This window comes from Geotrypetes seraphini, chromosome 16 (genome assembly GCF_902459505.1).
Source record: "Geotrypetes seraphini chromosome 16, aGeoSer1.1, whole genome shotgun sequence".
Taxonomy (NCBI): Eukaryota; Metazoa; Chordata; class Amphibia; order Gymnophiona; family Dermophiidae; genus Geotrypetes; species Geotrypetes seraphini.
This window is the reverse complement of record NC_047099.1, coordinates 17,250,403-17,385,235: the sequence shown is the minus strand read 5'-3', so window position 1 is coordinate 17,385,235 and position 134,833 is coordinate 17,250,403. Positions and strand designations below refer to the sequence as shown.

General features: G+C 44.8%; 1 protein-coding gene across 1 annotated transcript; it reads right to left on the bottom strand.

The window, feature by feature from the left end:
- Positions 1–15,953: 15,953 nt before the first annotated feature.
- ALOX12 (arachidonate 12-lipoxygenase, 12S type) lies at positions 15,954–115,663 on the bottom strand. Its single transcript, XM_033925159.1, has 14 exons — positions 115,467–115,663; positions 84,382–84,580; positions 81,552–81,633; positions 79,470–79,592; positions 75,254–75,360; positions 44,383–44,555; positions 43,632–43,775; positions 39,815–40,018; positions 37,480–37,566; positions 35,678–35,847; positions 35,379–35,500; positions 25,149–25,249; positions 24,890–25,060; positions 15,954–16,407 (listed from the first exon to the last, which is right to left on the bottom strand). Exons 1-14 carry the CDS (start codon positions 115,611–115,613, stop codon positions 16,228–16,230), a joined length of 2,010 nt encoding a protein of 669 aa, XP_033781050.1. The 5' UTR covers positions 115,614–115,663; the 3' UTR covers positions 15,954–16,227.
- Between the last annotated feature and the right edge of the window lie 19,170 nt (positions 115,664–134,833).

Genomic DNA, 134,833 nt, shown 5'->3' with positions numbered 1-134,833 from the left:
TTGAAGAACTTGTCGAACCCTCTTACAGTCACGTCTGTGCCTTCAAAAATGGAAGCGAAGTATAGGACGGTGCCCCCTAAAGGGTTCGAAAAGGCGCAGCTCTCCCACCAGTCTCTTCTGGTGGAGTCTGCCCTTAAGAAATCACAGCCCTCACGGGTTTCTGCGGCGGTTCCACCCGGCAGGGAGGGGCGGACCCTGGACAAGTTTGGCCGTCGCCTCTATTCAAATTCCCTGATGGCCACCAGGGTTCTAAATTATGCCTTCACCTTTTCCTCCTATTTGCGTGGCATGGTGAAGGACCTTCCTCAATATCGAGACTCTTTACCGGACTCCCAAAGGGCAGGATTCGATAAGTTTATGTCCAACCTGTCTCAATTGCGGTTGTACCTATTTCATGCGGTGTACGACGCATTTGAGCTGGTTTCGAGGGTGTCGGCCTTCGCAGTGGCCATGCGCCGCCTGGCCTGGCTTCGCACCCTCGACATGGACCCAAACCTGCAGGAACGTCTTGCAGACTTGCCTTGTGTGGGGTCCGAGTTATTTGACGAGTCCTTAGATGCGGCGACCAAGCGGTTGTCTGAGCAGGAGCGCTCATTAGCATCCCTGGTCCGCCCCAAACCTAGGCCCCCGCCGCAGAAACCTTTCCGTCCTCCGCCGCGCCGATATCCTCAGAAGTCGACCCCGGCTTTTTCGAGGCCACCTCCGAGGCGTCCGTCTCAGAGAGGCAGAGGGGGACAAACCCAAGCCCCGGCGCAGGGTCCTTCTAAGCCTGCGCCTTCCTTTTGACGGGCTGAGCGGACGGGGCGGGTTCCCCTCCGCGAAATCACAGGAATCCCTTCCTATCGGGGGGCGTCTTCGGTTCTTCCGGGAGGCATGGACCGAGATAACCTCAGACGCTTGGGTGCTCCGGATCGTCTCCGAGGGCTACTCGCTCAACTTTGTGTCCTCGCCACCGGACCATCCCCCAAGTCTAGCCTCTTGCAACCGATCGCAGCTACCGACCCTTCTGGCCGAGGCCAGGTCCCTATTGGTGCTTCGGGCGGTCGAACCGGTCCCCAAGGACCAGCGGGGTACGGGGTTTTACTCCCGTTACTTTTTGGTCCCAAAAAAGACCGGGGACCTGCGCCCCATACTGGACCTCAGAAAGCTCAACAAATTCCTGGTCCAGGATAAGTTTCGAATGCTGTCTCTCCCGGTTTTATATCCTCTCTTGGAGGAAGGGGACTGGATGTGCTCCCTCGACTTGAAGGAAGCATATACCCATGTTCCGGTGCACCCCGCCTTCCGAAGATTTTTACGATTCCAGGTGGGGGACCTACACCTCCAGTACAGGGTCCTACCCTTCGGCCTGGCCGCGTCCCCACGAGTCTTCACGAAGTGCATGGTGGTGGTTGCGGCAGCCCTGAGGTCTCGTGGGCTTCATGTGTTCCCTTACCTGGACGATTGGCTCATCAAAGCCCCGACCAGGGAGGGGGTTATCTCAGCGACCCGACAGTCTATTGCCTTCCTGCAAAGCCTCGGGTTCGAGATAAACTTTCCAAAATCTCAGTTGAGCCCTGCTCAGTCTCTTCAATTTATAGGTGCGGTGCTGGACACGGTGCGCCTGCGCTCCTACCTCCCGCCCCAGCGGTTGGAAGCCTTGGTGCGGATGGGCCGTCAGGTCTCTCAACTGTCGGTGGTGTCGGCCCAGCGCATGATGATGCTGCTCGGTCATATGGCATCGACGGTTCACGTCACGCCGTTTGCAAAGCTGCATCTGAGGATTCCTCAGTGGACCCTCGCTTCCCAGTGGCGTCAGGAGTGCGATCCGGTGTCTCGCCTCATTTCGGTGACTCCGCTTTTGCGGAAATCGCTGCGTTGGTGGACAGACTCTTCAAATCTGTCCATGGGTCTACTGTTTCTCACCCCTCCTTTTCGCAAGGTTCTGACCACAGACTCCTCGGAGTACGCGTGGGGAGCCCACCTCGACGGTCTTCGCACGCAGGGCCTGTGGTCTGCAGAGGACCGTCGGTGTCACATCAACGTGCTAGAGCTTCGGGCCATCTTTCTAGCACTTCGAGCTTTCGTTCACATATTGCAGAATCAGGTTGTCCTCGTCCGCACGGACAATCAAGTGGCAATGTACTATGTGAACAAGCAGGGTGGAACGGGGTCTTGGCCCCTCTGCTCGGAGGCTCTTCGCCTTTGGGAGTGGGCGGTCTCCCGGAACATCTTCCTTCGGGCGGTCTACATCCAAGGAGAACTGAATTGTCTGGCAGACAAACTCAGTCGACTTCTGCAACCGCACGAGTGGACTCTACACTCCGCAGTTCTGCGTGAGGTTTTCGCTCGCTGGGGAACGCCACAGGTGGATCTGTTTGCCTCTCCGGAGACCCACAAACTGCCCCTGTATTGTTCTCGGATGTACTCGCGGGACCGTCTGGAGGCCGATGCCTTTCTTCTCGATTGGGAGGGGAGGTTCCTGTATGCGTTCCCTCCCCTTCCTCTGATCATGCGAACGTTAGTACATCTCAAATCGTCCACGGCCACGATGATTCTCATTGCACCTCGGTGGCCGCGTCAGCACTGGTTCTCCCTGCTGCTTCAGCTCAGTGCCAGGGAGCCTCTTCTTCTGCCTGTGTTTCCTTCTCTGCTATCTCAGAGTCAAGGATCCATGTTACATCCCAATCTGCAGTCATTGCACCTGACAGCTTGGTTTCTTGCTCCCTAACTCCTCCGGATCTGTCTCAATCGGTGAGGGAGGTATTGGAAGCCTCACGCAAGATTTCGACGAGGCTTTGTTATTCGCAGAAATGGACCAGGTTTTCCACCTGGTGTTCGTCTTTTCACCTGGATCCGGTATCGGTTCCGGTATCCTCGGTTTTGGACTATTTATTCCATCTGTCGCACTCTGGCCTGAAAACCACTTCGGTGCGTGTTCATCTTAGTGCTATTTCTGCTTTCCACCAACATCTGGATGGACGCCCTCTGTCGCTCCATCCTTTGGTAACACGCTTCATGAAAGGGTTACTCAGGGTTTGTCCCCCTCTTAAGCCTCCTTCTGTCGTGTGGAATTTGAATGTGGTTTTAGCTCAACTGATGAAACCCCCTTTTGAGCCACTCAACGAGTCTCTCTTGAAATTTCTGACTTGGAAGGTGGTGTTTCTGATTGCCCTCACCTCCGCTAGGCGGATTGGGGAGTTGCAAGCCTTGGTTGCGGACCCTCCTTTCACTGTCTTCCATCATGACAAGGTGGTTCTCCGCACCCATCCTAAGTTTGTACCTAAAGTTGTTTCTGATTTCCACCTCAATCAGTCCATTGTCCTTCCTGTGTTCTTTCCTAAGCCCCACTCCCATCCTGGCGAGGCGGCGCTTCACACGCTTGACTGTAAGAGGGCGTTGGCATATTACCTTCAACGCACCAGGTCTCATCGGAAGGTTCCTCAATTGTTTTTGTCCTTCGATCCCAATCGATTAGGGCATCCAGTTTCCAAGCGCACTCTGTCTAACTGGTTGGCTGCTTGCATTTCCTTTTGCTATGCTCAGGCTGGACTTCCGCCCCCGGGTCGAGTCACAGGCCATAAGGTCCGAGCGATGGCAGCTTCGATAGCTTTCCTCCGATCCACTCCTATGGAGGACATATGTAAAGCTGCCACTTGGTCTTCGGTTCATACGTTCACCTCTCATTACTGTCTGGATACTTTATCCAGGAGTGACGGCCGGTTTGGCCAGTCAGTTTTGCAAAATCTGTTTTCCTAAATTGCCATCCTCCCACCTGCCCTTTTTTTTTGGTTGGCTTGGAGGTCACCCACATGTGAGAATATCATGCCTGCTTGTCCTGGGATAAAGCACAGTTACTTACCGTAACAGGTGTTATCCAGGGACAGCAGGCATATATTCTCACAACCCGCCCGCCTCCCCGGGGATGGCTTCTTTGCTAGCTATGGAACTGAGGACCACGAGGTGGGATGCGCCCTCTAGTGGGTGCAGTGTGCAAACTTGAAACTTCTAGCAAGTTTGCTTGAAAAGCTGTCCGCGCTGGGGCTCCGTAGATGACGTCACCCACATGTGAGAATATATGCCTGCTGTCCCTGGATAACACCTGTTACGGTAAGTAACTGTGCTATACGGTCGCATGAGAGCCATGGTAGAAAAACGACTCGAGAAGATGGTGGACAAACTTGAAACGGTAGACCAGGCATGGTCCCTACTGAAAAATACTATCACAGAAGCACAAGATCTCTACATTCCGAGGATTTCCAAAGATCGGAGAACAAAGAGCAAAAGAGAACCGGCATGGCTTACCATACAGGTGAAGGAAGCCATAAAAGAAAAGAAGGACTCTTTCAAAAAATGGAAATGCATAAAGACAACCGAAGCTTGGAACAAACATAAAGATGATCAGAAGAAATGTCACAAGGCGGTGAGGGATGCCAAACAGGAATATGAGAAAAAAATAGCCCAGGAGGCCAAAAACTTCAAGCCCTTCTTTAGATACGTGAAAGGGAAAAAACCTGCAAAAGAGGCAGTGGGACCCCTGGACGACCAGGGAAGAAAAGGGTACATCAAGGAAGATATACAAATCGCAGACAAACTAAATTCCTTCTTTGCGTCCGTCTTTACGAAGGAGGACACCTCAACAATACCTGAAGCGGAGAAAGTGTTTGCAGGAGAAATAGAAGACAGTCTCACCACAGTTGAAGTGGACTTAGACCAGATATACTATCAGATCGACAAACTTAAAAGTGACAAATCCCCTGGACCGGATGGAATTCACCCGAGAGTCTTAAAGGAATTGAAGGTTGAAATCGGAGAGTTATTGCAAAAACTTGCAAACCTGTCAATCAGAACTGGACAGATACCGGACGACTGGAGGATAGCGAACGTCACGCCAATTTTCAAAAAAGGATCGAGAGGGGAACCGGGCAACTATAGGCCTGTGAGTCTTACGTCGGTCCCCGGCAAGATGGTTGAAGCACTGATCAAGGATAGCATAGTCCGGCACTTGGACGCACACAACTTGATGAAACCCAGTCAACATGGATTCAGGAAAGGGAAATCATGTTTGACGAATTTACTCCAATTTTTTGAGACCGTGAACGAGCAAATTGATAGTGGGAAGCCGGTGGACATAATATACTTGGACTTCCAGAAAGCGTTCGACAAAGTTCCACACGAAAGACTTCTCAGGAAACTACAAAGCCATGGCATAGAGGGAGATATACAAAGATGGATAGGCAAATGGCTGGAAAACCGAAAGCAGAGAGTGGGCATAAATGGGAAGTTCTCCGACTGGGAGAAAGTGACTAGTGGTGTACCCCAGGGTTCGGTACTTGGGCCGATCCTTTTTAATATTTATATCAATGACCTGGAAGAAGGAACATCCAGTGAGATCATCAAGTTTGCAGACGATACAAAACTATGCCGGGAAATCAGATCGCAGGAGGATAGAGAGGAACTCCAGAGCGACTTGTGTCGGTTAGGAACATGGGCGGAGAAATGGCAGATGAAGTTCAATGTGGAGAAATGCAAGGTAATGCATTTAGGCAATAAGAATAAGGAATACGAGTATACAATGTCAGGTGCAACTCTGGGGAAGAGTGAACAAGAAAAGGACCTGGGTGTACTGATAGATAGGACCCTGAAGCTGTCGGCACAATGCGCGGCAGCGGCAAAGAAGGCAAATAGAATGTTGGGCATGATAAAGAAAGGAATCTCGAGTAGATCGGAGAAAGTTATAATGCCGCTTTATAGGGCAATGGTCAGACCACACTTGGAATACTGCGTCCAACATTGGTCTCCCTACCTAAAGAAGGATATAAAACTGCTGGAGAGGGTGCAGAGACGAGCAACAAAACTGGTGAAGGGTATGGAGAAACTGGAATAAGAGGATAGACTTATAACACTAGGATTGTTCTCCCTTGAGAAAAGGAGACTGCGTGGGGATATGATCGAGACCTTCAAAATACTGAAAGGAATCGACAAAATAGAGCAGAGAAGATTATTTACATTGTCCAATTTGACACGGACTAGAGGACATGTAATGAAGCTAAGGGGGGACAGGTTCAGGACTAATGTCAGGAAGTTCTGCTTCACTCAGAGAGTGGTTGACGCCTGGAATGCCCTCCCAGAGGAGATTATTGCGGAATCGACCGTCCTGGGCTTCAAGAGCAAACTAGATGCATATCTCCCTAAGAGAGGCATATAAAGATATGGTGGACTATAAATTACGCCAGGTGTACACCTGGCAGGGCCTCCGCGTGTGCGGATCGCTGGACTTGATGGACCGAAGGTCTGATCCGGAGATGGCAGTTCTTATGTTCTTATGTTCTTATGACCCTAGATGCCGGAAATGTAGGCCTGTAAAACCCAGGGTCCCTGCTAGCTGCAATTCTGCAGGCGCCACTTTTCTAAGCATCCGCCACTTCAGGCGCCATTTACAGAATCAACATCTTAGTGCTTTCTAAATAGGAGATGGTAGGTACACCATGCTATTGGGAACATTAGCACACAACCTGCAAAAAAAAAAAAAGAAAACAACCCACCCTATGTTATTGCTGCGATAAAGTTTGGTGTTAATGTGTGGAAAGGTCCTTTGTAGAACATGCAAAGTCTAAATTTCAATATACCTTAACTAGCTGATGCCCCGGCGTTGCACGGGTATTTAATTATAGCAATAACACTGTAAATGGATTCAAATAAAGATACTTTATAGTGATGAATGAAATTATTTTTTTACAGCTTAATAAAAAGTACAATATTCAAATTATAATGTGAAATATTTGACAAAATGAATACAATACAACTAAAGCAAAACGTGATTATAAACAACATTTTTAGTTTCACCTCCTAGAGCAAGAACATATAAATTATTGGGTGAACCCAGCCTTGAGCAAGCAACATAGAGTTGTGGGCCACGAGACCCCCAGAACATATCACCCCAGGTAGTGAGGGATCTGCATACCAAGTTTCGTTCAAATCGGTCAAGCCGTTTTTGCGTGATCGCGGCACATACACACACACATACACACATACATACCTCCGATTTTATATATATAGATAAAAGATCTCTTAAGTTTGGACTTGAAGCGAAGGAGGGTTAATTGACTTGCCAGGGATCCCAAGGAGTAGGGTTACCAGACATCTGGATTAGAGAATGACACAGGGACAAATTTGTCCCTGTAGGAACTCAATTTCCCCATCCCGCCACCATGAGTTTTGTCACTGTTCCTGCCCCATTCCTGTAAGCTCTGCCTTAACCACACAAGACTCGAACGCTTATGATTTTAAAATATTTGAGGCTTGTGCAGATGAGGACGGAGCTTAGGCATTGGTGGAATGAGGCTTTATGACATCACAATCTGAGCTCTAGAATGTTGCTACTTATGCTTTTAAAGTGGATAATACAGTAGTAAAATCTGGTAACCCTACCAAGTAGAAGCAGTAGAATTTGAGTCCTCACTCATCATTAGGCTACTTATTTATTTATTTTAAAATATTTCTAATTCACCCTATATCCAGGCAGAGTACAAAGTCACATATATTAAACATACATCAAACTGAAATACTTATATAAAATACAATAATAACAATTATTTTACTTTCTAAAGATCAGTACAGTATATGCTTTGTTAAACTATACAGCGGTACCACCATGCTGCCATCCTAAAAGTCTAGAAAATATTTGAGAGCAGCCTTGTTCAGCAAAACTTTTTCTGTTTAGAAATTTTGCTAAACAAGGCTGCTTTCAAATATTTTCCAAAGATAAACTGTCAATCATTTTGAATTCCTGGTAATTCATTCCATTCATAAACACTTGCTTATTGTTAAAAGGCAACTGAAGTAATTTAGAATTCTCTGAATGCAGAGAGCGAGAAGGAACATAACATTTTATTGATGCAGGAAAATATAATAGAATATTGATGCAGGAAAATATAATATAATAGTTAGCTGCATCGTTCATGCAGCTAACTAAGTGGTGCCTTTTCCAAGTTTGCAGGAGCGATGTTTCAGCCATCTTGCTATGGTTTTGTTCAGGACGATGCTATGATGCTGTATAGTACTTTTGCATGCTGGTTTCAGTGTAGGGGTTTTCAATACGGATTGGTTGATGTCTGTCCAATCACATTTAACCTCTTGAAAGCGGGAAAAGTCGAAGCAAGATGGCATGAAGCACCACCCGGACAGCTGTCAGAACCATTAGGCTATCCCCTCACTCTAAGGGTGTGTATATTTACTGAGTCAGTTAAGTTTTCCCAGCAAAAAAATGTTACATTATTTTTGTTTAAAAGATCAAGCAAAAGGAAATTGGAAGACTGGGCGTCCAAGTGGCAGATTAAATTTAATGTGGACAAATGCAAAGTGATGCACATTGGGAAGAATAACCTGAAGCACAGTTACCGGATGCTAGGGTCCACCTTGGGAGTTAGCGCCCAAGAAAAGGATCTGGGTTTCATCGTAGACAATACGATTAAATTTTCCGCCCAATATGTGGCGGCGGCCAAAAAAACAAACAAGATGCTAGGAGTTATTAAAAAAGAGATGGTTAACAAGACTAAGAATGTTATAATGCCCTTGTATCACTCCATGGTGGAACCTCATTTGGAGTATTGCATTCAATTCTGGTCTCCTTATCTCAAGAGAGATATAGTGGCACTAGAAAAGGTTAAAAGAAGAGCGACCAAGATGGTAAAGGGGATGGAACTATTCTCGTATGAGGAAAGACTAAAATGGTTAGAGCTCTTCAATTGGAGAAGACTTGGCTGAGGGGAGATATGATTGAAGTCGACAAAATCTTGAGTGGAGTAGAACGGGTACAAGTGGATCAATTTTTCTCTCTGTCAAAAATTACAAAGACTAGGGGACACTTGATGAAGTTACATGGAAATACTTTTAAAACCAATAGGAGGACATTTTTTCACTCAGAGAATAGTTAAGCTCTGGAACGCGTTGCTAGAGGATGTGGTAAGAGTGGATAGCATAGCTGGTTTTAGCAAAGATTTGGACAAGTTCCTGGAGGTCAAGTCCATAGGCTGTTATTGAGAAAGACACGGGGGAAGCCACTGCGTGCCTTGTATTGGTAGCATGGAATATTGCTACACCTCGGGTTTTGGCCAGGTACTAGTGACCTAGATTGGCCACCATGAGAACAGGCTACTGGGCTTGATGGACCATTGGTCTGACCCAGTAAGGCTATTCTTATGTTCTAATTGAATGAGGAGGAATTACCCTTGAAAGACACTTCAGAGAAGCAGCTTGCAGATGGCACGTCACAATCAGAGCCCTATTTTATTTGAATCAGGGGGCAGTGGAACACCTTTTTGTTTGGATGTGCCTAGAAAAATAGTCTATGGCTTCACCCCCACATCTCTAGTACCTGATAAGTACATAAGTACATAAGTAGTCGCCTCCGCCGGGGCAGACCAGAGGTCCATCCAGCCCAGCGGTCCGCTCACGCGGCGGCCCATCAGGCATATTGCCTGGTCAGCGGTCCCTGACTAATTTTACTGCCTACCTCTACACTTATCTCTAAACCTTCCACTGCTCTTATCTGTACCCCTCAATCCCTTTGTCTTCCAGGAACCTATCCAGGTCATCCTTGAAACCCTGTACTGTGCTATTTCTTATCACGGCCTCCGGAAGGGTGTTCCATGTGTCCACCACCCTCTGTGTGAAAAAGTACTTCCTTGCGTTTGTTTTAAACCTGTCCCCCTTCAATTTCATCGAGTGACCCCTTGTTCTTGTGGTTTCTTTCAAATTGAAAAATCTGTCTTTGTCAACCTTTTCGATGCCCCTCAGGATCTTGAAGGTCTCTATCATATCTCCTCTGAGTCTCCGCTTTTCCAGGGAGAACAGCCCCAGCTTCTTCAGTCTGTCAGTGTATGTAAGGTTTTCCATACCCTTAATCAGTTTAGTTGCTCTTCTCTGGACTCCCTCAAGCATTGCCATGTCCTTTTTGAGGTACGGAGACCAGTACTGTACACAGTATTCCAGATACGGGCGCACCATAGCCCGGTACAGTGGCAGGATGACTTCCTTCGTTCTGGTCGAGATACCCTTCTTAATGATACCTAACATTTGGTTTGCTTTCCTCGAGGCTGTGGCGCATTGTGCCGACGCCTTCAATGTCGTGTCTACCATCACTCCCAAGTCTCTTTCCAGATTACTGACCCCTAGCATTGATCCCCCCATTTTGTAAGTGAACATCGGGTTCCTTCTCCCTATATGCATGACCTTGCATTTCCCTACATTGAAGCTCATTTGCCACTTTTTCGCCCATTCTTCCAATGTCGTAAGATCCCTTTGGAGATTCTCGCAGTCAACCGTGGTTTCAACCTTGCTGAATAGTTTGGTGTCATCTGCGAATTTGATGACCTCGTATTTTGTTCCCGTCTCCAGGTCGTCAATGAATATGTTAAACAGGAGCGGTCCCAGCACCGATCCTTGAGGAACCCCGCTCGTGACCCCTTGCCAGTCCGAGTAATGGCCCTTTACACCAACCCTCTGCTTCCTGTCTGCCAGCCAGTTTTTGATCCATCGGTGGACCTCCCCGTGCACCCCATGATGTTGTATTAGACAAGATAGTGGTGGGGGCCATGGTCCCAGTGACCCACCCCTTTCACTGGCTGTGATTTGAATTTCATAGAGATGGCTGTTCAGTGGAAATGAATCGTACTTCTTTCCAGCGATTTGGGTCGCATGCTAATGCTGCAATGTTCACTTTAATGGAAACCATTCCTTGGGGTTTGAATTTTCTCTGCTAAATCTGAGATGCACTTTTCAACTCAGATCTCGTAGCCTCAGCGGCAGCAGCAGGGCAGGGGTCCCCAACGGCACCAGCGCCAGCACCAGACGGCGTTTCGCAGCAGAGAAATCCCTACAGTCGCCATCAACCTCTTCTGAAGCAGTCTCCTTGCTTGCTTACTGACTTGCTCCACTCCATCACTGACGCTGAAACCGTGGATTGAAGACTATGTTTTGATTTTATTTTTATTTCCAGTTTATGAATTATTTTAATCTCATTTATTGTTTTGTTTTATTTTTATCATTTGAATTTCCCCAGAATTCTATTGTTCAACTGTTCCTCCCTTCTGCATCTTTTCCTGTCTCTCCTCTCTTCAACCTGTCAGAATGTTTATTTTCTTATCTTTTCCTCTATCTCTATTTTTCTCTTCTTTATTACTCTCAAGGTGCTTTAGTTAGATTGTGAGCCTTTGGGACAGTAAGGGAATTTCTAAGTACCTATTTAACTTATAATTTTAATGCACCCTAATGTATATTTTCTGTGAACCGCTTAGAACCTAACGGATTAGCGGTATATAAGAAATAAATTACATTACATTACATTAATGAGAAGGATGAGGGTCCTCTAGCAAGGTTACAGTATTGGGGCCCAGATGCACTAAAGCTAGCAATCGTTGCAAAATCTGTTTTAACAGCTTTAATGACGATCACATTTGCCGACCTGATAAAGAAAACAGCTCACCACCTGGTTTTCTGCATGATCACTCATTCTCTGATCTGAACATGCAAATAATATATATTATAATTAATATTAAAATGCCATGTAAACTAGTAGAGCAATTGATGCTCTAACATGGCTTCCTGATGCACTAAAAAAAAGTGATCGCTTTTAGCAATCCAAAAGTGATTGGTCAAGACCAATTTCTTACCTGTCAAACCTTTTTTTCTTTAATGGACACAGATGCTGTGCATGTTATATATGCACAATATCTTCCCCATTAGAAAAAAAAAAAAAAGCACCCTCCCGCCGAACGCAGCACCACCCCCTGCACTAGCGAAAAATGGCCGGAGGGCCAGTGAAAATGGCAGGAGGAATGATCACTTCTTCCTGTCATGCAGACACCCCCCCCCCACACACACACACAAACGAACATTGGCAGGAGAGATGCTCACTCTCTCCTGTCAATGCGACTCCCCCCCCAAAGCAGCAATACAGGAGGAGGGATGCCCATTCCTTCCTGCCAATGTGACCCAAACAGCAGCGATATTGCAAGAGGGATGCCCACTCCCTCCTGCCACCGAAGGTCCACTCCCATGCCATGTGCCCCCCTGCCCTCCCCTGAAAAAAAAGGCAGGAGGGATACCCACTCCTGCCACCAGAGGTCCCCTGCCACCCACCGCAACCCCCCCCCCATACCTTCTTAGAAACGTTGGAGCAGGACAGAAGCTCAGTCCATCCTGCTCATAGGGTCGCCACTGCCAAATGACAGGCCTTTCCCTCCCCGGTGTATCATGTCAATCAGGGCCTTAGACTCCTCCCCCTTGTATCATGGTATGCAGAGGGAGAAGCCTAAGACCCTGATTGGCTCAGGTGCCTATGGCCCTTCACAAGGGGTGGAGCTTTAGGCATCTGAAGCAAACAAAAAACTGGATCGGTGCAGACCCACATGGCCTTACTAATTCTCTTAGTGCATCTAGCCCCTGGTCCTTTTGAAAGTTGAAAGGCAAAACTTGTTGCTACCCTAAGGGCAGGATTAACCCTATTGTGGTTTGTGTCTCTTAAATACATCTTAAATCTCCCACAAATTCGGACCTGCAAGGTCTCCTGCTTTCATGGATCATCTCTCATACTCCCGCTGGGCAGCCTCCCCCACCATCAGCAGCAGGAGATGCATTAATTAGACATCATCTCCTTTTGGGTCTCATAATACGAGCTGCAAAATCTCAGTTTATATTGCAACACTGGTCTCGTGGCAGCAGGAGATGATATTTTATTAAGGCATCTCCTGCTGCCAGTGGGGGAAGCAGCTTGTTGGTAAGGGGCACCAAGCGTTCCCTCCCCTTCCAATCTCCCTGACCCTTCCCACAAAATCCTGGTGATCTAGTGGGCTGCGGGGGGTGTTCATATCACCCCCCATACCCCTTCATAATGACGGCCTTTCTTCCTCCCAGTGCATCCTGGATTGGTCCTGATTGGCTCAAGTGCCTAAGGCCCCTCCCCTTAGGCCTCCCAATGCATGCCGATGATGCACTAGGAGCCTGAAGCCCCTATTGGCTCAGGCGCCTGAGCCAATCGGGACCTTAGGCCCCTTCTAGTGCATCCAGGATGCACTAGGAGGGGGAAGGAGCACCATTTTGAAGAGGCGGCCCTTCATGGCAGGTGGGAGTGGGCATCCCTACTGCCTGATTTTTGATGAAAGGGAGGGAGGGGGGTGTTGGGGGTGAAGGGTTCTCAAGCTTGGAGGGTCTGATCCAATCTCTCCCCAGTCCACTAGACCACCAGGATTTTGGGTGAGGGGGAGGGATGATTGGAAGGCAGGGGCAGGATAGGGGGTAGGATGTCAGGAGGTCCTGATTTTGGCAGTGGGGGAAGGGGTGCACGCATGGTGGGGTCTTGCATAGTTCTGACTACAGAGGAAAACTGGCAGAGGAGGAAGCAGCAGGTAAGAAGTGCTGCTCATCAGCTCCCCCTGTTGTCTAGAGCAGTGTTCTTCAACCACCGGTCCATGGACCAGTGCCGGTCCACAGAAATTTCCTGCCGGTCCACAGGGCCAGCACATGCATCAGGCCCAAAACAGTGTTCTTCAACTGCCGATCCACAGTGCGATTGATGCGGCATTATCTTCGAGCCAGTTCCCTCTTCCTAACTGATTCAGTGCACAAAGCCATGGGCAGTGGCTCCTAAGGGCATCCTGCGCCTGAACCGGAAGCCTTCTCTCTGACATTGCAATATCAGAGGGAAGGCTTCCAGATGAGGCACGGGACGTGCAAGGTGCAATTAGTACTATTATGGGGGCGGGGTCTGGGGTAGAGATGGGTGGGGTCTGGCCCATGACTTAGCCCAGTGTTCTTCAACCACTGGTCCACAGAATAATTATTTTATTTCTGCCGGTCCATAGGTGTAAAAAGGTTGAAAAACACTGGTCTAGAGGACAATGCAGGCAGCAGCGACAATGGCTCATTCCAATCTTTTTTCTGTCAACTGACTTATTAGGACAAAATCTGCCTTGAGAACCGCTGAATTTAGTGAATCTGACAGGGCTCCATCTAAACATTTGGATCCTAGGCATGTGCCTACTTTGCCTATGCCTTCATCCTGCCCTGTCTACCATCATTTTTATCCAACTTTTCAAGGTGTGTCCAATTTCTACAGAAAACCTCAAGCTCAGCAGAGCCTTCGCCTGTCCTCCGTCAAATCTTCTTGAAAGGAATTTACTTACACAATAAATCTTGGAAGTGAAAGAGGAACCAGTTTAGTGAGATGTACATGAAAAGGAAGCTTCGTGGCTATCGGCCCCCCCCCCCCCCCATTAAATGATACCAGTCACACAACTGAGAACTATCTCTGCAGACAGCCAAGGAAGAGAGTCTGAGTAGGAGATATTTTTATCCAATATATCATGAACACATGAGCATTTCAATAAATACTCAAGCAGTTTAGGTAAGTCCTATAGGAGAGGAAAGAGAGTAGGAAAAATCAGAGGCCCTGATTTTCTAAACTTTAATGATTGATGCTAAACCAGTTCTGACCGGTTTAGTGTCAAAGTATTTTAGCTTCTGATGCACTTAATCTGTGCGACTTTCTGTGCTTCACAGCATCCTCCAAGAATACCATGTAAATATAGTGCACCAAGGTCATTAATTTTTATTTTTTTTTTAATCTTTATTCATTTTCAAACTTACAATAAGTGTGTCAATGTGTTAAAACAATTAACAATAAGTATATCACTTAATAATCATCAATAGTACAAATGATATATTCTTATCTCTCACCCTTCCCACCCCTTCCTGTTATATAATCAATATCTTGTACAATATGTAATCATATAATTATCCCCCTCCCCCCCTCATAATTGAACCTGTAAATTTAAGATCATTAATATTAAAATGAGCACTGGGCAATACCCAGACATTGCCTGGTGATGCACGAAACGAAGCACTGAGCTTTAACGCTCCAAAATTACCGGCAGGTCTGGAGGTGCCAGTAGTGTCTTAGGCGCATGTGTTAAAGGCGCGTGTCAGAAGTGTACACTGACAGGTCTGGGCTGCCGATTGCATGAGAGATGATGATACATTTATCGTACTTGATGGAGGGGTGCCATACACGTGTGTGTTAAAAGCACGTCTTATGCACACGTTTTAAAGGTGTGTATCATGTGCGTTCATTAAAAGCAAATGCCAGCAGGTCTGGGGCTGCCAATTGCATGAGAGGTGAAAGTTCAAAAACAATATGGGGGCAGCTTGTATTTCCCGCAGAAGCAGTGTGTAGAAAAAAGCATTTTCATGGTTTGCTGGTAGTTCTCTACCCTCCCTCCCCAACCCCACACCTATGTCATTGATGGACACTTATGAGGTGCTCCCATAATACCCTACAATAAGGAAAGCCTTACGCAAGCCTATGATGTAGCATTTCCTGGCGTATGCACACATTTGTGCCTCTTTCCGCAGACTATTCTGCGCATGTATCAGTCGCTTTCTCCAGTGATTGATCGGATGGAATTTCCGTGGACCCCCCACAGAGCTCATTTGCATACGAAGTTTTTGCAGCATCGCTCGTCTTTTTGAAATTGGAAAATTTACTGGCATTACAATGGTTTTAACATTAAGAGTAGAACATCTTCTACCAATCTCGCTACACTCATGTCACCCTTCTCCTTAAATCTTTTTCACTGGCATCCACCATCGCATACAGTTCAAGCTCCTATTGCTGACCTACAAGTGTGTTCATTCTGCTGCCCTTCAATATCTCTCCTCTCTTCTCTCTCTCCTTATACACCTCCAGCAAACTCCTTTCCTCAGATAAGCTGTACCCTTCTCCTCCAGCCAATTCCAGACTTCATTTCTTTCATCTAGCTGCCCACTATGCCTGAAATAAATTACCTGAGGTTGTCCGCCAAGCCCCTCCCCTGTTTAAAAGCAGACTGAAAACCCACCTTTTTGATATAGCCTTCAGTCCATAACCCCACTGCCCACCAAACCAGCCAGCAGATTAACCGTTCCCCTTAATTGTATCCATGACATCCTGTTTCTCTATTTTGTCTGTTTAGATTGTAAGCTCTTTCGAGCAGGGACTGTCTTTGTGACTCTGTACAGACCTGCGTACGTCTGGTAGCGCTATTGAAATAATTAATAGTATAGTATGCAAAGCGGTTGAGATTTCTCACGTACTTCTTTGGCCTCTTCTATAAAAGGGAAGTAGCTGCTAACCAACTTCCCTAAATCTCTGAGAGGAAGGTCCACAAGGCAGACCTCAGCTGCAAAACCCATGCTGCTGGGACAGAGGGCTTAAATAGTGATGCTGTTCTCAATATTTCCAGGTTTCAGGTATTCATATTTCAGCTCCAGAGCTGAATTTCTCTCCTCAATTTCAAGCTCAGTGGCTTCCAGTTCCATCTGGAATTTCCGAATCAGTCGCTTAGCTTTTTCTTCAGTAAAATATTCATCCACGTTCTGACCCAGCGGTACCTTGCACAAGGGGAGTAAAGAGCAGTGTTAGGTAAAATCATTTTGATAACAAGAATTCAAATCAAAATCACCAGGTACAAAATTAATTTTAAAATAACAATGAGTAAGCCAGTTGATTTCAAACCAAAATCAACCAACAAATGATTTCAAATAAAAATTAACAGAGCAAAGTACTATTATTACACGTACTGTAATTGTCATGGGACGGGGGTACACAGACTAATCTGCCAATATTGACAAGCGTAGACATGTGAATTACAAGTTCATATATGGCAAGAATTAAAATATAAGTAATGTTTACAAACTTAGACCCTCTTTTATCAAGTCGTGTTCCTGTTTGGTTTTAAATGTTTTTAATAGCTATTATTGTTTTTAATGATGTGCTGTTATCTTAAATATGTTTTTTTAGTCAAAACATGTTTTTATGACATTGTACACCGCCTAGAAGGCTGATTGGGCGGTATATGAAATCTTAAATAAACTTGAAACTTATCACTGGCCACTGCGTTGAAAGCTCCAATGCTCATAGGAATTCTATGAGCATCGAAACTTTTACCGCAGCAGCTGGCGATAAAAAAATCCTAATGCAACTTGATAAAAAGGGGGCTTAGGCTCAAGTTTAGACCGCACCAGTGTTACTTACCCTCACAGTAATAAAAACAATAGAAACATGATGGCAGATAAAAGCCAAATGGCTCATCCTGTCTGCCCATCCGCAATAACCGTTATCTCTTCCTCTCTGTAAGAGATCCCATGCGCCTATCCCATGCTTTCTTGAACTCAGACACTGTGTGGAATAACTGGTAAGTTTCATGGCTCTACATCATTCTCTTCATGATTGGGCTGAGAACTTTTCAGTGGCCCCTAGTATTGTGATGTCATAATACCCCATTCCACCAATGCCTAAGAGCCAACCTCATTGGCTTAGTTTCCCTATACTTAGAAACATGGAAACATGATAGCAGATAAAGGCCATATGGCCCATCCACAGTAACCATTAGCTCTTCCTCTCTCTCTAAGAGATCCCATGTGCCTATCCCACGATTTCTTGAATTCAGACAGTTTCTGTTTCCACCAACTGTACTGGGAGACTGTTCCACACATCTACCACCCTTTCTGTAAAAAAGTATTTCCTTAGATTACTCCTGAGCCTATCACCTCTTAACTTTATCCTATGCCCTCTCATTCCGGAGCTTCCTTTCAAATGAAAGAGACTAGACTCATGCGCATTTATGCCACCTAGGTATTTAAATGTCTCTATCATATCTCCCCATCCCCCCTTTCCTCCAAAGTATACATATTGAGATCTTTAAGTCTGTCCTCATATGCCTTATACCGAAGACCACGCACCATTTTAGTAGCCTTCCTCTGGACCGACTCCATCCTTTTTAGATCTTTTTGAAGGTGCGGTCTCCAGAACTGCACACAATATTCTAAATGAGGTCTCATCAGAGGCTTATACAGGTGCATCAATATCTCCTTTTTCCATTAATCCTAAGATTAAGGCTCCCTTTTACAAAGCTGCGTTTCCAAGTGTCGCATGGCAAATGCTCCAGCGCTCATTCAGTGGAGCATTTACCATGCCAGCCCACACTACCAAATTTTGTAAAAGAGGAGGTATGTCAACATCCATCAGCAAATGATTTCTGATATAAGAACTAAAAAGATATAAAATCACATGAATATGTGATTAAAAAATTGGTTAAAAAAATTTTTTTTTTTTTAAATTTAAAAAATCATATAAAATTATTTTAAAACATCACTTCAATTTACTCGATTTGAAATCATACCAACACTGGTAAATAGGACTCATTTATTAAGGGTCCCGATATCACAATCTATTTACCTACAGACAGAGACAAGAGTTCTTTCTTCTTCATGTCTTCCCTTCCTACTCTGCTTATGTATTCTACAACCTAGATTTCTACCACCTCCAAAAAAATACTTTGTAATCAATACTGATTACAAAGAAAATGCGGTACCTGTTTCACAGTCCTCACTCTTGTCTCCCCACGTCACATACGCTCATGTTTGTAGGGTTTTTTACTCAGCAGCATTTCTAAGTGGGTTTGTGTTGTGCACACTATGTGGCTCATAATCGAAACTTAAACACATCTAAAAACCCACCCAAGTCGGCACTTGGACGACATAAAAGACAGGTCATCCATGTGTCGATAATCAAACTGAATTTCTGGACATATCCAGGGACATTTTAGACCTCTGAATGCCACTGTATGCCCAGAGCTAAAAGGGGTGTATCCGGAGGAGTGGTTAGGGTGGTATTTGGGCGGGATGTGGGCCGACCTACACTTAGTCATCCTGCAGGGACAAAACTTATACGTTGTGAGTTAGACGATATAAAAGCAGGTCTAAGTATTAAAAAGGTATCCAAAGTAACCTGACAACCACTGCAGAGACAAAGTAAAGACCCACACACACTCCCCCAGTGATCACTGCCCCCCCCTCACACCACCACAAATATCAGAATAAAAACGTACATACCTGTCTCCAGAACATTAGCACCTGCTCTAGGAAAGCCTAGCAAAGCTAGTAGCTAGTAGAGCTGCACAGAGGTGTCTTAAGTAGCCTGGGGGCTTGGCCTCTTCTTGAAAGCCACCATCACTATAAATACCACTCAACATACGATTCATTTCTCGCTCAAAATTTTGGGAATTGTCTTAGATCAAAATTTAACTATGAAAAATCAGATTGACGCCTTAGTTTGAAAGGGGTATCATATACTTTGGAAACTGCACACCATCAGACCATATTTCAATACTCCTGCATTCAAAATCTCAGTTCAATCGCTATTACTAAGTCAGTTGGATTATTGTAACATCATATATCTTGCCAATACTAAGAAAAATATTAACAAATTGAGACTTATTCAAAACACCGCAGTGAGACTTATTTTTGGACTGAAGAAATTTGATCATGTGACCCCCTTCTACCAGGAGTTGCACTGGCTTCCTGTAAAGGCTTGTGTGATTTTCAAGCTGGGCTGTTTATATTACAAAGCTGCCTTCTGTCAGATTGCTTCATACTTGGCTAATATATTTTGCATTACTTCTCAGAGACGATCTTACCCCCTTTTTGGTTTTCCACCTGTCAAGGGTTGTAAAAAGTAAGAAATACCACAATTCTACACTTTCCTTTCAAGCAGCCTTCTACAGCAAGGTCTTTCATCATCTTCTCCTTACATCACATTTTTATTTTCATTTCAGAAAACAATTAAAAACTCATCTCTTTTCAAAATTTATAATCAATTCATTTCTTTGACTCTACATTTTTGTTTAACTAATTGTAAACCACATTGAACTCCATAGTTATGTGGTATAGAAATCCAATTTTATGTTATGTTATAAAGGCCCAGGCCTATAAGACACTAACTCACATTTTCCATGGTGGAAAATTTGAGCCCCCCCCAAACCCCTACTGTACTGCCAAATAGGTGCCACCTGCAGCCATAAGAGCTATTGGGGTTGTAGACAGGTGAGTATAGTGGGTTTGGGGGGGCTCACCATAACCTATAAGGGAGTTCTGGTGAGATGTTTATCTGGCACCCTTTTTGTGAAGTTCACAGCAGTGCCCTGTAAGGTGCCCCACTGCTCTCTTGCCATGTCTAGGTGGCCAGTCCATCACAATGCTGGTCCCTCCCACATCCAAATGGTCTTGTTCTTGGTGTTTTGAACTTGAACAGTCTGGAGCGATCAGTGTCTTGGACATTCAGATACATAATTAAAAAAAAAAAAAAAATTAGACATACTTTTCGAGAATGGACATTTCCCCACTGCCAACTTTGGGCGCCTAGCACCCTACATCCAAATCGGACTTAGGCGTATGTTTTGATTATTCCCCCTCCACGACAATAATGTGCCTCATTACCTAAACCAGAGCATGGAGTCCTAAATTTTCTGCTAACACCATAGTGCTTGTACTGTACCCAAAAAGGGCTTTCCTCTGGAGTTCATGGGATATAATATGCAGTGGCATAGTGTGGGAGGTTGGTGCCCGGCATTGCTGCGCCATGTGCCTCCCACTCTTCCCTGCTGCTTGGGCCCCCCTTCCCCGCCCACTGTATACCTCTTGAAATGCTCACCGGTGTGAGCAGCATCTTCCACCCACTGCTCGCGCCAGAGTCGGCTCTCTTCATGTCCCGGTCCCATGACTAGGAAGTGATGTCATAAAGGAGTCGACACTGGTACGAGCTGCAGGTAGAAGATGCTACTCAAACCGGTAAAGAGCAGAGAGGAAGAGAGGCACCCCCCCTACAAGGGATGTGCCCAAGGCAGTCCGCCCCCCTGCTCCCCCTGATGTGCAGAACCTAACACTGGCGCTAAAACCAATTAGCACTTGATGAATGTTAGCGTTAATCTACATAGAATGTTTGGAGGGATCTAGCACAGGAAACCATGGGCTAGATTCACAAAGCAAACTGATCGTGTACCGCTCGGTTTGCGCTCAATTTCCGACTCCGGCTCGATTCACTAACCACCTTCCAGACCTCATCCCCACCTTATGCGATCAGCACATGCAAATGAGTAAAAAGGCATGTAAATTTATTAACGCGTCGATTCATGAAACCATTTCGTGCAAACCGACTGGCCTTTCCGTTCCAAAAAGTTACGACTGCTGAGGACCAATCGTTTACATCCTCGCCGGCTATTTCTGCCTAGCAACTGACGCGTGCATGTTAAGAACCCCATCAAAAATATATATCTACCCCTCCAAAAATCCAAAATATATCAAAACTTTTAAATATATGTAAACCTTCATGTACATAAGTGTTAGAAATAATTTTTATTTCTTTTTTTGGAATGCACATAGCAAGCGCGGGAGTAAAACTTGGATTTGTAATGCACATTGCGAGAATATTGCGGATTAACCCCGTGCTCTCCTTGCGCATTGTACATTTCAAATATCAATGCCAATTAACAAAAAAAAACCAAAAATCAAATAAAACTTTTATGGGCCAGCTATCCCTCCCCCCTTCCTTCCAGCTGGATTGTCGCCTGCATGTGACGTTTTTTACGACAACAATGCTTTGCGGTAGGCGCATTCGGAGCCCGCTAATGACGCTTAAATCACGCCCCATTTCTACGCAGTAAATTCCTAAAGAGCTAGTGCATGCGTTATGAGCTTCAAAACCAACAAGGATACAGTGCGCACGCGCGTCGGATCGATGTTTCAGTGCTAATAGCGGCGTGTTTACGATTGGATCATTTGTATGGACAAGTTGTACTGAATCGATCGGCTACAATGACTTGGAAACGGATAGGACACGAATAGGATAGATTTCGGGACTTTAGTGAATCCAGCCAAAAGTGCCTGCCAAAGATAAATAGTATGTAAATACTGTACTCCCCCAAAATTCATGGGGGTTTCTAGGAAACAATGTGCCTGCCAAAGATTACTACAAATAGTATGTAAATACTGTACTCCCCCGAAATTCATGGGGGTTTCTAGGAAACAATGTGCCTGCCAAAGATTACTACAAATAGTATGTAAATACTGTACTCCCCCGAAATTCGTGGAGGTTCCTTTCCAGAAACCCCCGTGAATTTAAAAAAAATGCAAATGTGGTTTTTCGCCTGTCAAAAGGCAGGGGAGGCAGCAGAGAGCAGTTGGAGCGCCAGCGAGTGAAGAAAATCACTCGCGATTGGCTCAGACCGCCTCTGCCTGTAATTAAGTCGGGCTACACCAATCAGGAGCTGCTTTGACACGCAGCTCCTGATTGGTGTAGCCTGACTTTACTACAGGAAGAGGCGGTCGGAGCAGACTGCAAATGAGCGAGTCCGCAAACCGTGAATTCACGGGGAACACTGTATAGTCAATGAGATCATTTCCTGTTCCCTTCTCAATGGTCAGAGAAAAATGCACAAAACCAAAGCCACCCTTACCGCTGGAAACCTAACACCAGCTCTGAACTGGCATTGGGGTGTTTGAAGAAAGAGTTTCCCATAATTTCTTCCTTAAGATTGGCTGGCTTTGACTGAATTTGGAAGCAGAAGGTAGCCCCTGGAAGCCTCTAATTGCTGGGAGTGAGAAACATGTTGTGCGAATCCAAGCAAAGCCAAAAATGAAAGCACACCTGTTTTCTGCACTTCCAGTGAAAGAAATATATTTTTGAAAGACTTATTTTTAAAGATGCAGAGCAACAGTGCCAATGTGTGCTTCACTTCAAGGTTTGACGGGGAATGCACACAAGAGCCGTGCTTACTGTGAAACTCTAAGAAACATGACAGCAGATAAAGGCCAAATGGCCCATCTAGTCTGCTCATCCGCAGCATCCACTATCTCCTCCTCTCCCTAAGAGATTCCATATGCCTGTCCCAAGATTTCTTGGATTCAGACACAGTCTTTGTCTCCACCACCTCTACCAGGAGACTATTCCACACATCTACCACCCTTTCTGTAAAAAAGTATTTATTTAGATTACTTCTAATCATATCACCTCTTAACTTCATCCTATGCCATCTCATTCCAAAACTTCCTTTCAATTGAATGAGACTTGCCTCATGCGCATTTATGCCACGTAAGTATTTAAATGTCTCTGTCATATCTCCTCTCTCCAGCCTTTTTCCCAAATTATTCATATTGAGATCTTTAACTTTGTCCCAATACACCTTTATGGTGAAGACCACCAACCATTTTAGTAGCCTTCCTCTGGACCAACTCTATCCTGTTTATATCTTTTTGAAGGTGCGGCCTCCAGAATGGTACACAATATTCTAAATGAGGTCTAAGCAGAGTCTTATACTTCCTTTTTCCTACTGGCCATTCCTCTCTCGATGCATCCTAGCATCCTTCTAGCTTTTGTCGTCACCTTTTCATCCTGTTTGACCACCTTAAGATCATCACAACTTTCACTCCTCTTTCGTGCACAAAAGTTCTTCACCCCTAAACCGTATCATTACCTCAGGTTTCTGCAGCCCCAATGCCTGACCTTGGATTTCTTAGCATTAAATCTTAGCTGCCAAATTTCAGACCATTCTCCAAGCTTCACTAGATCCTTCCTCATATTATTCACACCGTCAAGGGTGTCCTGCACCTTACTTTCACAACACGCATATTATTTGCAAGCAGTTAGCGTTGAACGTTAGTGGGGTTATTTTTCTCTGCTGTTCCTGAGTGCTGGCCACTATAGTACTGGAATTCTAAGCATCAACTTGCAGGTGTGCTTGGGAATGTCGCTTCTAAATCAATCCCGCTTAATGGAAAATATTTCTGTATCTTTCTGCCACATTTTCTTGGTTTCTGACTGCATTTCTTGGTACCTGAGGATCTTTTCTCTCTCTCCACACACTTCACAGAATAATCGCTTGAACTGGAACCCTCTATCATCAATGCTACTCTTGTGGTTTTTTTCAATTACCGTTGTGTCCGGTTTTCTTGCACCAAGTGGTTGGATTTGATTTGATATATTTACTTGATATACTACTTAAAGTTTTAAAGAGTATCTAATCTAATCTAAACCTTAGGTTTGTATACCGCATCATCTCTACATTCGTAAAGCTCGACACGGTTAACAAGAGTTAGGGTAGAAAGGAACTCCAGTGGGGGCAAAAAGAGGAGAAAAGAATTAGAGGACTAAAATGATTAGAGAGGGAGGAGGAGTTACGTTTTTGAGAATAACCAGGTTTTCAGATGTTTACGGAAGAGTTGGAGAGAGCTCTGAATCCTGAGAGGGGAGGTAAGGTTGTTCCAGAGCAGTAATATTTTTTTCAATAAACCAACAAAAAAAATAAATTAAAAAATAAACCTGCCCCATTGCCCTGCAAATGGTTTCTTGTCCCAAAAACTACCCCGGCAACTGTTCCCAGTCCCAAAATCTTTCCTACAACTACGCCACCTATCCACAAAATGCTCTTACTCCCAAGAGCCTCCATATCTCGCCCCCTGCAAACTGTCCCCTACATCTACAACTGTACCCCCACAAATTGTCCTGACCACCTGAGCTACCCACTACAGACACAACTCATGCAGACCACAGAATAGAGATGAGCATGTACATACAGAGGGGGGTGGAAGGAGAATTTAATGAATAATGCTTTGCCTGCTTTATCCACTTGTCATCCTCAGGAATCCACTAATAGGTTTAATGCTCCTAATTTTTCATTAGCTTATGTGGTGTATTTCCTGCTTCAGCGGATCCATGAACACATTCACTGTGGCTTATTACTGCACCAGGGATGGAAATTTCTCCTGAAAATTTTCCAATATCACTACCTCCATCTTTAACCCTAGTGCATAAGCTACAGGTGAGCACCTTTTTCGATGTGCAGCCAGCATGTATCCTCCTTTTTCCTCATACAATCAACTGCAGAAGCGTCACCTTGATAAGATTTAGTATAGATCTTATACAACAGGGTCACCATGCAAAGGCTCTCGGTAAGACTCGGAGGGACAATCTTATTCTATCCCCCTCCCCCACCCCCAATGGATTCTCTGCAACATTCCCCATTGACGGAGTGTGCCTCACCATATCTGGCTGCTTCCTCCCTAGATGCCATGTAATTGCCATCTGGATACAGGACTGGCGGATATCAGGGAGAGATTCCATGATCAGCTTCATCGTTGCTTCTCCCTTGCTGGTAGGTGGAGGCTGACGCATGGAGCAGGGCGTATTTGGGACCCAAGCGCACCAGTCAAACTGGAATGAGATCAGTGTAAAAGGAGTTTAATTATGAAAAAGATAAAATGGCAACCGTATTAACTCCCTCTACACCCCCATCCCATACCTGGCCCCCATTCAAAGATGAGTGCTGTGCTGAGCAGGTGAAGATCCCCATTGTCAGGAATTTGCAGAGCTCCATCTTGGACTGAAAAGACGACGGGATACCTGAGGAATAGAGAGCAGCAATGAGTTGACTGTTGAGCTAGCACCCCAAAATCTTCATGAAAATCTCCCCTTCTAGGGGAGCTTTTAATATATGTTCTGTTTGCAACAAGACACCTGTTATAAGAGACTTATTAGATAGTTATCAAGCTGAGTTGATTTGTATTACTAAGTCATGGATTCCAGATTTTAATTCTCCTGATGTAATGGATATTTTCCCTCCAGGTTAAATAATTATTCAGTGCTCAAAACCAAATAGGAAAGTTGGTGGTTTAGCTTTATTATATGTCCCTATTAATTTATTCACTTGATAGATAGTTTAGAACAGTGTTTCTCAACCCAGTCCTGGATTACCCCCCTTGCCAGTCCGGTTTTAAGGATATCCACAATGAATATGCATGAAATAAATTTACATATAAGGGAGGCAGTGTATGCAAATCAAGATTATGCATATTCATTGTGGAAATCCTGAAAACCTGGCTGGCAAGGGGGGTACTCCAGGACTGGGTTGAGATTCAGGACCTGGGAAAGTTTGGGTATTATTCTGATCTATAGACCACCAGGAAACTGGAATGCAGTATGTGATAAATTGTTTTAATATTACTTATTATTATTATTATACAGTTTTCAAAAATATGATTGTCCTAGGTCAGGGCTGCCCAAGTCCGGTCCATGAGATCTACTGGCAGGCCAGGTTTTCAGGATATCCACAATGAATATGCATGAGAGATTTGCATACCAAGAAGGCAGTGCAGGCAAATCTCTCTCATGAGGATATCCTGAAAACCTGGCCTGCCCGTAGATCTTACGGACCGGACTTGGGCAGCTCTGTCCTAGGTGATTTAAATTCACATTTAGAAGATCGAGAAAATTTTAATACCTGTTCTTTATTTATTTACCCCTCCTTTACAAAGCTGCACTGGCGTTTTTAGTGCCGGCCACTGCGTTAACAGCTCCGATGCTCATAGAATGCCTATGACTGTCTGAGCTGTTACCGCCGCAGCCAGCACTAAAAACACTAGCGCGGCTTTGTAAAGGAGGGGGGTTATTCGTTTTATAAATTTCTAGACTGGATGGACCATTCGGGTCTTTATCTGCCGTCATCTACTATGTTACTATGTTACTATGTTAAACCGCCTAAACCTAGGCGGTTTCCCAAAAACATACACAATACATCCTATAACTAAAATCAAGCTGTCTTAACCTCTTTTCCAGATTTATTAAAGCAGATTAACATTCTAATAATTCCAAATTGTCTGACACATAAAAGGACCCTATACTTCTAGAGATGAGTTCTCCGTTAATTGATTATCCTAAATGGGAATCTACTGTTTGGTCAGACCATTTGTTATTAAAGTTTTATTTGACACTTCCTAGAACCATAGTTCAAAGAGCTCAGGAGAATATTTGTGTTCTGAGACGTAGAAAGATTTCTACTGAGCAGTTCTGGCAGGGAGTTGCAGATAGACTTAAGCCTTTAGGGACTAGTGCTAATGAGACAATCAATTCCTGGAACAAATCAGTAATGAAAGTTTTAGAGGAAGCTGCTCCAACTAAGGAAATAAGATTAAGGAAGAAATGACAGTGACATTAACAAGAAATATTAGGAAATTAGAGTGAACTTGGAGAGAAAATAAGAGTCAAGAGTCCTATGTAAACAGAGGCAGGAGGTTGAACACTTAAAGATCTTAATTTATGGACCTTTTAGCATCCTGGAACTGAATAAATCAAAAGCAAAGGAATTGTGGTTTGGCGCTTATGATATGTTACCAAGGAAAGAGTTGACATGGAGGGGCATTTTTGATAGGACGTCTAAGTCTGACTTTGGTTGTTTCCTTCAAGACTTCCAAAGTCGGAGGCAGAGAAATGGCCATTTTCGAAACCGGCAAAACTGCAAGATATCCAATATTTTTTTTGTGTGTGTGTGTGGGGGGGAATCACCTGGTTAGACGTCTTGGCCACCAAGACATCCAACCTTAGGACATCTAACTTTAGTGGCCATTTTCAACCGCAAAAACGTCCAAGTTCAAAATTTCAAAATCCAGACCATTTGGACATGGGAGGCAGTGGCTTAGTAAAGAGGATGCGAGGGGGGGGGGTTTCCCAAGCTGCAGTCTGCCCCCTTGTCCTCTCCACTCCCCCACACCCCCACTCCTCTCATTACTGCACATGCACGCCCCTTGCTTTTCCCCGTACATTTTTTTTAAATTTCTCTGGCACGAGGTTGCTGCCCACATTGGCATCAGCACTCTCTCTGAGGTCACTTCCGGGACCCACGTATAAGAAGTGATGTCAAAGGTTGCACTGACGTGGGCATGCTGCTCATGCTGGAGAATTTAAAAGGTATGGGGAAAGGGAAGGGGACGCGTGCAGCATGGGGGCAGGGAGGGGTGCCTGCGCCCCAGGCGCCACTCACCCTTACTATGCCACTGATGGGAGGGGCCAGAATTGTAATGGTTGAAAGAAGAGCGATCAAGATGGTAAAGGGGATGGAACTCCTCTCGTATGAGGAAAGACTAAAATGGTTAGGGCTTTTCAGCTTGGAAAAGAGACGGCTGAGGGGAGATATGATTGACATCTACAAAATCCTGAGTGGAGTAGAACGGGTACAAGTGGATCGATTTTTCACTCCGTCAAAAATTACAAAGATTAGGGGACACTCGATGAAGTTACAGGAAAATACTCTTAAAATAATAATAATAACTTTATTTTTATATACCGCATACCACAAACAGTTCTAAATGGTTTACAAGGGAAGAGACTGTATACAGACAGCGACATTACAGAGAACTTTCAAAATTACATTGGCATGCTAAGTTTAGTCAGGTTTATCTGGAAGTGTTTTGGAAGAACATCAGGTTGAGGTATATCAGGTTGAAGTGGGGTCAGAGAAATTTGTCAAAAAGATAAGTTTTTATTGACTTCCTAAACGTTTGGTATGAAAGTGCATTTGAGATGAAGTTGGTTAAACATTTGCTCCATTTGCCTGCTTGGAATGATAGTGTTCTATCGAGGTATCTCTTGTAGGTGTAGCCCTTTAGGGATGGAAAAGTGAACAAGTAGATACTGCGTGTATTAGTTGTGCCTGGGAATTCGAATTGGTGAGACAGATAGGAAGGAAATTTTTTTTCACTCAGAGAATAGTTAAGCTCTGGAACGCGTTGCCAGAGAATGCGGTAAGAGTGGATAGTGTAGCTGGTTTTAAGAAAGGTAGTCCATAGTCTGTTATTGAGAAAGACAAGGGGGAAGCCACTGGACCCTTACCCTTGTTTGGTAGCATTGAATATTACTACTCCATGGGTTTTGGCCAGGTACTAGTGACCTGGATTAGCCACCATGAGAACGGGTTACTGGGCTTGATGGATCATTGGTCTGACCCAGTAAGGCTATTCTTATGTTCTTATGGACTGGCTACATACACATGCCATTAAAGCAGTGCAGCATCTTAGAGAGCACTGCTGTGCATGCCAGCTTCGCTTCTCCTCTGAAACAGGAAGTTACATCATGAGGGGGAGGGCAGAGAAGGGAAGTAGACACCCACAGTATTAGAGCAGCCCCGCAGCATGGGTTCAATTTGTTTACAGGATGCAGCAGCGGTGGGATGTCGAAGGGAGGGAAGCTTACATCACTTCACCACGCAGTCGGGGGCCCTCTGCCCTGTTTGCTGCCCCCTAATGCCGGCCCTGGAAGGGGAAGAGATGCCCAGACTCCAGACAGCCTGTTTGTCTTCCCCTAAGACCATTGTGCACCTCTGATGTTTTCGGGGAGGCAGTCGGGAGTCCAGGAGGAAGAAAAGGATTTGTGCGCTGCCAACGGGTGTGTGAGACAGAGAGAGGGAGGGGGAGAGAAATGCTGCTGCACCCATTTGGGGAGAGAGAGAGAAGGAGGGAGAAGGAAGACCAGGGAAGGAAGAGGAGGGTGAAAGAGAGATGTCAAGACCATGGGAGGGAGAGAAAGGAAGGAAAGAAAGGAGATACCAGACCATTGGAGGGTGAGGGAGAGATGCCAGACCAGGGAAAAGGAAGAAGGGAGGGAGAGAAATGAAGGAGAGAAGAAGCCAGATAATGGATGGAGAGATGGAAGAGAAGGAGAGCAGAGAGATGCCAGGGCAAGGGGGGAGGGAAGGGAAACTAAGGAGACAGATGCCAGACCAGAGGGAAAGGAAGGAGAGGAGATGCCAGAACATGGAGGGGGAGGGAGAGATAGAAGAGAAGGAGAGGAGAGGAGAGAGATGCTAGGGCATGGGGAGAGGGAAGAAAAGGAGATAGAGATACCAGACCAGAAAAATGGTGTTGAAGCTGAGATGAATCATGTACAAAGGAGAGAAGGGGCACACGATAGTTTATTGAAGGGGAATATAAAGAGGAAAGATGCCATATGGAAGAGAGTGAGGGTGGACACTGGATTGAGAGGGCAGACAATGGATGGAAGTAAGAGAATGATGAGAAGATGAGGAAAGCAGAAACTAGACAATAAAGGTAGAAAAAAATTATATTTGTTTTATTTATTTCTTTTTGCTTTAGGATAAAGTATTATTGTAGCTGTGTTGATAATCATTTATTAATAGAAAATGGAAATAAGGTGAACTTGTTTATTGGACTAATTTTAATACATTTTTTACTACTGTAATTCAGAGACCATAACTCATTTCCTCAGGTCAGGATGGGATACTGTAACACAGGGGTGTCCAATGTCGGTCCTCGAGGGCCGCAGTCCAGTCGGATTTTCAGGATTTCCCCAATGAATATACATGAGGTCTATTTGCATGCACTGCTTTCATTGTATGCTAATAGATCTCATGCTTATTCATTGGGGAAATCCTGAAAACCCGACTGGATTGCGGCCCTCGAGGACCGACATTGGACACCCCTGCTGTAACAGCAATATAGTTTACTGACCTGAAGAAAGAGGTTTTAACCTCTGAAAGCTAATTGAGAAATGTATTAGTCCAATAAAATGGCAGGCACTAAATTTGCTTCCTGCCATGCCCCATGCCTCCTACCCAAATGCAAAATATAAATTGGTGGGCTTCCTAAAGCCTTGCCAGCTGAAGATCTCTTCCTCTAGGAAGGAAGGGGGGATTTGATCAGAGATTTTTGGAAGTTGCATAGAAGAAAGATGACACTGGCACTGGTAGTCTTTGTTGTTTGTTCATTAAACATTTTGGAAACTAATCTTTCTTTGATAACTCTTTATATGACTTTATTGGCCTAATTTAACCAATGTACACTGAGTCGAGCTTTCTTGGACTGAAGACTCGGTATACAAAACTAAGCATTAGATTAGATTAGATTTTGAATTTTAAAATAAAATAAATAAAGTGGAAATAAAGAAGTAAATAATATAATGGGGGTGGGGCAGGGGTGTGGAAGGGGGAGGGGCATGGTGGGGTAGGCAGGTAGCCCAGTAGACCTGTGTGCCTGGGGGCCCTCGACGAATTAATCCTGCCCTGACTAGGCTTTCCCATACCAAATGTTGCTGTTCTAGAGACAGGTATGTACTGTTTCATTCAGATTTTTGTGGGGTGGGAGAGGGTCAGTGATCACTGGGAGAGTGTGTGGGTGAGTCATTAGTTTAGCCCTCCAATGCTCATCTGGTCATTTAGATTCCTTTTTGACATTTAGACAGGTCTAGTTCCGGACGTCTTAAGTTCCATCCAGGATGTCTTGGGAAAGTTTTGATTATCACCACAAGATGTCAAAGCGATAGGCATGCCCCCAACTTTGGACACACAACAGGCAAAATGTCTAGCAAGATGGTTTCAAAAATCAACACTTGGACGTCCTGGCGATTAGAACATCCGTGTACTGTTTTTATGTAGAGAATGGCACTAGCCACGGGTAACCCGCTGAAACGGTAGCAAAAAAAAAAAAAAAAGGTTGTCCTGGGTATGGGGACAAGGCCATTCACCGCCCTGTGGAGCAGTGAATGGCCTTGTCTCCGCAGTTAAGGGAGGGAGCGCATGCGGTCACCGATTGCGCGGTCCAGCAGCCTCCTTCCTCTTTACTAACGATCGCTACTGTCCAATTGCCGCCGTTCATCTGGGCATCTCCATTCCTCCCTTCCCCTCACTTTCACCGATTTCTAATTTTCTTTCTAGAAGCATCCAGAGCCTTGAAGTTGCGTGATGCAACTGGAAACAGGAAGTTGTGTCAGAGAAGAACTTTCCGGCAGCCACATGCATCTTCATGTCTTCGGCTGCTTGTAGAAAGAAAATTAGAAATCGCTACAAAGGTAAGGGGAAGGGAGGGAGATGCCCAGATGGATGGATGGCAGGAGGGAGGGGGCTGCTGTACCGAGTGAAGAGTGCTGAAAGGTGGGTGGAGAGGGAGAAATGGGGGTTGGAGAGGAGAAGATGCTGAAGGGAACTGAGGAAGAGAGAGTGGGAGAAGATGCTGAAGGGAACTGGGAAAGAGAGAGGGGGAGGAGACGCTGAAGGGAACTGGGGAAGAGAGAGGGGAGAAAATGCTTAAGGGAAATGGGGAAGAGAGAGAGGGGAGAAGACGCTGAAGGGAACTTGGGAAGAGAGATGGGGGAGAAGACGCTGAAGGGAACTGGAGAAGAGAGAAGGGGAGAAGATGCTGAAGGGAACTAGAGAAGAGAGACAGGGGTGCTGAAGTGAAATGAGGAAGAGAGAGATGCCAGACTATGGGGGAAGCGGAGGGAAGAAGATGAGTGCCAGACCAATGGGGGGGGGGGGGCGGTGGAGGGAGAGTGAAGGCAGACAGTGGATGGAAGGAATTGAATGAGCAGAAGATGAAGAAAGCAGAAACCAGACAACAAAGGTAGAAAAAAAACATTTTTATTTATTCTCTTTATTTTGCTTTAGGATAAAGTAGTATAACAGCGGGATCTGGATAGTCCCGGCTGTCTCCCATCCACCACCCCCAACCACTTGCCCCATTACCCCTTCTATCACACAGCACACAGTCTCTAAATATGGTGAATATAGCCACAGCTCTGTTTATTGATCATGATAATCAAATAACATTATCAACATAATATTCAAATAAATTAACATCAATTAACAATATACCAGGCTCCTCCCGAGCTACCAGATACATAGCATTAAATTGCCCTCGACCCCGCCACTGCAGCAAGAGTCTGAAGGGTGGCATGACCACATGCCCCTTTAACTGGGTCACCTGACCCCAAGGCACGGCTCCTAGGCGGCCCACTGCTCATCACCAGATGAGCCCAGCACCCAGTAGATCAGGAAAACCACCCTCCCAAGCTACCATCATTAGCCAAAAGTACAGGCAGGCGGGTGGGAAAAGCCACCCTGGAGGACCACCGAAAGAACCGGGTCCTTCCAGGTCCCGGCTTTATAGCCTCGCCTCCACGACACCGACCCCCTTCCTGCCCAATCCCCAAGCATCCTCCCGGCGGGAAACTCCCATCTACTCTCACTGTCCCCCCCACCTACCTGCCTGTCTCAATGGGTGACACTTGTGCCTCCCAGCCCCGTGTTACTTTTCGCCCATCGAGACAAGCTCTCGGACTACATTTATTAGTTGTGTTGATAAACATTTATAAACAAAGCCCTGCCAGCTGAACATCTCTTTCTCTAGTTCAGCAGCCAGAACTTTGATTTATAAAATGGCAATTGTACAGAATATTGTTCTTTTTTATACTTTAATAAAATAAGTTTAGTATAAAACTATTCGAGACTTATGTAAAAGGAGCCCTAAATCTCTTTAAAGGTTCTGTTTTTACCACTGAGAGAAGGAAATGTAAGTTTTAATTTTTGAGAACTTCTGGCAAGATGAGATCTATGAACATTCCAGTCTAAAGGAATCAAAGTGGCAAAAATGCCAAATATGCACTACAAATGCACTTCAATTGAATTCTGAGATACACTGGAAGCCAATGGAATGCCTTGAGCAGAGAGGGGTTGCGTGATCAAATTTACTCTTACCGAAGATAAGTTTAGCTGCAGTGTAGAGGGTAGAGAGGGACAGATTCTTCAGACTGGCAGGGGAAACAAGAACAAGAGGGCACTCAAGAAAATTGAAGGGAGACAGATTCAGAACAAACGCTAGGAAGTTCTTCTTCACTCAGAGGGTGGTGGATGCCTGGAATACACTTCCAGAGGAGGTGGTGGAGCAGAGTACGATTTCGGGTTTCAAGAAGGGGTTGGACAGGTTCCTGAAGGAAAAGGGGATTGAGGATATAGATAGAGGGGGTACTATACAGGTCAAAATGTCTTCAAAAGAGGATCATTTGCAGGTCACTGACCTGGGGGGCCGCCGCGAGAGCGGACTGCTGGGCACGATGGACCTGTGGTCTGACTCGGCAGAGGCGATGCTTATGTTCTTATGTTCTTATCAGATGGTTTGCGGAGACGGGGACTGAGCTTACGGGGACGGGACGGGGACCGAGCTCGTGGGGACGGGACAGGGACCGAGCTCGCGGGGATGGGACGGAGACGGGGACAAATATTTTCCCCATGTCATTCTCTAGTTTTATGCCATCTTTAGGACATTTTTCTTTTTTGAAAATGAGCCCCATTGTCTTCTGGAGAAAAATTGCAAATAGAAAATACTTCTAAATTACTGGGGATTATCGTGGACTCTAATCTTAATTTTGAGTACCAGATTAATACTTTGGTTAAAAAAAAATATGTTTCAGGATGAAGCAACAGAGCAGTACGCTCTGTACTAAATCCTCAGAGTTGTAGGAGTATTGCCCAAGCTATCTTGCTTCCCTACCTAGTTGATTGCAACTCTCTTTATTGTGGTATAACTGAGAAATGATATAAACGATTACAGTTATTGCAAAACATGGCAGCAAGACTCGTTTTTCAGTTAGACAGGTCCCTGGTTGGTCTAGAATGCCATATATGTTCTTAAGTCTTATGGGCTGTTCTATGCTTTGAATGTTCCAAAGATATTCGTCGCTACTAGAAATACACAGCGTTTCAAGATTAATTTCTCCTGTTCAGTATATACCAGTACACGGTGTACATTTATCTGAATCTACTTTTGCATATTAGGAGGCCATAATTTGGAAAAGTCTGTCACTGTACCTATGTCAAATTATACCCACAATATCTTTTGTTGTAAAGGTGTTGAAAACCTATTTGATAATGCTTTCTGAATGTGTTATATTAAGTGGTTTTAATTGTATTCTCCTAGGATGTAGGATAACTGTTTTATGATCTGCATTGAATCTACATTGAAATTTGTGGAATATAAGAGATAATATATATTAGTATTGTATAGGCCAATCTTGAAAAAAAAGTAGTGGGCGAGAGGAATAACCAGTATAAAGCTGAGCAGACCGGGCCAGTGTTAGGGGGGTGCAAACAGGGCGGCTGCCCTGAGCCCTAAGGCTCTAGGGGTCTCCCATGGGCTGGCATATCCTCCCCCTTCTAAGTGCGCCGGTCTAATGTCGACTTCACCTCAGCTCGCATCCATTTTTGTTGCAGGGTGATGTGAGCTGCGGCTGCGACTCTGAAACATGGCCTCTCTCTGCGCTTTGCTTGTGTCGCGCTCCTCCCAGGCTGAAAAAGGAAGTTACATCATTGGTGGTGGACCATGGCACAAGGAGAGCAGGAAGGGAAGTCACAGGCAGCACTTCAGAGTCGCTGCTGCAGCCAGCATTCCCCTGCAACAAAAATGGATGCAAGCGGAGGTGAAGGGGGAGGACATGCCGGGCCAGGAATCTATATTGTAGCTGCAGAGAGCACCCATCCTCCATCTCACAGATAGAGGGCGACAGATGACTGTTCCCTTTATAGTACAGACTTTCTATTTAAATTGAGAGGGTATAGAGAGTCTAGAAGAAAGAGGAATTTGGCACACAGTAAATAATATGTTGTTTGCAGATATCACACCATAAAAACTTCACTCCAAGCAAGCACTAGCAGTGAATCTGAAAGACTGAGATCATCCCCAGTGTACCCTAGCACAGGAAAGAGGTTTCTCTCCATGAACAATCAGCCATTCACAAGGGTGACATCATGCTGTTGGTGCCAGAGCTGTGACGGCACTCATGTGTGTGTCTGATCTATCCAGATATCCAAGGGGAACCTCTGTTACAAGTGAGTAACCCCACTTTTCCTGTTGTGCTGTGTGTAAAATTAACCCGTTCAGAGACATTACTCTGAGGAGATTGTGTTGGAACTCACCAATGTTTGGAGCCTCAGTAAATCCTTCCTCAGCGATGTCCTTAATCCAGGCCTGCAGCTCAGTGTCAGAGGTCACGTCCTGGTCACTGTCATAATATAATTCCACAATCCCCTGCACATACCTGTCAAGAAGCAGAGCATGCTGGGTAAGAGGCAGAATGGGTGTCCTTGTCTCAATCTTACGCTGGAGCTGGGACAGAATGCCAAGGATATTATTTGACAGATATCAGAGATTGACTGCTCCCTATGCAAGATATCTCATTCCATTAACTAATTCAGCCAAGCTGACAAACTCTTACCTCTGAATGGTCCCCCATACACGAAGTCCATCCGTCATGTAGAAATAACCTTTTAGATTCTCCGTGCCTCGGTTCTTTAAATCATCAGGTAAGCAGAGTGACTTGTATGTTAGCCGCTGGTACTCTCTTTGTGCCACCAGGAGAAGCCCTCCACCGCCTGTCGACACAGCCTGTTTCAAAGAGAAACAAGATCACATCTGCTGATCAATCCCTGCATGGAAACATCACAGACTGCCAGCCCTCACCCTGCTAGACTTCATTATGCTCAGTCCCAGAAGCTGTGATCCATCCCCAAAATGACTGGCAAAACAATGCCAATCTCTGGTGGCAGCACATATGAGAAATGTGCGATTAAAAGCATGTAGCTGAATTGCCACCATCCAAAAACCAGGGCAGGGTCAGAGTATAAACAGTAGCCCTTGACCTGCAATGAATGTACGATGGCCATAGGGTTACCAGATGTCCGGGAAAATCAGGACATGTCCTCCTGTTAGAGGATTGTCCGGGGTCCCGAACAGACTTTCCAAAACCCGGCAGTTTGTCTGGGGTTTGAAAAGTCCCGACGAGCTCCGGCCGCATCTGGAGGGCATCTGAGCATGCACGAATGGCGTCACACACATCCGTGCATGCTCCAAGCCCTCCAGATGCAGCCGGAGCTTGTTGGGGGAAGAAGAGAGGAGGTTTATGGGGGCATGGTTGGAGGCTGAACTAGGAGGGGCTGGGGTGGAGCTGAAGGCGGGGGCTGGAGCAGAACAGGGCCAGGCGATGTGTCCGGATTTTTACGGCCCAAACAATGGTAACCCTAGATGGCCATGACCAGCTCAACCAACGATAAATACCTAACAATCAAAAAAAACTGAGAGGATAAGTCAAAAAAGCTTAGTAACAATTTCTCTTGTAGAGTTTCATAGTAACAGCTCTTCACGGATGGGATATAAAAAGGGAAAACGACACAGCCACTACTTTTTGGACACCACACAAAGAACTTAAAAGCACTCCAGACTTTTTTTGCCCTGGTGTTTGCCTGAGAAGGAGGAAGAGTCTGTTCCCCCTCACATCTGGTTAATATATGCTATTTCTCACTGTGTGGTAAAATAAACTGAAGAATGGATTTTCTGGGATAGAGTTTACTCAGTAAAATGTAGTGTCTTGACAGAGGCCTCTATGGAACTTATAGGGTCTCTCTAATGAGCTCAAGTGTTAGTTAACCTAAACTTCTGTTGACCCTGCAGTTAGAAGGTTGGTTTGATTATTAGCTGGGCTGGTTATTAAGTCAAGATTTAAACATCTGAACAGGGTGTGAAGGCTCAGACTCCGACTCAGCTCCAGGCATAACATACTCTAAATGTCTCTGAGCAAGTGTTTCAGTGGCTAAAACAGAGACAAGCTTTCTGGAGGGGTATTGGAAGGAATGAATGCAAAGTCCGCTCCCACTTCACACCCTCCTTCAGGGGAACTTCAATGAGCCCCACATCAAATCTAAAAGTAGAGGGGGAGGGTCTCTTTCGTCACCTGGGTTCTTCATTTAGATTCCTTGCTACATTGCCCACCGCTCACCCCCAAACCTTTTCCAGACAATAAATTTCTCTGTGCACTTATCAATCTAGTTAAAACTCAATCTCATCACAGGGTTCTTTCAAGGAGAGACCTTGAGGCATGTAGATATGTTCTCCCACTGTGGACTTTTCCCCCAAGGCCACATTAGTGACACCCCCAACCTCAGGAAGCAATAATCCTGTTCCCTATTCCTTCAAATTTCTTTTTGCCCCCCCCCCCCCGCTGACCTCATTAGGGTCACTTGCCTGATCAAAGATTCCATTTTCGGCAATGAGCTCACCCCGGGCACGAGTGTTTATTTCCAAAGTGTATCTCATGTGCGGTATGAGGAGCTGCGGCAAAGCCAAGATAGATATACAAATTATAAATATATTTCACAAGTGCACACACAAGCAGTGCTATTATGAAATCGAGAAAACATCTTTAGACAAATTCAAAGGCGAACTTAAAATGTTCCTTTTCTCTGATGAACACACTTGACCAATGGCGCTCCTTTCCCACCCCTCCTGCCATGAGCACCCCCCCTTCCCCATACCTCTTCAACGTTCCTGGTGCGAGCAGCGATCCCCAACTTGCTGCTCGTGCCAGCATCAGCTAATCCTCCGACATCACTTCCTAGGCGCGGGTCCAGGAAGTGAAGCCGAAGGAAGAGCCAACGCTGGCGTGAGCAGCAGGTTCAAATTGCTGCTCGTGCCGAGAACATTAAAGAGATGAGTGGGAAGGGAAGGGGCATGCGTGCACAGTTGTGGGGGGTGGGGAAGGAGCAGGGGGGCATAGAGGAGGATGGGTGCCGGTGCCCCCACCAAAAAGGCGATCGGGGTGGACCACCCCTCCTCCCCTTACCACACCACTCTAATCTAATCTAAGGCTTGGCTTTATATACCGAGTCATCATTCTAAGAAAGCTCAACTCAGTTTACAATAAATTAACTTAACAAATAAAAACCATAAAAAGTAAGACTAAATTGCAGGAAATTAATTTTCAAAGTATTTAGCAAATAAAGTAGTTTTTAAAGATTTGCAAAAAAATTGAAGTGAACCGGAACTCCTTAAAAGAAATGGAAGATCATTCCAAAGTTGAGAAAACTTAAAGATCAGAGATTGACTAAAAATCTTGACTCCTTTAATCCCTTTTTTTGGAAGGAAGAGATAATTTAAATTGTTGGTTACTTCTTGCAAAAGAAAGTCTGTAAGCATTCCAAGATAAAGGAAGGAGAGGAGTAAAGATACCATATAGGATTTCAAAAACAACACAAGCACATTTAAATTGAACTCTAAAATAAACCGAGAGCCAATGGAGACTCTGGAGCAACGGATAAGTCAGAAGTGGGACAGACTGACTGGATGTAAAGATTTTACCTTTTTGTCTTACCTCACCTAGGGTTACTAGACATCTGGATTTACCCGGACATGTCCTCTTGTAGAGGACTATTCGGGTGTCCAGACGGTTACCTGGACTGGAAGGAGTTTTGGACTCACTCTCTCCAGTCCAGCTCCCGCTCCGGAAATAAATATGACTCTCACGTCGGCCTGTCCCCACGCTCACGTACCTCTTCCAGCGCTGCAGTTTCCAAACTTCAGACTGCCGGCAGCATTAGCAACATGATCCTGCCGCCGTCGGCATGCCCCGGAAGCCGTCGCTCTGCAGCGACTTCCTACTCCCGCATAGGCGGGATGCTGCAGGTCGAAGGCTTCCTGGGCAGGCTGATGGCAGCAGGATCATGTTGCTAACACTGCCAGTTGTTGGCTGCCCGAAGTTTGAATTTGCAATGCCAAGGAGGTACGTGGAGACACAGGGGAGACTCAGGGGGGGGCTAGAGAGAGGTAGAGGCTTTGCTAAGGGGTGGAGCAGGGTAAGGGTGAGACTATTGGGAGGCAGGAGCGGGACAGGGCACTTTGGGTAAATCAGGGGCGGGGTCATGGGTGGTGCCAGGGGGGCGGAGCCATATGTCCTCTTTTTGTAGTTTACTAATAGGGTAGCCCTAACCTCACCCAGCTATCCTATTAAATATTGTAGCTCTGCCCCCTTTCTTCACTGTCATGTCCAGACCAGCACACACAGCCCCCAGAATTTAGACTGTGGGTCCTTTTACTAAGGTGCGCTAGCGGTTTTAGTGAGCTCGCTAGATGCTAATGCCTCCATAGAGCTTGCGTTAGTATTTTTCGTTTAGTGCGGGGTTTGCACGCCCTAATCTTCAGCGTGCCCTAAAAATGCTAGCGCACCTTAGTAAAAGGAGCCCTGTAAGCCGCTTAGATGTATTTCATAGTAGGCGGGATATTAAGTCCTAAATAAACTTGAAAATTAAACACACGGGTAAACAATCCTGGAAACAGTATTCTGGGTAATTTGGAGCGATCTTAAGTACTTCTCCGGAACCTCCATCAATAAGGCATTACAGTAATCAAAATATGGGATGACAGTACTCTGTATGCTTGGATATGGAGTGCTGGTTCCTGAATAGAGTCTGATACTAAAAATGGTAATTGCCACTAGCTGACTATTGTTCCCACACTACATACACACACACACACACACTGCCTCTCTTTTCCTCCCCCAATACCCTCCAAGAAATCTCTATACCTTGAAGATGGGGTGCTGAGTCGGTAGGTGGCGCAGTGTAGCCACGCAGAGGACCTCTGCGACCAGGTGGGTGTGAAGGAGGTGCGAGGCAATCTGATACATCTGGAATTCTGCCGTCCGAACCCAAATCTTCGCCAGCAGCCAATCCAGTTCGGGGTCAGAGGGCAAGAAGATGGGGTTATTCTTCCCAGGAGCTTGATTTAGCTGTGGGACAGGAGAAGAGTTAGGAACTTGGAGGGTAGTTAAGTTAGGAGGATGTGGTTCTGTTCTGAACACAAACGTTGGTGGTTCAGGGAGCACAGAGTGGTGATATATAAAAGGTGGGCAAAATACAACAGCTACAAGGGAAGCTAGGGTTGAAATCCCACCGATACTCCATTCTGGCTACTAGTGATCTAATGTTGAACCACACAATCCACTGATCACTGGATGCCAGAATAGAGTATCAGAGGGTTCATTCAAATTGACTAACGTTGACAAGGAAGGGGAGTATATAAGAACAGCCTTACTGGGTCAGACCAATGGTCCATCAAGCCCAATAGCCCATCCTCACAGTGGCCAATCCATGTCACTAGTACCTGGCAGAAACCCAAAGAGTAGCAACATTCCAGAGCTGATACTGTGATGTCACAATGCCTCATTCTACCTATGCCTAAGAGTAAAACTCATCTATGATGTCATAATGCCTTGATTGTCCTATATTTGGCTCACATAAGAATAGCCATGCTGGGTCAGACAAATTGGATTGGATTGGATTTATTGCATTTGATATACTGCTTGAACATAGGTATTAAGCGACTTACAATACTAAATATAGGCATTGAGCAACTCTCACTGTCCCGAACTGGCTCACAATCTAATTAAGCATACAAGAGAAGACATCACTAACATAACAGAGACATATAATAAGAGGAAGGAAAAGAAAGTACCCCATGAAAAGTAAAGAACATTGAAGGCAAAGAAAAAAAAACCCCTCAAGGTCCAAGAAAATGAACATTATAGTTACATTATAAGGAAAGATAGAATAGTTACATTAACAATCTAAATTTATAAATATCAATAACAGGAAAATGAGAAAGATTTAAAAATTAAACTAAATTAAATTCTAGACAGTTTATAGTTCTGAGTTTCATTCCGGCCCAAAAGACAGAACAAACGCCTCAATTTATCATCCAAGAAAGTCTAGTGCCAGATACTATACAGCAACTTATCTTGAGATCTTGCCAGGTACTTGTAACCTGGGTTAGCCTTTTCTGGAAATAGGATACTAGACTTGATGGACCTTTGGTCTGTCCCAGTATTGCAACTCTTATGTTCTTTGTTGATGCCATAGACATCATGGACTGTGGACAAAACAAATGCCTCAATTTATCATACAAGAAAGACTAGCACTGGATATAATATTTAGCTAGAAATGTTCATTAATGGACTTTGGATGGATCTTTACTGAATATGAAAGAGAATAGGCTTCAAATGTTTCCACTGATCACTGGATGCTAGAATAGAGTATCAGAGAGTTCATTAAATTTGACTAACTTTGACAAGGTGGAGAAATACAGAAGAACATAAGAATAGCTTACTAGGTCAGACCAATGATCCATCTAGTCCAGTATCCCATCCTCATGGTGGACAATCCAGGTCACTAGTACCTGGCAAAAACCCAAAGAGTAGCAACATTCCATGCTACTGATTCAGGGCAAGCAGTGGCTTCCCCCATGTCTTTCTCAATAACATATTATGGACTTTTCTTCCTGGAAATTGTCCAAACCTTTGTTAAAACCAGCTACGCTAACTGCTCTTTCCACAACCTCTGTAACTTCATTGAGTGTCCCCTAGTCTTTGTAATTTTTGATGGAGTGAAAAATCGATCCACTTGTACTATCAGCCTGTTTAGAACATCTGGATATAATAGAAAACCAGTAGGCAAAACTAAAAGGAGATATTTGTGTTATAAGCCCTAAAGTGAGTGACTGGGTTAGACGCTTGTTGAGTGGAAGGCAATATACTGTAGAGTGGTGGTAAATGTAGTTACTCTGAAAAAAAGGGTGTTAACATTTTTGGGCAGCGATATTGCAGAAGGTTCATTGGAAAAGGTTTGCTTCTGCAGAATTTTTCAAAATCTCAATAGAGTAAACGCCATGACAAGAGGACACAACGCAACTCAAGAATGGTCTAGAATTTGTGATCCAAGATTTTATGCTAAAAAGTGCAAAAACCCAAGGGAGAAATACAGTATAGGAGGTGATGTTCAATGTATGAAAGAAGAGCAGGACTTGGGGGTGATTGTATCTATTCAAGGTTTCAAGGTTTATTAAAAATTTATTATACTGCTTAATCTGAAATTCAAAGTGGTGTACAATAAAATTAATTGTCAGCATACAATGACATAAAACAATAAAATTCAGGGAATGGCAAGTAATATGAAGGAGATGGTAATGCGTCTATAACTCTCTGGTGAGACCTCATTTGGACTGCTGTGTACAATTCTTGGAGACTGCACCTTCAGTAAGATATATACAAGATGGAGTTAATCCAGAGGGTGGCTAATGAAATAGTCCGTGGTCTTCGTCATAAAGTGTATGGGCACAGACTTAAAGATCTCAGTATGTATACTTTGGAAGAAGGGAGAGACATTTAAATATCTCCATGGCATAAATACACAGGAGGTGAGTCTCTTTCAACTGAAAAGAAGTTCTAGAATGAGGGGACACAGAATGAAGGTGAAAAGAAAAATAATCTAAGGAAAATATTTCCCTCAGGAAAGAGTAATGAATATTTAGAACAGCCTCCCAGCAGAGTTAGTGGAGATGAGGACTCTTATCTAAATTCAAGAAGGCATGGGAGAAGCACAAAGGATCTCCGAGGAAAAGACTGTACAGCTTAGTCATCAGTGACGTGGCAGAGGGAAGGCCCCGGCGGGGAAGGCAGCGAAGCAGCCCGTTCAGAGCGCTGCCACTGTTTTTGGAGACCTTGGGAGCTGCTGCACAAGGGGATGGGTGAGAGGCGAGGAAAGATGCTGCACATGGTGGGGGGAGAGAAAGGAAAGAGGAAGAATTGGGGTGAAGGAGAGGAAGGGAGAGATGATTGGCAAATCGGGCAGCGCTAGTGCCAGGGATGGAGTTGGAGAGTGTCGGGGTGGCTTCGGGGGTCGATCTTAACTAGGGCTTATTTTTGGGGTAGGGCTTATATTAGGAGCATCTTTAAAAATCATGCTAGGGCCTATTTTCAGGGTAGGTCTTATTTTCGGGGAAAACATGGTACTATTAATATTTATCATTTGCTGCTACTATTTGTTTTTTTGCCAGGTACTTGTGACTTGGATTGGCCTCCGTGAAGATGGAATGCTAGGCTGGATGGACCATTGGTCTGACCCAGTAAGGCTATTTTTATGTTCTTATTTCTATTGCGCTGAAAAGCGTACGCAGTGCTGTACATTCAACATGCAACAGACAGTCCCTGCTCAGAAGAGCTTACTATCTCATTTGGACAGACTTAATACTTAAATCAAAGTACTTAATAAAAATATTCAACAGCTAACTGGCTAAACGGCCAAAAGACAGACAACCCTTTAAGGCACCTCTCTCTGCTTGTCAACCTTAGCCAGTGAGTTGATGAATGTTGACGGTGACTGGATATGTCACGTAACACACCCGGTCATCAGCCAGTTCACTAAGCTGGATATTCAGGAGCCTATCTCCCGCTGAATATCGCCGGAGAGTTGGCTAAGTGCTGTTAATCTGGCTGGACAATAGTGCCGGATATCGGCCTTATGGTGTTTATCTGTCATCAATTTCTGAAATATCGATAGGGTTCTAACCTGTATTGCAATGGGCTTTAGATGCCCAGAGGGTGTCAGGTGCAGGAGACACACAGGAGCTGCCAGGTACTGCTTCTGCCCCTGGATGATATTGGTAGGAATCCCATCCAGGATATCATAATCCAATATAAAGATTTTTCCATTCTGTTACAAAATTAAAAAACACACAAACCATAAACACATGGAACTGTGAAATAGAAGAGGGGGAGGGAGTGCTTGATAAGCAAGAGCCACTCTCAACTGCAACCCCCACACACTTCACAAAGCCACAAACCCATCTCAATCCCAAACACCTACCATCCCTTCTCTTGCCCAGCATGCCTCCATCTTGTCTGATTTTGGAACATGTGGGCTTCACTTTAGAGGCAAGAATGCCTAGAGGCGTAGCTGGGGTGAGTGGCACTCCTCTCCCACCCTCTTCCCGCCCCCCTTTTTATCTTCAGCGTGAGCAGCCACAAACTGGTTGCTTGCGTCAGCTTGGGCAGTCTCTCTGACGTCACTTCCTAGACGCGGGTCTCGGAAGTGACGTCAGAGAGAGCACCAAAGCCGACGCAGGCAGCATGTCTGTGGCTGCTCGCGCTGAAGTTAAAAAAGGTACGGGGGAAGGGAAAGGGCGGCCGCGCGGCAGGGGGAGGAGTGGGAGGGAGGGAGGGGTGGAGAGTAGGAGGGGTGCCGGTGCCCCAAGGAAGATCGTGCACGGAGCGGACCATCCCCCCTTACAAGAAGGACAGATCGACGTGAGACTACTTACCTGGAGTTCTTGCCGAAGAGATGTAGAGTCTTCCAGGGAAGGGGCCACCATCTTCTCTGTAATGGGCAGCTTCCTAGGGATCTGACTGCAACGTCTGATTAGAGTAGGGTTTGCTCCATTGAGAAACTGATAACCAAAGAACCAGTCTTCTTTCCAATGCTTCATGACATATTCTATAAGCAAAGTGAGAGAAGCGAGAGAAACTGAAACACAAAAATCCTTCCACATTATATTCTACGCTACATTCTCCTTCGCCTATGACCAGCCTCTGGATCACAATCGAGAAACTGGAATTTCAGGCCTGGTTTTCATATTTATTTATTTATTCATTTTTCTATACCATTCTCCCAGGAGAGCTCAGAACAGTTTACATGAATTTATTCAGGTACTCAAGCATTTTCCATGTCTGTCCCAGCAGGCTCACAATCTATCTAATGTACCTGGGGCAGTGGGGGGATTAAGTGACTTGCCCAGGGTCACAAGGAGCAGCGTGAGTTTGAACCCACAATCTCAGGGTGCTGAGGCTATAGCTTTAACCACTGTGCCACTCTAGAAATCAAAATGTAGTAGAAGTGAGCCAAGTAAAGGACAATCCAGCTATTGTGACATCACTGATGAGGTTGGCTCTTAGGCATTGGTGGAATGAGGCATTATGACATCACAATACAAGCTCTAGTTATTGGAGATTGAAACTTCACAATATTTATTTATTCAGTTTTCTATACTGTTCTCCCAGGGGGGGCTCAGAAAGCACAGTTACTTACCATAACAGGTGTTATCTAGGGACAGCAGGCAGATATTCTCACATATGGGTGACATCATCCACGGAATTCCAGTATGGACACTTTAAAAGTGCATCGCCACTTTAAGATTTCAGAAAGTTTGCAATAGTCTGCACTATACATGCACGAGTGCCTTCCCGCCCGATGTAGGTGTGCGGCTCTTCAGTTCAGTAAGCCAGCTAAGTAGCCAACCAGGGGAGGAGGGTGAGTTGTGAGAATATCTGCCTGCTGTCCATGGATAACACCTGTTATGGTAAGTAACTGTGCTTTATCCCAGGACAAGCAGGCAGCATATTCTCCAAGCTAACCAGAATGGGGTGGTGGGAGTGCTGGCCTTTAAGAAAATAAATTTTGTAATACTGACTGACCGAAGTGCCCATCCCATCAGGAAAAAGATTCCAGACAGTAATGTGAAGTGAATGTATGATCGAAGGACCAGGTAGCTGCTTTACATATTTCCTCAATAGGAGTAGATAGGAGGAAAGCTATAGAAGCTGCCATAGCTCTAACTCTATGTGCTGTGACACGACTCTCCAGTTGCAGCCCAGCCTGAGCATAACAGAACGATATACAGGAAGCCAACCAGTTGGAAATCGTTCTCTTTGAAACAGGATGTCCCAACTTGTTACAATCAAAGGAGGCAAAAAAGTTGAGGAGATGTTCTATGAGCCTTTGTCCTGCTGAGATAATAGGACAAAGCTCACTTGCAATCCAGAGTATGGAGAGCTGTTTCTCCTGAATGAGAATGAGGCTTAGGAAAGAACACTGGAAGCACAATCGACTTATTGAGATGAAATTCAGTGATGGCTTTCGGCAGAAACTTTGGATGTGTGCGACATACCACTTTGTCACGGTGAAATACTGTGAATGCTGGATCTGACACTAATGCTTGAAGTTCACTCACTCTTCTGGCAGTAGTAACTGAAATGAGAAAAACAACTTTCCAGGTAAGGAACTTGAGATGAACCATAGACATTGGTTCAAATGGAGGCTTCATCAACCTAGCAAGAACTACATTGAGGTCCCAGACTACTGGAGGTGGCTTGAGAGGTGGTTTAACATTGAAAAGTCCTTTCATGAATCTGGAGACCAGAGGATGAACAGTTAAAAGTTTACCCTTAATTGGTTGGTGAAAAACTGTAATAGCGCTGAGATGGATTCTAATAGATGTAGACTTGAGTCCCGAGTCTGACAAATGAAGGAGGTAATCCAAGACTAGTGAAATTGAAATGGATGTTGGATCATAATGATGAAGAAAATACCAGGCATAAAAACGAGTCCACTTCTGCTGATAGCATTGCTGAGTGGCAGGTTTCCTGGAGGCTTCCAAGCTGTCAGGTGTAATGACTGAAGGTTGGGGTGTAGAAGTGCACCTTGACTCTGTGTAAGAACTGATGGAAATATCAGCAGAGGCATTGGCTCCCTGGCACTGAGCAGAAGTAGAAGGGAGAACCAAGGCTGCCTGGGCCACCAAGGGGCAATGAGAATCATGGTGGCGGCCTCTTGCTTGACTTTGACAAGGGTCTTTAGAATGAGAGGAGTAGGTGGAAATGCTTAGAGAAACTTGCATGTCCAATCCAGCAGAAAGGAATCCGCCTCCAGACAGTGAGGTGAGTAATGTCTGGAACAGAACTGGGGCAACTTCTGGTGGGGAGATGCAATCAAGTCCACTTGAGAAGTGCCCCACTGAGCAAAGATGGGATGGAGAGCTGCAGAGTTGAGCATCCATTCGTGAGGCTGAAAAATTTTGCTGAGATTGTCTGCTAAGTAATTCTGTTCTCCCTGAATGTAGACTACTCTGAGGTAGATGTTCCAAGCAGTCATCCAAAGACAAATCTTTTGAGCTTCAAGGCAAAGAAGGAGAGATCCTGTGCCTCCTTGCTTGTTTATATAGTACATCGCTACTTGATTGTCCTTGCGAAGTAAGAGGACTTTGTTGATGAGATGCTGGAAAGCTTTGAGAGCATAATAAATCGCTCTGAGTTCCAGAAGATTGATATGGAACTTCTGCTCTCTGGGGGACCAATGACTTTGAGTCTGAAGACCATCCAGATGTGCCCCCCAGGTGTAAGAAGACGCATCCGCCTGAATATATGGAGAGTCAAGATGGCGGCGGTATGAGAAACCACTGAGAACACGGAGTTAACTGTCTCTGCCGTTCCTCTTCATTTCTACTATTCTGAGCAGGGTTGCCATTTGTCACTGTCGGTGACTACTTTTCTAGCCTTGAAGGAACTTTGGGATTTTTCACTGTTCATTTTGAATTTGCTAAAATGCCACATACAAAGAGGAGAGGGGTGATTAGAGCTGCACCCTCACCAGCACTTACCTCTACCCCGGCACTTACCCCAGCACTTACCTCCATCCCAGTCGGTGACGTTCCGGAGAGGATGACTCCTATGATGAAGCGCGCCTTGACAATGGAATGGAACCAGTTGCTGTAGGGTCCTATACTTGGTTGGCATGAATTGGCTTGATGCCTTTGTGACCTGCGTCCCTGGAAACGAAGGGGATGGCTTCTTAGCTGGCTTACCTGAGGGTATAAGAACATAAGAACTGCCATCTCCGGATCAGACCTTCGGTCCATCAAGTCCGGTGATCCGCACACGCGGAGGCCCTGCCAGGTGTACACCTGTCGTAATTTATAGTCCACCATATCCTTATATGCCTCTCTTAAGGAGATATGCATCTAGTTTGCTCTTGAAGCCTAGGACGGTCGATTCCGCAATAATCTCATCTGGGAGGGCATTCCAGGTGTCAACCACTCTCTGAGTGAAGCAGAACTTCCTGACATTAGTCCTGAACCTGTCCCCCCTTAGCTTCATTACATGTCCTCTAGTCCGTGTCAAATTGGACAATGTAAATAATCTTCTCTGCTCTATTTTGTCGATTCCTTTCAGTATTTTGAAGGTCTCGATCATATCCCCACGCAGTCTCCTTTTCTCAAGGGAGAACAATCCTAGTGTTATAAGTCTGTCCTCGTATTCCAGTTTCTCCATACCCTTCACCAGTTTTGTTGCTCGTCTCTGCACCCTCTCCAGCAGTTTTATATCCTTCTTTAGGTAGGGAGACCAATGTTGGACGCAGTATTCCAAGTGTGGTCTGACCATTGCCCTATAAAGCGGCATTATAACTTTCTCCGATCTACTCGAGATTCCTTTCTTTATCATGCCCAACATTCTATTTGTAATGTAATGTAATGTAATGTAATGTAATGTAATTTATTTCTTATATACCGCTACATCCATTAGGTTCTAAGCGGTTTACAGAAAATATACATTAAGATTAGAAATAAGAAAGGTACTTGAAAAATTCCCTTACTGTCCCGAAGGCTCACAATCTAACTAAGCATTGTGCCGACGGCTTCAGGGTCCTATCTATCAGTACACCCAGGTCCTTTTCTTGTTCACTCTTCCCCAGAGTTGCACCTGACATTGTATACTCGTATTCCTTATTCTTATTGCCTAAATGCATTACCTTGCATTTCTCCACATTGAACTTCATCTGCCATTTCTCCGCCCATGTTTCTAACCGACACAAGTCGCTCTGGAGTTTCTCTCTATCCTCCTGCGATCTGATCGCCCGGCATAGTTTTGTGTCGTCTGCAAACTTGATGATCTCACTGGATGTTCCTTCCTCCAGGTCATTGATATAAATATTAAAAAGGATCGGCCCAAGTACCGAGCCCTGGGGTACACCACTAGTCACTTTCTCCCAGTCGGAGAACTTCCCATTTATGCCCACTCTCTGCTTTCGGTTTTCTAGCCATTTGCTTATCCATCTTTGTAAATCCCCCTCTATGCCATGGCTTTGTAGTTTCCTGAGAAGTCTTTCGTGTGGAACTTTGTCGAACGCTTTCTAGAAGTCCAAGTATATTATGTCCACCGGCTTCCCACTATCAATTTGCTCGTTCACGGTCTCAAAAAATTGGAGTAAATTCGTCAAACATGATTTCCCTTTCCTGAATCCATGTTGACTGGGTTTCATCAAGTCGTGTGCGTCCAAGTGCCAGACCATGCTATCCTTGATCAGTGCTTCAACCATCTTGCCGGGGACAGACGTAAGACTCACAGGTCTATAGTTGCCCGGTTCCCCTCTCGATCCTTTGCTGCGACACCAATGTTGATGCTGGTGCCTCTGGCGGTGTCGATGTCTTCGATGCCAGTGACTTTGACGTAGATGGTGAATCTCCCTCCATGCCGACACCAAAGAGTTTCTTTTGTTGGAGAATATGATTCTTTATAGTAAGCTTCTGCAGTGAAGAGCATTATTTACAAGACTGTACTTGGTGTTTGGGACCCAAACACTGCAGGCACCAGCAATGAGGGTCCGTTAACGATATAGTGCGAGGACACCGACTGCATTTTTAAAAACCCGTCAGCAGGCGTGACATCGATGGGAACACCGCCTCAGCCAAATTAAGCTGGATGGCTGAGGTGTGAATGAAGGCCCTGCTGAGGAGAAACCCTGCGGAAGGCAAAAAAAATATAAATTCTTTTTTTTTTTTATACTTTTAAACTAGAAAAGAAATACACTATAAGGAAAAAGGCAAACAAGAGCGTGGCGGAAAAAATGGAACTGAGGAGCCGCACGCCTATGTTAGGTGGCAAGGCACTTGCTCATGTGCAGTGCAGGCTATCGCAAACTTTCTGAAATCTTAAAGTAGCGATGCACTTTTAAAGTGTCCATACCGGGGCTCCATGGATGACGTCACCCATATGTGAGAATATGCTGCCTGCTTGTACTGGGATAATAGTTTACATGAATTTATTCAGGTACTCAAGCATTTTCTCTGTCTGGCCTGGTGGGCTCACAATCTATATAATGTACCTGGGGCAATGGGGGGGATTAAAGTGACTTACCCAGGGTCATAAGGAGCAGTGTGGGTTTAAACCCACAACCCCACTTCGCCACACTCTCCCCTTTCTTAACTGGACATTTCTTTACAGTTTCTCATCACTCTAATGCAGCGTCTCTCAAGTGAGTCCTGGAGTACCCCCTTGTCAGTCAGGTTTTCAGGATATCCACAATGAATATTCATTGTATGCAGATCTCTTTCATGCATATTCATTGTGGATATCCTGAAAACATGACTAGCAAGGACTGACTTGGGAAACACTGCTCTAATGTTTCAGCCAGTCATTCTCTTTCTTGTGGTGTTCCACATTTAAATACTCGAAAGGTATTAATATAGAAACAAATCTTTTCCAGAGAAAGAAAAATGGTAAAACTAGAGGTCATGAATTGAGGTTGTGGGGTGGCAGACTTAGGAGTAATGTTAGTAAATTCTTTCTCATGGAAAGATGACTGGAATGCCCTCCCGAGAGAGGTAGTGGAAATGAAAACAATGATGGAATTCAAAAAAGTGTGGGATGAGCACAGAGGATCTCTAATTAGAAAATTAATGGTATAAAACAAATTGAAAAGACAAACAGGAGAAACTGCCTTCACAACAGTGAGTGGCACGAAAACAACAACGAAGGAGACCAGATTGTACTCAATCCTTTTTATTATAAAAAAGACTCGGCACGTTTTAGTACATTAGATATTTTGATATAAGACTTACTTACATATTTTTATGCATAAATAGATGGTTTTATTATACATACCATAGAACAACATTTTTTTAAGTATGGCTAATTTTTAAGTATTTTTAAGTATGGCTAATTTTTTCACATCTATGGGCTCCTTTTACAAAGGCGTGCTAGCGGTTTTAGCGCGCACTAACCACTACCGCCTCCTTTTAAGCAGGCGGTAATTTTGTGACTAGCGTGCGCTATAGCGCACACTAATCTTGTGCGTGTGCTAAAAACGCTAGCGCACCTTAGTAAAAGGAGCCCTATGTTTGTGATCATTTCTGACATAAATTGGCATGTATTCAACCCTTCCTTCTTATTTGGTGGTGATTTATTCACCATGTCCAATCTTTCTTTTATTAATTACAATAATGATTATTTACAATATTTTGAGGCACTTAAATAGAATGAATTTACATTATATGACATTTTTTTTGTTTTGAATGTATCGTAAACACAAATCTCCCCTCTTTTTCTTTCTTCTTCATTTCTATTGTTTCTTCATTCTTCATTTTTTCTCTTTTCTTCTTTTCTTCTTTTTTTTTCTCTTCTTTCTTTTTTTCCTCCTTTATCAGTCCTTTTTAGTGTTTTTTATTACGGCCTGTTTTACAAAGCCATGCGGCAACCGCCCCGAAGCCCTTTAAATCTCAGCTTCGGGGCCGTTACCGCGCAGCAGCCACTATTACGGCTTTGTAAAACAGGCCCTTAAATTAACACATCTTTGGTTTTATCGTTCAACACCAAGGGCTCCTTTTATCAAGCCGCGCTAGCAGGGTTAATGCACGTGACTTTTCATCACGCGTCAACCCTGCGCTGGCCAAAAACTACCGCCTGCTCAAGAGGAGGCGGTAGTGGCTAGCGCAGCTGATGGTTTAGCGCGCGCTATTACACGCGTTAAACCGCCAACGTGGCTTGATAAAAGGAGCCCCAAGTTACACTTCCTTTTGTATGGTTTTAAAAGAAAGTTTTTTATGATTTTAAATTAGTATAATTAGAGTGTTTTTATCACATTTTATGTTTATTTTTATTAAAAGTTTACTTGTTTATATGATTTTATTTATAAGGTTATTTACTTTTATATTTTTATATTTGTAACATTATCATTCAAATGGATGTTCTTATTACATTTACAAATGTATCCAAGTTTATTTGTATGTTGAGGATTTATTTATGAGTTTTATACATGATTTCTGATACATTGATAAGATTTTAACAAAAATTTTTATAGAAATATTTATGAATGTATTTTTTATATTTATGTATTTACTTAAATCATTTTTATTGAAAATGAAGATGTACAATGAGAATTAGATATAAAAGCAATTTGTAAATGTAAACATCAAAGATTAGATTTAAATAATTTCAATTTCAACTACCAATCTCTATCTCACCAACCCATTTCCTAACCATTCCATTATCCACCCAATTTATAAAGCAATAAATATGTAAATATAATAATTGAAAAATAAATAAATGAGTAAATAAATAATGAATATATCTACTCATATCCCCTTCAAGAACTGCATAAATTTGTAAATATAATAATAAAAATAAAAAAATGAAGGTCTTCCTAATAAAACATGACTGCGAGCAACTGGAGTCAATGTTTCTAAAAATGGTTTCCAAATAATAAGTTTTAAGAACTTAAGAACATAAGAATTGCCGCTGCTGGGTCAGACTAGTGGTCCATCGTGCCCGGCAGTCCAGCCTCACCTGCGTACGTTCCAGTTTAGCAGGAACTTGTCCAACTTTGTCTTAAATCCCTGGAGGGTGTTTTCCCCTATAACAGACTCCGGAAGAACGTTCCAGTTTTCTACCACTCTCTGGGTGAAGAAGAACTTCCTTACGTGAATTCAAATCATAACTTCTATAAGATTTATAAGTTTCTCCGAATAAACAATAACTACTGTTAAAGTATAACACAGTATAGAAATATTCAAGCAGATAAGGAGGAAGACGCAGTATTTAATGATATAGAGTTAAGGTAATCACCGGCAGTTGTCACGGAGTCAAAGGTACGCCACCCAGTTCCAGTGAAAACTTTAAGCAAAGCAGGATAAGCCAAGATAAAACACACTTTTTTCAAAGAGAGTGCTGCACATATTGGAGAGAATTTTTTCCTTCTTTCAGTTAAAGAAACAGTAATGTTGAAACAACTGAATTTGGTGACTGTTGTACTTTAGAGACTCTCTATGCTGCCGGTATTGCTGCATTAATGCTGCTTTGCAAGCATAATTATGAATTTTCATAATCACTACTCGAGGTCTTAAGCTGTTTTCCATTCTTCTGCCTATATGATGAGCTCTCTCTAATCTTAGAGATCCCAAATCTACCAAAAGTGGTAAATCCACCCGCAGCTGTTGCTCCAATGTGGACAGGAGAGAAGAGTCAGAAACAGATTCAGGCAGCCCCACAACTCGCACATTATCCCTGTGGGAACAATTTTCTAAATCATCAAATTTTTCTTCTTGACAACGAAGTCTCTCCCACAGGGACTCTACAGTTTCAGTGACTGTCACTGCTGAATCCTCAATATCTGCTACCCGCACTTCCAGTTCTCCTGTTCTGTATGAAAGATCATAAAAAAATGCTTCCACCTTAGCCAATTGGTTAGAAATTTGTGTACGACGTGGATCTAGTGCCTGCACAACTGCCTGGTGAGCTCTTATACATAGTTTGGAGACAACAAAGGCGCCGAGTCTCCTAAAGAAGCCGCCATACTATTTGACAGTTGCTGTGATTTATCATTTTCTTTCTCCTTACGAGATGATTTGGAGCTCATCTGGACAATTTTTTTTTTTTTTTTTCAAATGCTTTTTTTTTTTATTTCAAGTATAACAGGCAAGAACAAGAAAGAGCATCAATCAAAAGTAACAGTACAAACATGTCCCCCCTCCCCCCCCACCCCCCCCCCCATCCCGGGAGTCCAAAGCCATGCCAAAAGTTGAGAGATAACCTTAAATGTTCAAAAGTCTGCTACGAGCTCGGGGTGTAAGGTCCTGCCAAAAGCATTCCCAAGTCTGACAAAATCTACGACCCGGGCCATGTTCCAAGTCACCCACCAGTCTCCGCTCCAGCGTGGCATGAATTATCATCAGGGATCTCCATTGTGCATAGGTCGGAGGATCAGGCGAAAGCCAGTTAATAAGGATAGTTTTCTTCCCCAGTAAAAGCACTCTGGTGATAAAAGCTGACATTCCCCTGGGTTTAGGCGTGGCTATGTTATAAAAACCAAATAGCGCTCTCGGTTGTGGGAGCCAACGCCTTCCCCAAAGCAACGTAACATAGCGTCCCAGGTGACTCCAGAACTGTTGAATTTTGGGGCATGTCCAAAACATATGGCTCAAAGAAGCGTGAGCCTGGCTGCATTTCGGGCAGGAATGAGAAGCCGTAATTCCCATCCGGGCAGCACGTTCCGGTGGAATATAAAGTCTCAGAACAATCTTCAATTGCATTTCCCAGTGGGTTATGTTAGGAGACACCCTTTGAATGTTCTTCAAAACCCGCTGTAGCTGCTGGGCTGTTAATGTACACTGCAGGTCCTCGGCCCACGCCGTCGCCAAAATGTCCAGATTAGTGCCCGATTGACAGTCCCGGATCCCCACCACGTGAAACCGCAGTGGGATCCGCTGTTGGGCTGAGAGACTAAAGAGTTCGGAAAGTGCTTCCCTGCTGTCTTCTGTGAGAACAGACCCAGGTAAAGACTGGATATAATGTCGAATCTGGTAATAAGCAAACAGATCAGTAGGCGGTAAGTCAAAGGTGTGTTGTAGCTCCGCAAATGTTGCCAAGTTCCCCTCCTCCGAGAACAGGTGAAAAAGATATTGAAGTCCTTTTTCCCTCCACCTAGGAAAGGCGGCATTCTGCATTCCCGGCCGAAAAGCTCCATTGCCCTGTATAGGTAAATATAATGACACCCCAGCAGGCAGTTTAGCAGTTTTACAGACCCACTTCCAGGTTCGCCGAGCTGGCCCAAAGATCGGATAGTGCGACACCAAAGGACGGATCCCTGGATCCGCCACATGCAAAAAATAGCTCACATGAAACGGAGCCAATAGAGATAGCTCCAGAGGTGTAGCAGAAAAATCAGAGGTCCCTCTAAACCAATCATTAATATGACGCATCTGACAAGCCATAGCATACCAACGTATGTTTAATAAACCATAACCCCCCCTATCCCTAGGCAGACACATCCGCAGGAATCATCTGGACAATTTTAAGTAAGTATTAATCTTTTAAAAGACATATCTATAAATTTGGAGTGTTGATTTAGCTCACCACTAATACATCCAGCTCATTCCATCATGCAGCCGGAACTCAATTTTCTGCCAATTAACTCACACAAATTCAATCAATTGTCTTTTACAATTTCTGTCAACTTCAATTATTTTCTTCAGTGTTTTCTCTTCAGATTTTTCCCTTTAGTTCACTTATATCATTCCCCTCTGTAATACCTCTGGAAATGTCTAGATAACTTCTTATGTAATCTGCCTTGAACCGCAAGGTAATGGCATAATAGAAATAACTGATGTAATGTAATTTTCAAATAGGCAATTATCATTTTTACCAGTCTCTTATCATCCAGTTCCCTCTGGCAACACTCCTTACTATTTCAGCAATAAACTTCCTCCTTCACTTCTACCAACAGTTATTTTTAGCTATCAGTGGTAAAATAGTTTCACTGTTAGCTGTGAGCAGAGAAGAGAACAGAAAAGCCAGTTGATTTCTCCTGTCTGTCTGTTTTTTCCAAATTATCAGCAGATATGGCAGTCTTATGTCAAGAAGTTTTTTCCTCATTAATGATAATCTCTCTTCCGATCCTTCTCCACCAACAATCAAATCGATGACATCATCACCTGCTTCCTAACTGTCAATGGCGGTTTTGTATCTGCTGTTAAAATGGCAATTCCACTTCGTCCCCTTTCCCACCACCAGTAGCTACCACCTCTTCAAAAATTTTATAATATTAATAGTTCAGCCTATACCAGTTCACTCACGCTGTTCCACACCAGCTAGAGAAACTGTCATAATAGCTGATTTCATTTCCCTGCTTCTTTAAAACGGTCCATTTCAGATCAAATAAATAAAAACTATACTCTTCAAGAAATCCCTTAATAAAGCTTAATACTATGATAAAGCTTAACCCCCCTCCCTAACCCCAGATCCTACTTTTCCCTCTCTTGGAATCCTTCTCTGATCTAACGTTGTAACCCTTCTTCCATAACTCTTTTTTGTAATCCGCTTTGAACCGAAAGGTAATGGCGGAATAGAAATTTTATAATATTAATAGTTTATTATAATTTTATAATATTAATAGTTCAGCCTATACCAGTTCACTCACGCTGTTCCACACCAGCTAGAGAAACTGTCATAATAGCTGATTTCATTTCCCTGCTTCTTTAAAACGGTCCGTTTCAGATCAAATAAATAAAAACTATACTCTTCAAGAAATCCCTTAATAAAGCTTAATACCAGGATAAAGCTTAACCCCCCTCTTACCATCCCCTCCCTAACCCCAGATCCTACTTTTCCCTCTCTTGGAATCCTTCTCTGATCTAACGTTGTAACCCTTCTTCCATAACTCTTTTTGTAATCCGCTTTGAACCGAAAGGTAATGGCGGAATAGAAATCTGTAATGTAATATAATATTTCCTGCCTGTCCCTTCAGACTGTCAGCAGCAACTCATGTCACTTTTCCTCACCAGCTGAGATGACAAATTAGGTATATCAGGAGTCAAATCAAGTGCACACTGCTCTGTGCCTGAGAAACACAGCCAGTCAGCCGCGATTAGAGAAACAAGCACAACAGCTGATACTTTCTGCCTGCCCCTTCAAACCGTCAGCGGTAACTCTTCTTCAACAATTGGTTTTTTTTAATTATTATTATTTATTTATAAATTTTTGAAATTTTAACAAGCATACAATCTTGTACAGAAAAGTGCAATCAAGAAAACATATCATTGATTATTCTCAAACTTGAAAATAAACCAAAATTACATAAAAGGTAATAATTCCAACTTAATCGTACACTAGTCCTCAACAATGGATCCAGGATTAAGGAATTAGGAGTAAATATAGTACAATAACAAAATTAACCAAAACACGTCATCTGTGCTGAAAGAGAGCTTGATTAATTAAGACACCGATGTTTCTCCTTTTTCAAGGCGCTTCATGGAGAGGAAAGCAGTCAAATGAGACGGTTCAAAAAATATATATTTGAGGGAATTATACCTAATTACACACTTACAAGGGTATCTAAGAAAAAATAATCCCCCCATCTGGGTCACACCTGGTTTTAATAATAAAAATTCCCTCCTTTTCTGAGTTTCTCTCGAAACATCAGGAAAAATTTGAATATGGAAGCCAAGGAAATCTCTGGATCTATTTTTAAAGAAGAGTTTAAGAATCCCTATTGTTGTTTATTTTATACCTATAAAATCAATAAAAATATTTTGAACTAAAAAAAAAAAAAAGAATCCAATCTCTGTCTGGAGCCAAAGCTACAGTCAGTAAGAGAGTGGCTGGACTAGCCACCTCTCTATCAGATTGTTCCAATAAAGCAGTAACATCCAAAGGATTTTCCTGTGGTCTTCCATCCTCATCTTTTTTTTGAGAATCCTGATTTTTTTTATTAGGCAAATAGTACACTCTTGACAATGGTGGCAATGAACTCTCAGGAATTTTTAAATTTTCCAGAAAGTACCGTTTTATCATTTCTCCTGGTGGAATTGACACAACCTTTGGAAAATTAATCAAATGTAAATTGTTAAACCGACTATTATTTTCAAATACTTCTAATTTTCATCTCATACTAAGATTATCTTTCACAATCAAATCTTGGTTGCTCTTAAACATTTTTAAGTCCTTCTTTTCTTCTTGAATCTCAGTTTTTATGACTACAATGTCCTGTTTCACATTTTTAATTTCTTCTTTCTGAAATTCTAATTCTTTTTCCAAGTTCTTTATCTGAGGATTGAGAGAATTACCCAGACTAGAAACCAAATCCCATAACGATTCCAGTGTAACCTCTGGGGGTCGGATAGGGGCAAAGGAAAGTACTTGTGCAATATTAGTTGGTTCATCTGAGTGTTTTACCTCCCCTGTGCCTTGTGGACCCTTAAGCACAGTTGTCTCGGTCGCTGGTTCTTTTACAAGGAGAAATTCCCCTTGTGCTGTTCCCTGCAGCGAGCCCTCCACTTCACTGGCCTCTCGAGAAGAAAACTCTGCCTCTTCGGACATGCTCTCCTCCCTCGGAGAGCTAGCTCCCAGCGGCAACGGCTGTAGGGGAGGCGTCCTGACGTCGGGGCTCAGCGTGATGTCCAGCCCGGAGATATCCACCGAGACACTCCTATCAGCCGGTGCTCCCAAAGGGCAATTCCCCAAGCGACTTGACTCGCTTTGAAGACACCGGAAAATGTCATCGACAGTGAGAACTGTGGGGTTCGAGCGCTGGGAGGCTCCACCAACACTCCTACCCCTTCTCTTCGGCATTATTTTGGTAGGTAAGAAAGACACTCTCCAGCGTCTTGTCAGCAACAGATGGCGGCAGCCATCTTGGATCCCGGCCAGCCTTCAACAATTGTTTTCAGCAGGCAAAATTAAGTTAAGTTTGACTTGCTCACTCACAGCCAACCGCGATTACAAAAACCGGGGAAGGGGTAAAACGCGGACCTCACGGACTCTGACGGATCCTAGCATAGGGAGGGAAAAGCATTAGGATCCGTCAGAGTTAAATTGTCATAGAGCTCTGTCAGAGCCAGAGACTAAAAGTGGCACGGACCTCAAAAGTGGCGCAGACCTCGGATTTTTAAGGATGTGACGTGCAGTTCAGATCCGTGAGGTCCGCGAGGGAGCCAGGGGCCTGAGCTGAGCTGCAGGGAAAGCAAAGGCGGTCTTGTCAATGCACGGACCTTGGATTTTTAAGGACGTGCGGTTTTAGATCCGCGAGGTTCGTGAGGTCCGTGTTTTACCCCTTCCCCAAAAACCGGCATAACAGCTGATCTTGTCTGCCTGCCTCTTCAAACAGCTGACTTTATCATCCTGTTTTTCCAAACTATCAGCGGCAGTTTCGTGTCGGCCAGTTCGCTCTGTCTCAGTTCAAAGTCCGGGTCAAAGCCTCCTCATCATTAGCTGCAATTTTGTTTTCGAAAAAAAAAAGAGGTAATTTAAGAGTTTTAAAGACGAATGGGAACTGGAGAACAGCAGTACTGATCAGACGCGTCTGGTCAGCCTCATTGCATGACTCGAACCCTGATATTTATGTATTTAAGCCTAGTTGTGTGTTATTTGGATTCACTTATGTGTGTCAGTTTTTGTGTGGAGGTTTCTTGACACAATTGTATAATTATAATTTTATGGTTCAATCTTTTTTATTATTTTATGAAATAACAATGTCAAAACAAACAATCCAGCAATACAACCAAACAGCATTCCAGTACCAGTAAATCAACCCCCCAAGTATCCGTCCTCCCACCCACCCACCCACCCACTCCCACCCATGGGAACAGCCAGAGTTACACATCAATTTAGCAGTCTACTGCGTACTACCGGGGTCAAAGTGTCGCAAAAAGGCAGCCAACAACGTAAGTATGAAGATCCTAATTTAGAGTTAATATCAGTAATGGCCAAACGCTCATAACCCGCCAGTTGAATCATCTGAGCACGCCATTGTGCTAATGTTGGGGTATGCTCGGACAACCAGCACTGAAGAATAGTTTTAATGCCCATGAATATTATCTTTTGAACAAATGCTGCCGCTCCTGGACGTTTTGGCATTAGAGTAAGTTGTAACGTAAAAAGAAAAGTGTTCGTGGGTGACCAAGTACAGTTCCAAATGGATTGAACATGCAGACAAATTCTCTTCCAATATGCCTGAATTCCCGGACATAGCCAAAACATGTGACCCAGAGAGGCCCTCGGGGTTGTGCATCTTGGACAGCAGTCGGTATCACTCACATGCGCCCGATAAGCCCGAACTGGGGCAAAGTATGCCCGGGCCAGGAACTTGTAATAGCGTTCTTTTTCAGCCGGAGATGCCAACAGTCTCATTCCCAAGGAGAAACTCCGCTTAAGCACCTCATGTGTGACGGTAAAGTGTAAGTCCAGAGTCCATTGACTAGCCAAGGAAGCATAATCCAAGTCACCGGCTAGGTCTTGTAAAAAGTGGTGATGAAAACGTAATGGTGTAGGTTCTTGTGCCGTCAAACAAAGGGCTTCGGACAGTTTTTCTTGAACTTCCTTTCTCAAGTCCGATTTGGGCAAAGTGCTGACATAGTGATGTAGTTGGTTATAAGGGAACCAATCACCGGGCTCCAGCATAGAAGAATCACATAATGATTGAAAAGATTGGAGAGACCCATTAGATTGCAGCACATTCCACAAATAATACATTCCCCTCCCAGTCCACCAAATGCTAGCAGTCAAGGGCATACCTGGGGAAAAAGCTCCATTGCCGGCGACCGGAAGACACGGGGTCACATCATATCTAATTGCCAGTCGCCGGCAGAGAGACTTCCAAAGTTTTCTCAATGGAAACAAAAATAAGTCCCCATAGGTCACCTCCCGTTTAGGTAAGCTACCAACATGTAGTAAGTAACTAAAGTGGTAGGGAGCAAACGCTGAACATTCCACCTTAGTAGCTGTAAAATGGGATGTATTACAAAACCAGTCATTTAAATGTCGGAGTTGACAGGCCTCATTAAATCTACCTATATGCAAGAGACCCAGGCCCCCTTGGACAGTAGGTAATGATAAGGTATGTAAAGGGATCCTTGACCTCCTACCTCCCCAAAGAAATCTTGATACTGATCTATGATGTTGTCTGAGGTGTGCGCGTGATATTAGTATAGGTAGTGTTTGTAGAATATAAAGCCATTGTGGAATCACCATCATATTATATAAAGCGATCCTACCCATTAACGTCAACGGGTATGCTCGCCACGCCTGCAGACGCCGTTCCGTTTGAGATAGTAAAGGCAACACATTTATGGAGTATATAGTGGCTAAATCCCCGGGAAGGAGGACCCCCAGATACCTAATGGATGAGGTTGCCCATACAAGTGGAAAGGGTTCCGGCCAAGTGTCCCTAATTATGGGTTGTAACGGGAGTACCGTAGATTTCTGTTTATTCAATGTCAGTCCAGAATATAAATGGAATTCATCCAATATCTCTAATGCGCGCGTCAAGGAACGGTGCGGCTGAGCCAGAGTTAGCAAAATATCATCCGCAAAAGCTAGCACTCTTAGTTGGGAGGTCCCTTCCGATAGTCCCACCATAATATCATCCCTCTGTATTGTACGTAATAGTGGATCTAAATAAATCAAGAAAAGTAGAGGGGACAATGGGCAACCCTGACGAGTTCCCCGGCCTACAGTAAAGGTCCGCGTCAGGATACCATTCACTAGTAGGGAAGCAGTTGGATCCGTGTATAACACCCTCAAAGCTGACCGAAACCAGCCTTCCACCCCCATATAGGACAACACCTCAAAGAGATAGTTCCAGTTAACTTGGTCAAATGCCTTAGCCGCATCTAGGCTGACCAGAATTCCTGGTGTAGATGTCGCTTGCGCTCTAGACATTGCCAATAATATTCTCCGGACATTTATCACGGCATGCCTACCCCGGACAAATCCCGCCTGCGCAGGTGAAATTACACGTGGTAGGATGGGAGCCAATCGGTTGGCCAGTAAGCGAGCAAGAATTTTTATGTCAACATTAAGGAGGGATATGGGACGATAAGAGTTAACCTCTTCTTTTGATTTGCCCGGTTTATGAAGTAATGTAATGGTGGCGGTATTAATATGAGATGGAAATGTTCCTTTCTCCAATGCCACCACATAATAGCGAAGAAGCAGTTCACACACCTGCAGTGACAGGGCTTTGTAAAATTCAGTAGAAAATCCGTCAGGGCCCGGAGCAGTACCAGATCGTAAATTTTTAATCGCTGTCTGGATCTCCGTTCCCTGAATAGGTCTATTTAACACCGATCTCTGCAGGTCCGTGAACTTTGGCATGCCCGCATCTTCCAAAAAATCACAAACATCAGGGCCTACATAAGTACCAGGACTTTTGTAAAAGTTAGAGAAGTGCTGATAAAATGTCTCTGCAATGTCTGCCGGTTTAGTATGGTAGGTATTAGGGCCCAATTTAATTCGGGGGATATAACGGTCATCCTGCCAATTTTTGGTCAATGTGGCTAGTAATTTACCTGTTCTGTTTCCGAAACGATGGAACCTATACTTCCTATAAAACAGGGAGCGCTTTGCTCGATCATGCAGTAAAGCATTTAGCGCTACTTGTGCTGAGTGCATCTCCTCACCCAGTAGCCGAGTAGGATGAAGAAGATATCGTGCTTTCAGGCGAGTATATTGTGTTTCCAATCTAATAATGCCGTGAGAAATACGTTTACAACGAGCAGTGACAAAGGAAATTATTGCTCCTCTGAGCACGGCCTTGGCCGTGTCCCAAAAGAGATCCGGAGTGGATTGATGTTGTCCATTAGTTGTCAAAAAATCCTCCCAACAAGAACCCAAGTATTTCAGAAAAGAGGGATCATCCTTCAAGTAGGAAGGAAATCGCCAACGGCGACTACCCGAAGGAGGTAATCCCCAGGCCACATCCAGCCAGACAGGACAATGATCTGATATCGCCAAAGGCCCAATGGTGGCCTCAGTTACCCGAGAGAAGAGAGATTCAGATATGAAGGTATAGTCTAAACGGGAAAATGTCCCATGCGCCCTAGATTGGTGTGTATAGTCCCTCTCGAATGGATGTAGCAAGCGCCAAGGATCTACTAGGCCCAGGAACTTGCAAAGGAAGGGTAACCCCTTAGTATTAGCTGTAGAGGTAGAAGCGGAGTGACCCGAACGGTCAACCGTAGCATCCATTACTTGATTAAAATCCCCCACTACCAATAGGGGAATGGAAGTATCTTTGAGTCCCAGTGAGATTAATGAGTTAAGAAAGGATTGTGAATAGACATTAGGCCCATACGTGATCAACAGTCTAAATTCTGTTCCCTGTAGTGAGATGTGCAGCAGTAAAGTCCTACCCTGAGTATCTGCATGGCATGAGGTGACAGCGCACTTCAAACCCTTACGGATCAGTAAGCACACTCCAGCACGTTTACCCGAAGAGGAGGCATAGTAAACTGAGCCCACCCAGCCTCTCCTCAATTTTTCTGATTCAGCGGCAGTCAATTTAGTCTCCTGCAAACAGGCCAAATCTGCGCGGTGATGTTTCAGGTGTTGTAAAATTTTTGATCTTTTTACCGGTGATGATATGCCGGATACATTCCAGGAGACAATTCGAAGTGTGCTGTCACCCAGGATCTCTCAAAAAACCATTTACACAGAGAAATATATTCCAATACCACGCCCAGGCACCCAGCCCAGGCACCCAGCGTGAATGACACAGCGCCAGGCAGTACGCAGAAAAAACAAACAGTAATACAGCATGTGAATAGCAATACAAACCCAAATGAAAAACTTATCTATAACAATCCGTAGCTCCATAGGCTGTTCCCATTCCCCCCCCCTATCCCCTATCCCTACTTGAACAATCCCAGATTCCTTACTAAACATATCCCGTCCGGAATATGCCAGAGGCCCGTAGGACACCAGACGGGGCCCCAATCCCCTCAATGAACATTAATCTGAAGTGTTCTTTGAGCTTTAAACAGTAAACAGTAAAATATCCATCCCAGCCAAAAGTGAAGATTGAGTGACCCTGGGATACTCAAGGAGGATCTCCCAGAGACTTTAGGCGAGTGTTGATGAACTCAGCTGCCTCAGATGCTTGCGGGAATAAGTGCCAAGCACCCTCATGATGTATTTTCAACAGAGCTGGGTAGACAAACAAAAATCGCTGCTTGAGGTCCACCAAACGCTTGCAGAGAGGATAAAATTCTTTCCTCTTGTCTGTGAGAGCCATCGAGTAATCCTGGCTGATTCTGATAGTCGACCCATGGAGTGTTGGCGAATCCTTTCTTGCCCGGTACAGGCGTAGTATGGCTGCCTTATGTTGATAGTTCAAAAATTTTGCTATCACCACTCGCGGTCTGGCATCATGCGCAGGTCTCGCTCCCATTCTATGGGCCCGTTCTAAGCAGAGAGAGCTGGAGCTCATGGCATCCGGAAATTCTGTTTCAAGCCAATGCTCCAATTCTGCCGGTAAGCGAGCATCAGGGATTGATTCCGGAACACCCATAAAGCGAAGGTTGCTGCGACGCGACCTATTTTCCAGGTCGTCAATCTTTTCGGCTTGCCTGTGTACAGTTTCCTGTAATGCTGCAATATCCAGCTCGTGAGAGTTAACAGTGTCCTCAGTTGTGGAGACCCGCTGCTCCAAATCCGTCGTGCGGGCCACCGTGTCCGTGAGCAGTTGTTCAAGGCGAGTCATGGTAGAAGTTAGTACCTCCATTTGTGGCCCCAACACTTGAGCCACCGCCGATTTTATATCCGCCAGCGCCGCGTCCGTGAACTCGGACACCGCCGTGCTCGAGGCAGCCACCATTTTGAGTGCGCCCGAGTTTTGCTTCGGCATGCTAGCCCGCGCCTCTTTGGATCTTGCCGCCTCCTGTGAACGGGTGAGGTACTTGTCCATACGTGCCCGTCGCTGCACGGAGCTAACAGATCCAGCCAGTTTAACAATGGAGCGAGTTAAAGCTCAGGAGAGAGGATCGGGGCCCGGAGCCGATGCGGAGCGCGTCCTCAGCGGCTCATAGCGTCACGTGACCTCGCTACTGTGTTATAATTATAATTTTAATACAAGTCTCATTTCTTAGACTCCTGAGGCATGCCTTCTTGGGCCGAAACACGATTGTGTCAAGTCTGTTTTATAATAAAAAGGACTGAGCATCAATCTGGTCTCCTTTGTTGTTGTTTTCATATAACAAATTAAGGCTGCTACTGGGAAATATTGCATGGTCTGTGTCCCATATATGGTGATTTGGTTTAGGGTGAGCTGGGGAGGGCTTTGATAGAAGCTCCAGTGACAAGATGTTTAGGATAGGCTGGAGTGGGCTTCAATGGCAAAATCCAGCACTGGGAACCTAAAGAGTACTGGGCAGACTTCTGTGGCCTATTCCCAGAAATATTAAAGAAAAGACAATTTAATTATGAATATACTGTATAATGAGTATGGACTTGGGCAGACTGGATGGACCTTTCAGATCTTTATCTGCTGTCTGTAACTATGTTCACTACTCTCCCCTATACTTTTCAATAATTTCATCAGCCTGTTAGCAACTCTTATTCAGTCTTTCAATACAAAATTCTTCATTTACACAAATGACATTCTACTGGTCTATCTCTGTTCACCATTTCAGCCAGATATTGCTGCCCTCCAATCTTGCCTCTCTGCCCTTTCAGCTTGGCTATCCGGCATCAGCTTATGTTGAATCCTGAAGACTGTCGCTTGTTGGATTACTGGGCTTCTTCCACAACCCATCCAACTCCCAATACTTTTTGATAGGCCACACTATGTCCTCTCTTCGTTATCTGGAGGTAATATTGGATTCCGAATTGTCCTTTCAAGAGTATATCTAATCTAATCTAATCCTTAGGTTTGTATACCGCATCATCTCCACGTTCGTAGAGCTCGACGCGGTTTACAGTAGGAGAAATAGGAAGGAACTACAACAGAGGGTTAGAGGTAGAAGTGTGAAGAAAATTTAGAGGACTTGGGATGCCAAGATATAAGAGTTTCCTTGATTCCTAAGTTGGAGGGAAACTTACATTTTTTGAGAAAAGCCAGGTTTTCAGATGTTTGCGGAAAACTTGGAGAGAGCTCAAGTTCGGAAGAGGGGAGGTAAGGTTGTTCCAGAGCTCAGTGATTTTGAAGTGGAGGGAGGTCCCTAGCTTTCCTGTGTGGGAAATGCCTTTTAGCGAGGGGAAGGATAGTTTTAATTTGTGGGAGGATCTGGTGGTATTAGGGTTTGAGGAATTCCAAGAAAGAGGGATAAAGGGAGGGAGGATACCATTTAGGATTTTGAAAGTTAAACAGGCGCATTTATAGTGGACCCTGGCGATTATCGGAAGCCAGTGGAGTTTGGCCAGGAGCGGGGAGACATGGTCAAATTTACTTTTAGCGAAGATGAGCTTGGCCGCGGAATTCTGAATCCGTTGGAGTCTGTGGAGGTGTTTCTTAGTTAGGCTTAAGTAGATAGAGTTGCAATAGTCCAATCTGGAGAGGATGATGGATTGGACAAGGAGGGTAAAATGTTTTTGATGGAAGCAGGATCTAACTTTCCTCAGCATATGAAGGCTGAAAAAGCATTTTTTTACCAAGGATTGGAGGTGGTCATTGAAGGACAATGTGGAATCGATGATTATGCCCAAGACCTTGCTCGAGAACTCAAGCTGCAGAGAGGAGCCAGAGGGTAGTGGGATGGAGGTGGGTAGGTGATCTAGTTTTGGACCGAGCCAAAGAAGTCTTGTTTTGGACTTATTCAATTTCATTTGCACAGTGTGGGCCCAGGATTATAGGTTCATTATACAAGAGGATATGTTCTGAGACAGGTTGGTGAGGTTCGAATCGGTCTCGAGGAGGACGAGGATGTCGTCTGCATAAGTGTAAATTGTTTCAAGGGGGGATAGGTGGAGGAGTTTTAGGGAGGACATATAGATGTTGAAAAGGATAGGGGATAGTGGAGAGCCTTGCAGGACTCCACAATTCGGTTTCCAGGGGGAGGATGAGGTGCCATTCATGTTAACAATGTAAGAACGAGAGCGGAGGAATTTAGAGAACCAACCTAGGACTGTGGAGTTGATACCTATCTCAGAGAGTTGGTAAACAAGAATATCATGGTGAACAACGTCGAAAGCAGCAGAAAGGTCAAATTGTAGGAGGACGGCGAACTTGTTTCGACAGTGAAGTTGTTGAACCCTTGAAATCAGGGAAACAGTAGGGATTCGGTGCTTAAGTTAGGACGAAAGCCATATTGATAGGGTAAAAGAATAGAGAATCTCTCTAAGTATGATGAGAGTTGGGAAGAAATGATGGACTCTAGCATCTTGGTTAGGAGAGGGATATTTGCAATTGGGTGATAGCTGGATGGTATGGAAGGGTCAAGGTCAGATTTTTTCAGTAGTGGGGTCAAGGCGATATGACCCATTTCTGGGGAGAAATGGCCCGACTGAAGGGCGGAGTTTATGAGAATGGTGATAGAAGAAATAGCCTGAGCGGGAATGTTCTCGTATAGGTAGGAGGGGAATGCTCTCACTATCTCCAAATGAGATTATTGCAATTCTGTTTATACGAGAATCGTCAACTCAACTGAAGCACCTACAGACCATACAGAACAGCTCTGTACCTGCTCTGCCACACACAATGTTTTGACAAGTTAACTGCGCTGTTCCTATGACTTCATTGGTTGCCCGTACAGTATCGTTCTTTCTAATTCTGTATTTAACACAAAAAACACTTCACACTGTTCTGTCCTCATAATCTTTCCACATTAGTTATTCCCTATAACCCATCACGACAACTACATTTTCTCGATGCAAATCAATTGATGCTCCCAGGTCCGTGTCAGGCTCATTATGAGTTTGCTAGGAAAACCACCTTATTTTTTATGGCTCCAAAATCCTGGAATGATCTAACCCTGTATATTCATCTGGAACCCAACTTACTGAAATTTAAGATTATGTTGAAGAAACTCCTTTTTGAAAAGGCTTTTAATCTTAGACCCTCCTGATAAACTTCCACTTTTTTTCCTTATTTATTTAGTTTGATGCCTGGGGAAACTAGGATAAACAGTGGCGTACCAAGGGGGGGGGAAGTCAGCCCCGGATGCACGCTCCGAAGGGGTGCACAGCTGGTCAGGTCCGGAACCTTCCGCGCTGCTCTAAACGGCACCTCAGTGCGGCTGCTGTACTTATTCTGGAGCAGAGTCGGCAGCCGCGCTGAAGTGTAGAAGGTCCCGCGATGCTCTGGAAGAGGTAAGTGACATTGGAGGGGGATGGACTAGCAGTCGCAGTCTTTGCGGGACCTTGCCACAACTCCCTGCATGTGCCGGTCCACCCCCCTCCGATGTCACTTACCTCTTCTGGAACAGAGGCATCAGAAGCAGTCATTGCGGAACCTTGCTGATTTGGATGGAGAGAGAAAGGAACATAGCAGGGTGGTGGAAGGAGAAAAAGGGGTTCAGAGTGATATGGAAGGGTGGTGAAGGGAGATAAAGGGGGTCAGGGTGGTGGAGGGAGAGAAAGGACGTTAGGGTGGTATGGAAGGGTGGTGAAGGGTGAGAAAGGGGGGCAGGGTAGTATGGATGGGTGGTGAAGGATGAGAAAAGGGGTCAGAGTGGTATGGAAGGGTGGTGGAGGGAGAGAAAGGGGGCAGATGCTGATGGAATTGGTGTGCAGGGAAAGGGAAAAGAGACATAAAGAGGAAGGAATTGGGTTGGAGGGAAAGAAATTGGATTGGGTTTGGATTGGAGGGAAAGAAAGGGGGCAGATGCTGATTGAAGTGGGGGGAAGGGAGAGGAGAGAGTGAAATGCCAGATCATGGGGGTATGAGAGAGGGAAGGAGAGGAGAGAGATGCCAGACCATTGGAGGAGGGAAGGGAAGAAAATGGATGCCAGACCAATGGGGGTGAAGGGAGAGATGGAAGGGGGAGGCATAAAGTTTCTGGAAGGGGAATAGAAGGAGAAAAGGGGCAGAAAAAGGGTAGACAGTGGATGAAAGGAAGACAGTGACAAGAAGATGAGGAAAGCAGAGACCAGAAAAGACAAGGTAGAAAAAATTATATTTATTTATTTTTTTTGCTTTAGGGGAGATGCATTGCTGTTTCTGTGGTGTTGTATTGTATGCAGAATTCAGCTTCTTGATGCTTCAGTTTAACCTTTGTCTACATATTTCTATTTTATCTCCCTATTTACAAAACTGTAGAGCATTTTTTAGCATTGGCTGTGGTGGTAACAGGTCTGATGCTCAGAATTCTATGAGCGTCTGAGCTGTTACCACCGTGGCTAAAAACCACACTACAGTTTTGTAAAAGAGGGAGGGGTTAGTTTGTGATTACATATTACATACTAGGCAAAGGTTTTTTCTGTGTTCTGTGTGTTCGAAAGACATGGTTTTCTGTTAGGATTGACTGTGCAGGATTGATCTGTACTAGTCTGGCTTGTTTAGTTTTACAATGGGTGTATTGATGTTGTACTGCTCACTGCAGTATGTAAGATGCTGCCTTTTTCTAGGTACATTCTTGTGTGACATGTGGATTGTTACTAAAAATCATGTTTTTCATACAGATGGGGGGGTGTTAAAAATGATGGGCCTCGGGTGTCACATATGCTAGGTACGCCACTGAGGATAAACACATCATTTTAAAATTATTTTAATCACTTGTTTGTGTGAATGCACTTACTTTCCTGTTATTATATGGAGTTCTTTTCTTTACAGAGTTTTAAATTAACATTTGTACACCACATTGACCCATGTGTTGGAAATGGTAGTATATCAATAAAGCACAGTTACTTACCGTAACAGGTGTTATCCAGGGACAGCAGGCAGATATTCTTTACGCATGGGTGACGTCACCGACGGAGCCCACGGTACGGACCTTTTTACTAGAAAGTTCTAGTTGGCCGCACCGCGCGTGCGCGAGTGCCTTCCCGCCCGACGGAGGAGAGCGTGGTCCCCAGTTAGTATAAGCCAGCTAAGAAGCCAACCCGGGGAGGAGGGTGGGACGTAAGAATATCTGCCTGCTGTCCCTGGATAACACCATTTACGGTAAGTAACTGTGCTTTATCCCAGGACAAGCAGGCAGCATATTCTTTACGCATGGGTGACCTCCAAGCTAACAAAGAGGGAGGAGGGATGGTTGGCCATTAGGAAAATAAATTCTGAAGTACAGATTGGCCGAAGTGCCCATCCCGTCTGGAGAAAGCATCCAGACAGTAGTGAGTAGTGAATGTGTGAACTGAGGACCAGGTGGCCGCCTTGCAGATTTCCTCAATGGGTGTGGAACGGAGGAAAGCAACAGAAGCGGCCATAGCTCTTACCCTGTGGGCCGTGACAGCGCCGTCTAGTGACAGACCGGCCCGAGCGTAACAGAACGCGATGCAAGCTGCAAGCCAGTTGGATAGCGTCCGTTTAGAGACCGGTCGACCCAAACGATTTGGGTCGAAGGTCAGGAAGAGCTGAGGGGACAAGCGGTGAGCCCTTGTACGATCAAGATAGTAAGCCAGGGCACGCTTGCAGTCAAGACTGTGCAATGCCTGTTCTCCGGGATGTGAATGAGGTTTCGGAAAGAAAACAGGCAACACAATGGACTGGTTGAGGTGAAAAGCTGAGACCACCTTTGGAAGGAACTTTGGATGGGTGCGCAGAACCACCTTGTCATGGTGAAAAATAGTGAACGGTGGATCGGCAACCAGTGCATGAAGCTCACTAACCCTCCTGGCAGAGGTGATGGCAATGAGGAAAAGAACCTTCCATGTCAGAAATTTGAGCGAAGTTGTGGCAAGCGGCTCAAAGGGAGGTTTCATGAGAGCAGATAAAACCACATTCAGGTCCCAGACGACCGGGGGAGGCTTCAGAGGTGGTTTGATGTTGAAGAGGCCCCTCATGAATCGGGAAACCAGAGGGTGAGCCGTGAGAGGTTTTCCTAAGACAGGTTCATGAAAAGCCGTGATGGCACTGAGATGGACTCTGATAGAGGTAGACTTGAGGCCTGCGTTGGACAGGGAGAGCAAGTAGTCCAGAACAGTTTCCACCGCTAAAGAGGTGGGATTGTGATGATGACGGAGGCACCAAGAGGAGAACCTGGTCCACTTCTGATGGTAACATTGGAGGGTGGTCGGTTTCCTGGAGGCGTCCAAAATGAGACGGACAGGCTGAGACAGATTTCCTGAAGAGGTCAGCCCGAGAGAAACCAAGCTGTCAGGTGGAGCGAAGACAGATTGGGATGTAGTAGAGACCGATGTTGCTGTGTAAGTAGAGTAGGAAACACAGGCAGAGGAATGGGATCCCTGGAGCTGAGCTGAAGCAGGAGGGAGAACCAGTGTTGACGAGGCCACCGGGGAGCTATGAGGATCATGGTGGCTCCGTCCCTGCGGAGTTTGGATAAAGTCCGCAACATCAGAGGTAGAGGAGGAAAGGCATAGAGGAACCGATCCATCCAGTCGAGAAGGAATGCATCCGGGGCCAGACGATGAGGAGAGAAGAGTCTGGAGCAGAACTGGGGCAGCTGATGGTTGTGAGGAGCTGCGAATAGGTCCACCTGCGGAGTGCCCCAGCGAGCAAAGATGGAGTGGAGCGTGGGAGGGTCCAAAGTCCACTCGTGAGGTTGAAGGATGCGGCTGAGATTGTCGGCCAGGGAGTTCTGTTCGCCCTGGATGTAGACAGCCTTGAGGAAGAGACTGCGGGCCGTGGCCCAGGTCCAAATGCGAAGAGCCTCCTGACAAAGGAGGCGAGATCCGGTGCCGCCCTGTTTGTTGATGTAGTACATGGCAACTTGGTTGTCCGTGCACAGGAGCAGAACCTGAGGGCAAAGAAGGTGCTGGAAAGCCTTGAGGGCATAGAACATGGCTCGTAGTTCCAGGAAATTGATGTGATGAAGACGCTCCTGCGGGGTCCAAAGACCTTGGGTGCGTAGGTCTCCCAGGTGAGCTCCCCATGCATAAGGGGAGGCATCCGTGGTGATGGTCATGGAATGCGGGGGCAGATGAAAAAGAAGGCCCCTGGAAAGATTTGAGGAGTTCAACCACCATTGTAGAGATTGCTGAAGAGACGATGTCACAGAGATGGGATGAGAAAGAAGATTCGAGGTCTGCGACCATTGGTTGGCCAGAGTCCATTGAGGTGTCCTGAGGTGGAGTCGTGCCAGGGGAAGCACATGCACCGTCGAGGCCATGTGGCCCAGGAGGACCATCATCTGTCTGGCAGAAATGGAGTGATGAAGGAGCACCTGACGACACAGGCGGAGCAGGTTCCGCTGACGGTCGGAGGGGAGAAACGCCCTCATTAGTGTGGTGTCGAGAACTGCTCCAATGAACTGAAGGCGCTGCGTGGGAAGCAGATGCGACTTGGGGTAGTTGATCTCGAACCCCAGGAGGTGGAGGAGAGAGATGGTCTGATGAGTGGCTTGTAGCACAAGCGGAGACGTAGGTGCTTTCACCAACCAATCGTCCAAGTAGGGAAACACCTGGAGGTTGTGAGACCTGAGGAAGGCCGCCGCCACAATGAGGCATTTGGTGAACACCCTGGGTGATGAAGCGAGGCCAAAAGGTAGCACTTTGTACTGATAATGGCGATGGTGCACCTGGAATCTTAGGTAGCGACGTGAAGCTGGATTGATTGGTATGTGAGTGTAGGCCTCTTTGAGGTCCAGGGAACATAGCCAGTCGTTCTGAGAGAGATGAGGGTAAAGCGTGGCAAGGGAGAGCATTCTGAACTTCTCCGTGACAAGACATTTGTTGAGGTCCCTGAGATCGAGAATGGGACGTAGGTCTCCTGTCTTTTTTGGAACCAGAAAGTAACGGGAGTAGAATCCCCGGCCCCTTTGTTCCAGAGGTACTTCTTCGATGGCATTGAGGAGAAGGAGGGATTGGACCTCCCTCAGGAGGAGGGGGGTTTGAGTTGAAAGAGAAGCAGACTCTACGGGAGGATTGTCTGGTGGAAGAGTCTGGAAGTTGAGAGAGTAGCCGTGGCGGATGATGTTGAGGACCCACTGGTCCGATGTGATGACCTCCCAACGGCTGAGAAAAATGTGGAGCCTGCCTCCGATTGGTTGAGGGAGAGGCAATGAGGGTGGAAGACTGGCTAAGCCCTGGAGAGAGGAGTCAAAAGGGCTGAGAAGGTTTGGCAGGAGGAAGAGGCTTGGCAGGTTGATTAGACTGTGCACGAGCCTGGGTGTGGTGTTGTTGGCGAGCCCGTCTAGGTTGCTGTGAAGGCGGGTTAAGCGGCCTAGCGGAGAACCTGCGCTGGTAAGAAGACTGTGGTTTGTAAGGCCGAGCAGGAGGGGCCTTCTTCTTTGGTTTAATGAGAGTATCCCATCTGGTCTCATGGGCGGAGAGTTTTTGTGTGGTGGTATCCAGAGACTCTCCGAACAATTCGTCTCCTGTACATGGGGCGTTGGCTAGTCGGTCCTGATGGTTGACATCCAGATCAGAGACCCTGAGCCAGGCCAGGCGGCGCATGGCCACAGCGATGGCAGATGCACGAGAGGTGAGCTCAAAGGAGTCATAGATGGAGCGTACCATAAATTTTCTAAGTTGAAGCAGGCTGGAGATGTGCTGCTGGAATAGTGGGACCTTGTGCTCCGGCATGTACTTTTGCATGGCGGAGAGTTGCATTACCAGATGTTTCAGGTAGAATGAAAAGTGGAAAGAGTAATTGTTTGCCCTGTTGGCAAGCATGGCATTCTGGTAGAGCCGCTTGCCAAACTTGTCCATAGTTTTGCCCTCCCTGCCAGGAGGGGTAGAGGCATATACACTGGAGCCTTGAGTCTTTTTTAAAGTGGACTCAACCAGGAGAGATTCATGGGGCAGCTGGGGTTTATCAAATCCCGGGATTGGAATAACCCTGTAAAGGCTATCCAGTTTACGGGGTGCCCCAGGGACAGTTAATGGATTTTCCCAATTTTTATAAAAAGTTTCCCGTAGGATGTCATGCACGGGTAACTTCAGGAACTCCTTAGGGGGTTGATCGAAATCTAATGCCTCCAGGAAAGCTTGTGATTTCTTGGAATCAGACTCCAGAGGCAAAGATAAGGCCCCCGATAACTCCCTGAGGAATTTCGAAAAAGAAGATTGCTCAGGTCTAGATGTGGTATCGGGGGCCGAGGGCTCTTCGTCCGACGACGATGCATCCTCCTCGGTACCGAGGGGAGATTCCTCCCAGAGGTCCGGGTCTCTGACATCGGTGTGTGCGTGCCGAGAGACTGGAGTGGAAGGCTCGGTATGATGAGCTTTAGACCGAGACTTGCCTGAGCGTACCGAGACGGTACCGGGGGATGAAGACCTGTGTCTGTCTCGGTCCCGGGAAGAACGGTGCCGGTCAGGTTCGCGGGAAGACCGGTGTTCCGCTCGGTCTCGAGGAGGATCGGATGTCGTCAGAGCGACGGCCCTCGGCATGGGCATGGATATGCGGTGCCGAGAGAATGGGCATGGATGGGTCCATAGGCACCGATGGCGTGGATACCGGTTGGACGGTGTGGGGCTCGGGCCGGTCTGGTACCGAAAGCAGCGGTGCCAGGATAGAGGGCAAGAGCTGTTTAAGTTGCGTTTGGAGTTGTTCCTGCAACTTATCCTGGAGGATGGCCGCAATGCGGTCATCCAGGGGTGGCACCGGAACCACTTTTTTCTGCTTTGGTTCCATGGGTGCCGCTCTACGCTCCGGCGATGAGGAGGCCGATGACGAGGCACTCACCGATATCGGAGCGGAGCGCTTTTTAGTTCGGCGTGGAGCCGAAAGAGCCGGTGTCGCCACCGAGGTGGGAGGGCGCTCAAGGGTGGAAGGCTTCTTAGCCGGCTTACCTGGCGCCGGTGGCGCCGATGTGATGTCAGGCGGTGTCGAGGTGGTCGGTGCCGACTTCGATGGTGCCGCAGTTGAAGAAGTCGAGTCCATAGTCGGGCCGGTGCCGAACAGCAGACTTTGCTGGATTTGGCGATTCTTCAAAGTGCGTTTTTTAAGAGTGGCACAGCGGGTGCACGAGTCCGCCCGATGCTCCGGTCCCAAACACTGTAAACACCAATTGTGTGGGTCAGTGAGGGAGATCGGGCGTGCACACCGCTGGCACTTCTTAAAACCGGGCTGCGGGGGCATGAATGGAAACACGGCCTCCGCAAAATCAAACCCCGAGGCCTGGATCGTGACAACAGGCCCCGCCGGGGCAAAGACAAAAACGAAACAAAAAGAAAAAATTTTTTTTTTTTTTTTTTGGAAATGAAATAAAAAAGCAACCCGAAGGTAAATAAACGAAAAAAGAACGCGAGCGGGAAGGCAAAAAGAGGTTTTCAATCGGAGTTGAAAAACGCACGTCTTCTTCGCTCCGCGGAAACGAAGAAACTGGGGACCACGCTCTCCTCCGTCGGGCGGGAAGGCACTCGCGCACGCGCGGTGCGGCCAACTAGAACTTTCTAGTAAAAAGGTCCGTACCGTGGGCTCCGTCGGTGACGTCACCCATGCGTAAAGAATATGCTGCCTGCTTGTCCTGGGATAAACAATAAACCAGTGTCTCACAAATTTTATGAGTCGTGGTACACCAAACTGGTGGCCGCAGCTCGTGGGCACCCAGAAGTGCGCGGAAGCCCTCCAGACGGGGCCCTGAGCCGCCAATGGGGGGGGGTGCTAACAAAGAAGAGGCACGGAGAGGAGGAGAGACGCCAGGGAGGAGAGGGGCTGGTGGCAGTTGACTGCCTATAAGATGTGCTTCTCGACATGTCCTGAAGGCAGTCAGCTGGTGCTGGCGCGTCTCCTCCTCCCCAGCATCTCATGGCGCACCTGAAATCTCATGAGGCACACTAGTTTGCAATACACTGTTATAAACCATAAACTGACAGACCTACCAGCCACTGGGCTCTTCACTCTCCAGAAAATTGCACGAAAATGATCCAGGTCAGTCCATGAGGTGCTGAACTTGGTGACAAGTTTCTTCAGGGAAAGTTCTATCAAACTGCCAGGAAAAAAACAGTAGTTGAATGAATGAAGGAAAGAGAGAGAAAGGAGGCAGAAAGAGCAATCCAGGCATTTTTGGTTGGTCCTCAAGCTCTTTGGTTGCTGATATTATATTGGGCAAATTATTGGGCCGTAACACCCAATGACTTACCCCATTCCATTCAAGAAAGTCCAAATATGAGACAAAAAAATGTATTAAAAAAGTACAGGTACTCGCTGACTTACGACCTATTCAAGTTACGACTGTTCGAATTTACGATGCGTTTACGACAGTTTCCCCCGCCTGCTGTTAGCAGCTCCAGTCCCCGTACTCCCAAGTCATAGAAACATAGAAAGATGATGGAGGCACTGATTAAAGACAGCATCTGTGAGCACATCGAAAAAAAATGGGCAGCTAAAACCGAGTCAACTTGGCTTCTGCAAGGGTAGGTCATGCCTCACAAACTTATTGTACTTCTTTGAGGGGGTGAACAGCCAGGTGGATAAAGGGGAATCTATAGACATCATTTACCTTGACTTCCAAAAAGCCTTCGACAAGGTGCCACATGAGAGACTGCTTAAAAAGATATGGAACCACGGGGTACAAGGGGAGGTCCACCGATGGATCAAAAACTGGCTGGCAAACAGGAAGCAGAGGGTTGGCGTAAAGGGCCACAACTCAGACTGGAAAGGGGTCACGAGCGGAGTTCCGCAGGGGTCCGTGCTGGGACCGCTCCTGTTCAATATCTACATAAACAACCTAGAGGCGGGAACCAAGTGTGAAGTCATTAAATATGCAGATGACACCAAACTATACAGCAGGGCTCAAACCAGGGAAGACTGCGAAGATCTCCAAAAGGATCTAACGCAGCTGGAAAAGTGGGCCGAAAAATGGCAGATAAGCTTCAACGTGGGGAAATGCAAGGTCATGCACGTGGGGAAAAAGAACCCGATGTTCACATACAAAATGGGGGGAACACCACTAGGGGTCAGTAACCTGGAGAGAGACCTGGGAGTGATGGTAGACGCAACACTGAAGGCATCGGCGCAATGCGCCACGGCCTCAAGGAAAGCAAACAGAATGTTGGGTATCATTAAGAAGGGTATTACGACCAGGACGAAGGAAGTCATCATGCCACTGTATCGTGCAATGGTACGGCCCATTCTGGAGTACTGTGTCCAGTACTGGTCACCGTACCTCAAGAAAGACATGGCGGTACTTGAGGGAGTACAAAGAAGAGCAACTAAACTGATAAAGGGAATGGAAAATCTCCCATATACCGACAGATTGAAGCAGTTGGGACTTTTCTCCCTAGAGAAGCAAAGACTTAGAGGAGACATGATAGAAACCTTCAAGATCCTGAAGGGCATAGAAAAAGTAGACAGGGACAGATTTTTCAAATTAAGGGGCACCACAAGTACAAGGGGGGACTCGGAGAAATTGAAAGGGGACAGGTTTAGAACAAACGCTAGGAAGTTCTTTTTCACTCAGAGGGTGGTGGATACATGGAACGCGCTTCCATAGGCTGTTGTAGACAAGAAAACATTAAATGGTTTCAAAGAAGGTTTGGATAGATTCCTAGAAGAAAAAGGGATTGAGGGGTATAGATAGGTATAGACCATTGCTCAGGCAATGGGCCTGATGGGCTGCCGTGGGAGCAGACCGCTGGGCAGGATGGACCTATGGTCTGCCTCAGCGGAGGCAACTTCTTACATAGAGACATAGAAGATGATGGCAGAAAAGGGCTACAACCCATCAAGTCTGCCCACTCTGCTTACCCACCCCCTGTCTATGCCCTAATGACCCAATTTCCTTATCTTTACCCTCGTAAGGATCCCACATGGGTATCCCATTTATTCTTAAAGTCTGGCACGCTATCTGCCTCGATCACCTGCACTGGAAGCTTGTTCCAATGTTCAACCAGTCTCTCTGTGAAGAAATACTTTCTGGTGTCGCCATGAAATTTTCCGCCCCTGAGTTTGAGCGGGTGCCCTCTTGTGGCCGAGGGTCCCTTGAGAAAGAAAATATCATCTTCCACTTCAACACGTCCCGTGAGGTACTTAAATGTTTCGATCATGTCTCCCCTCTCCCTACGTTCCTCGAGAGTGTAGAGCTGCAATTTGTTCAGTCTCTCTTTGTACGAGAGACCCTTGAGCCCCGAGATCATCCTGGTGGCCGTCCACTGAACCGATTCAATTCTGCGCACATCTTTACTATAATGTGGCCTCCAGAATTGCACACAGTACTCCAGATGAGGTCTCACCATGGCCCTATACAACGGCATTATGACTTCAGGCTTTCGGCTGACGAAACTTCTATTGATACAACCCAATATTTGCCTTGCCTTAGATGAAGCCTTCTCCACTTGATTGGCAGTTTTCATGTCTGCACTGATGATTACTCCTAAATCTCGTTCTGCTGAAGTCCTAGTTAAAGTTTCTCCGTTCAAGAAGTCTCTCCGTTCAAGAAGTCTCACTATGCAGCAGTAAAAATATAAAAAGGAGGAGGCGCCACAACGAATGTTCACCACAAAGGGATTGTGCTGTTCTTGACTTAGAAAGTAAGAAAATGTTGATAAAATATTACTTTAAGATGATTACAATAGCATTACCCAGTCTAATACAGTATTGTTACCCTAGTCTAACATAGGCCGACTTATGTCCCGATCAACTTACGACCTGTCAATCGTAACCAATTACGGTCGTAAGTCGACGAGCACCTGTACATATAAAAATTTGCACTAAGATCCATCACAGCCATGTTTCAGCAAACGCCCGCATCAGGGGCAAATTAGGTACTCTTGTGGTCTTCAATCTCAAATAATGTCTGATGTTTTCCCTAGAAAGCTGGACTTACAAAGGCAGCACCAAAACAATCTGTTCATGTGTGAACCAAACGGTTCATAGACAAAAGCGCGCGATGACAAAGGCGCGCCGACAACCCAGCGCAGACAACTGAGCGCAAGGCGGAAGCGCGCCGAAGAAAAACAGTATTTTAAAGGGCTCCGATGGGGGGTGTTGGTGGGGAACCCCCTCCACTTTACTTAACAGAGATCACGCCGGCATTGTGGGGGGTTTGGGGGGTTGTAACCCCCCTCATTTACTGGAAACAACTTTTTCTCTCTTTTTTAGGGAAAAAGTGAAGTTGTCAGTATAATGTGGGGGTTTACAACCCCCTAAACCCCCCACAATGCTGGCGTGATCTCTGTTAAGTAAAGTGGGGTGGTTCCCCCCCCCACACACCCCCTGTCGGAGCCCTTTAAAATACTGTTTTTCTTCGGCGCACTTCCGCCTTGCGCTCAGTTGTCTGCGCTGGGTTGTCGACGCGCCTTTGTCATCGCGCGCTTTTGATCTGTCACCGAACCAAACATTAAAATTACCCTGTATATCCTTTTATCTTCTACCCCACCCCCTACTTCTTCCTCCCCTCACCCATTCTGACCTTGTGAGACCCAAAATGGAAGCAGTGCTACAGAATGACATGGGGGGGGGGAAATTTGGCCCCATCCCTGCAAACTGCCTGATTCCACCTGCACAAGCCTCGAATAGTTATGATTTTATATTGAACTTATTTTAGTAAAGTATAAAAAGAAACAATATTCTGTAGAATTATAATTTTATAAATACAAATAATACAGAGCAAGGATCAACAAAATCCCTGTCTCCCCTCCCCTTTACAAATATTCCTTCCACTATCGAGAAAACTGAATAAGCCAAATTACAGTAGACCCTCAATATTCGCGGGGGTTAGGGGCAGAGCCGGCCCGCGAATGGGGAAAAATAGCGAATAAGTTTCTGGGCCGGCTCTGATCCTCCTGCGTCCCCAGACCTTATCTGGTGGTCTAGTGGTGACACAGGGCAGGAGTGATCTTCCTATGCTCCTGCCCCGTGCAGAGTCATCATCAAAATGGCTGCCATGAGTTCCTGGCACACTTCAGGGACAAGGCCATTTACCGCTCCATGGGGCAGTGAAAAGTTTTGCCCCCATACCTGTGACAAACGGCTGATTTTTTTCCTTGTTTGCCACGGATAGCCGCGGAGCCTATAGAGACTGTGCTTTGTAAATCCCTGCAGCTAATGTACAATCAGGGCTCTGCATGGGATTATTTGAGGCCCCATGAAACTTACGCATATTGCAATGAATTCTTGAAATCACTCTGCTTCTCATTGTGAAACCTAACATCCTGAGGCAGCTCCTCTTCATTCCTGACAGAGATACACTTAGGAATGCCTGGCTTCCACTGCATCCATCTGGAAAAGGAAAGCAAATGAAAACCTGCTGCACGCGTAACATAGTGCTGAAAGAAAAGCCCTTCCCTTGTACTATAAGCTACAGAGAACATAATTTTATTGACTGATTAGTGTGATTTATACTGCCATTAGTGGCAGTGTAATGTAGCAGATAAGACCGTTTGGCCCATCCAATCTGTATGGTGGTCCATACATGCACTGCTCTCTTAAGATCTCCCAGGCACCTGCAGGAAGTTGAGTCATCTCCTTTTGTTTTTAGCTAGGAAGTGGAGTCCTACTATTATACTGTACCTTAGAAGGTACCATTGCTTTGCTGCTGTTTTGGGTTTTTTAATCTTATTTCCTCTTCTTAGGAGCTTAATCGAAGCCATACCACCTCTAACCCATTTAGTTTCACTTCTCCCCTTTTTAGCTCTCCATCTTTTTAGGAAGTTACCAACTTTTTAAAGGAATTCATCCAAGGCAATCTATATGTACTGTTGTTTAAATGCTTTTTTACTGCTGTAATTATCTATTGCTTATGTCTGAATTATTCTTCATAAGCAAGAATAATTCAGACATAAGCAATAGATAATTACAGCAGTAAAAAAGCATTTAAACAACAGTACACATTATGGCATAGTATGCTACTTACAATGTCAATACAGTACACATTAAAACATCTTGATAGACAGCATAGGGTGTAATTGGAGATGGAACATATAGATGGATAAGATAAAGTAACAGGAGTTAGACAGAACCAAGGGTGGCTGTACATATTTGTGAACCTAAACTAAGGCCATTTTCTGCTTCTTCTGCATCTCATGCTCACGCCACCACCGCCCTCTGTATCTGTTCTAGGCAGGCTGAAAGCTCTGTAACAGTTCTGGTTAACACCACCTCTGCTGGGTAGTAATTCCAGGAAAGTACAGAGGGCATGTACACCCCACAACAATGGAAACGTGCCAAAGATGAAGTATTTGTGCAAATTCAAAGTTTCACCAGTCAAAACAATTGTCATCTAGGTGAACATGAAGCAAAAAATATTATCGAGTTTAATTTACAATTCTCCTGATTGCATGAGGTTCCCCATGTGATGGACATAACAACATAGACAATGAAAGCAGATAAAGACCATAGGCCTATACAGTTTGCCCATTCATACCATCCACCATAGCTTCCTCTCCCTTAGAGAGCCTATGTGTTTGTCCCATGCTTTCATGAATTTGGATACAATCTTGGCCTATTTTAGTGCTGAGACTCCTAAGTCACTCACTGACTTCATGAAAATTAAAAAATAATAATTCTGTATGAGATTCAAAGTTAGACACCCACAGTCCCTGGGCTGCACAGGCACCCCTAACCAGGGACTCCTGACACAGGGAGGCCCCTGGACCAAAGAGCCCCTGAAACACCTACCCCCCTTCTTTGAAGGACAAAAGGTGCTTATTGTACTTAGTCTAGAGAAGTGGTCTCTGAGTCTCCTCTTCTTCCAGCCTCTCAGGCTGACATCACTGACAGCAGCTGCTCTCCTGACATTTTCCAAGATGGCAGCAGAAGAAAAGAAGCCTCAGAGGATGTTTCAGACAAGGTAACTGTCACTGGTCCTTTGGCAGGGGAAGGAGCAGATGATTAGAGAGTTTTCTGTGTTGGGGGTCACAGGCCAGTGGTTCCCAGGACCAGAGAGCTTCTCTTAAAATAGTAGCGTAGTTAATTTTATTTTCATTTTAAAACATTACTTCCAGTTTACAATTAATTTTTTTAAGTTTATTTCTGTTTTAGGACAAAAGTTTTACTTTTGCTATTTTATTTTGCATATCATTTGGGCATTACATCAGAAGGAAAAAGAAAAACAACTAATAACTAAGAATTAAAAATCTCCCACAGATTTTTTTTTAATTATATGAGGGCATAAGATCAGCTACCCTTCAGCCTGAAGAGGGTAGGCCATATCTCAGGAGTGTATCAGTGCCTCGGTACCTGTACAACGCTTGCCGCTCCTGAAGCTCCATCACTCGCTGACTATGAAGTATCTCCGAGGCTTCATCTGTCACCTTCCTGGCTGTTTATAAAACCAGAAAACAATGTAGAAACCAAGAGATGTCTTTCCATGGTATCATTCAATTTCCTGCGCACACATCTCTCTGCCCTAAAACACACTCAGTAATTAGGTCCCAACCTTCTGAATTACAAAGGTCACATCATGTCAAAGTCCTTCTGCACCCTCAGACCCTTGTGCCATTACCTCAAACCACTTCTGGGCCTGGCACTATATACCCTCACACACAGACCAACAAAACACATTAGAGACATTTTTGCACAATAGCTTAAGGCTGTTTACAGACAGAGCAACAAGAAAATTGACCCTGGTTCCTCCACAAAGAGAAACATCCAGAAAACAAAGAAATTGTGGAGAGTCGATGTCCACGATGAAGGCTTTATTAAAAGAAATAAATAATCCACATAAAAATGTCTAGGGCCTGAACATCTGAACACATATGGACCCAAAACTATAGTCTTCTTCAGGGATCCCTATTTGGTCCTAAATGCAGGCATGTTGATTAGATAATCCAAATAAGGACCCCTGAAGAAGACTATAGTGTTGAAACATGTCCATATGTGTTCAGAGGTTCAGATTCTAGGAGGGGCTTAATCAAAAGGGACATCTAAGTCCGTTTACGTCCAACTCGCAAGTCGTCCAAAGTAAAAAACAGCCTAGAACATATTTTTGAAAATTACGTCCAAAATTTTTTTACTTTCGAAAATTGTCCAATTATACGTCCTGCCGATCTGATCATCCAAGTCGCTAAATCGTCCATCTTTATACCACATTTCCGTCCAACTTTTCATCCAAGTCCAAAACGTTTAGAACAAGCCCTGTTGGACGTGGGAGGGATCTGCAAAGTGATGGACTGAACACCCAGACATGCCACCTAAATAGGGCACTGCTGTGAACTTCACAAAAAAGGATGCCATGTCTTCATCTCACTACAGCTCCCTTATAGATAATGGTGAGCCCCCAAAACCACTTCTAAAATCTCCTAGACCCACCTATCTACCACCCCAATAGCCCTTATGGCTGCAGGAGCCACTTATATGCCAGTACAAAAGGGTTTTGGGGGTGTATAGGGGAGTGCACATGTTTAAGTACCAATGCAGTGATTACGGGGGCTTATGGGCATGGGTTCTCCTCTCTATGGGTCCCTAACCTACCCCCAAGATGATTTAAGCTGTCTCTGTGCTGGACGACTAAGCTTTCCTATGCCAGGCGGCCAGGTGATGATGGTCTGGAGGCTGAATTTTAAAGGTGTGATAAATATTTTTAGGGGGGGTTGGTGATCACTGGGGTAGTGTGTGGGGGTCTGTATTATGTGTTTTCAGTGCTTATCTGGTGACTTTAGGTAGGTTTTTGTGACTTAGACCATGTTTTACATGGTCTAAGTCACAACGTCCAAATTCCGTCGATCATTGGCTGTATAACTTTCGGTTATTCATGCTGTACTACTAAGTCTAAGCCGGCCCATGTCCTGCCCAACTCCCGCCCTCGACAATCCTCCCAAAATGCCCCGTTTAGCTTTGGTCGTTCAGCAGCACTATGAAGGCCTAGGTCGTTTAGAAATATGTCTAAAACCTGTTTTTAGTATCAGCACTTGGACATATTTGAGAAATGTTTGTCCAAGTACCGACTTAGGAAGGTTTTTGGACGTATTTCTCTTTCGATTATGAGCCTCTAGACATTTTTATGTGGATTATTTATTTGTTTTAATAAAGCCTTCAACTTGGACATCTCCACAACTTCTTTGTTTTCTGGATGTTTACAGACAGACTCAGGGATAATGCAAAATCATCAGTGCAGCCAGTTTCTTGCATCCCCTCCCACCCATCACGTGTAGATAGACTTAGAAAAGGGTACTCTCTCTATATTTGGGCTACTCCATTGGAGTGTCAAAAATTTAGACATGAGACAAATTAAAATATTCATGTCACTTCTGCATCAATACTGTCACTTCTGGTCAACCTTGTAAAGTCAGCACCCCTAGGTGCTTGCCTGCTTTGCCTATTTAGATTCCAAGCCTACTGATGGAGGACTTCTCCCCTTGCTGTTCAGTGCTGGTGGTAACCTTTTCTTTCTCTAGCTGTGAACAGAACAGAAGTTTCTTATGGCTTATCCCCATAGATAGGTATGAACATAAGAATTGCCATACTGAAACAGACTGAAGGTCCATCAAGACCAGTATTATGTTTCCAACAGTGGCCAACCCAGGTCCCAAGTACCTGGCAGAAACCCAAAGAATAGCAACATTCCAGAGTTGAGACTGTGATGTCATAATGCCTCATTCCATCAGTGCCTAAGCGCCAACTTCATCAGTAATGTCACAATGGCTTGATTCTCCTATACTTGGCTCACATAAGAGTTGCCTTTCTGGGACAGACTGAAGGTCCATCAGGCCCAGTATCCTGTTTCCAACAGTGGCCAACCCAAGTCTCAAGTACCTAGCTAGATTCCAAGAAGTAATACATATTTTATGCTGCTTATCGACCGAATAAGCAGGGGATTTTCCCAAGCCATCTCAATAATGGCCTATGGACTTCTCTTTTAGGAAATTATCCAAACCTTTTTCAAATCCTGCTAAGCTTACTGATTTTACCACATTCTCCAGCAATGAATTCCAGAGTTTAATTACACGTTGTGTGAAGGGGTTTCTCTCTTATCAACTCTTGCAAGGTCCCCCAGCCCTCACATACACACTCACTCACTCACTCTCCACGCACAGATAGACCAGGTTCTCTTCCTCCTCCCAACACTCACCTGTACCCTCAGGAATACTTAGGGTTGTATTTCCAATGAGCCATCTGTGACAGGGGAAATGAAACACTCGCCCCTGAGGGCAGGTCACCGTCACATAGAGACAGAACCAATTATCCTCTATCCAAAACCGCTGCTTCTCCAACTGCACAAGCTGTATCGATCCAATTTCTTCATCGCTCAACACCTCATAGTCATCTACCTGGAAAGGGCAGCAGGATAGTTGAGAATGGAAGGAGGAAGAGGAGACATGACGGGAAACTGTGAGACATACAGAGACTTCAACCTGCATCTTCCTTATGTGAAAATATTCACTGCTACCTACCAGTGCAATAGCGAGGGTAGGAGGCACTTGGGGCAGTGGCACCCCCGTACCCTCTTCTACACCCCCTCCTTCCGCACTCCCACGCCACACTTGCACCCTCCCTTCCCACCCTCATACCTCTTTAAATCCTCACCACCACGAGCAGTTTCTCAGGCCTGCTGTTCACGCTGGCATTGGCTTTTGCTCTGATGTCACTTCCTGGCCCCGCAACCCAGAAGTGATTTCAGAGGGAGCCAGGGAGTAGTTGCTCATGCTGGCGAAGATTTTAAAGAGGTACAGGGGGCAGGGAAGGGAGGGCACAAGCGTGGCATAGGGGGCAGCCCCCACCAAAATGGCTCCCAGGGCAGTCCACCTCTCCTCCATTACTACCACTGCTAACAACAGCAACACAAGAAAGAAAGTACAGAAGTACATAAACATTGCTATACTGGGACAGACAAAAGTCCATCAAGCCCAGTATGTTGTTTCCACCAGTGGTCAATCCAGGTCACAAAACCTGTCAGAATCCCAAAATAATTAAACGGATTTCTTGCTGGGAATTTGCCCAAATCCAGCTTAATAACAGTTTATGGACTTTTCTTCCAGGAACTTGTCCAAACCTGGTTTTTTTTTTTTTAAATCCTGCTACACTAACCGCATTTACCACATTCTCTGGCAATGAATTCAAGAGTTTAATTAAGGGTTCCTTTTACTAAGCTGCGCTAGCGGTTTTAGCGCGCATTGTAATGCCTCGCGCGCTAGATGCTAACGCCTCCATTGAGCTGGCGTTAGTTTTTGGTGCGTAGTGCGGGGGTAGCGCACGCTAAAAACGCTAGCACACCTTAGTAAAAGGAGCCCTATATGTTAAGTGGATAAATGTTTTTTTCCAATTTGTTTTTACAAAATTACTACTTCGCTTCATTGCATATTCCCTAGTCCTTGTATTTTGGGAAAGAGTAAACAAACAATTCAAGTCTATCTGTTCCACTCCACTCAGGATTTTATAGACCTCTCTCATATATCCCCTCAGTTATCTCTTCCCCAAGCAGAAGAACCCTACCTCCTCTTCTAATAAACTACGCTAGCAGTTTTTAGCGTGGTGAGTCGTGCTGCTCCCGATGCTCATTGAGTTCCTATGAGCGTCAGGAGCAGCGCAGGCCATTCAGCGCGGCCCTCTGCGCTACAAACTGCTAGCTCAGTTTAGTAGAAGAGGGGATTAGTCTCTTTAGCCTTTCCTCATAAGGAAGTCATATTGTCCCCTTTATCTGTTTCATCATCCTTTTCTAATTCAGCTATATCTTTTTTGGAGATGCGGTAATCAGAACTGGATCTGTAAAAAGAACACTACTTTCACCCATCCAACACTAGTTTGGGAATCCACCCCCTTAATAGCAAAAGACCAGGTACGAAGTCTTGGAATAATACTGGATGGCAACCTGTCCCTCTCCGCCCATGTCTCGCAGGTAGTTTTCACATCTTTTTACTACCTACGCCAACTGCAAAGGATCAAACCCTACCTTCCAGAAACAGACTACTGCAATTCCCTATTCAATGGCATCACTGCAAGAGATCTAAAACGCCTCCAAAAAGTCCAGAATCAAGCATTTCGACTCCTATATAACCTCAGCTACCGTGAGCCCATTACTCTGTGCAGCCTAGTGGTTACGGCAAAAAGCGATGCATCAGGGGGGAGGTTGGTTGGAATATGGAAAGCTTATAGATAATTTGATATTCTTATTATGTATTAAGAAATAAGGCATACAATGATTTAATATACTGTTTATTGTTTGATTATAAATGAAAGTTGTTTTTATGCATTTAATTATTAATAAAGGAAAAAAAAATAAAAGTGATGCATCTTCAAAGCCCTGGTCATGACCCACAAGAGATTCCACCAAAAAAACCTCAGCCTACATAGCATCCAAGCTACGCCTATACACCCCTAACCGCCCCCTCTGCTCCAAAGCAAAACAAAGACTCCAGGAAGTACTTCTTCACCGAAAGAGTAGTGGATCATTGGAACAGACTCCCACTCCAGGTGATAAAGGCCAGCAGCGTGACGGATTTTAAGAGAAAATGGGATACTCACGTGGGATCTTTAAGGGAGTAAATTCAGGGGAAGGGATACTTGGAATGAGCAGACTTGGTGGGCTATAGCCCTTTTCTGCTGCTTTTTTCTATGTTTCTAAAGACTCAGCTCCCTGAGTACGGCGCATAAACAATCCTACAGCCATTTCCTACCTCAGCTATGGAACCGACTACCCATACAGATCAGGTCGCTAGACTCACTAATGACCTTCCACAGAACAGCAAAGACCTTCCTCTTCCGCCAATCGGGCCATCAATGACTGCTTCCTCAATATACTTCTCCAAGTACTCGTCGCTATGACCAGTGTGGTCTCTAGAATAAGCTCTGTGATTGTAACCTATTTGTTGTCATGACTAGTCTGTCTTCAAAAGATTGTGAATGTCAATTTGTAACCCATTCTGAGCTTCTGGGAGAACGGGATAGAAATCGAAATAAATCAAAATAAATAAATTTGTTCTGACTGTCCTAAATTAGATTGTAAGCTCTTCTGAGCAAGGACTGTCTATTATTTGTTGATCTATTTAAAAAATTTATATACCATTTAAAACTAAACGATTTACATAATTTACATATACAATATTAAAATAAGATCAAAATAAAAACAAATACATAAGAAAATACGCATGTAATAAAATGAATATACATCCAATCCTCAGGAAATTACCATGGTGAGGATAATAGAGATCACAGATAATTCATCAATTTTAGTGAAAATACCTAAAAGAGAGAAAAGAAGAGAAAAAAAAAGGGAAGCCTGCAGCGACCGATCCCGGTAGCTAGCATGGTGCATAGAAACAAAGCTAAGCGAGATGGTTCAATAGGAGACTACGTCCACTAGGAGAGAGGGAAGCAAAAAAACGATGTCTGCGGCGAGGGCCTCCCAAGTGGCCAAATTATGCACCAAAGATCTCCAGGTCCAAAAAGAGGGAGGCTCAGAAGCAGTCCAGCTTTGCAAAATGCATTTGCGAGCAAGAAGACACACCTTACAATACCAGAGAGGTCCCCCCTTAGGCAGGCCCTGGAAGGCCCCCGATAGGTCTAAAACCAGTTGCACTACGGTACCCGCAATGGGATTCCAAAATAAGCCCCGTAAGTACTGGACTATAGACTGCCAATATACTTGGACCATCCAACAATCCCAGAACTTAAAATATTACTTTTAAGTAGTTCTGGGATATTTCCCTAGAGAAATTGATGACAAATCATCACTGCTTTATATTGGACTCTGAAAGCGACCGGAAGCTAATGTAATTGTTTGAGATACGGTGAAATATGGTCATATTTAGACACACCCATGATCAAGCGTGCTGCTGCATTCGGTATAACCTGCTGCCTTCTGAACAACGCTGCATATGCCTTTCATGATAAGTAGTAGTAGTACAGTGGTAAAAAGGCAGAACGTTTTTGTGTTTTTCCATCATTAGTCTCTCTACTCCAGGGATTCTCAACTGAATCCAAGCAAATTGATCTCATATATCTTCATGGTGGATAGCCTGTTCCAAGGTCTGGGTTTCGAACCGCTTCCCTATACCAGCTGCTCTCAAATCAGTCCTGGGGGACCACTAGCCAGTTGGGTTGTCAGGATATCCCTAATATTTCATCCATGAGACAGATTTGGATGCCTGTCATCTCCGTTGTATGCAAATCTAGTTCAGATATTGTATTGTAGGTATCCTGAAAACCTGATTGGCTAGGTGCAGTTGCGTGGTACCTCCTGTACCACGCAACTGAAGGTGCGTGCGTGGTGGAGGCGTGACTTGGGCAGAACAGGGCAGGCCTGAGGGGGCAGGGCAGGGCTCCCCCCCACAATCCCCATGGAAAGCAAGCTAAGTTATACGTGGGTGGAGGAGGGGTGCTGCTGGACCAGAGGAGCCCTGAACTGAAGGGAGGGGGAGGGGGCATCCACAAAAGTTTGACCAGGGTAGGGTTATCAGATGTCCGGATTTACCTGGAAATGTCCTCTTTTTAGAGGACATGTCTGGACGGCTTTTTAAAACCCGGCATTTTGTCCAGGCTTTGAAAAGCTTTCAGCTGGGAGTGGTGTCATGCGGGGACATCACACCCTCCCGACACCGCTCCAAACAAGTGAACAAGTTGAAGGGGCGGGGCTGGGGCGTAATGGGGCGTGACTTGGGCAGAACAGGGCGGGCCTGAGGGGGCAGGGCCATGGGTCTGGATTTTACTTCCGTAAAATCTGGTAACCCTAGCCCAGGGCCCCCATGGTTGCTTAATCAGCCCTAGCTTCAAGAGTGAAATTGAGCATTCCAGATGAGAATTGTAATTCTTATCTACTATTACTACTAGGGTTACCAAATTTTACTATTGTAAAATCCGAACCCTTAGCCCCATCCCCAGGCTCGGAGCCGCGTTGGGAGGGCATCTGTGCATGTGCAAGTGTGACGCCATGACGTCACACGCATGCTTGTGAAATCACCGCGTTGCATCCCCGCACGTGCAGATGCCTTCCTGACACGGTCCCGAGGTGGAAGCTTTTCAAAACCCAAAGTGCTGGGTTTTGAACAGCCATCCGTCGCCTGGACACGTCCTCTAAAAAGAGATCACGTCCGTGTAAATCCAGACATCTGGTAACCCTAATTATTATTGATTTATATGCCGTGCTGTGCATATTAGAGAGCAGCATGGAAATGGGGGACTGCGAGATTCCTGCAGGTATGGAAGAAGTTCTGCAGAATTTCCATGGGGATGGGAGAAGTGAAAGAAGTTGCCGTGGGATTCTCGATTACTGTAATGCACTGTATAAGGGTATCTGTCCAAAAGATATCTATCGCCTACAATTGACACAAAATACTGCCATAAAAATTATCACAAACAGGAAAAAATTTGATCACGTCACTCCCCTATTTAACTGTTCACTGGCTACCAATTCCACACCATATCATATATAAAATAGCTATCCTCTCTTTCAATACTCAAAACACTAAAGAACCGGCCTTTATCCACAAACTTCTTATCCTACAAGAGTCCTAAGATCCTCTTCCCAGCATCTTCTTCATACACCATCTTTGAAAATCATTAGCACATGTCAGGTCACCTCATTCGCAATTACGGCACCCACGATATGGAATTCCTAACCTCTTTATATCCAGGCAGAAAAAAAATTTAGATAAATATAAGGGAATTATAAAGAGTTACCTTTTCCAAGATGCATTTGACTGTTAAACAAACTTGGTCATAGCCAGAGTGGTTCAATAGTCCTTTCCCTAGTTTCCTTATTGTGGGTTACCTTTTATGTATTCTTTACTCTTAATTTGTAGTTCTCCCAATTTTCCTATTGTTTATGTTGGTCAAGTATTGTTCAGTGGGTATTTATTTGTTTATTGTCTCCCCCTTTTTAATACAAATTGTAAAACGCTTAGAAGTTTTGATTTGCTATACAAATGATCACAAAATAGGTGACAGGTCAAAAGCAAATTGTGATAGACTGAATCACACCTTTTGATGGGAATCCCTGTGCTTGTGTTATTGATACGAACGTATGAATTCAGAAATAAAGGGTTATGGTAAAAAATTTTAATAAGATTTGAGGCCCTTTAGCAGATTTTGTATCCACCAATCAATAGTCCAAGTCTTCCATTTTATTGAATTTTACATACATCCAGATTGGGAGGGGGGATGGGGGGGAGAAAAGATGTTTATATTATTATTGATTTGCGTTTTATCAAAATTTTAATAAACTTGAAACTGTAGTCAAAACCTCTGGTGACTCCAGAATAAGGCTTGGAATGCCCTGAGAGAGGCAGCTGGAGCACCAGACTGAGGCTTGGAACACTCATTGGTTGAATAGTGAATACCATCCCAAAAAATACAGGAAGCTGTTGGGTTTGGCAGGAAACAGATGGCTGCAAATAAGTAAATAATATCATTGGCTCCTGCGGGTACGGGTGGGGATGGGTGAGGATGAAAAGGATTTTAGCAGGTGTGAGATAGATTCCATTGGGGAGGGCAGAGATGGGTGAACTCCTTAGCACATACACATAGAGAGACAGTCCCTTCTTCATAGAGCTTACACTCTACTTCCACAGTCATTAAACAAGAAATTTGGCTGTATAAGAACTGATCAAAAGCCACTACACATTAGGTTGCTTCACTTTACATAACTTGATTTCTCACTTCAGCAGACAGCCCAAAGCAACTTAAAATAATTAATCAGCCAAAACTAGATTCCAATAATAAAAAAGAAAAGAAGGATGGACTTTGAACAGGACATTATCTGCAAGAAACAGGTCTGGCTTTATTCCCAATTTGCATGTTAAAGATACAACAGAAACCAGAGCACAATTCCCTTTTGTTCTGTGCTCTGCCTAGATCAAAACAGGTGGCTGGCTTGTTATAACTCAGCAAACAAAAGCGATAATTTTTATTGCAATATTATGTTTTACTACTGGCTTTTCAAAGTTAACACTTTGTGCCTCGGGTCTCAGTAAATGAGGGCTTGAGCAAAAAAAAAGAAGAGTAGAGTTGGGCAGCTGAAACATTTCATTTTATGTACTTTCCCAGGTCGTTTACAAGAGTTTTCATTTGTATTTTTCATTTTGGGGTAATATCTTTCGTAATGTGCGCACTTTCATGAAAGAGTGGGGCCTATTCATGAAGCAGGCACAGTATCCCTAAGAATCCTTCAATTGTAAAAGAGTCTGTCGTAGGGGAAAACACCCTCAAGGGATTCAAGACAAAGTTAGACAAGTTCCTGATGAACAAGAGCGTACGCTGGTTGGGCTAGTCTCAGTTAGGGCGCTGGTCTTTGACCAGAGGGCCGCCGCGTGAGCGGACTGCTGGGCATGATGGACCACTGACCCAGCAGCGGCAATTCTTAAGTTCTTAGTGAACACTTCCACACAGGAAAAAAAAAATTACAATTTCGGTGTATTTTTCTTGTCATTTGCACCAAAACAACATTTCAAATTTATCAGGATCCTTAGAAAATAGAACTAAATAATAGATTACGTGGTCGTGTGTGAAGGGGAAAGGGTGGGGATTGATGCTGTAGAGCAGTGGTCGTTACACTTGTACGTCACCAAAAATGTCAGAGAGCAAGCCATATGCCAGGGGTGTACTAAATGCCCAGTTTATACTACTACTAATAATAACAGTTTATATACCGCAGGACCATGAAGTTCTATGCGGTTTACAATGATTAAAAAATGCTACAAGTTGAGTAGAACTAACATAGTTAGAGATTAGTGACTAACAGAGATCAGTTGTTGTGGGAGAGGTTGTGCAGATCAGCTACCTAGGTATTTCAAGAACAGATATGTTTTTAGGTGTTTCCTAAATTCTCCATAGTTATTTGCATGCATAAGTAATTTTTCCATATCCTTGCCCCATAATGCTGCTTGATAAGAGAAAAGATGCCGATGATGTCTTTTAAATTTACATCCTCTAACCGGTGGGGAGACAAACTTCTCTTATGTCTATTGGTTGAGAAAGAGAAGAGGTCAGTTATATATTTAGGGGCTAAGTCGGGTTTGGATCCAAGTCGGGTGGGCAGATTTCTTCCTCTCCCACCTGGGCGATCCAGTTCTTTTCCCTGGCACTCCAGTGTCTCAAGCACATCATCTCTCTATCACACTATCTCTCTTCATTTATCTCCCCCTATGTTCCCTCCCCTCCCCACCCCGCGAGCTCCGCTCAGCTGGTACGTTCCTCCTATCTGTGCCCTTCTATTCCTCTGCCAACTCAACTCCGTCCCAACAAGCTACCCAAATCCCTATGGCGGGCTCCGTCTCTAGCAGTGTTCAAGGGCCAGTTAAAAACCCCACCTCTTTGAGAGTGCTTTCAACTCCTAACTCCTCTCACCTCACCCATCCCCAACCCTATGTCCTGTCAGTCTGTTCAAGTTAGATTGTAAGCTCTTCTGAGAAGGGACTGCCTATTAAATGTTAAAATGTACAGCGCTGCATAAACTATATAAGTGATAAATAGTAGTAGTAGTCAAGCGGCCCCTATTCCCACCTGGACGATCTGCAGCCTTCCCCATCCCCACCCGCTCGGCACTTCAGTGTCTCAAGCCCACCGCTGCATACCTTATAGAGAGCCGATCTTCGCTGGCAGCGAACAGCGTGACTGATACACACTGCTTACACTGACCCCACAGCCTTCTTCTGATGCACTCTGCCTATGCGGAACAGGAAGTTGCATCAGAAGGAAGGTTGTGGGGCTGGTGAAAGCAGCATCAGCCATTCTAATTGCTGACGGCGAAGATCAGCTCTCTAAAAGGTATGCGGCAGGAGATATTTCAGGAGTTTTTAATCTGGTGGGATCCCCACCAGCTACTTGTAGATGTGCTGTTACTGGGTGGGCTTGAGGCCACTGCCATGTGCACCTATGGGTTAGGGAGAGCAGAACAGAGAATCCAGGTATTTGAAATTACCAATACCCACAATGCTCACTGCTGCCACCAGCCCCAACTGGAAATGTTACATAGAAACATGATGGCAGATAAAGGCCAAATGGACCATCTAGTCTGCCCATCCACAGTAACCATTATCTCTTCTTCTCTCCAAGAGATTCCACGTGCTTATTCCAGGCTTTCTTGAATTCTCCACCATCTCTTCCAGGAGACTGTTCCACGCATCTACCACCCTTACTATAAAAAAGTATTTCCTTAGATTACTCCTAAGCCTATCACCTCTTAACTATGCCCTCTCATTCCAGAGCTTCCTTTCAAATGAAACTCGACTCATGTGCATTTACATCACACAAGTATTTAAACGTCTCTATAATATCTCCCCTCTCCCTCCTTTTCTCCAAAGTATACATACTGAGATCTTTGCATCTGTTCCCATATGCTTTATGACAAAGACTACGCACCATTTTAGTAGCCTTTCTCTGAACTGACTCCATCCTTTTTATATCTTTTTGAAAGTGCAGCCTCCAGAATTGTACACAATATTTTAAATGAGGTCTCACCAGAGTCTCATACAGGGGCATCAATACCTCCTTTTTCCTACTGGCCAATCCTCTCCCTATGCAACATAGCATCCTTCTAGCTTTCACCATCAACCTTTCAACCTGTTTGGCCACCTTAAGACCATCACATACAATCGCACCCAATTCCCGCTCTTCTGTTGTGCACATAAGTTCTTCACCCCCTACACTGTACCGTACCCTCGGGTTTTTGCAGCCCAAATGCATGACCTCGCAAAGTAAGGTCCCCACCCAGTAGTCACTACCTTTCTTTGCATCATTTTCAGCAGTAATGAAAGATATGTAAGTTATTTTTCTTTGTTCAACCATGAATAGGAGTGCAACGGATATGAACATCATCTGTCAAGGATGTCACAATGGAAAAAAGGTCGAGAACCACTGCCATACAGCAACAAGGTGATAGAGGTGGTAGATTTGTCTCAAACAATGAACTACAAAAAAATAAAAAGAAACCAGTTCTCTATCGAGTCTCCCTTAGTCCATTCCAAATCAAAACATCCGAATATATCGGGAGTGTTATCCACTTTCTAATCTCTCTTGATGTATACTGATCATATGATCAATGAAAAAAAAGCAGTGAAAGAAAACACCTTCACAAGGGAAGTTTTAGGGAGGGACCAGTACATGGAAATTTTAATTTATTTTGAAACCACATGGGAAATGTCAACGTTGTTGACAAAAGGAAGTAGACAAAAGCTTGGCTCCCCCCCCCCCCCCAAAGCAGGACTTGGTTGCCCACATTTACTTTCGCTGAGATCATTTTCCTGTACCTTTCCTGACGTCATATGCAATTTTTTCTTAAGTTAGTCACCCTTATCTTATCTGTCTATATACCTCACTTTTGTTTATACCCTATGATGTTTATGACAATGTTTTAACATGTATTGTGTTGACATTGTAAGTAGCACATTATGAATATTTTTACTAGGGCTGTGACATCGGGGTTAAAGTCAGAAGCATTTTGGGTAGAGTCAGAACCAGTAATGACGTATCCACTCCATCGTCAAAATAAAAAATATGCTTTATAATATGAAGTATGGTATATTTATATCATTTTTTTACTTAGATATATAGTTTCAAGTTTATTAGGTTTTTATATACTGCCTATCAAAGTTATCTAAGTGGGTTTTACAATCAGGTACTCAAGCATTTTCCCTATCTGTCCCAGTGGGCTCATAATCTATTTAACCTGGCTGGGGCTATGAAGGACTGATTGACTTGCCCAGGGTCACAAGGAGCAGCGCGGGGTTTGAACCCACAATTCCAGGGTGCTGAGGCTGTAGCTCCAACCACTACACCACTGGTCAATACTATAATAATTTAAATTATATTTAACAGTATTTTAGATCAGAACAAAATATTTTTTCAAGTTGGAGTCAGACAGCAGAAGAATCGGAATCGAAGGATTGGTGTACCGATTCCACAGCTCTGATTTTTCCTGCTGTAATTGTCTATTGATTGTATCCATGTTATTCTTGTTGTACACCACCTTGGATGAATTTCTTTGAAAAGGCAGTAAATAAATCTTAATAAATAGCCCCCAAATGACAAGAAAAATCCCTGAAATGCCATTTACTTTTTTGGTTTCTGCTTTCCTTCCTCTTAAGACTCTTTCCAGGATTTTTCTCTCCTCCTTTTCAGCTTTCTTCAATTTACTTTTCTACCTCTATGTTCAGATTTAACTCATTCTTACTATCTAGTCTTCAAGTTCCCTATCTTTTACGGTCTACTAGCAGCTTTCCATCTCTTTCCCTCACCCTGGCTCTCCCATTTTACTTCCCCTTATTCCCAGTCTTTCACTAATTCTGCCTTCTTTCTCTCCCCCTTCCATACAATGTTTGCCCCCTATCTGCCCTTTCTTTCCCTTCCATCATTCCCTTTCTCCCTCTTCCATCCAGCATCTGCCCCTTCTTTACAGTGTTTGCCTCCTCTCTCCTCCTTTCCATCCAGTGTCTCCACACTCTCGGTCTCCTTCCATCAGTATCTACTTCCTCCCTTCCTCTCTCCTTCCCTTCTGCCACCTCTCTCCTTTCACCTCCCCCTTCCATCATCTCCCTCTTGCCTCGCCCCTCTTCCATCCAAGCTTCAGTCTCCTTCTATACAGCTTACTCTCCCCTCCCTTTTCAATCTGTCTCCCTTCTCTCCCTTTCCATCAATATTCCTCTCCTCTTTGTATTTTAATGTCATTGTTTTTTGTGAGCTGTTCATTCTGCTCCAACCCCACGATTATTAATCCAGTAAATAGACATCGCCTGATATTTTGTTTGTGTACTGTTATTTTAATTTGTTTTACTCTAAACATAGAAAGTGCTTGCAGGACTGTACATGTTTCATAGGCAGTAGATGATAGAGCTGTTTGGGGAGGCTAATGTGGGGTGTTTCAAGGTAAAATTTTATATTTTGTATATCATATGTATTTTTATATTTTGTATGTAAGTGTGTAACTCGCCCTGGATAAGGGCGGGGCTAAATAAACAAAATAAACCCCAAATCCATGGGGTGAGAGGCAACACCTGTGTCAGCAGGAAAGAGACAGTGGGGGGCTCTTTTGAAGGAAGAGACACCTTCACTGTGTCTCTGGTGCAGGTGTAGCAGCTGCTTTTCCTAGTACCTGTTACTGATGGTATTATGCATGCTGGATACACTCCAGGGAATTATGTGCCCCAAAAAATCATCATCATAAACAATGCACTAAAATAATACAAAATATTAAACAAACCAATGTTGTCAATAGTCTGGAAATATATGCAGTTACTTTAACACTTGGCTTTTGGTCAACGTTAGGCTCCTCCTCCCCACTCCCCCCACCCCAATCCAGCATCTTCCAGTTGGCCATATGAATAGGGTTAACAGAGTTCTTCTCCAGGAAGAGAGGGCACATAGCCCCCCGCCTTGTCCCACCCCATCCCATTATGCCCCTAACCCTGCTCCCCTCATCTTTCCCAAGCTAGGGCGCGTGTCTGGAGAGTCTCCGAGCATGCGCAGATGCCACTCGATGACATCACACATCGCTGCATACCATCTGCATATGCTCGGAGGCCCTCCAGACACAGCCCCAAGCTCAGGCAACCCAGGCACACTACCAGACTTTAAAATCCATCCAGGCACCTGGACAGTCCTCTAAAAAGAGGACACACACAGGCCCCAAACCTCTTGTCTATTTTTGCCAATATTATATGGTAGGTCCCAGGAAGCAACAGTAACAAAGGCAGCAATGGAAGGGGGAGGTCAGGGGAAAGCTGCAGTGGGGCTGGGGGAGGCTTGGAGATCATAAGTAATGAACTTATGATATTGCATAGTGTTTATATGGTAAAGTGCTGCATAGTGTTTATATGGTAAAGTGCTTTGGATACAAAAATTTAGCAGAACGGAAATGTGTAAATTTGGGATGATAAGCACCTTAGGAACCACTCCCTCCGTGGACTTATAATGTCATCTGCCCCTCCCAGTAGAGGATGAAAGAATTCATCACCATTCCCGACCCCACGGGAAACCATCTCCATGTCATTCTTTAAGGAGAGAGGGTGGAATCAAGCATATGAATGGGCACAACCACTGACCCTCAAGCCTTGCATTGAAGAATGCTGGTGTAGAAGGACTGAGGTTGAGAATGACATGGGATGGTTAGAATACAAGACCATAAGTGTTGCCATACTGGGATAGACCTTAGTCCATCAAGCCCAATTTCCAACAGTGGCCAATTCAGGTCACAAGTACCTACCAGAAACCCAAAGAGTAGCAACATTCCAGAGCTGAGACTGTGATGTCATAAAGCCTCATTCCACCAATATCTAAGAGCCAACCTCATCAGTGATGTCACAATGGCTTCATTATCTTATATTTGGCTCACATAAGAATCAGAGTATGAATGAGCACAGCCACTGACCAACATGGCTTCTGCAAGGGAAGATCGTGCCTGACGAACTTATTGAAATTCTTTGAAGGAATTAACAAACGGATGGACAAAGGGGACCCCATAAACATCATATACTTAGACTTCCAAAAAGCCTTTGACAAGGTACCCCATGAACGCCTACTTTGGAAACTGAAGAACCATGGGGTGGAAGGAGACATACACAGATGGATCAGGAATTGGTTGGTGGGTAGGAAGCAGAGGGTAGGAGTGAAGGGCCACTACTCGGACTGGAGGAGGGTCACGAGTGGTGTTCCGCAGGGGTCGGTGCTTGGACCGCTGCTATTCAATGTATTTATAAATGATCTAGAAACAGGGACGAAGTGCGAAGTAATAAAATTTGCAGACAACACCAAACTATTTAATGGGGCTAGGACTATAGAAGACTGTGAAGATTTACAAAGGGACCTGAACAAACTAGGGGAGTGGGCGACAAGATGGCAGATGAAGTTTAACGTAGAGAAATGTAAAGTCTTGCACGTAGGAAACAGAAACCCGAGGTACAGCTACACGAGGGAGTGCTGTCATTGAGTGAGAGTACCCAAGAAAGGGACTTGGGGGTAATAGTGGACAAGACAATGAAGCACAGTGTGCAGCAGCTACTAAGAAAGCGAATAGAATGCTAGGTATAATCAAGAAGGGTATTACAACCAGAACGAAAGAAGTTATCCTGCCGTTGTATCGGATGATGGTGCGCCCGCATCTGGAGTACTGCATCCAATATTGGTCGCCATACCTAAAGAAGGATATGGCATTACTCGAGAGGATTCAGAAGAGAGCGACACGCTTGATAAAGGGTATGGAAAACCTTTCATACGCTGAAAGATTGGAGAAACTGGGGCTCTTTTCCCTGGAGAAGTGGAGACTTAGAGGGGATATGATAGAGACTTACAAGATCATGAAGGGCATAGAGAAAGTGGAGAGGGACAGATTCATCAAACTTTCAAAGACTACAAGAACAAGAGGGCATTCAGAAAAATTAAAAGGGGACAGATTCAAAACCAATGCTAGGAAGTTCTTCTTCACACCTGGAATGCGCTTCCAGAGGGTGTGATAGGACAGAGTACGGTTTTGGGGTTCAAGAAGAGATTGGATGATTTCCTGAAGGAAAAGGGGATAGAAGGGTATAAATAGAGGATTACTATCCAGGTCCTGCACCTGGTGGGCCGCCACGTGAGCGGACTGCTGGTCATGATGGACCTCTGGTCTGACCCAACAGAGGCATTACTGGTGTAGAATGCTGGTGTAGAAGGAACGAGATTGAGATAGACACTAAAGAATGACATGGGATGGTTTCTCGCGGGGACGGGAACTGTGATGAATTCTGTTTCTGTTACCATGTCATTCTCTAGCACAAAGTCAGCCACTATAAGAGCACCGTGGCTTTTAGTTTCAGTTGTCATTAGCTGCGTTCCATGCTCGCAGAGGCTAGTTTGCTTGGAGGTACAATACAATCTTTATTTAAATTATTATATGATCTTTAGCTTGGATGCTATTTGGATGATTCTAAGGAATTTCCAGCCTCTGTTGGGTAGAGTGAAGATCCAGTGTTTTAAACAAGCTTGTGTTGAGCAGAGCCTAGATTCTGTTAGAGGAATGTGTGGTCATTTCTTTCAAGCACAAGTACTGCTTCACTTATAGTTTTAATAGGGAAATGATATTACTATGAAATGAAAAGAATCTAAGAAACATATGCTTGATTGTCCTCGCATTCAGGAACATTGTGGAAACAGAACAAATTCTAACCGAAATATATATCTATTAATATCACATTCGTACTAGAGCAGAATGTTAGAATAAATGCAGTCTACTAACCCGTAGATGACCCTGGGAGGCTGCAAGCACATTACACTCAATGTCAGAAGGAAAAACAGGGCAGATGACATTTAATGTGAGCAAGTGGAGAGGAGATTGAGAGGGGACATGATCAAAACATTCAAGGTACTGAAGGGAATAGACATAGTAGATAAGGACAGGTTGTTCACCCTCTCCAAGGTAGGGAGAACAAGAGGGCACTCTCTAAAGTTAAAACGGGATAGATTCTGTAAGGAAGTTCTTCTTCACCCAGAGAGTGGTAGAAATCTGGAACACTCTTCCAAAGATTGTTATAGGGGAAAACACCCTCCTGGGATTCAAGACAAAGTTAGACAAGTTCCTGCTGAACCAGAATGTACGCAGGTAGGGCTAGTCTCAGTTAGGGTGCTGGTCTTTGACCAGAGGGCCACCATGTGAGCGGACTGCTGGGCACGATGGACCACTGGTCTGACCCAGCAGCGGCAATTCTTATGTTCTTATAAGTGCAGACTGATGCATGTGGGGATGAGGAATCCGAATTATAGCTAGGTGATGTAAGGTTTCACATCAGAAGTCACTGGCCAGGAAAAGGAAACAATAGAATGTTAGGAATTCTCAGGAAAGGAATGGAAAACAAAAATGAGAATGTTAATAATGCCCTTGTATTACTCCATGGTGTAGCCACACCTTGAAAACTGTTTGCAATTCTAGTTACCTGGGGGCATGGCCATGGGTCCGTAGCCCTAAGCCATTGGGATGTATGAAGGGCCAGCATTGTTAGTAGACTGGCCCATAGACAACCCGGCAGTGGGGCATCACAGGGGGCACTGCAGTGAACTTCACATAAAAAGGCCCGGGCATACATCTCACCATAGCCCCCTCATATTGCATGGTGAGCCCTCCAAACCCTATCCAAAACCCAATGTACCCAACTGTACACCAACACCAACATGGTACAATGGGATTAGGATGGGGTTTGGAAGGCTCACAAATTCTACCATAGATATAGGGGTTAGAGTGGAGTACAGGCTTGCATTCCCATCTCTAAGGCTCACTACACCGCCCACCAGGCTACTTCAGTAACCTTGCTGCTCTACTAGGACTATACCTGAAGCTATCATACAGGTATGATACAAGCATACCAATCAGGAGCTGCGTGTCAAAGCAGTTCCTGATTGGTGAGGCCCGACTTTAGTACAGGAAGAGGCGGTCGGAGCATACATTGAGTGATATCCTTCACTCACCGGCGCTCCGGCTGCCCTCTCCTGTCTCCCATGCCTAAAAAACGTATTCGCGTTTTTTAAAAATTCGTAGGGATTCCTAGAACAGAACCCCCGTGAATTTCAGGGAGTACTGTACTTTGAAACCCTCAGCTCAATGTGCGGTAGCTGCTAAGAAAGGGAATAGAATGTTAGGAATTATCAGGAAGGGAAAACAGAGATGAAAATGCCCTTGTATTGCTCTATGTCAGGGACGCACCTCAAATATCGAGTGCAGTTCTGGTTGCCATATCTCAAGAAAGATTTAGTGAAATTAGAAAAAGTACAGAGGGCGATAAAAATGATGGGATGACTTTCCTATGAGGAGAGGCTAAAGCGGCTAGGTCACTTCAGCTTGGAGAAGAGATGGCTCAGGGGTGACAAGATAGAGGTCTACAAAATAACGAGTGGTGTGGAAAGGGTAGATGTGAATTGCTTGTTCACTCTTTCCAAAAATACTAGGGAATATGCGATGAAGCTACAAAGTAGTAGATTTAAAACAAACCGGAGAAAATATGTAACACGTGTAATTAAACTCTGGAATTTGTTGCCGGAAAATGTAGCTTAGTGAGTTTTTAAAAAAAGTTTGGATAATTTCCTAAAAGAGAAGTCCATAGGCCATTATTGGGAAAATCCACTGCTTATTCAGATGATAAGCAGCATAAAATCTGTATTACTTCTTGGAATCTAGCTAGGCACTTGAGACTTGGGTTGGCCACTGTTGGAAACAGGATACTGGGCCTGATGGACCTTCAGTCTGTCCCAGAAAGGCAACTCTTATGTGAGTCAAGTATAGGAGAATCAAGCCATTGTGACATCACTGATGAGGCTGGCTCTTAGGCACTAATGGAATGCGGCATGACATCACAGTTTCAACTCTGGAATGTTGCTATTTGGGTTTCTGCCGGGTACTTGGGACCTGGGTTGGCCACTGTTGGAAACAGAATACTGGGCTTGATGGATCTTTGGTCTGTCCTAGCAATTCTTATGCTCTTCATGAACCTAGGTTCTGTTTTGTTCTCCTACATGTTGATGTGTAGAAATAAAAATCATCTGAGCACCAGGCTAGTGTTTATTTAAATATCAGGTCTACAACATCAATCTAATTTTTTATTCTGGATTATGCATTTAGGCTGGTATAATGCGCACAGTGTGGATCAGTGCCCAAACTCCTTCTACTTTATTTTAGTAAGAATCATCTATAGTTATAAAATTGATTATAGAAAGTGATAAATAGAAAACAGGAAACATTCCAGTGCTATCTTATAATATTAACTTTCATACAGTTTGGGTAGGTATAAAAAGCTGGTTATAATGATTTCATCACAATCGTTTGGGGATTCTGACTGTTTCATTAATATAAAACGGACTGGGGCTGCTGGCTAGTATGTATTCCTTTCTTTACTGCTTGGGTTCTCTCATCATTTCTATGGCTTTGATATCTTGCCCATTTTGCTTATGTGTTCCTTCGGTCATTGGTATTTTCAAGTGCTTGCTTTCATGATTGTTCTGATGCATTATTCTCTGTACGTCATGTTTGGTTGCCCTTTGTCTCAATAAACATGATATTAAAAATAATAATAATGATTTAATGACATGTTCTCACAAAACTCCTAATACAGAGGAGATGTAGCAACATCTACACTGACTTGGGAACCTACACATGTTGGTCTTATTGGGAAGCCCTTGTGAAAATGACTCTTCCAGTTGTCAGCCTATGTCTGCAGTTCCCAGGACTGGGGCGTAATCGCTTGAGGGCTCAGTTGTGGGCTGTGGGCTGCAAGCTCTGACGTCCCCAAATAGTCTACATTCACAACACCAAACTTTAGTGTTTGGTTTTGGCCGCAGTTTCAGTTTTGGCCAAAAGTGTTTAGACAGGTTTGATGGCAGTTTCTAGGTTTGGCTGACCTCAATATTCAGCTGTAAGCGTGTTGTTCTTATCTCTAACCAGTAGGCTGTATCTCCACTCAAATGCCTCTGACATTCTCCCTCTGCACCACTCTCTCTTCATTTCAGATCCTAGAAAATTCAATGTATTTGCAGAAGGTGGCGTGAAAATACCCTGACCCAGTACCAGACGTTTGGCAGATTGCTTGATAGGCCCTCAGAACTCCCTGGATGAGTCTACTGCTACCCACATTCCAGCACCAAAGTTAATTGGCAACAAGTTTCTGGCCATGAAACTTTTGGTTCGGTTCCATCCTCCAGTGCACCAGCAATCTCAACACACAAACTGGCACCCAATGGGGTGTCCCGGTGTCTTTTATGACATCATAACACCAGTCAGACTCACACATTATTAAAGCCCCTCATAAGCTGCATCCTAATTTGGCGCTAAACATGTTTCTTTGTCCCACCTACATCTATAAAGTGTTGCTTAGAATTGCCCCATCAGACTGGAACGTACGACACTCAATGAAGATTTAATAAGTATCACTAAACCTTAGTGGAAGAAGGATTATGGTACCAATGAACATGCATAAGATAAATTTGCACATTCTGGGTATCAAATGCAATCTATATTTTCAAAGCACTTAGACTTACCAAGTTCCATAGGTTACTATAGAACTTTGTAAGTCTAAGCGCTTTGGAAATATGCCTCAAAGTGTCTATAACATATGCAAAATTATATCATGTATATGCATTGTAGTAATCTCAAAAACACGACGAGATAGGTGTGCCTTCAGGACATGGCTAAGAAAGTACTTTGTTACGAATGACATACAGCAGGGTCTCCCCACAACTGGCCCTGAAGATCCCACAGCCAGTTGAGTTTTCAAGATATCCACGATGAATACCCATGAGAGATATTTTCATGCATTCGCGACCTAGAATATGCTAATTTATCTTATACATGTTCATTGTACTGAAGGCTTTTCTTTTATCTCAAGTCTTCCCTCAATCATATTTCAGGTTTTGGAGAGGGATGAAGCCAAAAACTGCACCAACTTGTTTTGCTGTTCTGTTCCTCAATTAATTACTTTCTGTTTTTATAGATGTATTATTCTTAGGGAACACATTTGATGCTTGATGATTTATGTTTGTATGCATACTTACAGCATATTTTATGTAAACCAGACTGGTGATATCAAATACCTGAATAAATTAAAACTACATAATGGCCAGCCCCCAGGACAGGTTTAGAAATCCCGGACAAAGAGTCAAACAAGATTAAGAATCCTGCAGGAACAAAATACATTGTGGACTCTTTAGGGACTGCATTTTTCCATAAAGGACGGGGGAAAGAATATAGCAGTGGGGATATACTATCACACATTTGGCCAGGACAAAGAAAAAAAAAATCCATGGCACACCAATAGGGGTTGGGACTTGTATACACTTCTCCCTCCGCAATCACGGTTTTTAGCTTGCTGGCTCCTCCCCCAAATGACGTCAGCTTGCATAGAGGAATCGCTGATTCCAAATGGTTACAGGGAAAATCGCCGATTCCCGGCATTTTCTTCACCGTGTTGTGCCTCTCCTTCAGAAACAGGCCAGGCCTCCCACCATGTTATTCGCGGTTTCACCATATTCAAGATAGCTTTTAATAGAAAACTGCAAATAACATATGGAAAAGTTATTCACGGTTTTTCTGCATTCGCGGGTCTGTTAATCTCCTATCACAGCGAATACGGAGGGAGAAGTGTACCCCTTTTTATAGTTTTACAACCACACTCAAAAGTGGTTTACATACAGGTATTTCAAACATTTTCCCTATCTGTCCTGGTGGGCTCACACTCTTTAATGTACTACTACTATTTATCACTTATATAGTGCTGAAAGGTATATGCAAGTGCTGTACATTTTGACACTTAGTAGATTGCCCAGAATCGCAAGGAGCAGCGCAGAGTTTGAACCCACAAGCTCAGGGTGTGAAGGCTGCAGCTCTAACCACTACACCAACCTCTCCTCAGAAATTGGTAACACAATAACAATTTGAGATTTCAGTTATCCCAATTAGTTCAATATCTTATCAGGGCACACTAGGGAGATAACATTTCTAGATATTATAACTCTTCCTGGATCCAATGAAAGAGAGCTATTTTCATTCACTTTCACTAGAACGATCGAGAGAAATAACGTGTGTGCAGTTTCAGAAAACTTGCAGGGCAGCTCCCCAATCCTTCATCTCTTTAAAATCTTCTTGTCCTTCCCTATCAGTTAGGTATGCAAATGCTGGAATTGTAAATATATTGCAAACGACAAGGCACGAGTCCATTTAGGACCAGATAGATACAATGCAAAAACCAGCTTATGAGAGATGGATGCAAATACGACTTCCTTCCTGACAGGTTGGGCCCCTTTCATAAGGTGGCTGTCAAGGTCACTGAGCAAATTAGGACTGAGGTCTGCATCCCTTCAGTGTCAACCTTCCTGAGGCACATCCCAGAATTGATGGCTTCTAAGACTCCACTTTCTTTGATTCATGTACACCGTTCAATAGGAAGTTTTGGTACTTCCTACAAAACTTGGTACAAGAGCATAGGTAGAGGTTGTGTTGGGCAGAGGGTTGCAGCACCACCCTTCCAAATGTTGTAGGTGCTAATGGGCCCCTGTCCCACCATTGCCATCTTTGCGTTTCCCCTCCCACTTAAGCAGACTACCCACACTAATAGGCAAGGGGTAATGGTGATGGGGGCGTTAGAAATAATAATCATAACATAATCAAATGTGATAATGCTCCAGGATTGGCGCTTGAAGTCGAAAGACATGGCGGAGCTGGAAAAGTTAACTGATGAGCATCATGGACAAGAACTATGGACTCAGATATGATTTTAAACATGTGAGGAAGAAGGTGGGGGGGTGCATAATCTAGCTAGGTGGGTTTTCATGCTTTTTCAGTCTGCTGGCCTAAAATGGACTTACATAATGTGGACTGCTCTGTTTGTTGGCTGTGGTTGGGATTTTTATTTGGGGGGTTGGTATGGAGGGGCCTTGGGTACTTGAGGAGGCAAGGTCATTACTGTTGTATAATTGTTGGTTCAAAGTTATTCTTTCAATAAAAAAATGTATTAAATTTAAAAAAGTGCAACAACGGCTGGGAGGTAGGACTGTACACTTCTCCCTCCGTATTCGCAGGGGATGTGGGCAGAACCTAGCCGTGAATACCGAAAAACTGCAAATAACTTTTTGCATGTTATTCGCAGTTTTTCGGTAAAACCTAAAAAAGATAATAAACCATGAATAACCCGACCTGCGATTGCCGGGAGCAGCGATTTCCAATGTGAAACACCGGGTTCAGTGACGAAAATCAGGGGGCGGAATCAGCAGCCGAAAAAAATCACAAATAAGCCAATCCACAGATACAGAAACCGCAGATACGGAGGGAGAAGTGTAGATCAAATTTAACGTGGACAAGTGCAGAGTGATGCATGCAGGGGCAAAGAACCTGCTAAAAGGTAGACAATGCTTGGTGCCATTTCAGGAGTCGGCAGCACCCAGGCAAATGATCCTTGGAGGCATTGTGAACAGCGCGATAAATCCTTAGCTCGCTGTAAGGCAACAGTCAAAAATACAAAACAGAATGTTGAGAATAATTTGGAAAAGAATAGAAAACAAACCAGAGAATAAAATGCTGCTGTCCCTCAAAGTACAGAGCAGTTCCGGTTTCTCTATCTGAAGGCATAGGACAGAACAATAGATGGCCATCATAAGAACACAAGACTAGCTACATTTTCTTATGCAGTGCCAGTGCTTTGGAATAAACTCTGAGGAGCATTGCAGCTTTGCACTTCAATATGAATTTTAAGAAATGACTAAAAACACATTTATTTGTACCAGCATTTGGACTGGTGTAAGATTGTGAAGGTTGGTACTGTTCTCAGAGCGTGATGTAATGAAGCTTTCATGTTATCAAGATAGGTGCTTTGTACTGTGAAAGTTATATTGTACGCCGCAGAGGTATATGTGGCATAAAACTTTTAAAGAAATATAAAAGGTTCAGAAGAGGGCAAGCAAACAGATCGAAAGGATACAAAGACTCCCTTGTAAAGAAAGGCTAAGAGATTAGGGCAGTGGATCCCAACCCTGTGTTCTGGAGGATCCCCAGGCCAGTCGGGTTTTCAGGATAGCCCTAATGAATATGCATGGAGCAGATTTGCATGCCTGGCACCTCCTTTATATGCAGATCTCTCTAATGCATATTCATTAGGGCTATCCTGAAAACCCGACTGGCCTGGGGGTCCTCCAGGACAGGGTTGGGAACCACTGGGTTAGGGCACCTCGACAGGGAGAAGAAATAGCTGAGAATGAATATGGTTACAGGTCTATAAAGGGATGGAACTCCTCTCATATGAGGAAAGACTAAAAAGGTTAGGGCTCTTCATCTTGGAAAAGAGACGGCTGAGGAGAGATATGATTGAAGTCTACAAAGACTAGGGGGCACTCAATGAAGTTACAGGGAAATAAATACTTTTAAAACCAATAGAAGGAAAAATTATTTCGCTCAGAATGCATTGCCAGAGGTTATAGTAAGAGTGGTTAACTGGTAGTAGCTGGTTTTAAGAAAGGTTTGGGCAATTTCCTGGAGGAAGAGTCCATAGTCTGTTATTGGGACAAATATGGGGGAAGCTACTGCTTGCCCTGGATCGCTAGCATGGAATGTTGCTACTCTTTGGGATTTTACCAGGTACTAGTGACCTGGATTGGTCACCGTAAGGATGGGCTACTGGGCTAGATCCTATCCAGTCAAAAGCGCGCAGACAAACCCGCCCAGACAATCGCACACAGGATGTCAGTGCGCTGGATTAGAGAATGACACGGTGACAAAATTCATCACCGTCCCCGTCCCCGCGGATAACTGCGGGAAACCATCTTCATGTCATTCTTTAAGGAGAGAGGGAAGAATCAGAGTATGAATGGCCACAACCACTGACCCTCAAGCTTTGCTTTGAAGAATGCTGGTATAGAAGGACTGAGGTTGAAATAGACACTAGAAAATGACATGGGATGATTTCCCGCGGTTATCCGCGGGGACGGGAACGGTGAAGAATTTTGTCACCGTGTCATTCTCTACGCTGGATTTAAACAGTATTTTAAAGCACTCCAAGGGAGGGTGTGTGGGGGGGAACCCCCCACTTTACTTAGAAATGTTGGGGGGGAGGTAGAACCCTCCCATTACAGAAGAAACAGTAATTTTTCCCTAAAACACAGGGGAAAAGCCTGTTTCCTCTGTAATGGGGGGTTACCCCCCCAATGGAAGCGCCAACATTTCTAAGTAAATTGGGGAAGTTCCCCCCCTACACCCCCCCTTGGAGCACTTTCTAATATTGTTTAAATCCAGTGCGCTGACGTCCTGCGCGCGATTGTCTCGCACGGTTTCATCTATGTACCGGGCTAGATGGACCATTGGACTGACCCAGTAAGGTTATTCTTATGTTCTATAAAATTAGGAGTGGACTGGATAGATAAATAAGAAACTATTATTCACCTTGCAGAGATGTTACTGGATTCCTCACTCCTTTTCCAGTAACAGCCCAAAGTGAATTACACTGAAGTATTTTAGGTATTTAACTTGTCCCCTGAGGCCCTGGGCTTAGAGAATCTTAACGCAGGACTTTCGCAGAGGCTAAATCCAGAGTCAACACTGCACAATTTAAGGTGCTCTTGAATATTCTGTTTTGGGTTGTGCGCTGGTGTTTGCATTATCATGGTGTTACCTGTAAAAAGTTTAACGCAGGAGCGCTTACCGTTTCCCATTTAGGAGGCGCTAAGTGCTCCCACGTTAATTCATCGATAGCTAGTTAGCACACGCTAATGTGAACATGCTAGCTTGTTAAACATTTTCATATCCATGACACACCAATTGCAAAATATATTTAAAAAACTAAAAACAAACTAACATACAAGTTAGTGAGCGGTAACAGGCAAAATGCTTTACCATATTTCCCCATGTATAGGCTGTGGCTTATACATGGGTTTTACAAACCTATGCAGTGGGTGTGGCTTCCTTATATGGGGCGGCCTATCTAAAGATATCGTAGATAAGCCGCCCCATTAGATAAGCTGTGAATCCCGCGAGAACTGACGGCAGGCATTGAGGAAGCAGTCTGGATGCCGAAAAGATCACTCCTGCCCTGCACCGCTGGCCACGACATTGGAGGAGGCAGCCGGCAGCTGTCCAGCGAGGGAGCTATCACTACAAGCATGCATAGAAAAAGGGGTAAAATATAAAGAGATTTTTATGTCCACGTTAAAAGGGGATAGATTCCGTACAAACGTAAGGAAGTTCTTCTTCACCCACAAAGTGGTGGAAAACTGGAACGCTCTTCCAGAGGCTGTTATAGGGGAAAACACTCTCTAGGGATTCAAGACAAAGTTAGACAAGTTCCTGCTGAACCAGAACGTACGCAGGTAAGGCTAGACTCAGGGCACTGGTCTTTGACCTAAGGGCCGCCACATGAGCGGACTGCTGGGCACGATGGACCACTGGTCTAACCTAGCAGCGGTAATTCTTATGTTCCCTTATCAGGCTGTCCAGTAAGGGAGCTAGTTTAAAAGGTACAGGGGACTCCATTAGTGCCACGGCTTATCTAGTATTTTTAAAAGAATAGGTGTTTCCAGCAGCCTATACATGTGAAATGCTTTTTGTGGCAGAATATTTTTCAGGTACTAAGTGCACATTAGGTCTTAGTGGCCTTCAGGGCTGGTGTAAGACAGGCTGGAACCCAGAGCAGAAATTCCTCTCCTCTCTACCCTCCTCCAATTTCCCCATACACCAAATGCCCTCCCATCCAGCAACCCTCCCTTCATTTTAAAAATCAGCTGTGCCAGGGGACCCCCATGGGCTGGGATGTCCTTTCCTTCTCCCCACCCAGTTCCAAAAGCCCCCCTCCCTCACCTGTAAAAAAATACAAGGAGGCGGCAGCAACTCTCTAGCATCGCCCATGGTCTCCTCAAGGCTGGTCCTTTGCCACAATCTGCCCCCTTCTGATGCAACTTCCTGTTTCGGCTTGAGCGTACTCCGGCACAGGAACAACGCTGAGGAGGTCACAGGCCGTGCTAATGAACCACTGCAACACCAGCGACCTCCTTGCATTTTTACAGGTGAGGGGGGCTTCAGAACCAGGTGGGGAAAAGTGAAAGTTATTCCGGTCCACAAGGGCCTCCTGGAATGGTGGAACCCAGAACAGCTGCCCTTTTTCCTCCCCCCCCCTCAAAGCCCTTGAAGTAAAAAGGCCTCTGAGACAATGAAGGGTTGTGTCTTCCTTAAAAGAAAAGCAGCAGTAGACTGGACTTTGCTGGTTATCAGCCTACTTTACTGATCTAATCACACTCGCAGCCCGGGGGCCGCATGTGGCCCCACCAGGTACTATTTTGAGGCCCTTGGTATGTTTATCATAATCACAAAAGTAAAATAAAACAGTTTCTTGATCATATGTCTCTTTAGCTATAAATTACAGTGTTATTATTAAGACTTAGCCAAAAGGAAAGATTTATAAACTGCAAAATTGTCATTTCTTTAATAAAACTGAACTATTTTTTTTTTCTGAGGCCCTCCAAGTACCTACAAATCCAAAATGTGGCCCTGCAAAGGGTTTGAGATCCTAGGTTAGGCTGCTCTTCCACTCCATGCAATAAGAGAGGTATTTGCCTATATATTTTTTTTCCAGATCATTCTTCAGGAATGAGGTGATTCCTGAGGGAACCACCCCACTGCAGCCAGGCCCCCTACAACCAGCCTCAGAATCCATGAAAAGGCAGCACTGAGTATGCAGAACTGAGCTCTTTTCTTAATAACTGGGGGCCATGAATCATTTTTATCAAGCAATGGAAAAGGTGCCAGTACTCGGTACCCCCTCAAATAAAAGCCCTGGGTATCATCATGAAAATATAACTAGCACATTTAAAACAATGCACAGTCAAGCAGTGGCATGTGTTGTCACAAAGATTCCAAGTTACCCAATCCTGGTTTTGAACTTACATCCCAAAAGCAGTATGGGATTTGTAGTGCCTGATCTCACACACTGAAATCAACAATGCAAATCCCATTATGCACTAGGATGGGGTGGTCAGAAATCCAGGACAGTCCCAAAATCTCCAGTCTCTTGTTGTCAGGAGATGTGGTCAGGGCATACAGCATAGCTGGGTTTCAAGGAGAAGAAAAATGCATAAACATGTATTTATATATTTGTTTTTTTTAATACTGCCACATCCACAAAGGCATTCAAAAATATTTAGGGAAGCCATCAGGTATAGCAATCCTTTTGAGTACTTATTTTCTCAGCTTTGATATCTGTATTATCAGAGGGATTAAATATTTTTCTTACTAGCTACGTTTTGTTTGATGTCCAGAAATGTTAAGGGGGGGGGGGATTTAGCATTGACAATCCCATAGCGCACATGCGCACTTCAATGTTTGTGGCTCCGTGCGTCCATGGTGCCGTGTCCCCGCATGCGCAGTAGAGTAGAACTCTACCTGCGCTGGTTCCCCCATTGCCCTTCCTCAACACAGTTTCCAGGCTCCGCCCTGCGCTGCTAATGTGTAATGGGCTGAAAGACAACAAACAAACGCTGCCCACGGAGCCGAGCAGGAAGCGAGGGCCGGCCACATGGAGTCGAACACTCAACTCATTATCCTCTCTCTTCTCCTTCACCTGCCCTCGTCCGATGCGGGGGTGGGGTGTGTGTGTGGGATACTCGAGCACCCTGGAGCAGGAGCACAGGGAGACGGTTCGAGCGTTGGGTAGAGCTGAACAAAAGGGGACGCTGCAGGCACCCCGGCAATGGTAGGAGGAGGAGAGGGCCCGGGGATCCAGGGTAGAGAAAGTAGAGGGTGGTGTGAGCACCCAGGTGCAGGCGCTGCAGAAACCCAGACAGAGGGTGCTGTTAATGCTGCACCGGCACAGCGAAAGCTGGGAGCAGTACTCCTGAAGGAACTGACAGGGGGGAGGTAAAAGGAAAGGAGAAGGGCTCCTGCTGGACAGGGGGAGCAAGGAAAAGCACTAAAAGAGTTTGGATGGACCCACAAAAATAGGCATAAGCATTTCATTTTGAAACCAGCCATCTTCTTTTCCCCACATACTTTGCATCTGTGAAGCATGAAAGGCAGTGGCAAACCAGACCTTCAATTATTTTCAAAGGGGGAGGAGCTGATCCCAAAGCAGGTGGGCACAAAATAGGTCTCTACCTGTGCCCTGCTCTGTCCCCCCCCCCTTACTCCAAAATCAAACTTTAAATACCTGAGTCAGTAGGGATCTCTAAGTCCAAACAGCTGCTGGACAGGGGGACATGGGAGGTAAAAGGGTGTCAGGTCAAAAGCGCGCCGGGACAAAGGCGTGCGCAATTGAGCGCAGTGTGGAGGTGCGCGCCGCAGAAAATTACTGTTTTTAGGGCTCCGACGGGGGGGGGGGAACCCCCCACTTTACTTAATAGAGATCGTGCCGCGTTGTGGGGGGTTTGGGGGGTTGTAACCCCCCACATTTTACTGAAAACTTAACTTTTTCCCTGTTTTTAGGGAAAAAGTTAAGTTTACAGTAAAATGTGGAGGGTTACAACCCCCCAAACCCCCCACAACGCCAGCGCGATCTCTATTAAGTAAACTGGGGGGGGGCTCCCCAACAAAAACCCCCGTCGGAGCCCCTAAAAACTGTAATTTTCTTTGGCGCGCGCCTCCGTCTTGCGCTCAGTTGTCGGCACGCGCCTTTGTCTTTCGCGGAGATGTTTATGAACCGGTAAAAGGAAGGGAGAAGAGACAGAAAGAAAGAAAGACACACAGCCAGGGAGACATACAGACAAAAAGACAGGGGGGCAGGGAGAGAGACAGACAAAAAGACTGGGGGCCAGGGAAGAGACAGACAGAAAGAAAGAAAGACAGAGACACACAGACAGTGGGACAGAGTCAGAAATAAAGAAAGGGGAGCAGGGAGAGAGAAAGAATGACAGAGATTAAAAAAAAAAAAGAATGAAAGAAAGAAATGCCTCAGTGCTCCATTGTGCTAAACATCTACACATCTATTCTAGCACTCGTTAATGTAACGGGCTTAAACGCTAGTGTGGGAATAAAATTCAATTGAACTATTTGAAGGGTCTGGAGTCCTGGAGGGCAGAGTGTGCTAGAGCTCTGGATTTCCCCAAACTGGCCTAATAGGAATAAGAAGAAGCAGAGCAGAAAACTGTAGAAAATATCGTAAATGTAAAAAAAATAGTAAATGATAGTGATAATTATGACAAAAAATCTAGATATTGTATCATTTGTTAAGTGATCATAAAATCAAGGGATTTTAACATGTAAAATCTATATCAAAATGTATAAAGTCGCTTTTGGTGCCGCTCCGCTGTACCTTGTTGATAGATTTGTTACTATGATTCACGGGAACAGAAGACAATCCCATGCCTTGTTTATGTTCCCTTCTGTTAAGGGCTGTAACTGTCTTTCCGATCAAGCAGCTCAATTCGATAAAGAATTCCGCCCATTACTGACCAGATTATAAACATTACAGAAAACTTTTATTTTTTCTAAATTTGTAGCCAGCTAATTTTTGCATATTGCATTATCTCTGTATTCACTCACAGCGATATCTTTTGTAAACTGCATTGAACTAAGGGTTATGCGGTAAATCTATTATTATGTTATGTTGTAAGAACTAAAAAAAAAATTTAATAAAATATACTGCAGGTATTATTCAAGGAAGAAAAAAAAAAAGATGGCCAGATTCTGGCGCATCAGAAGTCTCTAATCCCCAGTTAGTTTGGGATCTGGATTCCTCACTTGGCTTCAAACTACAGATATAGGATTAAATGCACTGCATCCAGGGAAGGTTCCAGCTTTAAGGAGAAGGGAGGGCAGTAGACAGCAGCAGATAAGGACCCTAACTGACCAGTATAGATGGACTGCTTTGGTTCTATCTGAACAGACTAGTGGTTTGAGCACTTGTAATCTTGGGCAGCTGAGGTTGCCTCAGGTACAACATGAGTTTGTAAATTCTCTAGGGATAGGGAAATATTTCATGTAGATCAGGGGTGCCCAAATGGTCGATCGCAATCGACCAGTAGATCGCAAAGGCAACGCGAGTCAATCACGTTGCCTTTGCAATCTTTTTCTCCCTGCTGCATCCCCGATCCAGGCCTGGCGCGTACAAGCACCGGACTCACAAGACTTCACTCCAACATCAATTCTGACGTCGGAGAGGAAGTTCTGGGCCAGCCAATCGCTCGCTGCCTGGCTGGCCTGGAACTTCCTCCCCGACATTAGAATTGACGTCGGAGGTGAAGTCTTGTGGGCCCGGCACTTGTACGCGCCAGGCCTGGCTCAGGGAAGCAGCAGGGAGAACTTGGCGTGGTGGCTTGGGGGGAGGTAGGGAAAGAATCGGAGAAGTGGAGAAATCGGCGTGATGGCTTGGGGGGGGGGGGCAGGGGAAGAGAAAAAGAAAGACAGGCAGGGAGGAGGAGAGGGAAAGAAATGCAGAATGAAAGAAATATTGGCTTTACAGAAGAAGGAAGTGCAACCAGAGACTTTGAAAGGGAAGGGGTAAAACACGGACTTCACGGACCCGGAGGATCTAAACCCGCACGTCCTTAAAAATCTGAGGTCCATGCCACTTGTAGTTAGTTTCTGGCTCTGACAGACTTCGATGACAATTTAGCGCTGACGGATCCGTCTCAGCTTAGGGAGGGAAAAGTATTAGGATCTGTCATTGCTAAAATGTCACCGAGGTCTGTCAGAGCCAGAGACTAAAACCATTCCTCTTAATGAAGTTTTGCAGAAAATCTCTCCTGCAAAAGATACCAGTGGCGGGACTGTCCGGGCTCTGTAAACATTCATTTGTTGCCAGCAAAGTAGTCTCTGGCTCTGACAGACCTCGGTGACATTTTAGCGCTGACAGATCCTAATACTTTTTCCTCCCTAAGCTGACAGATCCGTCAGCGCTAAATTGTCATCGAGGTCTGACAGAGACAGAAACTAACTACAAGTGGCACGGACCTCAGATTTTTAAGGACGTGCGGGTTTAGATCCGCCAGGTCCGCGAGGTCCGCGTTTTACCCCTTCCCACTTTGAAATCACCAGACAAAAAGGTAGGAAAAATGATTTTATTTTCAATGTAGTGATCAAAATTGTTAATTATCATTTGTATTTTAGGGGGGGAAGGTTCCAGAGGTCAGGGCAGATGACTTTAAAATATGCAATGTCACCTCAGTAACAACTATACAAAAATAGACAAATATACCCCCTCCCCTTTTACTAAACCGTGATAGCGGTTTTTAGCACAGGGAGCTGCGCTGAATGCCCCTCGCAGCTCCCCACACCCATAGGCTTCCTGTGTTAAAAACCACTATAACGGTTTAGGGGGCCATAGTGCAAAATAAAGACAGCAGATATAAATTCTCACAACGGTGCTATGTGGTGGTTGTTGTTTTTTTTTATTTTATTGTTGGTAGATCATTTTGACTTGGTCATTTTAAAAGTAGCTGGCAAAGCCAAAAAAGCGTGGGCACCCCTAATGTAGATTATCTAAATATAAGTCACCTTGAGCAACTCCTTAAAAAGGTGTAAACTTTAAATCCGAATTAAAAAAAAACAAACCTGATCATCTCAGCTGACCTTAGGGATTCTGCCTATGTGGCACCTGATTTTGTTTCCCTGGCAGGATGCTGGGATTTGCAGCCAAGCACCTCAGGAGGCTGATCTAATCCCTCCTCAACCATCCTGCCGTGTTTGGAACCCCTGGACCAGATGCACAAAACACGTGGGTGACTTACGACTCGCCCGGATAGCAATCGGAAAGTCTCCGTGCCCCCTCCCCCCCCTTTATCACAGTCTCGCTTCATTTCCCCAATTCTCACCGCTCCCCGGCAGAAATCCAAGCCGGGGTTGTCCAGCAAGGTCCGACGAGAGCGACCCCGTTCCCCGATCAGGGCCAAGTAGACGTAGTTGTTGGTTCCCGAGTACTCCGAGGCGCCCGTGGCCACCGTGACGCGGTAGCGAGCCATTCCCAGCCCCAGCTCCCGCCGCTATGCCCCAAACTTAAGCGGAGGAGGGACGCGAGAGTGGGAGGCTCCACCTCGAGAGGCCGCAGAAAACCACCCCCCCCCTCGCCTCGACCGTCCAAAAGTCAGCCTCCAGCACACAAGCCCCAATCCCTCTGAAAGGCAACTAGTGGCCATCTCCAGCACCCCTTGAATGAAATGCCCTTGTCTCAACTCTCCAGAACCTTCTCAGCACCATCAAATCACTCAAGCAATACCTCTGGCACTTCAGAAAGAAAAGAAGGGGGGAAAAAAATCGCTCATCTGCACCCTCTTACTGTCCATCGACGAGGAAGCTTGCAGGTGATTTAAAATGAACTAGAGAGCATGCCCGTTGCCTCAGAATAAGCTCCCCGGGGCAGGAACCCCTGGTGTTTGTACATTCTTTCTTAGAAACCAACCCCGATGGAGGGTATGAGCTGAAGGCTAAATTAATACCACCAAGCCCCTAAATGGGATCAACGCGTTCTTTTGGGTAAAAAAAACCAACACAAAAATAGGCAACCCGCCGTCTTACTGCCACTGACCTAGTTTTAAGGACCGCCAAACATTTCGCAACGCAGGAAGTGCTGATTCTCTGTTTCTAGCAGCTGCAGCCCCCCTCCCCCAAGAAAGGGAAGTCTTAACACTTCCAAAGGGGCTCGCCCCAATCAAAGGTCATCTGTGATTTTTAACCACGCTGGCCGGCCATGGGGGACCGAGTCCCCTGCCTGCAACATAGTGCATCCTATCGGCTCCAAAAGGGAGCTTTCGGTAGGGAAGGGGTAAAACGCGGACCTGACGGATCTAAACCCGCACGTCCTTAAAAATCTGAGGTCTGTGCCACTTGTAGTTAGTTTCTGGCTCTGACAGACCTCGATGGCAATTTAGGCTGAAGGATCCGTCTCAGCTTAGGGAGGGAAAAGTATTAGGATCCATCAGCGCTAAAATGTCACCGAGGTCTGTCAGAGCCAGAGACTTACATAGTAGATGACGGCAGATAAAGACCCGAATGGTCCATCCAGTCTGCCCAACCTGATTCAATTTAGTATGTTTATTTATTGAATTTTTACAAAATTACAAAGTATGGAATAAAATAATCCATAATAGTGGAAAACAAAAGATATGCCAATGAATGGAATCAACAAAAACAGAAAATGAAATGCAGAACATGAACATGGATTCATACATTCCTCAAGAAATTTTCTTCATAGCATATCTAATACAACAAACTGTATCCTAACTACCTAAACAAGCACGTTCCAGGTAAAATGAAGTGAGTAAATGTAATGTAGTGAGTAGATAAACGAATAAATAGATGAGTAAAAGAAAAGGGAGGAAGGGAGAAGAAAGACTAGAGAAGGGTCCACTCAAGGGAGAGAAGAGTGCAGGTAGAGTTTCAGTAGCTTCCATCTGAGCTGGAACCGAGGAAACCTATTGGAGGACTTAGCCAAATACGCTTCAGTTCTGTATGTGAGACAAACGAGGTTCCACCAATGTGAGTGTGAGGCTTTGGATAAATCCTTCCAATAAGTGAGAATAGTCTTTAAGGCCAAGGTGAGTAAAATATCAAAGAGAAGATGATCGGAGTCTGAGAGATCATCAGATAATGCGGAAGATTTTAGTAAGAGCATTTGGTAAGTCAGTGGAATATTGATCTGGAAGACTGAACAAACTGTAGCCCAAACTGAGGACCAGAAGGAGCTGATTGCTGGGCAAGAGAAAAGAAGGTGCTTAAGAGTACCAACTTCAGTTTGACAGGTCCAACATTTATTGGAGTAAGTGGGGTTGATTTTGTGAGATTTGACTGGGGTCCATGGAGTTCTGTGAAGCAAGAAAAACATATGTTGAAGAATGGATGCAGAGCGGGACGTTCGAAAAGTAGATTTATAAACCATATTCCAGACTTCATCGGTTATTTGAATCCCCAAGTCCACTTCCCATGAGGAGTGTAATGGGGTTAGCGAGGAAGGAAGGAGAGATTTGAGAAGTTTATAAAAGTGTGATGCTGTATGACCTAATGCTAAAAATTGATGGGAAAGGGAATATAAAGAGGGAGTGGAGTTTACTGGAATAGGTAATAGGCCCGATTTATTGAGGGAAGATTTCAGCTGTAACCATTTATAGAAATGAGATTCATTGATTGAGAAGGAGTCCATGACCTCACTGAAGGTAAGAAAAGAACCATCTGGTCGACATAAGGATCCAAGGTCCCAAATTTGTTGTTGAAACCAGGAAGGCCAGCAGATGGGTTTTTTATCTATCAGAAGACATTTGTTATACCATAAAGGGCAAAAGGAAGATTTGTTCCAAGGTATGTCCAAGTGGGTATCAAGGTCCATGAGGGTTTTGTGTGTGGTCGCCATGATGGGATTACTGGAAAGATTTGGGGAGTAATTAGTACCCAGAAGTCTTATCAGCGGAAAGGGAGACATCAAAGACATTTCTAGGCGCAACCAATTGGGGTAATCATTGGGGGAAGGGGATGCAAGCCATTCAGCTCCTTGTCTGAGGATAAAGGCTTTATGGTAACTAAAGAGATCTGGAAAGTTGACTCCGCCTTGTAAAGTAGGGGTTTTCAACTTTTTAAGAGAGATTCTATGGGGTTTGTCATTCCATAGAAAACTAAGCATTCTAGTTTCCAGTTTTTTGTATACAATAGGGGGGAGCAATAGAGGAAACATATTGAAGATATATGTTAATTTCGGAACCACAACCATTTTTAAAGAGTCGAGACGGCCCCACCAAGAGAGATGTAAGGGAGACCAGGATGATAGGGTGGTGGAAATCTGACTTAGAAGAGTGGAGCAGATTGCTTGGGTAGTGGAAGATAGGTCCCTATCGAAAGTGATTCCAAGATATTTGATTCCCTTAGAGACCCATGTGAAAGGTTGAGAGGAGAAAATAAAGGGAATGCAAGAATCATTGAGGGGCATGAGTTCTGTTTTGTCCCAATTGATTTTATAGCCTGAGAGTGAAGAGAAGGAAGTAATCAATTGCATTAAAGAGGTCAGTGAGTGTTCCGGATCAGACAAGTACAGAAGGACATCATCTGCATAAGCCGAGATTTTAAATTCTATATTGGCGATGGTTATGCCTTTGATGTCCGTGGACTGTCTGATGGCTGTGAGGAGAGGTTCGAGGGCTAAATTAAACAAAAGAGGGGACATTGGACACCCTTGACGGGTACCTCTGTGGAGTGGAAACTGCGAGGATGCTTCGTCATTAACTATTAATTTAGCAGTGGGAGACTGGTAAAGCAGTGAAGTTAAATGAATGAAGGACGGGGGGAAACCATATTGAGCTAGGACAGCGAAAAGGTACTTCCACTCTACCCTGTCAAACGCTTTCTCAGCGTCAAGTGAAGCAAGAACAGCTGGAGTAGTGCTCGTCCGGGCAGAGTGAAATACGTGGCATAGGAGTCTAGTGTTATCAGCTCCATAGCGACCCTTCATAAAACCAACTTGGTCTCTGTGAATTAAGGAAGACATAACTTTTTCTAAGCGAAACACAAGAATTTTAGCAAATATTTTATAATCTATATTTAACAAAGATATAGGGCGATAATTCTTTACTAACTGAGGGTCTCTGTTCGGTTTTGGGAGAATGATGATATTGGCTTCTAGAAATCAATTGAGTCCATGTGGAGTTGATTGTAGATCTTGGAAGTAGGAAAGTAAATGAAGCGTGAGGAGGGTAGAAAATGATTTGAAAAATTCCGATGAGAGGCCATCAGGACCAGGCGCTTTGGCTGAAGGTAGAGAGGCTATGGCCTGAATAACTTCATCCGACGATATTGGCTGTTGAAGGGATTGTTGCTGCGTTTCTGATAGAGCAGGTAGGTTCAGTCGACGAAGAAAATCAGTGATGGAGCTATCAGATGAAATATTATCAGATGAGTAGAGCTCTTCATAGAAAGAGCGGAAATCATTTAGCATATCTTTGGTAGAAGTGTGAATGCTACCATCGGAAGACTTGATGTGGGTGATCCGGTTTTTTGAGCGTTTGCCTTTTAGGTAAGTAGCCAGGAGGTGACCAGTCTTGTTGGATGATGAGTAATACGTGGCAGATCGACGAAAGATGGAAGCTGATGCAAGGGAGCTGAAGATTTCGTTGTATTGAAATTTTAATTGTTGAAGTTTCTTGTATAGAAGAGGATCATGTCGACTGTACAGTTGGGATTCACTTGCGTGAATATCCGTTTCAAGTTGATGCAAAGTTGATTTACGTTTTTTGAGTTGGAAAGCTGAAAAGCTGATTACTTCACCTCTAAGCCAGGCTTTATAGGATTCCCAAACGGATGAGAAATGCGATACTGAGTTGAGGTTATTGGAGAAGAAAGTTTGAGATTCTGATTTGATGTGAGAGAGGAAGGTCTCGTCGTGTAGAAGAAAATTGTTTAGTCGCCATTGTCGAAATGAAGGATTGGTGGACCAGTTGAGGGTGCAGGATACAGCAGCGTGATCTGAAATTGTGATATCATGAATTTGTGATGAGGTGACAAGGTTCACAATGTCTTTGAAGCCCAAAATATAGTCAATTCTTGAATGGGACTGATGGGGAGCAGAGTAGAAGGTGTAGTCTCTAGTGGTGGGATGGAGGATTCTCCAAATGTCCGACCATCCATGGAGGTCCATGAGTTTGGTGAGAGCCGCTCGAACCCTCAGTTTGGCAGGACGGCAAGTAGAGGAGCGGTCGATGAAGGGATCTATTGGAAAGTTGAGGTCTCCTGCAAAGATGGTGTTGGAGGTCGAAGAAGAGGTATTGAGAGATTGAAAAGCTTGGAAGAAGGAAGGGTCATCCGCATTGGGGGCGTAGACATTAAAGAGGTTCAGAGGTTTGCCTAAAATGGATCCCGTGATTAGAGACCATCTACCATTAGGGTCAAAGCTGTGTGAGGATAGCTGGAAATTTAGATTTTTCTTTATCAAGGTGATAACTCCATTCTTTTTGTTCTGAGCTGGAGCAGCAAGGCAATGCTCCACCCAACCACCAGTTAGTTTCTGTGCTTCATCCAGAGTAAGGTGGGATTCTTGTATTAAGCAGATGTCCGCAGCAAGGTGCTTGAAGTAGTGTAGAATCTTCTTCCTTTTAATTGGATGATTGATTCCTTTAACATTGAGAGAGACAATATGAAGTTTAGTCATCAAGGCGGTTATGCAGCGGTGAAATCCAGATGATATTGGAGATAGGAGAGTGGATTACTGTAGGAGCAATGGTGGGTATCTCATCCACGAGGGAGGAAGCAAAGAAGGAAAAAACTAAAACAACACAGGAAACATGCTTGTAGACACTGAGAAGAATAAAACAAATGAAGATCCAAGAATGGGATCGCATGCTGGCAAGAGAGGCTCAGCAGTCTCTCCGCAATCAGCCCCATGTCAGAACAAATGCTGGGTGCGGCCCCGCAAAGTGAAAAGCGGGTTTAGCAGTTTAGTGCAGGAAATCAGGTCATGACTCCTATGGTTTCATCCAGATATTTTTGAAGATCCACTGGATTATCAAAATTTTTGGTCTGGTTATGGTATGTCACTCTCATGCGGGCCGGGTAGAATAATCCATACTGCGCACCTATGGACTTTAGCTGAGGTCGCATGGAGAGAAAGGCTTTTCGTTTCTGAGCAGTGGCTTTTGAGACATCAGGAACAAATAAAATGCGTTTACCATCTGCCATTAAATTTGAGGCAGACCTTGCAGATTGGAGAATTTGGATGGCTTGAGGGTAGCATAGTAATTTTATAACTACCGGCCTGGGAGGCTTAGCAGGCGATGGAGGGCCCGAGGGGACCCTGTGCGCTCTCTCGATCTCTAGTGGTGGAGAAAACTGAAGTTTCAGTGTGTCAGGGATGAAAGTATGTAAAAACGCCATCATATCAGATCCTTCTATTAATTCTGGTAATCCAATGAGGCGTACATTGCTCCGACACATTCTATTAGACAAATCTTCCAGGTCAGACTGCAAGGAGGTGATCTTATGTAAATCACGCTGGATTGCTTGGTATTGAGAATCATGTGCTGTAAGCCGTTCCTCAGCTAAATCTAGACGAGTATTATGGTGTTTTAGCTGGGACATTATGGTGCCCATCTCATTTTTAATTTCAGCGGTGGCAGCGAGATTCTCCTGCATTAGTTCGCGAAGAACTTGTAGGTCTTGGGAGATTGAGGAGTTAATCTCGGGTGTGCAGGAGGATGAGGCCTTGGCGGGAGATGGTGGCTCGTGTTTAGAGCGCTTTGAGGCAGAGTGCGACGTGCTGGGAACAGCGGGAGGGGAGGAATCAGTCTTACCCTGCTTAGAAGACATTCTGTGATGTTATGAGAGTGATTTCCAGTCACTCTGAATGCTTCGGGGGCCGAGCGTGGAAAAAGTTTAGCGGGGCTGAAGCGGAGGAGAGGAGCTAAGCGGCCATCTTACAAGCAGGCACGTGACGCCCCCCAACCTGATTCAATTTAAATTTTTTTTCTTATTAGCTATTTCTGGGCAAGAATCCAAAGCTTTACCCGGTACTGTGCTTTGGTTCCAACTGCCGAAATCTCTGTTAAGACTTACTCCAGCCCATCTACACCCTCCCAGCCATTGAAGCCCTCCCCTGCCCATCCTCCACCAAACGGCCATATACAGACACAGACCATGCAAGTCTGCCCAGTACTGCTGCTTAGTTCAATATTTAATATTATTTTCTGATTCTAAATCTTCTGTGTTCATCCCACGCTTCTTTGAACTCAGTCACAGTTTTACTCTCCACCACCTCTCTCGGGAGTGCATTCCAGGCATCCACCACCCTCTCCGTAAAGTAGAATTTCCTAACATTGCCTTTGAATTTACTACCCCTCAACCTCAAATTATGTCCTCTGGTTTTACCATTTTCCTTTCTCTGGAAAAGATTTTGTTCTACGTTAATACCCTTCAAGTAAGAGACTAAAACCATTCCCCTTAATGAAGTTTTGCAGAAAATCTCTCCTGCAAAAGATACCAGTGGCGGGACTGTCCGGGCTCTATAAACATTCAATTGTTGCCAGCAAAGTAGTCTCTGGCTCTGACAGACCTCGGTGACATTTTAGCGCTGACGGATCCTAATACTTTTCCCTCCCTAAGCTGAGACGGATCCGTCAGCGCTAAATTGTCATCGAGGTCTGTCAGAGCCAGAAACTAACTACAAGTGCCACAGACCTCAGATTTTTAAGGACGTGCGGGTTTAGATCCACGAGGTCCGTGTTTTACCCCTTCCCCTTTTGGTACAACGCAAGCCTTAAAACTAGTAAGTTTGAGACAGAGTGGGCACTCAACCCAACCTGATGTGCCGAGCTAAAATTAACCTCACTCCTGCTTACAGGATGCCTTGCTACTCCAGCAAACTGTTCTCTCAGCACACCTCATTCCGATTCTGCTACTCCAGGAGCTACCCCTTCCCCCAGTTTTACCTATAAACCTAATTCCTCTCCTGTAGCACCCCTTACACCCTTCTTACAGCACCAAAGAATCTCATTTCTACCTTCACCAGCATTCCAGGGCATTTACCCACCTCCTCCCATAGTACTCAGCAAGCACCCCCAATATTAAACAAATTCCATTACTCTAACCAGGGAGTATTAGTTTAGCACCCTCTATCGTTTTGAGAAGCTGGTTCCTGTGCCCCCTCCCACAGGCATTGTTTCTAGTTCTGTGCAAAATTTACCATGCAGTTTTGCCAGTAAACTCATCACCCCAATTCCACTAGTGACAAAAACAAATCTTTCTAATCCAGTGTCTCAAAACTATTTTTTTTTTGCTCTGGCACACTAAACGGAGTAAATGTTTTTGCGACACATTATAATTGAAACTATAAAATTGCAAAACCAATAAAAAATTAGTTATTTAAAGTTTTTAAAGCTGTGGCTGGGTAATTGTTACAACGGTGAAACTAAAATATAATTGCTATAGATGTCTCGATAGTCGACAAGCAAACACGCATTTCATCATCTATCATCTGCAGCCGTTCTCTTTTTTTATTTTTGTCAGAGCTGAAAATCCAAGTTTGCAAAGGCTTGATTGCTTTGTTGCTCAAATTAGAATAACTACTGCATCAAAAATGACTCGCCGTTAGTTTTAAAGGACCAATCGTATCAAAGAATGAGGCTTGTCTGGGTGGTGGTATCCTTACGCACACAGACGCTCATAATATTGACACACGTCATCATAATATTGACACACTACTGCTGGGTCAGACCAGTGGTCCATCATGCCCAGTAGTCCGCTCACGCAGTGGTCCCCTGGTCAAAGACCAGTGCACTGCGTACTTTCCGGTTCAGCAGGAACTTGTCTAACTTTGTCTATTCTAGTGTATACTTATGAAGGGAATTTTTAAAAAATAAGTAAAATTCTGGAATCTCTCATGGACCACTACTGTGCCCTGGCACACAGTTTGAGAAACACTGCTCTAATCTAATGCATTTCAGCTTAAAAACAAGACATGGGATGTATAAGGACCAAAGGGGAGGGTTATAATAAATAGCACCTTCATTTCTGACAGCAAAAGCTTTCCAACTGCTTCTGCAAGGGAAGAATCCATTTCTTACAAGACAGGTTCTGTGTGCAACTGAAATATTCCCTTTTTTATTTTTTAAGGGGGTTTTAAATGGAAGCTGCCAAGGCCAGTCTCTCCCAATTCCCAAACCTGCTGCTGATACATCTCATCCCCTTGGAATTTAATAAATGCTGCTAAGGTGCCAAACATTTTTTTCCAGCTGAAATTTTGAGCATTAGAAGTCATGCTGTGAAGAAGGAAAGGGTACTGAAGGTAACAAGAAGCATTTCTTCACAGAAAGGATGGTGGAGGCATGAGAACAGAAGTAAAAATAGTAATAGAATTTGAGAAAACCTCAGGATTAAGCACAGAAAGGAGAAATTAGTTCTTACCTGCTAATTTTCTTTCTTTTAGGCCTTCCAGAACAGTACTGCACAGAATCATGGGTATCACAAAGTAGGGAGAAATATATCTATCTATCTATCTAATAAAACCCTTTTAACTGCGTGCTTCCATGATCTGTAGGTCTGTGGCCGCAGGAGTGCGCATGTGCAAGTCCTCAGCCTTCTTCCCAGCATCTACCTACACTGCCGACAGGACTGGCCGCCAGCGCTGGACTCTCCACAATATTCGGCTCCTCTCACCAGCGTCGGAGGAGGCTTCCGACGTTGGCGGAGATCGAGAGGAGCCGCGGCGACACCTCGCGGGAAGGAAAGCGCCGAAAAACCACTCCAGCCGCTACGTTCTTTGCGGTCCCGACTCCAGCAGTATATGCAGCACTTTACACACGCTGCTTCGGGCCTTCTACTGCCCTTATTTGCTCTGCCGCATCTCTGATGATGTCATCAGGGACGTGCCATAGTAAATCAGGGTAGTAGAAGGCCCCGAAGCAGCGTGTGTAGAGTGCTGCACAGGCTGCTGGAATCGGCAGATTTGTCAGGACCACGGGAAGGTGGGGTAAGGGAAATGCTACTGCTGCACAGAGAAGTGGTGTGGGGGGAGGGAATGCTGCTGCTGTGGCTGCTGCATAGGGAAGTGGGGGGGATCAAAATGCTGTTGTACAGGGAAGTAGGGTGGGGGGAAATGCTGCTGTACAGGGACATGGAGGGGGAGGGAATGCTGCTGTGGCTGCTGCACAGGGAAGTGGGGTGGAAAGAAAGACAGACAGCTAGCACCCGTTAATGTAACGGGCTAAAATACTAGTAATGCAGCAGCATTTCCCCCCACCCTACTTCCCTGTATATATATATATATATATACATACATACATACACACACACAAACATATATACACACACGTCAAGCATACTTTCCCAGCCAAAACATCCCACTTGCTCAGCAGTCCTTACTGCTGTAAAGCTGAACATGCCACACAGAAGTGCCAACCTGTGCAACCCATAGCTACACAAAGTTGGCAATTACATCCTCATTTCTTCTTTTTTTTTTTTTTTTAAATGTAGAAACAGAGTTCAGAAAGGAAAAACACCAAAGGAAAAATCTCCTTACCCCATATTGTTATGGCATCCTCCACTCCTGAAACATTCCTATCCTGGGCTGTCTAACACTGGGAGGGTTCTGGGCAGGTCTGGACGGCCTAAAGCAGGGGTGTCCAACCTTTTGGCTTCCCTGGGCCGCAATGGCCAAAAAAAAATGTTTCTGGGGCTGCGCAAATGCTGCAGCAAGACAGAGGAGGGAGCTGCCAAGACGATAAACATCCAGGGGCAGCAGAGGAAAACACTGCATCGCCCTCGACTGGGGTTGCACAAAATACTTCACGGGGCCGCATGCGGCCCTCAGGCTGCAGGTTGGACACCCCTGGCCTAAACGAAAGAAAAGTAGCGGGTAAGACTATTTCTCCTTCCTTGTCAGCCTATCCAGACCAGTCCAGTCACTGACTATAGGAAAGTACCAAAGCAGTTATTAACAAGAGTGGGACACTCGGAAAGCAGAAGACAACACCCCTGTTCCAAAGGCCTGAGACGCCTGAACATCAATGTGGTAAGGACGAGTTAAGAAATGCAGAGAGATTCAAACTGCCGCCTACAGATCTCTTTCAGTGGAATTAAACACCTCTGCCCAAGAAGCCACAACACCCCTGGTCGAGTGAGCCTTTAGAGCCAGAGGAACAGTTCTACCATTCAACAGATAAGCCAAAGCAATTGCCTGATTAATCCAATGAGCTAAGGTTGCTCTACAGGCCACTGTCCCCCTCCCCCCCCCCACTATGACTTACAATCAAAATTAACAAGCGATGTCCTCTGCATATACACCAAAATAATTCGCTTCACATGCCAGCCGGAGCTGATCCCTATGTCCTTTCCAATTCCCCAGAATCGGAAGAGAAATGGACTGGTTCAAATAGAACGGCGAGACTACCTTAGGAAGAAAGGAAGGAACCGTTCATAAAACCACCTTCTCTGGGGGGGGGGGGAAAAGACTTCCTACTTCTAGCGGAGGAGATAGCCACAAGAAAAACTGTCATCAAAGTAAGGTCCTTCAAGGAGCAAGCAGACAAAGTTTCAAAGGGTGCTGAAACCAGCGCTGACAGCACCAAATTCAAGTCCCAAAGGGGAACTACCGGAAGACGAGGGGACCAGAGGAGATTGACCCCCCTGTAGAAAACACCACACACTGTCCCCCAATCAGGGCCCTAAAGGTAAACAAAGCCACTATCTGGACCTTCACAGAAACTAAGGCCAGACCCTTTCAAAACCATCCTGAGGGAACTGCAAAATATCAGACAGAGGCCCACAATGGAGATACACCTCAAAGATGGGCCAGGCCCAAACATAAGCTAGAGAAGTTGAACACTTATAAAAATGAAACATAGTGGAGACTACCGCCTCCAAAAAAAAACCTTTATAGTCAAACGCACCCTCTCAAGAGCCAGGCCGTGAGAACAGAGACGGGTCCTGCATTCAAACTAATCCCTGAACCAACAATCTGTCCAGCCCCAAAAGGCGCAATGGAGTGTCCACTACAAGGCTGATCAAGACTCCATACCAAGGTCTGCAAAGCCAAGCTGGAGCCACCAACACCATTAGACCCGCATGGCAATCCATCTGCTGGAGGACCCATCCTACCAGAGGCCAAGGGGGAAACATGTACAGAAGGCCCTGCAATGGCCAAGGCTTAACCCTTGTTCATCTATGACCACTGCCTCAGGGTCCCTCCATCTGCTGAAAAATCAAGGCACATGCGCTTTGGCAGCAGTGGCCATGAGATCAAACACTGGCCGACCCCAGGTTGAACAATCAGACTGAAGGCCTCTGGACTGAGGCTCTACTCTGCTTGATCTAAGGCGTTTCAGATGAGGAAGTCAGCCTCAATGTTTTCCACACCTGCCACATGTGTCATCGACATCAAGTGGCATTCCACCCAAACCATCAGAGATACTGCCTCCTTGGCCACCAACACACTTCTTGTACTGCCCTGTCTGTTCACGTAGGCTACTGCCATCATATTGTTGAATAGAACTCGCACCGCCTTACCCTCGAGAACTTGTTGAAAGGCTATCCATATCGCATGAGATTGCATAAGAACATAAGAACTGCCATCTCCGGATCAGACCTTCGGTCCATCAAGTCCGGCGATCCGCACACGCGGAGGCCCCGCCAGGTGTACACCTGGCGTAATTTATAGTCCACCATATCTTTATATGCCTCTCTTAAGGAGATATGCATCTAGTTTGCTCTTGAAGCCTAGGACGGTCGATTCCGCAATAATCTCCTCTGGGAGGGCATTCCAGGTGTCAACCACTCTCTGAGTGAAGCAGAACTTCCTGACATTAGTCCTGAACCTGTCCCCCCTTAGCTTCATTACATGTCCTCTAGTCCGTGTCAAATTGGACAGTGTAAATAATCTTCTCTGCTCTATTTTGTCGATTCCTTTCAGTATTTTGAAGGTCTCGATCATATCCCCACGCATTCTCCTTTTCTCAAGGGAGAACAATCCTAGTGTTATAAGTCTATCCTCATATTCCAGTCTCTCCATACCCTTCACCAGTTTTGTTGCTCGTCTCTGCACCCTCTCCAGCAGTTTTATATCCTTCTTTAGGTAGGGAGACCAATGTTGGACGCAGTATTCCAAGTGTGGTCTGACCATTGCCCTATAAAGCGGCATTATAACTTTCTCCGATCTACTCGAGATTCCTTTCTTTATCATGCCCAACATTCTATTTGCCTTCTTTGCCGCTGCCGCGCATTGTGCCGACGGCTTCAGGGTCCTATCTATCAGTACACCCAGGTCCCTTTCTTGTTCACTCTTCCCCAGAGTTGCACCTGACATTGTATACTCGTATTCCTTATTTTTATTGCCTAAATGCATTACCTTGCATTTCTCCACATTGAACTTCATCTGCCATTTCTCCGCCCATGTTTCTAACCGACACAAGTCGCTCTGGAGTTTCTCTCTATCCTCCTGCGATCTGATCGCCCGGCATAGTTTTGTATCGTCTGCAAACTTGATGATCTCACTGGATGTTCCTTCCTCCAGGTCATTGATATAAATATTAAAAAGGATCGGCCCAAGTACCGAGCCCTGGGGTACACCACTAGTCACTTTCTCCCAGTCGGAGAACTTCCCATTTATGCCCACTCTCTGCTTTCGGTTTTCCAGCCATTTGCCTATCCATCTTTGTATATCTCCCTCTATGCCATGGCTTTGTAGTTTCCTGAGAAGTCTTTCGTGTGGAACTTTGTCGAACGCTTTCTGGAAGTCCAAGTATATTATGTCCACAGGCTTCCCACTATCAATTTGCTCGTTTACGGTCTCAAAAAATTGGAGTAAATTCGTCAAACATGATTTCCCTTTCCTGAATCCATGTTGACTGGGTTTCATCAAGTCGTGTGCGTCCAAGTGCCGGACTATGCTATCCTTGATCAGTGCTTCAACCATCTTGCCGGGCACCGACGTAAGACTCACAGGCCTATAGTTGCCCGGTTCCCCTCTCGATCCTTTTTTGAAAATTGGCGTGACGTTCGCTATCCTCCAGTCGTCCGGTATCTGTCCAGTTCTGATTGTCAGGTTTGCAAGTTTGTGCAATAACTCTCCGATTTCAACCTTCAATTCCTTTAAGACTCTCGGGTGAATTCCATCCGGTCCAGGGGATTTGTCACTTTTAAGTTTGTCGATCTGATAGTATATCTGGTCTAAGTCCACTTCAACTGTGGTGAGGCTGTTCTCTATTTCTCCTGGAAACACTTTCTCTGCTTCAGGTATTGTTGAGGTGTCTTCCTTCGTAAAGACAGACGCAAAGAAGGAATTTAGTTTGTCTGCGATTTGTTTATCTTCCTTGATGTACCCTTTTCTTCCCTGGTCGTCCAGGGGTCCCACTGCCTCTTTTGCAGGTTTTTTCCCTTTCACGTATCTAAAGAAGGGCTTGAAGTTTTTGGCCTCCTGGGCTATTTTTTCCTCATAATCCTGTTTGGCATCCCTCACCGCCTTGTGACATTTCTTCTGATCATCTTTATGTTTGTTCCAGGCTTCGGTTGTCTTTATGCATTTCCATTTTTTGAAAGAGTCCTTCTTTTCTTTTATGGCTTTTATTGCTTTTATGGCTTTTATTGCAGTCGTTTGATCGTCCAGCTAGTCTCCTCGGGAGACCAGTATCCCTGCACCACCAAAGTCAAGCAATGTGCCCCCCCTCCCCAACCATTGAGACTTGTATCTGTTGTCATCACAGTCTACTGAGGTGGTTCTAGGCTGACCCCCCACGAAAGGTGACCCGCACTGGGCCTCCACTGAAGACTGGTGTGAGCTACTCCCCAGAAAGGAAGTCTCATCTCCTGAGCATGACTCTGAGGGGACCAGAATGAGAGCAACGCTCTATGAAGGGGGAACATATGAGCCCAAGCCCACTGCGCTACCTCCAGAGAAACCACCATAGACCCCATCACCTGGAGATAATCCCATGCCTAAGGAGACCGAGAAGCCAAGAGCTCATGAATTTGTGACTGAAAGCAGATAATCTGCTTGAGGAAGATACGCTCTGCCCATGAAGAGTGTCAAATTGCACGCCCAGGTAATTTAGGTTCTGAAATGGCTCCAGAAGAAATTCATTACCCAGTCGAGCTCCTGCAGAAATCTTACCAATTTGCTCTCCTGGAAGGATTTTGCCTGAATCAACCAGTCGTTCAAATAAGGATGAACCAGAATGCCCTCCTTGAAACCATTACCTTGGAGAAGTTGCATGGGGCTGTGGCCAGACCAAACGGCAGCAAACAAAACTGAAAATACCACCCTAAAACAGCAAAATGAATAAATCTTTGATAAACTGGGCAAATCTGAATATGCAGATAAGCTTCTGCTAAGTTCAGAACTGTGAGGAACTCCTCACAATGCACCGCCATAATAACCAACTGCAGAGTCTCCATGAAAAAACTTGGAACCTTCAAGGTCTCTTTGACCTGCTTGAGATCCAGAATCGGACGAAACATACCTTACTTATTGGTATCACAAAGTAAATGGAACAACAGCTCAACCTTTGTTCCTCTGGCGGCACGGGAACCACCGCCCTGAGGGAAATGAGATGATGAGCGCTGAACTCTGTCTTGAACAATTTCTAGCACCCAACTATCTGGAGTAATGTGGGGTCACCTCAGATAAAATTCTTCCAAACATCTTCCCACCTGAGGAAGGGCCCCCACACCTTCATTGGAAGGGTCTTCCCTGACCGTACTGAAAAGCAGGGGAGGAGTACTCCCTGCCTCCCCTGCGAGCACTCTGAAAGGACTGGCCCCTTAGGGCCCCCACTGGATCTGCCTGGCTGATATTGGTGGGCTTCACAAAACCTACCTCTGGAGGAAAAACTTCTACCTGCGCCCTTAGGCTTGTCCTCAGGGAGCAGAGGAACCTTTGCTTCCCCTAGGCTCTGAACAAATTTGTCCAAATCATCACCAAACAGCATAGACTCCTGAAAAGGCAACAAACACAGCTTAGCTTTAGAAGCCACATCTGCGACCCTGCCGTACAGCCGAAGAGTCCTGTGTTCAAAGCCATACTCTTCACCGAAGCCTGGAGATCATACATGGCATTTGCCAAGAAGGAAGAATCCATCTTGGAACCATTGAAAGTATTGATGAATTCAGCAGCTGAGAAATAAGCTTCTGACTGAAGCTCATTATGATAAAAAACCGGACAATCGAAGGATCCTCTCCCACTGGAGGATCCTCCCTCCAGTCGAAGCTGATCTTCATCCTCCTCTGCACCAACAAGGTCCTCCTTAGCTAGAATGGAGGCTTCTTAGAAATCAGGGGAGTCTGATCAGACCCAGGAGAGGAACCCAAGGAATCTCCAGCCTTTCAAGCTCTAAACATGACCCAAACTCAGGAGGGAAGCCACCATCCTCTCTCAATGCCGACAAAGGCCCTGCCAAAGCTTTCTTATGCAACTGTGGAGGCGCAGCAGAAATGGCGGCCATTCATACCAAAATCTCCACCGGTACAGAACTACAGAAGACGCTGTGGACTCATCTCCTGAATGGTGCCAGTTTTTCCACCAGGACCACTGCAACTGCTGATGCCAAAGACTTCGCCTCGCCACAGAGCCAACAGCCCCGCCCTCAAACCATCCAATCCCTTGCGGCTACATGCTTTACAGTGTTGCGGCTTCTCCCCCAACATAGAAAGCATGAGGCAACAAGGAAATTCCCCCCCCCCCCCCCCAGGTGCCTGCACCAAAATGGAAGCGGCCCATGACAGAAAGGTTTGCTTTTTTTAAACTAACTGTAGTTTCCCTGTAAAGCAGACAGAACCAAACTGCCAGCCAGGCTTTCAAGGGTCCAGCATGTAGTGCTGGAGCTGAGGCAAGTTTATCAAGTTTCAAGTTTATTAACTTTTTAATATACCGACCATCACAAAGTATCTGGCCGGTTTACAATAAGATTTATAAAAATTTTAAATATAAAATGTAGTGAGTGAACATTAAAGACATAGTTTGACTAACATGAACGTGCGGATAGGAGGGAAAGGGAGGGGGAAAGTTACATATTTTAGAGAAGAAAGGGAGAAGTGGGGATGGAAAAAACATATTGGGTAGGATCGCTTTTTTAAAGCGGTTGGTTGCATGAATTGGAATCGGAAGAGTTTAAGAATAAAGAAAATGGGAAGAAAAGAGAAGAGAAAAACAAAAAAAACAAAAAAAACTAAGAAGAGGCAAATGCATCTTGAAATAGAAATGTCTTCAAATTGATCTTGAATTTATCTAGATGTTGTTCTTCTCTAAGTTGTTGAGGTAATGCATTCCATAATGTAGGTGCTACAACTGTAAAATTTATTTTTCGAGTATTATAGAATTCTTTGATAGAAGGGATTCGTAATAGTTTTTGGTCAGTAGACCTCAGAATTCGTGGAGAGCTATGGGGGATAAGTAGTTTATGAAGATATAAAGGCTGGTGTGTGAGATTTATTTTGAAAGTAAGCAGGATGACTTTATAGGTTATGCGGTGTGCGATTGGTAACCAGTGTGCATCTTTCAAAAGCGGAGTAACATGATCATATTTGCCTATTTTATAAATGAGTTTTATTGCAGTATTTTGTATTAATTGTAAACGGCGGGTTTCTTTTTGTGGGAGGCCAGTATAAAGTGAGTTACAATAGTCTAAATGAGAGATGACAAGGGAATTGTAATTGCTTCTGTTCCTAAGATCGAGGTTAATGAACGGATAAGACGGAGTTTGAAAAAACAGATTCTTACGACTGAACTGATTTGGTCGTGAAAGGTGAGATCCTTATCAATTATGAATCCCAATAGTTTTATTTTTGTTTCCATTTGTATAGGAATGGATTTAATAGCAATTTTATCTGGCAAAGATTCACTGTTTTTAATTGGTAGAAGTAGAGCTGAAGATTTTTCGATATTGAGAGACAGTTTGTTAGTATATAGCCAGTCATGTATAGTGTCAAGTTTATGATTTATGTCTGTTACGTCTGAGGTATTAGAGGTGTTGATTGGGTGGAGAAGTTGAATGTCATCTGCATAGGCGAAAATAGTGAAGCCAATAGATTGAGCTAGTGTGAGAAGAGGAGAAAGGAAAATATTGAATAGTAGTGGGGATAGAATAGATCCTTGTGGAACAAGGTCAGTGAGATAGGTTGAGAAATTTCATTTTTTACCTGTACTGAAAAACTACGTTCAGTAAAGTAAGAAATGAACCATTGATAAGCTGGACCTGAAATACCGCAGTCTTTGAGTCGATTTAGAAGAAGTGAGTGATCAATAGTATCAAAGGCTGCGGAAAGGTCAAGGGAAATAAGAAGAACCGATTTTTGGTGCTCATGATAGTAGTGAATAGTGGAGATGAGGCCTAGCAAAGACAGTTCGGTCGAGTGTGAAGAACGAAAGCCTGTTTGACAAGGATGAAGGGCATTGGTATTTTCAATGAATTCAGTAAATTGGGTATGGATGATTTTTTCTGTGAGTTTAGAGATGAGGGGTAAATTGGCAATGGGACGATAATTTTTTGGCTGAGAAGGGTCTAAGTTGTGCTGTTTTAATTTTGGAATTACAAGTGCTGTTTTCCAAGGAGTAGGAACTATGCGGTCAGAAAAGGATTTAGAGATCATTTCCCAGATAAATGGACCAAAGAAGGAAAAGTATTTTTTGAGGAGGAGAGGGGGTATGCTCTCTGTTAGAGTATTAGAAGTGTTAAGAGATTGAAGAATAAGAAAAAGATTAGCTAAAGAGGGTATTTTAAAATTTGAGCAGATGCTGAAAGAGAGATGGGAGGAATCGTCTATAGAGTATGAAAGGGGAGGAGCAGGGGAAGGTCCTAAATTTGACCTGATGTTTTTAATTTTAGTATCGAAAAAGAGTGACAACTCTTTTGCTGAAGGTTGTGCCGCTGTGGGAGTGAATTTCTTTTTAGAGTAATTGGAGAGAGATTGAACTAGATTGAAGAGCAATGATGAGTTACGGGTGGTAGAAATGAGTTTAGAATAGTATTCTTTTTTTGTTTGCTGTATGGATATTTTGTACTGAGAAGCTTTTTCCTTGTAGAGAATTAGAAAATTGTTGAGGTGTGTTTTGCGCCATTTTTGTTCGACAGAGCGAAGTTGTTGGCGAAGTAGAGTAAGTTTATTGTTAAACCAAGGTTGTTGTTTTTTGTTTTTTTTTTAATCTGGTTTGGGATGGGTGTATATTTCTTGCTGAGGTGCTAGTGAGTCAATTAAAGATTTTGTAGAGACTTCCCAAAGGGAGAACTGTTTATCAATAGAGAGTGAAGAAAAGTCATTAAGGTTTAAATTGAAGGAATTTTGAATAGAGGAAAGAGTTATTTTATTAATATTACTGGTAGAGTAGTGGTTTTTATTTGTTTTTTTGTTTAAGACAGGATGAAAGGTCTGGGTAATCCATTTGCCAGTTAATTAGAATGTGATCAGTCCAAGGAAGAGGATAAAATTGAAAGTTTTTAAAGAGGTGACATAGGGAGTCAGGGCAGAAGATCATGTCAATGGTGTTGCCAGCAGAGTGGGTGGGGATAGAGATGAGAGGAGATAATGAAAGATCAGAGATTAAGGTTAAGAGCTCTGCGGTGTTAGAGTGGTTGGGAATATTAAAGTGTATGTTAAAGTCGCCTAAAATGATAGAGTCAGGATAGGCGGTATTAAAGTCTGAAATAGTAGAAATGAGAGAAGAAAAAGAGGTTTTAGTTATAGGAGGGGGGAGGTAAATAAGAAGGAAATTAAGGGAGGGGGAGTATTTTAA

Bases quoted from the DNA above. Each gene is read 5' to 3' on its own strand.
- ALOX12 (XM_033925159.1), bottom strand. From the start codon at position 115,613: ATGGCTCGCTACCGCGTCACGGTGGCCACGGGCGCCTCGGAGTACTCG. The intron at 43,776-44,382 runs GTAAGTAGTCTC...ATTTTGTAACAG, and splicing joins CTCTTCGGCAAGAACTCCAG to AATGGAAAAATCTTTATATT. The intron at 35,848-37,479 runs GCAAGTGACCCT...TCTTTGAAACAG, and splicing joins AAAATGGAATCTTTGATCAG to GCTGTGTCGACAGGCGGTGG.